This window comes from Crotalus tigris, unplaced genomic scaffold (assembly GCF_016545835.1).
Source record: "Crotalus tigris isolate CLP2741 ecotype Arizona unplaced genomic scaffold, ASM1654583v1 scf7180000024364.846960, whole genome shotgun sequence".
NCBI classification, from domain to species: Eukaryota; Metazoa; Chordata; class Lepidosauria; order Squamata; family Viperidae; genus Crotalus; species Crotalus tigris.
In genome coordinates this window covers 382,759-507,988 of record NW_024100532.1, presented here as the reverse complement: position 1 = coordinate 507,988, position 125,230 = coordinate 382,759, and the positions used below count along the sequence as shown (strand labels likewise).

At 42.8% G+C, this 125,230-nt stretch overlaps 3 protein-coding genes across 4 annotated transcripts; all 3 read left to right on the top strand.

The window, feature by feature from the left end:
• The first annotated feature begins 32,371 nt into the window (after positions 1–32,371).
• LOC120301010 (mucin-5AC-like) lies at positions 32,372–70,722 on the top strand. Its single transcript, XM_039327653.1, has 2 exons — positions 32,372–32,498; positions 68,279–70,722. Exons 1-2 carry the CDS (start codon positions 32,447–32,449, stop codon positions 70,720–70,722), a joined length of 2,496 nt encoding a protein of 831 aa, XP_039183587.1. The 5' UTR covers positions 32,372–32,446.
• Positions 70,723–70,748: 26 nt separating this feature from the next.
• Positions 70,749–78,519, top strand: LOC120301013 (mucin-2-like). The gene has a single exon (XM_039327656.1). It carries the CDS (start codon positions 70,815–70,817, stop codon positions 78,492–78,494), a length of 7,680 nt encoding a protein of 2,559 aa, XP_039183590.1. The 5' UTR covers positions 70,749–70,814; the 3' UTR covers positions 78,495–78,519.
• A 2-nt stretch (positions 78,520–78,521) lies between these two features.
• Positions 78,522–101,733, top strand: LOC120301011 (mucin-2-like). Of its 2 annotated transcripts, none has more exons than XM_039327654.1 (11): positions 78,522–86,273; positions 89,161–89,271; positions 91,737–91,855; positions 92,168–92,226; positions 92,821–92,975; positions 94,149–94,211; positions 96,057–96,219; positions 97,345–97,506; positions 98,642–98,748; positions 98,965–99,031; positions 101,673–101,733. In XM_039327654.1, the coding sequence occupies exons 1-10, from the start codon at positions 78,560–78,562 to the stop codon at positions 99,015–99,017; spliced, it is 8,706 nt and encodes a 2,901-aa protein (XP_039183588.1). In that variant the 5' UTR covers positions 78,522–78,559; the 3' UTR covers positions 99,018–99,031; positions 101,673–101,733. The 2 variants fall into 2 exon arrangements, with proteins under 2 accessions (XP_039183588.1, XP_039183589.1); XM_039327655.1 differs by lacking the exon at positions 101,673–101,733 and adding an exon at positions 99,977–100,031.
• Positions 101,734–125,230: the final 23,497 nt, after the last annotated feature.

Sequence of the window (125,230 nt, the reverse complement as noted above, 5' to 3'; positions counted from 1 at the left end):
TGTTTGCTGTATTGAGTTTTCTCTCTCTCTCTCTCTCTCTCTCTCTCTCTCTCTCTCTCTCTCTCTCTCTCTCTCTCCCTCCCTCCCTCTCCCTCCCTCCCTCCCTCCCTCTCTCTCTCTTCACTCACCCCCCTCACAAATAACATAATAATAATTACATTAGAAATCTCCACTTTACAATATGTCTTCAAGGATATAGTTGGCAGAAGAAGTGGTACTGTTAAAAAGATGACTTGATTAGAGGTCAGCTTTCCAGGCGTGATGCTCATAAAACATTGCCCTGGCAAATCAACTGTAACACTAATAAAAAATCTGATGGCCCAGAGTCTGGTTCTCAGTGAAGTATTTGGTAATTCAGGAATATGTAATGTGTAAATATAACACAGCAAAAATAATACATTATGTGTATATAACTAAACACAGACAAAAATAACATTAATTATATATAACTAAGGCTTAATATTCCCATAAAGGTTGGTTATATTACTCAAAATTGTTAGTTAATAGTGTTATATGCTCCTGGCTACTTTCCTTCGTGACCAGAGGCAAGCTTGCCTGACCAATAACCAGCCAAGACACAGTGAAGGCCTTTTGTTTCATTTATTGCAATAAGTGGGGAGAGAAGCTATCAAAGCTTGGTTCTCTCCAAAGTTCCAACCCAAAATATTCCCTTCTTTATCCATCCCTGTCCCGGCCGCTACATCCCTCCTCTTTCTCCATTGGCTAAGATACTATGAGATTACACTCTTTTTGTCCGCTTCTTACACATTTCCTGCTAACATATTAAATCATATTCACATATACAATAATAATAAGAAAAATTAAACATTTAAATAGTTATTTTAAACTCTGTGGATATTTATGTCCCCCTTGTAGAACAATAGGTTCTTTCCTGTTTTTCAATTCTGTGTGCCTTTCCTGGCTAGCCATTTCCTCTTACAGCTATTTTTTTATAGTTTGTCTTTTTCCTTTTCCCACTCTAAGATCCAACTAATTTTTGCCTATGTGTTTATCTTACATCCTTCCTTTATGTTCTCCTTTCCTGTTTCCCAACCATTATATTTTTTTTCTCCACTCAGTAAATTTCCACTGCAGCAAATTCAATTTTAAATTTCTTTTTCAATATTAAATTTTTGAAGACCTTTTCTTTACTTCTATCAAATCCCCCCTTTTAATTTTTATTATACTGAAAGGTCTTCATTATCATGCTTAGAAAATCTTATAACCATTAACTATATAACTTCTTCTTTTCCTAAGGCTTTCCTAAAAGCTTTTCGTACAGCTTTAGTTAAAGTAGATGCACATGAAGGAATACATTACAGACATGCACAACACATAAGCCCTATAACCATTAAAAAAATTAGGCCAAGAAACATTTGTCTTAACCATTCAGTGTTGGGAAACCAATTAGTTAACCAACCCCAATCACTCCACATATTTTCATACTTTTGTTCAGGAGCTTTAGCCACTTTCCTAATTCCTTTTGCAATATCCATTACTACTTCATGATTGTCATCTACCTTTAAATCCCACAAACAAGTTTTTACCTTTATTTCTCAGGCTGTTCTGGTGTGTTGTCTTCAGTAATATTAGAATTAGAATCCACCCCTCATGATTATTACACAGTATTTCATACCCACAAATTGATCCACAATCACAACAGCAATAACAGCAACAGCAATCACACTGACAATAACAAAAAATATACATTTACCACCTAATTCTTACAATTGACAATTCTACGTTTTCAGTTTCTAATGGTATGACTTCTGTCTTAGTTATTAATTTTATTTGTAACAAACCACTTTTACTTCTCTCATGATTCACCACCAGCATCTTTGTTCTTCATCTGAGGTCACCTGGAATTCTAATAGAGATATTCAAAATAGGTAGGGGTTCTGGTCCACTACTCATTCAAGCCCTTTTAAACGTGGCTTTCAGTCCTTGTCCTGGAATGACCATCCAACCTCTTTCAGGTCCAGTCATTACCTTCCCTCGTATGTAGTGAGTCCAACCCTTCTCAGCCCTCCGGACAGCAGATTCAATATAAGGAACTTCCCTTCTTTGGTTTTAGAAGTTCCTCCTTCCATTTACGAATGAGCACCCACTGTCCCGGCTGAATCTTATGGATTGGAAATTCCAAAGGAGCTGTTTGTTCCACCAAGCCTTCCTGACAAAGAGAAGACAGAGACCCCAGTACTTGCTCTACATTTAGCTATTTGTCTCCCTCCTTTGGGAGCCTTAACCTTTTATTAACCATTTTACATATCAAACATCCCTCTGTGGCCCTTTGGGCTATCCCATAAATTCCAAGGGTAGCATAGAATTTCAAAACATTTCTACCTATGCTTTAATTCCACAATGACTCCCCTCATATAGTTTTTGGATCACCATTCTTGCAGTATCTTGTGATAACCATAGGATCCCCTTAAGACCATTTTTGTTGTTTGGTAATTATAAATCTACTATAGCCTCAATCCTTTTACTATCTATTTTCCTTTCCCCTTCAACTATAATATATCCTAGATATTTTACTTCCTTTCATACCAATTGGACTTTATTTGATAGACACCCTCAATCCTTTCTTCTGCCAAAAAGTTGCTTTCCCATTTCTTTATAATTCCCAGAATAAGATTTTACAAAACTGGGAATCTACATAAAAAAGTATTTGCTTCCACAGCTTAAAAGTGGAAGAAAGAAAAAAGAAAAATAAGTTGTCCTATGTCAGATAGACTATACTTATCCATGGAAGCTCTATCAAAAATTGTTTCATTTTTCTTTCTCCTCCCCCTTTCACCATGATTAGATACCATGTTACAAAATATAACTCAATAAACTTATTGTAAAGTACACATTTAGGATTTTAAAAGGTAAAGCACATAGGCTCACCGATCAGCATTGAGTCAACATTTTCTGGAATGCCTTTTGTCTCAGGCAGATAATATTCAAGTCACTCTTGTGGCAGCACATCAAAGAACAACAGGATAGCTAAGAAGACAAAAGATTGTCTCCCCCTTCCCCCACTCATCAAACCAGACAGAGTAAAAATGTATACAAAACTTTGCTTTCAGAGAACTTGAAACAGCCCTCAGGAAGAAAAATGCCATAACATTTACAGAAGTGGCTTGCCAAAACCTCCCTCCTAGGGCTGAACAAAAATAAATCAGCCCCAAAACACTCAGCCATCTCTCATGGCCAAAGCAGGATTTGAACTCAAATCCAGCCTTGAAGCCTGTGGCTATAACCCTGAAACCAAATTGGTTTTCCATAAAGATTTCCCTTCCCCTCCTGGGCTCCAAGGAAAAGGAAAACAAATTGAACACACACAGTATGCAGCAATTAATCAACTCTTTTGCAGTAGCAAGGAGTCCCAAAGATACATATTTTATCAGATATTAATAAAACATCATAGGATTGTTCCTTTTTGACAAGAATACCCTCAAATGCATTATTAAGGTTAAATCCAAACTAAAATGCAAAGGAAAACCACTGAAACATGCCACACATACAAAAAAAATATCAGAGTTGGATGGGGCATTAGAGGTCCTCTAGTCCAACCCCTTACTGAAACAAGAAACTCTATCCATTTCAGACCTTATCAATTTCTAACCTCCTCCCAAAAATTTCCAATAATGAAGCATCCACATTTTCTGAAGATAATTATCCCACTGATTAATTATTCTTACAGTCAGGAAATTTTACCCAATTTCTGTTCTTAAAACAACAACAACAAAAAAAAAACCAAATATGCAGACAGAAACTGCTTCCCCCCTTTTTTTCTTTCTTTTTTCTGTATCTCTAACTTTTCCAGGGCAGAAATTCTTGGGTTAAAAAAGTAACAAACTAAACATGCTTAAACAGGGCTTTTCAACCTTTTCACCCATAGTACCACTTTTAGGATATGGCAATATCCGAGTATCACCAGTCGCCTAGCAAGGTGTCAAAAACTTGATGACCAAAAAAGAAAAGGGAAAAACTGGTAAAGTACAGGTAGTCCTCAACTTACAACAGTTCGCTTAGTGACTATTTGAAGTTATAATGGCACTGAAAAAGTGCCCCCCAAGCCACAGCTGAGCAAGACACCTGCCTGCCCGCCCAGCCGCGCTCTTCCTCCTGTCTGAGGTTTTCATCATTGTGAGCATTTCTGTTGGTGATTGGCAGCGGGAGTGGGTTGGGGGGTGTTTGGTTTTTATTCCCCCCGTCTGCTGGGTGGTTGCAGCAGGTTTTGGTCATGTCACCTGACTCTGAGACACTGTGACCGCCATAAATATGAATCAGTTGCCAAGCATCTGAATGTAAATCACAAGACCCTGGAGATACTGCAACATTCCAGCTGATTGGCACTTCTTCTGGGCTCAGCAGCTGGAGCCAGGCGCTGATCCAGCTGGAGCCTGGCACTGATCCTGGCGCTTCCACTTCCGCTGAGCTCTGACAGCCTTGCAGCTCTAGCCATCTCTCGCTCAGGCTTGTGCGGTGCTGCCACCGGTTCAGCTCATTCCCCTCCCCCACTACCACTTTTTTAGGATGGTTGCGTACCACCTGCCAGGTGCCAATGTACCACAGGTGGTACCCGTACCACTGGTTGAAAAGCCCTGTAATATATATATAATTTATTTTGTGGTCACAGACCAAAATGCAAGTGCAACAAAAGAAAACACAAAAAAAATATAATCGCAAACAATTAACACCAGAAGCCTTGGCTAAAGGGAATTACAACGTTCTCCTCTAATAGTTACAGCTCTTAAAAGAAATTTAGAAACTGAGAAGTAATATAGGAGGAGACATCCTCTAGACAATGTAAAACCAAATTACTAACATTAGAACCAGAGGGATCAATTCCAAGGAGAGGCAATAATTTAATTCTGGCTGTATTATACATAGGGCAGTATAATAAGACATGCTCCACAGTTTCAACTTCAGCCCTATCACAGGGGCATAGTCGCTCACTAAACAGGAGCCTCTTGAATCGCCCGTCAAGTAATGCTGAGGGCAAGACATTGAAACGGGCTAGGGAAAAGGCTCTTCTATATTTGGGGATGGTTAGAGTATAGAAATAAGAGGCCATCCTCAATCCATAATTATTAGAATGGCTAAAGATCAAAGGGGAGCAGGTTTTGTTGGCTCTGGCTCTTAAGTATTGCAAATCTATGTCCATAAGCCATTGGACTACCCTAAACTGGGCGTCCTTAAGACCATAATCTCCCAGAGCATCCCCCATAAAACCTAGCAAGTGGAGTTTCTTTGTCAGCTCCCTCTCCCAACAAGAAGTATGAGAATCAGCAAACACCAGGGAGAGGTAGCTACCAGGAGCTGCCAAAAAGAGCACCCGAAACCACCATTTGAAGGTGTTAATCCATGCCATGCATTCGACTGAATAAATGCCCAGTTCCAGGTACATCGAAGCAAATACAACGCAGGGAGGAAGACCCAAAAGTTTCTTTAAAAAAACGGCCTGAGTACTTTCAATACAATCCTTGAAGCCTCGTATCCATATGGGAATTCCATAAAGAGTTTGGGCCAGGGTTTTGGCTTGATACATATGCAGAGCAGAAGGAATAAACTGGCCTCCTTGGGTTAAAAAAAAAAATTATAATCTGCTGATGGCTACAAGAGGCCGAATTCAGCACCTGGGTTCGATGAGTAGTGGCACCAGTATTCTGAAATTGAATACCTAAATACTTAAAATGGAAAACCTGCCTAACAACATTACCATTGATAGCCCAATTGTATAATTTCTGGGCTCTAGAGAATACCAATACTTTGGATTTGTCATAATTAATAGACAAATGTTCTCAGCAGAGTAGGACCCAAATGCAGAAAGTAATCTTTTTAGACTGAGCCTTGATTGTGATAGAAGGACCGCATTGTCAGCATAAAGAAGAAGCGGAATCTTTGTATTTAACAACTTTGAGGCATGGGACTCAATGCGTTCAATATAAATGGCCAGGTCAGATAAGAATAGATTAAACAGAAGAGGGGCCAGGACACAACCCTGCCTACCTCCGCTCTTAATCGAGATAGGATTTGAAAGTTCTCCCTGCAAGCCGCACCTAACCTGGCTAGAGGTCTGATTATACAAAGATCTGATTAAGAACAAAAGACATCTGTCAATAGAACTTTTGTGCAATTTTGACCACAACAGTTTCCTAGGGGGGGGGAGTGAATCAAACGCTGCCTTTAAATCAATAAAAGCAGTAAAATGTTTGCCACCTGGTGTAATAGCATATTTATCAACAAGATGTGCTAGGACAAAACAGTGGTCCAATGTGGCACAGCCCGCTTTAAACCCAATCTGCTCTGCACCAATAATGTTAGACTCCTCAACCCAAGTGAGGAGTCTACATTGAAGATATTTAACATACAATTTCTCAATGATGGAAAGCAGGCTTATAGGGCGATAATCGGCAGGGTTGTTCCTGTTTCCTCATTTAAAAACTGGAATAATAATTGCTAGACTCCAAGAGATAGGAATCCTACCAAAGGAATTAATATGGGTGAAAAGCGTTGCCAAAAGAAGAATCTACCACTCGGGATTAGATTTTAGCAAAATGGGGGGTATAGCATTGGGGCCAGGGGCTTTGCCTGACTTAAGTTCTAAGATAAGCTCAGTGATTCCAGCAGGAGTCATGGGTTGCCATATAGGAATTGCAAGAGGCAGTTGTGATCCAAGCTCAGTAGAAATTATTGAAGCCTGAAAGATTAACAAAAAATGATTTTCCAAATCTCTGTTAGAAATACAGCAGAGAGGGAGTTCTTGGTAATCAGAGAGAGAGCTGGCAACAATTTGCCAGAATAGTTGGGTGTTCTTCTGCTGGATAGAGAAGAGAAGTAAATCCCACTTCTCTCTCTCTTTAGCCCTCTTTTTCTTAACAATTAGCTCTTTATACTCCCGCTTCAGGAGGTAATAGTCCTCTGGTGGGCGTTTGTCTCCACAGTTATGGTAAAGCAAGTAAACCCGGTTAATCTGGTTCCTAAGCATCAGACATTCTTTATCAAACCAGGAATTGCTTCTTAAGTGATATGGACCCCTTGGCCTACAATCGGCTCCTAGCTCCCTTTGAACACTATTAATTAGTGATTCAAAGGCCAAGATTGTCTCTGAGTCACTACTTGTTAGAACCTGATTATAAAGGCTAAGACATTCCAGAGATGATAAAAAGGAGTGGAACTTTCTTTCGGTATTAGAAGACCATTTGATCCTCTTTATATAGAAGGCCGCATGGGGATCCAATATCCAGGGGCCTTTAGTTAAGTGTATATTTGAGGAAAGCCCAATAATTGTAACCAGGGGGTAATGATCGCTCTCCATGCGGCAGTCCACATAGAAAGCATGGACTGCCTTTTTTAGTAACTGAGAAACCAGCACAAAATCAATAATGCTACTCCCACGTGAGGAACTAAAAGTAAACTCACCGACTAGTTCGCCTGGGGTACTCCTGTTAAAGATTATCTTGTCATGTTGGGATGCTAAAAGTGCTAACTGAATACCAGCAAAATGTGTTAGTTCATCCTTAGAATGTCTAGCTGAAATCTGATGGTCTATTACCTGAAGGATTTCTTGGGAGTAAAGTGCCTCAATCAATGGAGAAACTTGGACTCCCAGTTGGGTATTAAATGCACTCTTATAGGGGGGCTATGCACCCCCTATAAGAGTGCATAGCCCTGGAAATTTTGTTTCAATACAAGTAATATAGTTCTCCAGTTCATCCCATTGAGCCTTAATGTTGGCTTGCCTCACCGTCGGAGGAAGGTAGACGTTAAACACTAGCAATTTGCTGCATCCTCTCTTAATTAGGAATGCCATAGCTAAAGAGCCACAGGGGGACAGCTCCACTGTCTCCACCTTTAAAGAGGTAGAGACCAAACAAGCCGAACCACCCTTGGGTCTTCCTGTCGCTGATTGTTTGATGGCAGCCAAGGAGGTGGCCGTAAACCCTGTAAGGGATATCTTATCACATGCCCAAGTCTCCTGAAGCAAAACCACATCAAATGCCTGAATATAGTTGGTAAATTCTATAGTACCACACCTTCTCCCCCAACCTATGTTCCACGAAAGACATTTAAGAGTACAGATGGGGATTGCCAAATTTGATAGTCATTCTATATAATTATTTTTTTTTCAAGGGAGTCTTTCTGGTCCATAAAGATACACCTATTATTAAGAGGCAGTGTCACCCTTATGGGAGATAAAAGCAGGGAAGGGGGGAAGGGAGGTGAACCTTGTTCATGGGACTGTAGAACTCTAAATGCACTCCAGTTCGTACTTGTAACATTAGTTGGATGCTTGGCTGACAAGCATTCAGTGGCATCAGCAGACGGGGTCTGAGGGAGCCCATGATCTTCATATTGACGAGTTAGACATCCTGGAAAAAGGGCCAGGGGAACTTCCACTGATGAATCAGTATGAGCTCCCTGTAATACAGTGAAATCCTTATCAGATAATGAGAGACTCCAAAGCTTGGCTTTAACTGCAGCCAGACACTTAATAATTTGGGCCCTTTCTGAATGTGGGAGCGCACAAAAGGAGTCGAAGAGCTGTATCTCCTCCTGGTTCTAGAAATCATCTTGAGATAAGTCAGTCACATGAATAGATGGAATTCCAGAGTCACTGGCCTGAAGCTTATTCACTAAAAAGCCTTGACTACCCTGGGCTGATGTCACTTCTTTTGAGGCCATTTCTTCCCAGCTGATCAAGTCAAAGCAAGGATCCTGATGAGATGTTAATCGCTGAGGGCGGTTGGTTGGATTGACAGTAGGAAGATCAGTCAAAACCCCATCAGACAGGGCACCATCAGGATATTTTACAAGCATAGATGTATATTTAGTAGATGGACTAATATCAGAGATGACGTTCAAGGTTGGCACATTAACATGTGCTACTGAAGATCTTTTAGGGGCAGTAATTCTCCTAATACTTACAGGTGGTTGATTACTTAAAACATGCTTAGTCGACATATCTTTGAAGACTCTTCTTGGCAAAATGCTGAAAAATCTTAGTAGAGCTCTTCTCCTGAAGAATAATTTGGGGGTGTTAGAATTGTCAAAGCTAAGTAACACTCGAGTGCAGTATATAGAGGAGGAAAAGCCCTGTAATAGATTACTTACTCTTCAATTTTTATATATTTGCAATATTTGTGAACATTCAGGAGAAACTTCCTAACAGTGGGGATGATCAACAAGTGGAAAAGCTTGCCTTCAGACATAGTAGATGCTTCATCACTTGATATTTTTAAGAAGAGACTGGACAGCCACTTGTCTGAAATAATATAGGGTCTCCTGCTTGAGCAAGGGGCTGGACTAGAAGTCCTCCAAGGTCCCTTCTAGCTCTATTCTGATTCTGAAAGCCATATTTTAAGTGGTTATATTTACTCTATTGTGTGGTTTTTGTTCTGTTTTAGAATCAGAGACATCGGAGCAAGGCAGAAGTAACAAAACACAACTTCTTTATTGAGATCACAAACAGAACAGAACAGCAAACAAAATGGCACTGGCCCTTTTATACTCCCTTTTGCAGGGACAGTATCAGCCTATCAATGCAAGGCTAGCCTCCCACCTTGCACACGCACAGCTTGTCTGGTCCCAGGCAACCACATGGTCTTCCAGGGCCTTCTACAGCCTCCTGAGCCTGCTGAGTCATTCAGCAGACCCAGAACATAACACCCCTCCCCCCTTGGATAAAACAATAAGTGAATACTTACTGTTTTTATAGCAGCATACATATACATGTGTTCAATTAAGCATGTTGTTTTTCTAACACAGTGATGCCTGCACACAGGCAGATCCAGTCATGACATTTCTCATATTTACAAAAATACCACATATTATTTAATACTATCAAACAAAACACCCCCACTCTGAGTGTGCCCTGAGTTCAAGAGAATTAATAAGCCTCCCTTACATATATTCTATTTTTTCACAAGACTATTAGGCCTGTCCTGGAATTGACAAGAACCTTACATAGTCTTGTAAACAGTTGGGGGGACCCCTTGCTCGCTCTGATCTTCTTAGAGCTGTTGTGGGCACCTGGCCTGTGAGCTCGCCTGCCAGGCTTGGCAGACCAGGACATAGATGCCCCCTTGAATCCGGCGACCCTCCATCGTACCAGAGCCTGTAACCCCAGACCAAAGTTCCTTGATGGGGTGGAATTCCCCGAGTCCACAATGGACCCCTATTGGGAGCACTGTCCCATGAGCCCAAGACCAGCAGATGGAGAAGCCTGTAGTGCCGGTTGACTGGCCAACTCCATAGACCCAGTGCCCAAATCAGGAGCCGCCTCGTAAGCAGAACCCCCTTCTGGAGCCAGTGTATCCCCACTTTCACAGAGAGACTGTGGTCCATGATTGTAATCGTGGTCCTCCTCCCCCCCGAGAGCAGAGCCAGGAGCAGAAGTGTTGCTGAGAAGCCTCCAGCGAAGTTGATCGATGTGCTACCTTAACACACGACCATTGTCCAAAGCCACTTCGTATGACAGTGGCCCAGAGACCTTGCATGCCACTGTGGTCACGCAGAGATGTCCAGGTCCATAGTTCCTTGCCCAGACCGGATCGCCCACCTATAGTCTCCTTGGTGCCCGCGGCTGTGCCACCTGTGAAGCCACCCGGTCTGGGTGCAAACTGTCCAGTTTGGTAATGAGTCTGCAACCCCAGCGGAGTTCAGCTGGGCTCTTCCCAGTGGCAGTACAAGATGTGGTGCAGTGGCAAAGAAGAAAGTCAGCTAACCTATGATGCCAGTTGCCGTGCGTGATTCTCTTTAAAGCATCTTTGGTAGTATGCACCATACGCTCAGCCTGGCTGTTGGAAGCTGGATGGAATGGCGCAGATGTGGCATGCCGGATCATGTTGGCTTGAAGAAAAGCCTGAAACTCAGAAGACGTGAATTGGGGTCTGTTGTCAGAGACAAGGACGTCTGGAATACCATGTGAGGCAAAGATTCCTCTCAGCACCTGAATGGTCCTAGCAGTAGTAGTGGAGGAGACGGGAACAACCTCTAGCCACTTGGAATGGCTGTCCACGAGGAGAAGGAAGAATTGCCCCTGAAAGGGCCCAGCGTAGTCGATGTGTACCCTCGAACATAGAGTATGTATCTCCTCCCACCTATGTACAGGGGCCTGAGGCATTTCAGGCCTTGACTGTTGGCACACTTGGCACTCATGAACCTGGGTCTCGATCTCTTTATCAAGCCCAGGCCACCATACGTGCAAGCGCCTTCATCCGGACAATTCCAGGATGACCTTCATGTAAAGATTGCAAGACTCTAGTCCTCAATGAGGCTGGGATGACTACCCTGCTTTCCCACAGGACATACCCCTTGAAAGTGGAAAGCTCATGTTTCTTCTGCCAGAAACTCTGGAATTCTGAGCCTGGACACATGTCAGGCCACCCTAACAACACCCAAGTAAGCACGCGTGTAAGCGTGTGATCAGTGGCAGTTTCTACAGCCATGTACCTAGCATTGAGGGGAGATTCAGGCAATTCTTGAATAGAAAGAATGCAAAGAGCAGGAGCAGGATCTGCCTCTACCTGTGGTAGAGGTAATCTGCTGAGGCCATTTGCATGGCCCATTTCTTTACCTGGTTTGTGGACCAGAATATAGTCATATGCTGACAGGAAAATTGACCATCTCAACATTCTAGGGGATATTATATGAGGAGTTTGTTTGTTTGTTGTAAACAAAACCAGCAGAGGCTTATGGTCTGTGTAGACCGTGAAATGGCGGCCATATAAGAAATCACGGAATTTCTTTATGCCAGCCATTATTGCCAAGGCTTCTCTGTCAATCTGCGCGTAATTACGCTCTGCAGATGAGAGACTTCTGGAGTAGTAGGCCACAGGGACTTGTGTTCCATCATCCTTGAGGTGGCTCAGCACCGCCCCAACCCCATAAAGGGATGCACCATAGGCTATTATTACAGGCAATTGCTCATTGAAATGAGCTAACACAGCATTTGAGGAAAGCAAGGCCTTGACCTCTGAAAAGCTCTTTTCATGGACGTGGAGCCTGTTTATCCAAGGAGCCTGTTTATCCAAGAGCTAGTGTAATGGCTCACCCACTTCGGCCTTGTGAGGTAGAAATGCATGGTAAAAGTTTAATATTTCCAGAAAAGCCTGAAGTTCGCTTTTGGACTTGGGACTTGGGGCCTGCTGAATTGCTTTGAGCTTGGATTCAGCAGGATGGATGCCTTCAGCATCAATACGGAACCCCAGAAATTCAGTGGAGGTAACTCCAATCTTACATTTGTCTTGCTTCAGCTTCAGCCCTGTTTGGTGGAAATATAGCAAGACAGCCCTCAGCCTTTCAGCTAAGTTCACAGATGATTCCCCAGCAATGAGGACGTCATCAAAGTAGAGACAGACCCCAGGAATACCACGGAGTGTTCGCTCCATCACACTCTGGAATATTCCAGGGGCCACATTAACCCCAAACTGCAGCCTTTTTACCTTAAAGGCTCCCCGGTGCGTCACAATTGTTTGGGCCTCAGCCGTTGCCTCATCAACAGGTAGTTGTTGATAGGCCTGAGCCAAATCAAGCTTTGCAAAGAATTGCCCCCCCCCCTTGAGTGAGGCCAGAATGTGGCTCACCACAGGCACCGGGTAGGCATGCTGCTGCAATGCCTTATTTAGTGTACATTTATAGTCTGCACAAATTCGTACTTCTCCATTGACCTTCAGTGGTGTGACTATAGGGGTTTCCCATGGACTAGAATCCACAGGTTCTAAGATGCCCTGCTGGAGCAGCTTGTCCAGCTCTACATCTATTTTGTTCTTTAGGGCAAAAGGCACCCTTCAGGGCTTGATCCTGATGGGTGTGATGGCTGGGTCTAAACTTAAAGCAATGGGAAGCCCCTTGTATGAGCCAAGCTCTGAACTGAGCACATCAGCAAACTCCTTGCAAACTTCTGCAAGGCCTGACGTTTGCAGATTGTGAAGTGCAGTCACTTGAATCCCAAGGGCCTCAAACCAATCAGTCCAATAAGATTCGTACGATCACCCCCAACTACCACCACATCTAGCAGCCCTTCAAAACTCCTACACTACACCTTGAGCGTGGCTTCCCCCTTCATGCTGATTCTGGAATTCTGGAAGTCAGTAAGGATTAAATTTGAAGGCCTGAGTTTAACTCGTAGGCCACTTCTGCTGCAAACCTTATTAAAGGTGTCCAAAATAGAAATCACCTAGTTTTCCAGAGCTCCAAATGTGCTAGAAACCATTGTCTTGCAGTCTCCTTGTAAGAAGCAGCTGTCTGGAACACTTAAATGTAAATTATTACTGTTAGATATATAGGGAGTTGAAAATTATAATTGTAATTAATTCCAAAAGTTATAGTGAGCATGGAATTTTTCATGTATTGAATTATTCAATAATCTTTGTTTAATAACAATACAATAAAACAAAACAAAATGGCTGATATCATAGTCCTGGAAAACAAATAATCAGGATCAATGCAATCTGGCTAAGAACAAGCCTTTCAGCAAGATTCATATCAGTTTCTTTCTATTTTTTCTGCTGAAATAAGGGAGGAGGATCTAAGGACTAGTCATGAGATGCTAATGTGATCTCAGTATCCTTGGTCAAATCTTGTTTATTTGCAGTGTGTGGGCAACAAAAAAAAATCAGTAATGTTTTGTTGTCTCTATTGTAGTTAATTAATCCAGCCTCATGTGTTAAAAGGTTGTAAACTAAGTTGTACATGGCCTCTACAAGTGAAAACCATTATATAAAATAAATCGTAATAATTCTAGTTCTTAAATTAATTTAGCATATACATGCAAAACAACCATTACACTTCTCAGAAACTTTCTAAATTTTAATCAACATTTTTCAATAGTACCTTAATATTTATTGCAGTAATAACATTAGCTTTTGTTCAGAGTTATGATGACTCCCTTAGCTTTTTTCTTGCTGAAATAGCCTTTCAATACTTCCTTTAACATAAAATTGGCCAGATATATAAAAGTGGAGCTTTTCTCAGAGGAGCTATCTGAAGGATCAGCATCTCATGCTATCATCTTATCTTATTTATATGTAGGGTGGGAACAGATTTCAAAGTCCCTTCCAAGGCTCTGGCCTTTGAAATTAGTGTGTCACTTTGATCGAGTCCAGGCTTTCCCTAACATCCATATTTTTCTGCAAGATTATAAAAGTATGGACTTTATTAAATAATTCATTCAGCCAGACTTTCCAGGATCTTCTTTGTTAATTCTTATATTTACACTAGTTCTTAATACATTTGCATTCATTGCATCCAACATTAGGTAAATCTCTTCCTTACTTTTCTCCTGTGGATATGTCTGTAACTGCCTAGGCACTAAAGAACTATCAACTAAACTGATATTCACATTTTGAAAGGTGGATAGGATAGGATAAAGCAGGGTAGGGTAGGGTAGGGTAGGGTAAGGTAGGGTAGGATAGGATAGGAGAGGAGAGGAGAGGAGAGGAGAGGAGAGGGGAAGGGAGGGGAGAGGATGGGAGGGGAGAGGAGATTCTTTATTGCCAAGTTTGATTGGACACACAAGTCTCACTTCTTGTGAAATGGAAGTTAGTTTTGCAGCTTTTATTTTTATCTTCACTGTAAGTCAGTGGTGGCGTACCTATGGAACGCGTGCCAGAGGCAGCACTCGGAGCCCTCTCTGTGGGCACATGTGCCATTGCCCCAGCCTCACCTCCTCCCACGACCCCCTCCTCACCAGCAGCCCCCTGAAGGAGAGTCGCCCTCAAGCATGGCCCAAACGGAGCAGCACGGCCAAGGACATGGCAGCCAGGCAGCGTAGATAAGACTCTGCCATCATGCCCCATTGCACACAGTTGATGCTGCAGGGCGCGGGCAGAGAGCATGGCCACCATGGCGCTGCTGGGCTGCCTGGGTGACTGTGGTGGGCCCTGGAGGCAGTGAGTGGCCCTGTGGGCAGGCAGGCAGGGTGGGGGATAGGGTGGGAGCAGAGCAGGGGCGGGGTCAGTTTTTGGGCACTCGGTCTCTAAAAGGATCTCCATCACTGCTATAAGTAGTCTTCCTTTAGCTACTGCCTCAAACAATGACCATTTACAGTTATACCAGTAATAGAAAAGTACCTTTACAACCAATGTCCACACTGATGATCTTTATAGAGTTTCTCTCTCAGTCATGTGTTCACCATTACAGTCAGTTATTTTAGTTATTTTCAGCAGTATAGCAGCTGCTAGTATTTATTATTTATTTATTTATTAAACAAATGTATATTCAATAATACTGAAGCAGTCACAACTTTTCCAAATTTCAATCCCTTGGAATCATGGGTTCTGGATTTTGGTCACATTATATAATTTAGGCCATTTGAAGTATGCGTGCACTTATTCTTCTGTTGGTTTGTCCGATGTATGTATTGGGACAAGCAATGCATGGGATTTCATATACATATACATATTCATATACATATACATTCCATAAACACAACATCAAAACAGCATTCTCCACAAACAGAAAAATATCCACCATCCTAAGAAACCCCAAAGATAAAATTGAGTTAGAAAATCAAGGAGTATATGAAATTCCATGCACTGCTTGTCCCAACAAATACATCAGACAAACCAACAGAATAAGTGTTGAAGAACATAAGAACTCAGTCAAAAAAGAGGAACCAACATCTTCCCTGGTCCAACACCTTAAAGCCACAGGACATTAAATTGACTTTAAAAATACCAGAACTATCACCAAAATTGAACATTTTAATAACAGAATAATCAGAGAAGCCATCGAGATAGAAAAACACCCACACAGTATGAACAAATGAGATGATACCTCCCGCCTACCAGCCATTTGGAAACCTGCCCTTATTGACAAACGACTCCCTAACACAAAAAATGACATCAGACCCACACTCACGAAAACCACACAGGATATCACCACCACACATCCACGCAAAAAGCAAACCCAAAGCCACACCGATGATGAGGCACGACCACAAACCAGAAGCCAGACCATAGCTGCATCATTAGCCACTTTAAATCCCTCCATTCCATACATGAAACAAACTGACACCCACCATGAAGATGAGGCACGACCACGAACGCGAAGCCAAAAAGTAGCAAGGCAGCCCACCATCTTAAACCCCCCTGCAACTCAGACTAACCTGAGCACAACAAAGCCCCCACCCAAACAGAACACTCCTTCAGCCAATCAGAGCACAGCCAACCCCCCAGCCAATCAGAGCACAGCCAAGCCCCTAACCAATCAGAGCATACCTCCACCCAATCAGAACACAGCCAAGCTCCCACCCAATCAGTTCATACCCCACTGGCAGTTAAAAGGAAGAAACAGCTAAGACCACACATTGCTCCTCGAAGCACGAAGCTGAAAACAACAGCTGAAGATGACAAATGGGACTTCGTTGAAATGTCGCCAAGACACTTCCAATTTTACGCGGGAGAAAACCCGAATAACCAAAGACACACACACACACACACACACACACACACACACACACACACACATATATATGTACATATATATGTACATATATATATATATATATATATATATATATATGTACATATATATATATATATGTACATATATACACACTTTGTTATGTAGGTCTTTGGTTGTTCGGGTTTTCTCCCACGTAAAATTGGAAGTGTCTTGGCGACGTTTCGACGAAGTCCCATTCGTCATCTTCAGGCTGGTGCTTTCAGCTTCGTGCTTTGAGCAGCAATTTGTTATGTATATATATAAAATGGAATGGTTGATATCTAACAGTTGGTGAGTTGAATAGGAATGTAGAAAAGAGGACCTTTTCCATTTTCCTTTTGTTATTAATCAGGTCCATTTGTCCATTTGAATGTATGGGTGGTAGCAAACGCAGCTGAACAATGGAAAATAGTGTAATGATATCATTATTGTTAAGTCCTTGAGTTAATGGCGAAAAACAAGCACGCATTCTGTAATCAACAGCTCTTTATTTCTCCTCTGCTAACTCCAACAACAACTGTGAGGCTCGCAGGCCTCTTATTTAGTGTCCGGATTCCCGCGCAAAATAATTACAGTAACTGGTGCGCTTTCGCGCCTCGCGCATGTGTGCAAGGCTGGCACCACTCAGTCTGGTTCCGGGCAGCTTGCAGCAACCGTGGGACTATAGCAATGTCCCGAGCCTGCTTTTGCAGGCTCAGGACACAACACCCCTTCCCCCCAGATGAAACTTTTCCTGCACCCATGTGCGATCTCTCTGAAGGGACATGATTTAAAGTTACATCAATCAAATGCATGGACTGTGGATATTGATGTTACTCATGGATCACATCCTTGTGTGATACCATACCATCGTTTTGGGAATAATTGTGCCTGACACTCCCAAAAAACAACCCAATAACTCCACTATTCACTTGTGGCATTACTGCCTTGCTTCCTCGTGACTTGACAACAACTTCACAAACTCCTTAAGGTATTTTGGTGGGTATTTGACCCATTGCGACCTCCTCAGACCTTGGGGACACCCTTGGCTTCCCTGTTCACTTTCCGGGGTTGAAGTGCCCCAAGTTTGCTGCCCTGGTGGATCTAGTGATCCCAGCTCTGTTGCCTGGCCTGCTTGCTTGCCCACGGGCTTGGCAGACCAGGACTTCGCTCCTCCCCATACCTGGTTGACCTGCCTGAATGCAGGCTGACTGGACCCTCTGAATCCCACTCATTCTGTCGTGGACTTGTGGTATTCTCCAGGTCCACAATGGACCTTCCTTGGGAACACGGTCCCTCACTCCCAAGCCCAGTAGCCGGGTTGTCAGAGGTAGAAGTGGTGCCCCAATACCTTATGGGCCCCCTTTCAGTGCCAGAGGTACCAGAATCAGGATTCGTCTCACTGTCTACCCCCTTTCCCATGGACTTTCTTTTGGGAGCAATTGCAGAATTGGGCCAGGTTCCTTGGTTTGGTGCCAGTTTTCTTGTAGTCTTTGATTTATTGGGATATCCCCGGTTAGTCTCCCTGTCTGGAGTGCTGTAGTGTGTGTATGAATAGTGTGGGTACCCCCTGTGTGACTCCCTGGCTGGAGTAAGTAATGGTATAGGCATTGTCCCTTGTCCCCATGAATTCCTGTTGGGCACACTTGTGGAACCTTGAGAGGGGCTTTCCCCAGCCTCCTCAACTGCCCTTGACTGCTGACAGCTACCTTCAATATGCATATTATAACCCTCCCCCCCCCAGAGAAGAAGCAGGAGCGGAGGAGGAAGAGTCCAGTCTCGTACACAGCTGATCTATATGCCGCTGGAGAATGCAGCCATCGTCCAAAGACACCTCGTAGGACAAAGGTCTAGAGACCTTACAGACCACAGCTGGAATCCAAAGATGACCGGGCCCGTAGTTCCATGTCCAAACCGGAGTGCCCACTTGCAAACACCTAGGTGCCTGTGGCTGTGAAACTGGAAATGCCACCCAATCAGGGTGCAATCGGTCAAGCTTAGTGATTAGTCTGCGACCCCAGTGAAGTTCAGCTGGGCTCTTCCCAGTGGATATACAAGGTGTAGTGCAGTGAGCAAGAAGGAAGTCTGCTAACCTGTGATGCCAGTCACCGTAAATCAGTTTCTTGAGGGCATCCTTGGTGATGTGCACCATGCACTCAGCCATACTGTTGGTGGATGGGTGGAAAGGAGCTGAAGTCACGTGACAGATCATGTTGGCTTGAAGGAAAGCCTGGAACTCAGAAGAAGTTTATTGAGGACCATTATCCGAACCCAGAACATCTGGAAGGCTATGTGCTGCAAAAATGCCTTTCAGTACCTGGATTGTCCTGGCAGCATTGGTCAAGGAAACAGGAACAACCTCTAGCCACAACAAGGCAAACTCCATGGATACCCCTAAGTGTACTCTCCATGACACTTTGGAATATGCCAGGAGCTACATTTACCCCAAATTGCAGTCTCTTGACCTTGAATGCACCCCTATGCATTACAATGGTCTGTGCTTCAGCAGTTGCTTCATCAACAGATAGCTGTTGATATGCCTGTGCCAGATCGAGCTTTGCAAAAACTCGCCCCCCTTTGAGGGAGGCGACAAAATGTGGCTGACAATTGGCACTGGGTACGCGTGCTGTTGCAGCGCCTTGTTTATTGTGCACTTGTAGTCTGCACATATACATATGTCCCCATTAGCCTTGAAAGGCGTGACTATGGGGGTTTCCCATAGACTGGAATCTACAGGCTCTAAAATGCCTTGCTGCATCAATTTATCCAGCTCAGAATCAATTTTACCTTTTAGTGCAAAAGGTACTCTCCTAGCTTTAACCCTAATGGGGGTGATGGTAGAGTCAAGCCTCAATGAAACTGGAGGCCCCTTGTAGGACCAAAGCTGTGGACTAAACACATCTGCACACTCCTCGCAAACTTCTGCTAGGCTCAACGTTTGCAAATTTTGCAGCCCAGTAACCTGGATTCCCAAGGCCTCAAACCAATCAAGCCCTATAAGGCTCGTTCAATCACCCCCAACAATCAACACATCCAATGGACCTTCAAAATCCTTGTGTTGCACTGTAAGGGTGGCCTCCCCCTTTACACACACCTTGGAATTTTGAAAATCTGTTAAGATTATATTAAATGGCCTAAGTTTGGCCTGGAACCCACTGCTGTTGCTATTCTTCCTAAATTTATGAATGGAAATGATTGAAAGAGCAGATCCAGACCCAAAGGGACCCCTTGCAACCTCACCTTAAGTGACAGCTTCATTTTAAGTGGTTTGTATGTGCCTGTTCTACAAATACTTGTAGAAAGCCCACGCTGTTTTGGGTGGGGACCTTGGTACCTTTCAGACGCAATTTTTCTTGAGGTTGTAGCTTCTGGTGACCCAAACAGATGGATGCTATGTGGCCTTGCCTGCCACACGCTCTGCAGACAGCGGAACGGAACCTGCAGTCGGCTCTCTTATGGCGACCTCCACACCCGAAGCATTTGGACGCAGCTGAAGCTTTTTCTTTGCCTTCCTTCTGCTTCCTTTCCCTGGACTGGTAAAGTCGATATACCTCTTCTTCAGGATCTTCCCCCGAGCCTTCTTGGACGCCCTCAAGGTGCACGGAGACTGCTTCGGGGTTGTGCCTGATGGACCACATATTCTTGACTGCCCCACCTGCTGCATCCTCAGCTGTCACCTCTCTTAAAGCATCTTGGGATGAAATATCTTCTTTTGCAAAGAGTCTCTGTTGTAAGTCTCTGTTCCTTAACCCGCATACAAAACGGTCTCTCAGCCTTTCTTCCAAATCTTTGAATTTGCAGGGTTTGGCTGCTCTTCTCAAGGCTGCAATGAATTCCTTGGCTGATTCATCTGCCCTTGGTCCCCCTGTTCAAAGATGTGTCTCCATGCAATGATAGACATCTTAGGCTGGAAATGCTCTTTTAATAACTTCTTTAAGTCTGTGTACGTTACAGACTCTGTAGGAGCAGGGGCCGCCAAATTTTCTGCAATTTCAAACGCGTTCTGACCACAGACACACAACAGGGTTGCAGCCTTCAAGCCATCTTCTCTGACTTGGTTCACCCTAAAATAATTTTCTACTCTAGCAACATATGACTCCCATCTCTCTGGGTGAGCAACATTGAATTCGGACAAACGGCCTCTCTTCGCCATCCTTACTTCTATGCCTGGGAAGGAGTCTATCAGCCGAGCTTACCTCCAGCGACACTGTACTGGCAGGCCAGATGCTGAGTTTAATGCCGTCTTCACTTCCTCAAGGACTCCTTGGGTAAGTCATACAGTTTTTCTTGTTTGAGCTTGCAAGTCATCCCACCTTCGTCGCCAGTGTTAAGTCCTCGAGTTAATGGCAAAAAACGAGCACGCATTCTGTAATCAACAGCTCTTTATTCCTCCTCTGCTAACTCCAACAACAACTGTGAGGCTCGCAGGCCTTTTATTTAGTGTCTGGATTCCCGGGCAAAACAGTTACAGCAACTGGCACGCTTTCGCGCCTTGCGCATGTGCGCAAGGCTGCCGCTGCTCAGTCTGGTCCCGGGCAGCTTGCAGCAACCCCGGGACCATAGCAATGTCCCGAGCCTGCTTTTGCAGACTCAGGACACAACAATTATAGTTTCAGAAGGGCATACTCAGAAGGGACAATCCTCATTCTAAATCAGTGGTTCTCAACCTTTTTAATGTCGTGACCCCCAACCGGTTGTAAATCGAGGACTACTCAACCGGTTGTAAGTCGAGGACTACTCAACTGGTGCAGCACCGTTTGCAGAATGGGACTTTTGGCAGGCTCAGCAGGGCAGAGACAGCCTGGACAATTCCTATTGGCTTTTGAAAGCCAATAGAATTAGACTATATTCAAGAGAGTCTATTCTATTGGCTTTCAAAAGCCAATAGAATAAAAGGGAGTAGCACAGCTAAGGAAAAGGGGGGGGGGAAATGGCAGACTGCGTTGTTTGGCGACCCCCGTGAAATGGTTGTTCGACCCCAAATGGGGTCCTGGCCCACAGGTTGAGAACCACTGTTCTAAATACACTGTACTTTAACTACATTGAGAAACAATCTATTTCTACAAATATAATTCTGATTCCAAATGACTATCCCAATCTCATGTACCTACTCTTAGGCCTCCAAAACATGGAACGCCTTTCAGTTTAATAGAGATTAGTAATCCATAGCTATGGGATTCTTGTAGGTCTTGAAATAGTGGCATCTGTAGAAGTTAAATAGCACTGACTGAAGCCTCCTCCTCACCTTTTTCCATGCATAAACAAAAGAACATTACATCAGTTGCGTGGTTGCAATTGCCACCTTGCTTTTTTGCCTCCCTTCTGTCCAGAGATCAGTGATGTAGTCTTATTTTATTATTCTCAACATTTCCAATTCATGCTGCCAAACCTCAGCAGCAAAATTGTGCACTTTTAGTAGTATATTTTTTTTCCTGGTTTTTCTCCCACTAAAATAAGAGACAAATGCATTGAAGTATTTTGCTCATTGACTTAAGATGGAGAATCATTTTTTTTACATATTACATATGCAATAAGTATTACGTAGGTTTGCGGCTATTTGCATTTCTTGATAAATGTGTACCTATTTATGACCTTTATTGCAGTTTTATGATTTAGGAGGCTCAAGGACAGCTATGTTTTATGATAGGTATAATCATATAAAGATAGGTATAATCAAAAGCAAGGGCAAGATACAAGTTTATGAAATATTGATGAGACTTTTTCTGTTTGATTGTAGGTTCTACTTATTTGTATTGCTAATTAATATAATGAAGTCATAATGCATTTTGTGACTATGATTGCTTCTGGTTTCAGTTGATTCTGACGTTTTTCAGGAGGAGAGGGAGCTAAAATTGAATCACTTGTGATTTTCAAGCTTTAGGTATAGGACAGAATCTTTGTCCCCTTACTCATAATTTATATTTACTCATAACAATATTCTAGTAAATAAGGATGTTTTAGCTTTTAACATTAAAAATAATATCTTTTGTGAGGAAAAATGATATACTCTGCTGAAGGTGAGAGAAAGTGCTATTTTTTAAAATAACCTGATAAGTATCAGGTTATTTCAAAAACTAAAATGACTACCACCAAAATGAATTCAGCAGCTTTCATAATGAAAGAAAAAGGGGGAAAATTATAATATAGATTATATAATATACAGCAAATACACAACAAAAAGTTATAATCAAACCAATGAACATTGTATGTATGTATGTATATATATATGTGTGTGTGTGTGTGTACACACACACACACACACACACACACACACACACACATATATATATATATATATATATATATATATATATATATATATATATAAACAAATTGAATATATATATCCATTGATATTCTTTTTAATAAGAACATTCCATTTTAAGCCAGCATAATAAGCATATGAGATTATTAATCAATAATAATCTCAGCAAAGTCTTAGAATCATAAATGAAAGATTTAGTCTTTTATTTAGAAGAAGATTCAGATCAATGGATCAGATCAACTCCATTTTGTCAGCTGTCCCAGAACTACTCCTGTTTTTGGTTCTGCTCATCAATAAACGTTTTTTCTTAAGCAGTCTCCATTTTATTCCCAGTTTGGAACTGGACCAGATTTTTCTTTCAACAGTCCCCATAATACTACCTTTATTTCTTCCCTAGTCCATGTGTGAGGCACTCCTTAACTGTACTGAATATATTCCCACCCAAATTATTCCAACAGGTAAAAATCTGCTGGGCTGTATCAGCCAATTGGATGGCACTAATATGGAAAGAAAGCAATAGCTGTCAATAACGGGTACCAAATTTTATACTGATTTAGTCTTTGCCCAAGCCAATTTTAACTGAAACAAATCAATTCATTGATTTTGGAAAAGATAATCAAACAACGAATAAGCGAACATCTAGAGGCAAACAAAATCACTACTAAAAGCCAACATGGGTTTGTCAAAAACAGATCATGCCAGACAAACCTTATTGTATTTTTTGACCAAGTGACAAAATTAGTCGATCAGAGGAATGCTGTGGATATAATTTACTTGGACTTCAGTAAGGCATTTGATAAAGTAGATCACAACCTACTACTCGATAAGATAGAAAAATGTGGGTTAGACAGGATCACCACCAGATGGATTTGTAGCTGGCTGACCAGCCATACTCAGTGTGTAGTCCTCAATGGAATGGCATCTACATGGAGGGAAGTGTGTAGTGGGGTGTCCCAGGGCTCTGTTCTGGGCCCAGTGCTCTTCAACATCTTTATCAACAATTTGGTTGAGGGGATAGATGGGGAACTCATCAAATTTGTGGATGACACCAAGCTGGCAGGAATGGCCAACACTCCAGAAGATAGGCTTAAGATACAGGAGGACCTGACTTGAACACTGGGGGCTATCTAACAAAATGAAATTCAATGGTGAAAAAAGTAAGGTTCTACATTTAGGTAACCCCCCCCCCCAAATGTACAGGTATAATATAGGAGGTACCTTGCTCAATAGTAGTAACTGTGGGTGGGATCTCGGAGTCCTAATGGACAATCACTTAAATATGAGCCAGCAGTATGCTGCAGCTGCCAAAAAAGCCAACACAGTGCTGGGCTGCATTCACAGAGGGATAGAATCAAGATCACGTGAAGTATTAATACCAATTTACAATGCCTTGGTAAGGCCACACTTGGAATACTGCATCCAGTTTGGGTCACTATAATATAAAAAAGATATTGAGACTCTACAAAGAGTACAGAGAAGAGCAACAAAGATAATTAGGGGACTGGAGGCTAAAACATATAAGGAACGGTTGCTGGAATTGGGTATATCTAGTTTAACGATTCAATATCATAATAGTCCAAATCTATGCCCCAACCACTGGTGCTGAAGAGGATGAAATTGACTGGTTCTATGAAGCCCTACAGCACCTTATAGAATTAACACCAAAAATGATGTCCTTATCATCATGGGGGATTGGAATGCTAAGGTAGGAAGCCAAAAGATAACCGGAATAACAGGCAAGTTTGGCCTTGGAGTACAAAATGAAGCAGGGCACAGGCTGATAGAATTTTGTCAAGAGAATACGATGGTCATAACAAACACTCTTTTCCAACAACCCAAGAGACGGCTCTACACATGGACATCACCAGACGGTCAACATAGAAATCAGATTGACTATGTGCTCTGCAGCCAAAGATGGAGAAGCTCTATACAGTCAGTAAAAACAAGACCAGGAGCTGACTGTGGCTCAGATCATGAGCTTCTCGTTGCAAAATTTAGGCTTAAATTGAAAAAAGTAGGGAAAAGCACTAGGCCACTCAGGTATGAACTAAATCATATTCCTGATGAATATACAGTAGAGGTGACAAATAGATTTAAGGAATTAGATCTGATAGACAGAGTGCCTGAAGAACTATGGATGGAAGTTCGCAACATTGTACAAGAAGTAGCAACTAAAACCATCCCAAAGAAAAAGAAATGCAAGAAAGCAAAATGGCTGTCTGAGGAAGCTTTGCAAATAGCTGAGGAAAGAAGGGAAGCGAAAGGCAAAGGAGAAAGAGAAAGATACACCAATTGAATGCAGAATTCCAGAGAATAGCTAGAAGAGATAAGAATGCCTTCTTAAATGAACAGTGCAAAGAAATAGAAGAAAACAACAGAATAGGGAGGACCAGAGATCTCTTCAAGAAAATTGGAGATATGAAGGGAACGTTTCATGCAAAGATGGGCATGATAAAGGACCAAAATGGCAGAGACCTAACAGAGGCAGAAGAGATTAAGAAGAGATGGCAAAACTACACAGAAGAACTATACAAGAATGAGCTTAACATCCCAGATAACCACAATGAGATGGTCACTGACCTCGAACCAGACATCCTAGAATGTGAAGTGAAATGGGCCTTAGAAAATCTGAGCAACAACAAAGCTAATGGAGGTGACAGTATTCCAGCTGAGCTATTCAAAATCTTAAAAGACGATGCAGTAAAAGTGCTACACTCAATTTGCCAGCAAATTTGGAAAACTCAACAGTGGCCACAGGATTGGAAAAGGTCAGTTTACATTCCAATTCCAAAGAAAGGCAATGCCAAAGAATGTTCAAACTATCGCACCATTGCACTCATTTCACATGCTAGTAAAGTTATGCTTAAAATCCTACAAGCTAGACTCCAGCAGTATGTGGATCGAGAACTACCAGAAGTACAGGCAGGATTTCGAAGAGGCAGAGGAACTAGAGATCAAATTGCCAACATACGCTGGATCATGGAGAAAGCTAGGGAGTTCCAGAAAAACATCTACTTCTGCTTCATTGACTATGCTAAAGCCTTTGATTGTGTGGATCACAACAAATTGTGGCAAGTTCTTAAAGAGATGGGAATACCAGACCATCTTATTTGTCTCTTGAGAAACCTATATGCGGGTCAAGAAGCAACAGTGAGAACTGGACACGGAACCACTGATTGGTTCAAAATTGGAAAAGGAGTCCGGCAAGGCTGTATACTGTCGCCCTGCCTATTTAACTTATATGCAGAGCACATCATGAGAAAGGCAGGGCTAGATGAATCAAAAGTTGGAATTAAGATTGCCAGGGAGAAATATCAACAACCTAAGATATGCAGATGATACCACTCTAATGGCAGAAAGTGAAGAGGAACTAAAGAGCCTCTTGATGCGGGTGAAGAAGGAGAGTGCAAAAGTTGGCTTGAAACTCAACATTAAGAAAACCAAAATCATGGCATCCGGCCCTCTCAATTCCTGGCAAATAGATGGGGAAGAAATGGAGGTAGTGACAGATTTTATTTTTCTGGGCTCCAAGATCACCTCAGATGGGGACTGCAGCCAAGAAATTAAAAGACGCTTGCTCCTGGGGAGGAAAGCTATGGCAAATCTAGACAGCATACTAAAAAGCAGAGGCATCACCCTGCCAACAAAAGTGCGTATAGTCCAGGCCATGGTTTTCCCAGTTGCAATGTATGGCTGTGAAAGTTGGACCATAAGAAAGGCTGAGCACCAAAGAATTGAGGCCTTTGAACTATGGTGCTGGAGAAGACTCCTGCGAGTCCCTTGGACTGCAAGGCGTTCAAACCGGTCAGTCCTAGAAGAGATCAACCCCGACTGCTCTTTAGAAGGCCAGATCCTGAAGTTGAAACTCAAATACTTTGGCCACCTAATGAGAAGGAAGGACTCACTGGAGAAGGGCCTAATGCTGGGAAAGATTGAGGGCAATAGAAGAACGGGACGACAGAGAATGAGATGACTGGATGGAGTCACTGAAGCAGTAGGAGTGAACTTAAATGGACTCCAGAAGATGGTAGAGGACAGGATGACCTGGAGGAACGTTGTCCATGGGGTCGCGATAGGTCGGACACGACTTCGCAATTAACAACAACAACAACAAAGTTTAATGAAGAGAAGGATAAGGGGTGACATGATAGCAGTGTTCCAATATCTCAGGCTGCCACAAACAAGAGGGAGTCAAGCTATTCTCCAAAGCGCCTGAAGGTAGGACAAGAAGCAATGGATGGAAACTAATCAAGGAGAGAAACAACCTAGAACTAAGGAGAAACTTCCTGACAGTTAGAACAATTAACCAGTGGAACAACCTGCTTCCAGAAGTGGTGAATGCGCCAACACTGGAAGTTTTTAAGAAGAAACTGGACAGCCATTTGTCCAAAATGGTATAGGGTTTTCTGCCTGAGCAGGGGATTGAACTAGATAACCTCCAAGATCCCTTCCAACTTTTATTATTATTATGGATCATCGCACAGTCAGCCAGATGTTCAGACTGGATTTGGCATTTTGTCTACCTATCGAGTCCTTACCCAGGACCTGGGATAGGCAGATGTGGATGTTTGATGGTATTACAGGTATCGTCGCAGGATGGAAGCAGTTCCTAATAAGGCCGCCTTTTGCAATTGACTAATAGCGAATTTGTCAATGCCAATGGTGTTCAAGTGGTGCTCCAGTTGTTTTGGGATTGCACCCAAGGAGCCTATGACTATTGGTACTACCCTTGCTTGCTTTTGCCACAGTCTTTCTATTTCTATTTGTAGGTCTTTGTATTTTGTTATCTTCTCCAGTTCTTTCTCTTCTATTCTGCTATCTCCAGGCACTGCCACGTCCACTATCCAGACTTTTTTGTCTTTCTTATCGACAATTGTTAAGTCTGGGGTGTTATGTTGCAGGTGCTTGTCTGTTTGAATTCTGAAGTCCCAGAGCAGTTTAATTTTATCATTTTCTATGACTTTCTCTATTTTATGATCCCACCAGTTTTTGCTTACAGGCAAATGATATTTTTTGCAGATCTTCCAATGCACCATTGTTGCTACTTTGTCATGCCGCTGCTTGTAATCAGTCTGTGCAATCTTCTTGCAACAGCTTACCAAGTGGTCCACTGTTTCTTCAGCTTCTTTGCATAGGCGGCACTTACTGTCTGTTGCTGTCTTCTCAATTTTGACTTTGTATGCATTTGTCCTTAAGGCTTGGTCTTGTGCAGCCAGAATTAGTCCCTCGGTCTCTTTCTTCAATTTTCCTGCTCTTAGCCATTGCCAGGTCTTGTTATTATCTGCTTTCCCAGCTATTTTTTTTAATGTATTGGCCATGTAGTGCTTTGTCTTCCCATGCCTCTATTCTGTTCTTCATTTGGTCTTTCTTGTAGGCCAGTTTGGTCTCTCCAGTAGTTAGTAAGCCTTCCTGATATACTAATTTCAGTGCATCTTCATCATTGTTCTTCAGATATTCTTCCAAAGCCATTTTTTCTTCTTCAACCATCTGATGTACTTGTAGCATTCCACGCCCACCTATTTGCCTTGGTAGATAAAGTCTATCAATGTCACTGCGTGGATGAAGGGCATGATTCATTGTCATTATTTTTCTGGTCTGCCTATCCATTGCTTTTAGTTCTGCTTGAGTCCAGTCCACTATTCCAGCTGTGTACCTAATGACTGGGATTGCCCAGGTGTTGATTGCCTTTATGGTATTTCCTCCATTGAGTTTGGATTTTAAGATCTTCTTCACTCTCTTGATGTATTCACCTCTAATCTTTTTCTTGACTTCAGTGTGCTTGATGTTGTCAGCTTGAAGGATACCCAAGTATTTGTAGTACTCTTCCTCATCCAGACTCTTAATGTTATTTTCGTGGGGCATCTTGATTCCGTCAGTTTTCACTATTTTTCCTTGTTTGATAGTAAGTGTGGCACTTTTGTCCAAGCCAAACTCCATTACAATATCTTGGCTATATATACGGACAGTGTTGAGCAGCGATTCTATTTCAGATGATGTTTTTCCATACAGCTTCAGATCATCCATATAAAGGAGGTGGGATAGTCTGGCAGATGTTTTTGATGTTTGATAGCCATGTCCTGAGTTATTCAGTATTGTTGACAGAGGAACAGTGCAATAACAAATAGTAATGGTGATAATGAATCTCCTTGAAATATTCCTCTCTTGATATTAACCCTCTCCCAGCTTCTCACCATTGATCTGCAACTGTGTCTTCCATTGTGCCATCGATCTTTGCACAAATTTTCTGATGTTTCTACTGACTCCTGTTATTTCTAGGCACTTGATTATCCAATCATGAGGCAGAGAGTCAAATGCCTTTTTGTAGTCAATCCATGCCACATTCAGGTTGGTCTTCCTTCTCTTGCAGTTTTCCAAGATCATTTTGTCTATTAGGAGTTGATCTTTTGTTCCTCTGCTATTGGTTCGGTTTCCTTTCTGCTCAGGTGGAAAAAGATTGTTTTCAACTAGATGCTGTTATACTGCATCAGCTACCACACCAATCAGTAATTTGAAAGTTGTTGGTAAGCAGGTAATTGGCCTGTAGTTACCTGGTGTTGCCCCTTTTGCTGGATTTTTCATTATTAGGTAGGTTTTCCCAGTTGTTAGCCACTTTTCAATTTCTCCTCCTTGTAGTATATTGTTGAACTGCTTGGCAATGAGTGGGTGTATAACAGTTAGATGTTTCAACCAAAACCCATGCAGTTCATCTTCACCTGGTGCTGACCAATTTTTGATTTTCTTTGCTCTTTTTTCTACCATTTTTGTTGTTATTACTAGTTCTTTCATTTCAACTTCTGTTTTATTTGCATCCACCTCTTTTAACCAAGCCGCATCCTTGTTGTATTTCTTTGGGTTATCCCATATCTGCTTCCAGAACTGCACTGTTTCTTCCTTGTCAGGTACTGACTGATTCCTTGCAGTTTCTCCATTGATGGATTGGTAGAAACGTTTCTGATTGGATTGAAATTGGAGGTTCTGCCTATAGTTTGCAATTCGAGCTTCATATCTACTGATTTTCCTGGCTATAGCTGTTATTTGTTGCTTTATTATTTCCAGTGCTTCCTTGATCTTCCTTGTTTCTAAGTGGTATTTCTTGATTAGGTATTCTTTGGTCTTCTTGTTCTTCAGCTTCTTTTCTTTCATCTGTTCTAGCTTGCTTGCATGTGATCTTAACTTGCTGATCTTATTTTCTAGTCTAACCTTCCATTTTTGTGGTGCACTGTTTGTTTGTTTTTCTTTTTTGTTGATTTTACATCCCAGGTATTCTGTTATAACTGCAGCTGTGCTGTACATTAATTGGTTTGTTTCTTGCAGTGAATTGGTGCTTATACTTGCTATTGCAGTATTTGCATCTTTTAATGCTTGTGCTAGCTGTTTCTTTGGAACAAGCTTCAATGCAGGCAGCCTTATTCTGTTGTTTTTGTGCTGTTCTAGATGCTCAATTATTCTTTGTTTCAATTCTTTTATTTCTTTAGTTAGAGGGTTTTGTTCTTCCTGAGGAAGAGGTGCCTGGTTTCCAAATGAGAACAGTTGTATATCTCTACTGGATTCTTTCACTGCCAACTCCCCCTGGTTTGCCTCTACATTCTGAATTACTTCTTGTAAGGCTTTGATTTCTTTGCCCTGGATAAACCTTTGCAGTTCGTCCAATTCTGTTTCTGTGAATACTTTATTTCGTGTTATAAATCGGCGTTGATCTGCTAGTCTCTGTTCTGTTATTTCTGATTCTGGATGTTGTTCTTTCCAGAATTGGTGCATTCGTTTTAGATATCCTCGTCTTGTTGGACTTGATCTGTAGTAACAGATCATTATTTCTTTGTTTTCCATCACTGTGTATCTGCGACGGGTAAACACCTTTTCTTCCAGTAGTTCTTCAGCTGCTGGCCCTGGTTGCTCAGCCAACAGTCCTGAGTCCTGTAACCCATTTTTCACCAGATATCCAGGAACTCCAATATCTAGCACGGACCTTGTTAACTCGGGTGACGTCCGAGCCGGTATGGCATTCTGAAATTTACGTCTCACCATATTTTTTATGGGAGAGACACTCTTTGTCTGACTCCTCTGATTATACCTGTCCAGTATGGTTGAACCTCTGGCATAGCTCTCATCTTCCTCATAGTACACAAGCCCCACAACCACGTATTATTATTATTATTATTATTATTATTATTATTATTATTATTATTATTATTATTATTATGTATGAGCCAGCAATGTGTTGCAGCTGCCAAAAAAGCCAATGCAGTCCTAGGCTGTATCAACAGAGGAAGATCACATGAAGTGTTAGCATCACTATATACCGCTTTAATAAGATCACATTTGGAATACTGCATCCAATTTTGGTCACTGCAATACAAAAAAGATATTGAGACTCTGGAAAGAGTGCAGAGAAGAGCAATGAAGATGATTAGAGGGCTAGAGGCTAAAATATATGATGAACGCTTATAGGAACTGAGTATATCTAGTCTAATGAAGAGAAGGACTAGAGATGACATTAAATAGCAGTCTTCCGATATTTGAGGGGCTGTCATAGAGGAGGATAACCTATTCTCCAAAGCACTCAAAGGCAAGATAAGAAGCAATGGATATGAATTTATCAAAGAGAGACCCAGTTGAGAACTAAGAAAAATTTCCTGTCAGTGACAATTATTAGTCAGTTGAACGGGTTGCCTTCAGAAATTGTGGGTGCACTATCATTGGGATTTTTAAGAAGAGATTGGATACCATTTGTTCAGAATGGTCTAGGACAGGGATAGGCAACCTTGGTTCTTTTATGACTTGTGGACTTCAATACCCAGAATACCTGAACCAGCTATGTTGACTCAAGAATTCTGGGAGTTGAAGTCCATAAGTTAAAAGAGCCAAGGTTGCCTACCCCTGCTATAGGATCTCCTGCTTAAGCAGGAGTTTAGAGTAGAAGATCTCAAAGGTCCCTTCCAACTCTGTGATTCTGTTAGGTCTTCTGTTTACCTCTTCTTTAAATCTCTACATAGCATAGGGCCAGGCTATCTGCAAGATCACTTTTTCCTAAGGACTTCTACTGTGTTACCAGGTCAAATAGGCTGGACAAGCTTCCTAGTCCCTTCCCCTAAATATTATCATCTGATGGGAATTAAAAAGTGCCTCCTCCATAGCAGCCCTGCCTTATGGAACACTCTGCCCCCTGAAGTTCAGCAGTCCTCCATCCTTTTGACCTTCTGAAAGGCTTTAAAGACCTATCTTTTCCCCCTAGCATTAGGAGAAAATTAGATAATCACATATTGGAACAGATTGGCACAGATTTTTGTTGTTTTTAATGTTTTAATAGGTAAGGCTAAATGATTTTATATCTTTTCACTTTTGATTGGGAGCTGCCCAGAGTTGGTTGATAGATGGGTAGCTGTATAAATGTTTTGAATAAATAAATATGTATTTAATCGCTTATATCCTTTCAGGTCAATAGTACTAGCCCATTCAATCCAGATTGAGGAAATAAAATATAGTATGCAAATATTACAATCCCAAGACTTGACAAAGGGCATCCAGCAGGCCAAAGTGTTATGTCTTCTTCCAGCCTAGTTTTATTGCTCTTCTTATTCAAGAGTTAGATAACGTATAACGCTGTGGCACAAATGTTCTTTCTTGCTCTTACTCCTCCCTTCCAAGAATCCAAAGGCTTTCTGTTTCTTTCTTCTGTTTCTTTCTTCTGAAGTCTGCTGAGTAGTTGACTGCTATTCTAAGATTATTGGTTTGGGTAGCCCCATAAACTTCAGAGGTTGACTTATGAGGAAGACCATCTTACTCCTATTTATCATCTTTGCTTTGGATAAAACAAGTAAGTATTAATAAGAACTTGAAAAAGCTGTTTTATCATTGTTTTTATTGAATCTCTGTTCAACCTTTCTGCTTATTCCAAAACAAATGGTATATATGCTTTTATCTCTTGGAAAAGATACAGTGGAGTTGACCAACTCTTCATATTCATTTTGGTCCAATTGCAAAATATCTGAGATAAAAGAACTATAGGTTTTGGAATATTCTTGGGAGGGACGGGAAGTGGGGAAACAGCTTCCTCTGTATAAAGGTACAACTTCATTAAATGTCTCATCCTAGGACTAAGCAGCAGAACTACTGAATTTGAATGTTTAAAAGAGGGTATACATGAGGGATCCTGTGAATTTGTTGGGTCTGTCAAAATCAGAATGTATCATTGATTCTAGAACTGCGGGAAACTCCATTGATACGACTGCTGCTACTTCTCCCCATCTGAAGACATCTCTCCTAGCAGGACAATTTAGTTCTTGTCCCTCTTCTCCTTCTGAATCCAGCTTGTATTTTGGGAGTTCTTATTCCATTGCATTGCTGAAATCTGGATTGAAATATCTTCAGCATTGTCATATTAGTGTGTAGGCAATAATTTATAGAACTCTTTTTTATCATTGTCTGTTTTCAGGACTGGAAAACAAACTGATTTTTTTTAGAACTTTTGATCAATTTTATGTTCTCCATATCTGTTTAAAAACACAAAAGCACTTTAATTGTATGACTTTACTTTTCTAAAAAGTTTTACTGCATTTTTCCATATTAAAAAAAATAATGTAAAGCTAGAATACTACTGCAGAAAGGGGATGAAAAGGAGTAATTTCTGGAATTGTAATGCATATTATTGCAATAATGTCATCACTGACATGAAATTTCATTTGCAAAATTCCATAAATTATACAAAATATTATATCAACAAATTCAGAGTTGTTTAGAAATCTCAATTTTGAACTGAAAATTGAGAGCAGAAATCTTATTTTATATAAGATTACTATGTCCATAAAACATGTAGGAGTTTTTATTTTAAAAAGGAGTCAAAAGATGATTTTAAAATATTGAGATAAATTCAATGTAATATTATTAATCTCCTGAGATACAGGTGGCCCTTGAGGTACAACTGGTCACTTAACAACCAGTTGCACCAGACTCCCCAACTATTTATGATCTGACTTCGAAGTTATGGCTGCTGCAGCACTCCTGCAGGTCATTCACCCTTACAACCTTATGACTGCACAGATGTTTGCAGTGCCTCCCACCTCTCTCCTTCCCATCCTGCCACTTCAGGACTCTGAAGGCTTTGGTCTACTCTTCATACACCCATCACCATGACACACCTACCATTTGAAAACCTCCAGATTTCATTTTGAGGAGGGAGGTCATGCCACACATCCCTGGGCCACATGGCTACCTCCTGAAGTGGCCATCATATTCAGTGCACCTGCAATTCTGTTAAGGCAGCAAAATGGAGTGAAAGTGGCTGCCATTTTGGCTCACCTACATGGGCGGACCAAAATGGTGGGTGCTTGGTGAGGCTACTTGGTGGCCCAGGGATAAACCACTCTGTTTTGCTGTCTTAGTACCATATGCACAATGTTGCAAAAACTTTCTGCAGCTACAGAAAGCTTCTCCAATGCTGTGCAGACCCTGTTAAGGCAGCAAATTGAAGTAGTTTGTCCATCCCCCAAATGGCAGCGAATAGCAAGCAAGCCAAAATGACAGCTGCTTCTGAAAAGCTGCCTTAATGTTATCTACACAGTAGTGCAGAAATCTTCTGAAACACAAAAAGCTGCAAACTAGGGGGCACAGTGAAAATAGTGACCACTTCCAGGAAGCAGCCACATAGATCAAAGAGGTGTGGCTTCTTTTCCTTCCTCAATATAGGGTCCAGAGAACTTCAAAAAGTAAGTGAGGTGGAAAGTGTGAACCCTGGTGAAGTGGAAATCAGGCCTGGTGGGGAAGAAAAGACCTGCAGACACCCAAGGGGCAGGATGTGAAGCATGGGGTCTTGGGAAGGGGGAAAGCCTTGGGAGGCCTAGGGCAGGTGGCCCTGGCCTGTACTAGGCCTCCCAAGCCTCCCCCACCCTTGAAGCATCCCATGCTCTGCTTAATGACCCATGCATTTGTTTAACAGCTGCATCAGAGAGAGTGGGGGGTGGGGGATCATTAAATGAGTCCATGGCCCTATTTCAAGGACTACCTGTAATTATTTTGTGTTTATATATCATTTACAGTTAGTCTTACAGTAACTAAAAATTAGGAGTTTTGTAGCACTTTTCAAAAATAATAAATGTTACTAAAAGGCATAAGCTATTATAACTACAGTTTACTATCATAGGCATGGTGGAGTAACTAAGTGATATAGGTTTTGAATTGGGAACATGCAGAGTGGGGGAAAAGAGAGGAAGACGATTGGTTATGCAGTTTGAGGTTACATGTGAAATAGACTAAGTACCTTATCAATTAACAATTGTGAAGTGTAAAAGCCCATTATGCTTGTTGAGTCTTCGTTTTGATGCAGGGGAATTCAGCAAGCTTTCATTCAAATGTACTTATTGTTTTTTTTTTTTTTTATTGAAATTTTTCAAAAATTTTACAAATAAACATCCCCCCCCCTCCCAAACCACCCCACCCTCCCCCCCCCCCGACTTCCCAGAACTGAATATAGGATTATTTAACAAATTTTAAAAAATAACGTTTACAATTTATAAGATAATTAATAAAAATAATAAAGGTCATAATAATAATATATATAATAATATATATAATAATAATATGCATAACATAAGCTTTAAAATGAATAATATATACTAAAAAAGAAAGAAAAAAAGGGAAAAGAAAAGAGAGAGAGAAAGAAAAAAGAAAAAAGTAGACGAAAAATAGAACATATATATAAAAAAAATATATATAAGTAATAATACGTAAAGAAAAAAGGAAGAAAGAAAGAAGGAAAAAACAATCATTACAAGTTATAAAAAAGCTAAATGGTATTTTTCCATATCCAAATTATATTGTATGAAATTTATCCATTTTTCCCATACTGCAAAGAATTTCTCTTGAGATTGCTCCTTTAAAAAAGCCGAAATCTTTGCCATTTCTGCCAGATACGAAACTTTGTGAAACCACTCTTGCAAAGTAGGCAAGGATTCCTTCTTCCAATATTGCCCTATTAACAGCCTAGCGGCTGTAATCAAATTTAACATCAATATAACCTCCTTAGCATCACAATCAGTAACAATACCTAGTAAAAATAATTGCGGAGTAAATTTTACCCTCCGTTTAAAAATTCTTTGGATATTCCACCATATCTTAATCCAAAAAGCTTTTATATGCTTACACGTCCACCAAGTATGATAATAAGTAGCATCCAAATGTCCACATCTCCAGCATTTCGGCTGCAGATTAGGGTACATAATAGACATTTTCTTTGGATCAAGGTGCCATCTATAAAACATCTTATAAAAATTCTCTCTTAAATTTTGCGCTTGTGTGAATTTAACATTTCTTATCCAAATAAGTTCCCAGGTATCCATTGAAATCGTTTCACCAATATTCTGTGCCCATTTAATCATACAATCTTTAACTAATTCAGGTTCTGAGTCCAATTCCACTAAAACCCCATAAACTCTCTTAATATGGGTTGGCCTTTGATCTCTTACTTGTTTTAAAAGAGCTTCATCTTCTCTAAGCCAGCCCATTTTACAATCCATCTTCCATCTGTCCACTATTTGTCTGTATTGGAACCATGAATAAGTTAAATTTTCATGCGTTAATTCTTCCAAAGATTTTAACTGCCAATCTTGGCCATCCCATCTAAGTAACTGTGCATAAGAGACCATATCCATATTAACCCCTTTCCTTATGCCTTCTATGGCATGCCGAGGTATAGCCCATAATGGTATTTTGAAGTCACTTTTATAATACTTTCTCCACACTCTAAGCAAAGAGATTCTTATAATATGAGACTTAAAAACCCAATCCACTTTTTTATTAAATATTAAATAGGCATGCCATCCAAAAAGTAAGTCCCAACCTTCCAAATGAAGTATTTCTATATTTGTTAAATTCACCCAGTCGCTGATCAATGTTAATACTACAGCATCATAATACAATTTCATATTTGGTACCTTGAGTCCTCCTCTCTCACGAAAATCTTGCATTATTTTAAGTTTCACCCTTGGTTTTTTCCCTGCCCAAACAAATTTATTAATACCTTTTTGCCATTCATCTAAATTACGTTCATTCTTTAAAATAGGTAACATTTGAAACAAAAAAATAAACTTTGGCAGGACATTCATTTTGATAACTGCAATTCTACCCATAAGGGATAACTGTAGATTGTTCCAGTTTTTTAAATCCTTCTGTACCTCCATCCACAGCTTTTCATAATTATTTTTATACAGTTTTGCATTAGAAGCAGATAATGTGACCCCCAAATATTTTACCTTATCAACAATTTCAAAATCTGTTAAGTTAACTAAAACCTGTTTATCACCATTAGTCATATTTTTAGCTAATATTTTGGTCTTATTATTATTAATTTTAAAACCAGAAACACATCCATATTGTTGAATCAATTGTAATAATTTTACCACCGAACAGGTAGGTTGAGACAGAGTAACAACCAAGTCATCTGCAAAGGCTCTTAATTTATATTCTTTTTTATTAATTTCTATTCCTTTTATTTCTTGAGACTCCCGAATTTTAATCAACAAAATTTCCAATGTTAAAACAAACAATAACGGAGATAACGGGCATCCCTGTCTTGTTCCTTTTTCTATTACAAAAGCCTCTGACAAACCCCCATTTACAATAAGTTGAGCAGTCTGTTTTTGATATATATTAGATAATACTTGTAATATATTTTGTCCAAAATTCATCTCCTTAATTAAACATAACATAAACTGCCAATTCACTTGGTCAAAGGCTTTTTCAGCATCCAAAAATATCAGGCCTGCAGAGACTTGGTTATTCTTTTCTAGATACTCTAATAAGTTAATAATTTGTCTAACATTATTTTTCATATACCTTCCAGTTATAAAACCCGATTGATCCTTATGTATAAACTGCTGCAAGATCCCCATAAACCTATTAGCTAAAATTTTTGCAAAGATTTTATAATCCACGTTTAAAAGAGATATAGGCCTGTAATTTTTAGGCAATGTAAGATCCTGATTATCTTTTGGAATCAATGATATAAATGCATTACGCCAAGATGGAGGGATCTCTAAACCCTGTAATAAGTTATTAAACAATTCACACAATGGTTGAGTCATCTCTTCTACTAAAGTTTTGTAATAGATAGATGTCAACCCATCCGTACCCGGCGCTTTGCCCAATTTCAATTGTTTAATAGCTGTAACAATTTCTTCTTTAGTAATTAAGCCATTAATCTCTTTTTCCTGATCTTCTGTTAATTTAGGAACGTTAACTTTACCTAAATAATTGTTTATATCTGTAGTTTGAATATTGGCACTCTTATATAATTTTTGATAGTATTCTAAAAAGGATTTCTTAATCAATTCTTTCTGATAAACCAATTTACCATTATAATTTATTTTATCTATATTCCTAAATGTACTTATTGTTAAAGTTTTTTTTTCAAAATCTATAGTAAGAGGATGTCCTAGGACACAGGGTCGGCAACCTGAAAAAGTCAAAGAGCCACTTTGACCCGTTTCCCTCAGAAAAGAAAAATCTGGGAGCCGCAAAATGTGTGTGTGCGTGCGCTCGTGTGTGCGCGAGCGCACACACACAGAGAACAGGGCACTTGATTGAAGAGGCTAGATCAGCTTCATTTTCTTCCCTCCGAGGCCGGAACCTCCAACACCCCTCCCCGCCTTGATCCAGAAAGATTTGCGCCTTTCCCGAACCCCGAATAGGTCCCTTCCAGCAAGTTGCCAAGCCTCCCCTCCCTCTTCCTTCCCTGACAGCTACTGGGTTTAAATTTGCTTTTTCTTGGGTGGTTACAGAGCTTCCTTCATTTTCTTTCCTTCCTATCCCTCTTCTCCCCCCCTCCCCCCACCTTCCCTACAACGCTCTTGCACTGCAATGTATCCTCCTCTCCCATAGATGTTAAATTTTTAAAGTATGGGCAGCTCTGTCGTCCTGGCTTTCCCTCCCTTCAGAAAAGACTGCTCCCTGCACCCCATGCTCTCCCTCTCTGGCACTTTCTTCTTTCCATCTTTTGTCACAAAGGTTCTGAGGGAGCGGAGGAGAAGGCCGATGGGGAGAAGGAGCTGCTGAAGCAAATCTTCTGAGGCAGCAGTAGCCGGCCACTCGGGCTCACCTATCTCAGCCTGCTGTGGGAGGCCGGAGTTCTGCCTTCAGAGGAAGGAGAAGGGACGCGGCTGCCTGTTCGCTGCTCCAGCCATGAATGCCACCCGGCTTGGCCCGGGGAGACACTTGGCCGGCTTGGCTTCCCAGGGAGTGATGCCTCCGCCACCCCAGCCATTGCTGCCCGGCCCAGCCTGGGAAGACACATGGCCAGTTCGGCTTCCCAGGGAGTGATGCCCCCGCCGGCCGCCGGCCCAACCATGACTGCCGCATGGCCCAGGGAGACACGTGGCTGCCTCGGCTTCCCAGGGAATGATGCCCCTACCACTTGTCACCCCACCCATTGCCACCCGGCCCAGCCCAGAGAGACACGTGGTCGGCTCGGCTTCCCAGGGAGCGATGCCCCCACCGGCTGCCGGCCCAGTCATGATTGCCACCCGACCTGGCTCGGGGAGACATGTGGCTGGCTCAGCTTCCCAGGGAGTGATGCCCCCACTGTCCGCTGCCCCAGGCATAACTGCCACTTGGCCCACCTGGCCTGGGGAGACACGTGGCCAACTCGGCTTCCCAGGGAGCGATGCCCCTAACAGCTGCCACCCCAGCCATGACTTCCGCCCGGCCCAGCCTGGGGAGACACGTAGCCGGCTCGGCTTCCCAGGGAGCGATGCCCCTGCCGGATGCTGGCCCAGCCATGACTGCTGCCTGACCCGGCCCGGGGAGACACGTGGGCGGCTCGGCTTCCCAGGGAGTGATGCCCCCACCTGCCACCACCCCAGCCGTGACTGCAGCCTGACCCGGCCCAGGAAGACACGTGGCCGGCTCGGCTTCCCAGGGAGTGATGCCTCCACCTGCCACTGCCCCAGCCGTGACTGCAGCCTGACCCGTCCCGGGGAGACATGTGGCCAGCTCAGTTTCCCAGGGAGCGATGCCCCCACCTGCCCCCGCCCCAGCCATGACTGCCACCCAGCCTGGCCCAGGGAGACACTTGCCTGGCTCGGCTTCCCAGGGAGCGATGCCCCTAACAGCTGCCACCCCACCCATTGCCACCCGGCCCAGCCCAAGGAGACACGTGGTCGGCTCGGCTTCCCAGGGAGCGATGCCCCCACCGGCTGCCGGCCCAGCCATGATTGCCACCCGACCTGGCCCGGGAGACGTGTGGCTGGCTCAGCTTCCCAGGGAGCGATGCCCCCACTGTCCGCTGCCCCAGGCATAACTGCCACCCGGCCCACCTGGCCCGGGGAGACACATGGCCAACTCGGCTTCCCAGGGAGCGATGCCCCTAACAGCTGCCACCCCAGCCATGACTTCTGCCCGGCCCGGCCTGGGGAGACACGTAGCCGGCTTGGCTTCCCAGGGAGCGATACCCCTGCTGGATGCTGGCCCAGCCATGACTGCTGCCTGACCAGGCCCAGGGAGACACGTGGCCAGCTCAGCTTCCCAGGGAACGATGCCCCCACCTGCCCCCGCCCCAGCCATGACTGCCACCCAGCCCGTACCAGGGAGACACTTGCCTGGCTCGGCTTCCCAGGGAGTGATGCCCCCTCCGCCCCAGCCATTGCCACCTGGCCCAGCCCGGGGAGACACGTGGCCGGCTCAGCTTCCCAGGGAGCGATGCCCCTGCTGTCCAATGCCCCAGCCATGACTGCCACCCGGCCTGGCCCAGCCCAGGCGGATGAGACACATGGCCGGCTCGGCTTCCCAGGGAGCGATGCCCCTGCTGTCCGATGCCTCAGCCATGACTGCCGCCCGGCCCAGCCTGGGAAGACATGTAGCCGGCTGGGCTTCCCAGGGAGAGATGCCCCCGCTGTCCGCCACCCCAGCCATGACTGCCACCCAGTCCGGCCCAGCCCAGGGAGACACGTGGCCAGCTCGGCTTCCCAGGGAGCGATGCCCCTGCTGTCTACCACCCCAGCCATGACTGCCACTCGGCCCTGCCCGGGGAGATGCGTGGCCAGCTCAGCTGCCCAGAGAGCTGCTCGGGGACAGCCCAGGAAGTGATGCCCCAGCCAAGAGTGCTGCCTGGTACAAGTAAGCCAGGGGGGCATGCCATCTGCTCTGCGGCCGCTTCGTGGCAGTGCTCCACAGACTCAGAGCCCCCTCCCTCCCCCCACCACTGACCATCTGTCTCCAGCTCTGCTGCTGCTTGGCCAACGGTCGCGCCAGCTGGGCATCAGAGGGGCTGCTCTCCCTCAGGTCTGCGGTTTGTGGGAGGGCTGGCCCACTCAGCGGAGGCTCGTGTGGGCCGCTCCCAGCGGGGATCTTGGGGCTTCCCTGCATGGCTCCCTAGTCAATGCACCTCAGATAGGACCAGCCTGGGAAAGGGACTTCCTGGCCGCTCTTCTCCCAGGGGGCGGGGCACTGAGGCGCAGGGCCAATTAGGAGCTCTGCAAGGGGGCAAGTCCACAGGAGAGAGAGGGGGAGGAAGTGCAAGTGCCCCCTTTCTCTTCCCCTCCCTCCCTCCCTCCCTCCCTCCCTCCCTCTCTCTCTCTCTCTCTCTTTCTCTCTCCTTGTCTCTCTCTGCAAATGGCAGAGGAGGCTCCAGAGCTGCAGGGGATGGCCCAAAGAGCTGCATGCGGCTCTGGAGCCATGGTTGCCAACCTGTGTCCTAGGAGGTTGAAATACTCTATTATTTTATCCTTGTTTTGGGTCCTGATCTAAATTTTGTGTCTATTAATTCATTGCACAAAGTTTGGCCTATTTGTCCCAATTAAAATCTAGAGTAGAATTGCTGGCAGATGATGGCATATTTCATATTAGAGAATAGAAAAAGGAGCTGCATTTTGCTTTTTTCTTGCACATGTTGCTGAAGTAAGATCTTAAAAAGTTAATCTTTCCCAGCTTTCACATGCAGCCTCACAAAGAGGAATATGGCATTCCAGCTACAAAGAGTGATTAATTCTATGGTCTGCCTACTTTTTAGGAATATGTGATGACTTTTAATGAAGAGGGATTTGAGGAGAAGAAAAAAAATTATACTTTTCAAAAGTTTTCTTAAGTAAATGACTTCACCATACTGATGTATCTAATTAAGGGTAGAACATGCTCTTTCAATGGACAGTGGAAATAGAAATAATAGAAACAGAAACTGTGGCATATTGCCAAGAAGCTACTATACTTGACAGTCTATTGTCCATCTACAATTTTTATTTAGTGGAGTTATAATTCTTCAAAATAGACATCAAAATATAAATTAAAGACATATTTTTCCTCTCTAAACTCATGCAATTTTTTTAAAAATATACCATGGACATAAACCCCAAACCATGAAATGATAGTCCTACTCCTTAACAATCTGGATTTTTAATAATTGTCTAAAATAGATTGATTTTGTTTCTGGTTTCTAAATTTGCTTTAAGATCACTGATTTCATTGAAGGAGGAGGTACCTGAGAGAACAAATGTTGAATATCACAAAAGAACATTATACACTTATTCATTTGATGAAAAAGATATACTTAATTGATTTTCTGCCTTGTGCCAGTTTTTATGCTCAAAGGGTGTGGGAGGCTTCTATTTCGGTTTACCTTTTTCAATAAGCAACCAAGTCGAAAGATCATTTAAAAGCAATTTATTAGAGTACTCTGATAAAGTGCTGTCTCCCTATAAAAAGGGGGAACTTCAAGATATGGATTACATTTACTTTTATAGTTTGCACAACAAAGAACCTAATTAGTCATCTGTCCAATTACATCACAAGAATTACAACATAGCCATAGAAAAGAGCATTGTATTATGAATAAAAGTAAAAGAAACATTTGCAAAAGAAAAAACATCAAAATGGGTTTGGGTAAGATATATTCTCAGCGCTTCCCATGGTTGGCTTGACTATTTTCTTTATTCACGGAGGCTTGAGAGCAACTAAAAACAAAACTCTTATCTACAATGCACTGAATGCTCTCCTGCCAGTTCTGGTTTCTGAGAGACTTTTTCTTGAAGATTAAGGCTTATGGGAAATTATTACAATTGAAAAAGCAAATTTAAAATACAAGAAAACCCATGTTAATTAGCCAGTGCTAGACTATTAAATTCATGGGTTAAAGGCATTGAAAGGAAACGAGTAGTGTGAACAGCAAGTCTTCTTTATTCATTCACCAACAAACAGCAATAGAAAAAAATGGCACATAGGCCTTTTATAATGTGCTTGCAAAAGCCAGCGTCAGCCAATGAATGCAAGGCTGTTTTCGCGCTTTGTGCATGCGCGCAAGGCTGGAGACAGCCAGTCTGGTCCCGGGCAGCCTTGTGGTTTGCCCAGAACCCTTTGCAATATTTCTGAGCCTGATGAATGATTCAGCAGGCCCAGGACATAACACCTCTCCCCCTAGATAAAACAAGTACCCTTATCGCTATAGCAGCACACATACATGTGTTCAATTGGCAGGTTGTTGTTATACATTATGCCTGCACACAAGCAGACAACTCATCCATTGTTTAATATATACAAGAATATAATCACAATGCTTAATACCTTGAGGTGTAGCACTCCTTTGTTTGAGTGTTTGCTCTGCAATTTGAAGAACTATTAAGATTCCCTTGTGCTAGACAGAAACCTCACATAGTCTTTAAGATGTTTAGGTGGACCCTTGGCCCGCTGTGACCTTCTTATGGCTGGTGTGTGTGCCTGGCCTGCCAGCTCGCCTGCCAGGCTAGGCAGACCAGGACTTTGATGCCCAAAAAACACAGGTGACCCACCCAGCTGCTGACTGGCTGGATCCTCTAAATCTAAGGCAGGGTTCTTTAGGGGGGGTGGAATGTCCCAGGTCCAGTGGTGGGGTGGAATGCCCCAAGTCCACAATGGACTCCTCTTGGGAGCAATGTCCCTCAAGCCCAAGACCAGCAGCTGGAATGGCCTAAGTGGCTGATGTGCCCCATGTCCCCCGTGTATGTGCTGGAGGTGCCAGAGTCAGGAGCCACCTCCATGGCAAACCCCCTTTCTGGAGACTCCCTGTCTGAAGCAATAGCTGAAGTGTGCGAATGCCCCCTTTCTGCCACTGGAACATGTGCGGCAGCGTGTGAAGAACTGCTAGAGCAGGGAGACTGTGGTCCAGAATTGTGATTATGGTCCTCCTCCCCCCCCCCCCGAGAGCAGAGCCAGGAGTGGAAGTGTTGCTGGGAAACCTCCAGCGCAGTTGGTCTATGTGACATTGGATGATGTGCCCATTGTCCAAGACCACTTCATATGACAGCAGCCCAGAGACCTTGCATACTACTGCTGTGACCCAGAGATGTCCAGGTCCATAATTCCTTGCCCAAACCGGATCACCCACCTGTAGTCTCCTAGGTGCCCACGGCTGTGACACCTGTGAAGCCACCCGGTCTGGGTGCAACCTGTCCAGTTTTGTGATAAGGCTGTGACCCCAGCGGAGTTCTGCTGGGCTCTTTCCTGTGGCTGTGCAATGTGTGGTGCGTTATGAAAGAAGGAAATCAGCTAACCTGTGATGCCAGCTGCCATAAGTGATTCTCTTGAGAGCATCTTTGGTAGTGCACACCATCCTCTCTGCCTGGCCGTTGGAACATGGATGAAACGGTGCTGAAGTTGCATGCCGGATCAAATTGGCCTGTAGAAAAGCCTGAAACTCAGAAGAAGTGAATTGGGGGCCATTGTCTGAGACCAGGACATCTGAAGTCCATGGGAGGTGAAGATTCCTCTCAACACCTTGATGGTCCTAGCAGTAGTAGTGGAGGAAACAAGCACAACCTCTAGCCACTTGGAATGAAGAATTGCCCCTGAAAGGGCCCAGTGTAATCTATATGTACCCTTGACATATGTTTCCTCCCACCTGTGTACAGGGGCCTGAGGCATTTCAGGCCTGGACTATTGGCACACTTGGCACCCATGAACCTGGGCCTTAATGGCTTTATTGAGCCCAGGCCACAGAAATGGCTGCGCGCAAGTGCTTTCATCCAGACTATACCCAGATGTCCCTCATGCAGAGAGATCTAGTCCTCAATGAGGCTGGGATGACTACCCTGCTACCCCATAAAAGGCACCCTTTGAAAGTGGAAAGCTCGTGCTTCCTTTGCCAGAAGCTTTGAAACTCAGTACCTGGACACGTGTCAGGCCATTCTGAAAACACCCATGTCAGCACACATGTAAGCGTGTGATCAGTGGCAGTTTCTGCAGCCACGTCCCTAGCATTGAGGGGAGATTCAGGCAACTCCTGATGGAGAGGATGTGAATAGCAGGGGCAGGATCTGCCTTTATCTTTTATAGAGGTAATCTGCTGAGGCCATCTGCATGGCCCATTTCTTTTCCAGGTTTGTGAATCAGTGTGTAGTCATATGCTGACAGGAAAATTGATCATCTCAGCATTCTAGGAGATATTATGTGAGGGGTTTGCTTGTTTGTAGTAAACAAACCCAGCAGAGGCTTATGGTCTGTATAGACCGTGAAGTGGTGGCCATATAAGAAATCATGAAATTTCTTTATGCCAGCCACTATGGCCAAGGCTTCTCTGTCAATCTGGGCGTAATTACGCTCTGCAGATGACAGAGTCCTTGAATAGTAGGCCACAGGGACTCGTGTCCTATCAGCCTTCAGGTGACTAAGTACTGCCCCACCCCAAAAGGGGATGCATCACATGCGATGCACACTGGCAATTGCTCATTGAAATGCGTTAAGATCGCATTTGAAGAGAACAAGACCTTAACCTCATTAAAATTCCTTTCATGGACCTTTGTCCACTGCCATGGAGCCTATTTATCCAAAATCTGGTGTAACGGCTCCGCCACTGCAGCCTTGTGGGGAAGGAATACATGATAAAAGTTTAAGAGTCCCAGAAAAGTCTAAAGCTCGCTTTTGGACTTGGGACTTGGGGCCTGCTGAATTGCTTGGAGCTTGGATTCAGCAGGATGGATGCCTTGAGCATCAATTCTGAAGCCTAAGAATTCAGTAGAAGTGACTCCAATTTTACATTTATCTTGATTCAGCTTCAGACCCACTTGGCGGAAACGAAGCATGACAGCCCTTAATCTTTCAGCTAAGCTTAGAGATGACTCCCCAGCAATGAGGACATCATCGAAGTAGGGGCAGACCACAGGAATACCACAGAGCATGCGCTCCATTACACTTTGGAATATACCAGGGGCTACATTAACCCCAAACTGCAGTCTTTTTACCTTAAAGGCTCCCCAATGCGTTACAATTGTTTGAGCCTCAGCGGTTGCCTCATCAACAGGTAACTATTGGTAGGCCTGTGTCAAATCATGTTTTGCAAAAATTTGCCCCCCTTTGAGGGAGGCCAGAATGTGGCTCACCACAGGCACTGGATATGCATGCTGTTGCAGCGCTTTGTTCAGTGTACATTTATAGTCTGCATAAATTTGGACTTCTCCATTAGTCTTCAGAGGTATTACAATGGGGGTTTCCCATGGACTAGAGTCCACAGGTTCCAAGATGCCCTGCTGGAGCAGTTTGTCCAGCTCTGCATCAATTTTGCTTTTGAGAGCAAAAGGCACCCTTGTAGGCTTAATCCTGCTGTGAAGCCCAGTCACTTGGATTCCAAAAGCCTTCAACCAATCAAGTTCAATGAGACTCGTGCAATCACCCCTAACTACCACCACATCTAGTAGGCCTTCAAAAACCTTATGCTGCACCTTGAGCGTGACCTCCCCCTTCACACTGATTCTGGAATTCTGGAAGTCAGTGAGAATTAAGTTCAATGGCCTGAGTTTTACTCGTAGGCCACTACTGCTGCAAATCCTTTTGAAGGTGTCATGAGAAATGATTGATAGAGTGGACCCTGTGTCCAGCTCCATCAATAAGGGAACCCCCTACAACTTCACGTCAATGTGAAGCTTTTTTTAAAGTGGCTTATGTGTTCCTGTCCTTAAAATGCTCCTGCACATCACGCAGAAACCCACTCTGTGTTGGCTGGGGACCCTGGTACCTTTCTGAAGCAATTTTTCCTGAGGCTGGACCTTCTGGTGACCCAAACAGATGGAGGCAATGTGGCCTTGCCTGCCACATGCCCGGCAAATGGCAGAGCGGAATCTGCAGTTAGCGCGCTTGTGGCGTCCTCCACACCCAAAACACCGGGGAGATCCTGGGGCCTTGTCTGGCCTCCTCTCCACTGACTGGTGCAGCCTATCACCTCCTCTTCAGGATCCTGTTCTGGATCTTCTTGAGCAACCTCTTGATGGATGGTAACGATGGCTGGAGATTTCTGGCAAGCCACAAGGCCTTCACAGCACCACCCGCTGCTTCTTCAGCTGCAACCTCTCTCAAGGCATCTTGGAACGAAACATCTTCCTTGGCGAAGATCTTCTGCTGCAGCTCACAACTTCTTAGGCCACAAACGAAATGATCCCGAAGTCTCTCTTCCAGATCCTTGAATTCACAAGGCCTCGCTGCTTACCTTAAGGCAGCAATAAAGTCCGCAGCAGACTCACCAGGCCTCTGGTCCCTCTGCTCGAACGCGTGTCGCCAAGCAATCACTGAAAGTTTAGGTTGGAAATGTTCTTTCAGCCTCTTCTTCAAATCTGCATAAGACACTGACTCCAAAAGCACCGGAGCCACCAGATTCTTTGCTATGTCAAATGTTTCTGGTCCACAAACACACAGTAAGGCAGCCACTTTAAGGCCGTCTTCTCTTATCTGATTGACTCTGAAGTAATTCTCCACCTGCGCCACGTACGAGTTCCAACGTTCTGGGTAGGAAATATCAAAGCCTGACAACCAGCCTATCTTAGACATCTTAGCCTTCTGCAACCCTCGTCAACACCTTCACTGCAAACCTTTTGTTGGAAAGGGGTCCTTCTGCCAAGCTCACCTCCACCGATTCTATACTGGCAGGCAGAGTCGCGATTCTGAACGCTGAACTTTCCCCAGAGCTTCAGGACTTCCTTGGTGAGTCCTATCTTTTTCTGTTGGTAATCTTGCTTGCAGCAATCCCACCTTTGTCGCCACTGTTAAATTCGTGGGTTAAAGGCATTGCAAGGAAACGAGTAGTGTGAACAGCAAGTCTTCTTTATTCATTCACCAACAAACAGCAATAGAAAAAATAGCACGCAGGCCTTTTATAATGTCCTTGCAAAGGCCAACGTCAGCCAATGAATGCAAGGCTGTTTTTGCGCCTTGCGCATGCGCACAAGACTGGAGACAGCCTGTGTGGTCCCAGGCAGCCTTGTGGTTTGCCTGGGACCCTTTGTAACATTTCTGAGCCTGCTGAATGATTCAACAGGCCCAGGATATAACAATTACAAAAACCATATTTCAAATATTACAAAGACCATCCTCTGTGGCCTTCATCTCCCATCTTTAAGGAAAACAGAATTTGAAAAAATTGCTGAAAATGGCTCCTGTAGTATGCAGATACATGGTTAGTCACAAAATGGGTATTCTGACTCAAAACTAAAGTGCCTTCTTTTAAATCCAGTCAGATAGTTAATTCAAAAGAAACGATCTTATAATAAACAAAATATATTTTAATGAGAAAGATTACTTGCATTCATGCTGTGGTTGATACTCCTGAAAATACATCTTTGTCCATCTTTTAGATCAGTGGTTCTCAACCTGTGGGTCGGGACCCCATTTGGGGTCGAATGACCATTTCACGGGGGTCACCAAACAAGGCTGTCCGCCATTTTTCCCCCTTTTCTTTGGCCATGCCCCTGGCACCCAGTGATGTGTAAGTGGTTGGGGTCACCACAACATGGGGAACTGTATTATGGGGTCACGGCATTAGAAAGGTTGAGAACCACTGTTTTAGATCATCCCTTTAGGTAAGAGAATATTGCTCTTCATACCATCTTTATAACGACTCAGGCTCATTGTATGACCTTCCATGGCCTATGCTTCTTACAGACAAAGAGATTCCCATGTGGCTTGTGTCCAGGAAGACTCCCAATGACCTTTGGAACTCCTCCAACTGACCCATCCATATACCTAGGATTTAATCCAATAACTGCCAGACTCTGACACACTGATACCTGCTCTCTAGTTAGGGCTACATATATGTTCCAGAATATTCCCTGCTTGGAAATTTATATTTCCACTACTAAAATAGTAAAAACATAGCATCAAGGCATGCAATACTCACAGTTAACTAACTTGTGACTAAATAGGTAAAAACTTGGTATCAAACATGCATAACTATTGGTAAATATAAAACATGCACAATTATGCAAAAGAGCAAGTGTTACATCAAACAATGCACAAGACAATACATAATTTGAGGTTTAATCTTCTGGTTCAGTTTTCATCAGCAACGGGACCAAATCAGTGATCAGCCTGGTACAAGTGTCTTTGAGTCACAGCTTGACTCACGTGGCTTCACGATCTGGACCTCACTGGGCAAACTAGTTCATCAAGTGGGTGGGCCCGGTGCGAAAATGGGCTCCTGTAGTATGCAGATACATGGTTAGTCACAAAATGGGTATTCTGACTCAAAACTAAAGTGCCTTCTTTTAAATCCAGTCAGATAGTTAATTCAAAAGAAACGATCTTATAATAAACAAAATATATTTTAATGAGAAAGATTACTTGCATTCATGGGCCAATAGTTCTAGTATGCAGTCTTGTCTCCCAGCGAGACAGGGTCTTCTTCCTGTGAAGGAAACTGGAACCAAATCTGGAACAGAAAAAAAAACTGGAACCCAAGCTTATCGGGAACGAGGGGAACTGGATTCACAGGATACTCAGGAAGTGAAAAACCTGGAAAGACATAAACAGCTGGAGCTGGAAACTCAGGATCAGGAACATCTGGAAACTCAGGAACAGCCGGAGCTGAAGAATCAGGAACAACAGCTGGAACTGAAGGGTCAGGAACAGCAGCTGGAAGTGGAGAATCAGGAACAACAGCTTGAGCAAAAGACTCAGGATACTCAAGAACCGAAGGGTCTGGAACCACCGGTGGAATATTGAAGAGGGCTGCTACTGTTGTCGTCAGGGTGAGGACTTCATGTATGGGTGTCGGTGTATTTGATGACATGGAGTCCATGAAAGGCAGTAAGTCTTTGTAGGCCCCTGCAAGACTAATTCTTGGGTGCTGAGACAAGTGATCAAGACGATCAAAACTATGCCTAATTTCAGGTGTCTCCATTTAGACAGGGTTTTGAAGCGGATTGGTTGATGTTTACTGGGTGTCTGAGGTTGAAGGTTGGCACTTTAATCTGAAGTTGGAAGTGCATAACGTTTTGGTCTATGTGGCTTCTGTCTATTTGGACAGTCCAAGAGCTGAAGACTTTCTAGCCAGATCAGTTATGTTATCTGTGTGGCAAGGTTGGGCCACTTCACTTGGTTAACAAAGTGCTTATTTGTTGGCACATGTTGCCATTGTTCAGGGCTTAAGGATGTTTCAATCCTTTTCTCTCTGTTGCTTACATGGACGTAGAAGTGTCCTCTTTGTTTGCAGATGTAGCTCGACATCACCTTGCTGTCTGCGTAGAAGGTGGTGGACTGTAGTTCAAGGCACAACGTCTTTGCTGTCAAGTTGGTCAGCTTTACAGCCAAAGTGGTGCCACATAGCTGTAACCTTGGTACGGTGTGGCCTTCTTGTATTGTTAATCTCGCTTTCCCTAAGAAGACACTGAGACTGCAGCACTCCCCGCTGTAGACTCTGATGCATCTTATGATTGCAAACAAGATAACGTAAGTGTGGCTCTCCCCGCTGTAGAGTGAGACGTATCTTAAGGCTGCAGTCACCTTCGTAAACACATCTAAAGAAGTGTACAACTCTTTCTTCTGCACTGGAGACATACGTGCACTGCACTTGCATGCTTTGGAGACATTTTGGGAGTATGCTCCATGACTCCCAGTCTTGGGGTCGTTGTTTGTCTTGTTTGTCCTTTATGGACAAAGCTAAATTGTAGTAAGTCTTGCTTGTCTGGAACACGGTTGCTTCCAAAACAGGTTTGGTTGTTACAAGCGTGCGATGCCCTAGATGCGGTTGGAACACTGTTGCTATCAAAACAGGTTTGGTTGTCACAAGCATGCAGTGTTGTTCTAGGTGCGGTTGGAACACTGTTGCTACCAAAACAGGTTTGGTTGTCACAAACGTGCAGTGTTGTAGGTGTGGTTTTATAGGGTTCAATGGGGCGGCAACGGTGGGGAGATCTCGTGACCTAGGTATCGCAACATCAACTCTGTGGCTGGCCGCCGCATCTGGTCATTGAGATTCCTCTGTTCGCCTACTCGGTCTTGGGGCTTGTGGCTGGCTGTGGCGCTCTCACCTGTGCATTCTGGAATGCACTTTGGTTGTCCATGTAAACCTGTGTGTGGCTACGATGCTCTTCCTTTTCCAGTTGTTCCCTATTAGGCAAGAAAGTGATGTTCTGGAGTATTCTCTGAAGGCCTTCTGCTCTAGCCATTTTGTCTGCCATATGTCTTTGGCTTTGATCAAGTTCAAGTTCTTCTTGGGCATCTTTTCTTTTGGCCTTCATTTTAGCTGCTATAGCCTTTTGTTTGGCTTCCATTTGAGCTGCTTCATTTTCTCGATGAGCCTTCACTCTGGCGGCTTCAGCTTCTCAGTCGTTCTTCATTTTGATTGCTTCGGCTTCTAGCTTGGCCTCTATTTCAGCTTCCTCGAGTTCTATGGCTGCCAACTCCTTCTTTCTCTGCCTCTCCTCTTGTGCCACATGAAAGACAGCTTCAGCAGCTTTAGCATCTATAATCATTTGCTCTTCATGTGAAATTTTGGATGCTCGGTTAAGAGGGGAAGATGCTTTCGAAAGGCGGGAGGCACCTGTGACATGCGGTTGTTGGGACACGCTGGAATGTGCCTTGGATATGTGGTGGAAAGATGAGGCCGTTCCAGACACATGGGATGGAGCTGCATGCGACCGTTGGGAAGGTGCATGTGAGGAGCGGGAAACTTTGGACTCAGCCCTGTCGACCGGTCTACCTCTCTGGCGAGGCTCGGGCTGTAGGGAACCCTGTGAGCTCTCTAGAAACTTCTTGCATTCCTTGTTTAGTAGCTTGAGGCTTTGCATCTCGCTATCGATAGTTGAGTCTCTTAATTGTTCTTGAATGTCCTCGAGTTGCCTTTCAGACCTCCTCCATTGCTCAAGGGCATCTTCTTTATCTTCTTCCAATTCACTCACCTGTACAGGGGAAAGCTCCTCCTGAGGCTCTTGGTAGAGTTGGAGTAGTTTTCTCCAGTGTCTTTCATGGTGCTTGTAGTTTGACTCCCATCTTTCCATCAGATGTGAGTGCATGGCTGCTGTGGGCTTTCTTTGTTGTCTTAGATCGTATTGACCCTGAGACGTTTTTGGCTTTGTTGAGGTTTGAGCTTCAACCTCTGCATACTGGTCAAGGTTGGCTATTTACAGCATCTCTCCTTGACTGGCTGGTTGGGGTGTCTCAACTAGGCTGGTTAATTGAACCCCTTCGTCCAAATCAATAAGACACTCCTCCATGGTTAGGGTAGGTTCAGTGTTCTTCTCAGTGATTTTGAAGAAAATTTGAGAACTTCTCTCTTTGACCACTAGGGGTCGCTACTTGTAGATCAGCTTCTGAGGTGCTATCTGTGGGTGGAGATGCCACTGGGTGCGTTCTCCTGCGTTTGTGGGTACTTCAGTGCAGTTCACCCCTTCACCACTAGGGGTCACTTGCTGTGGGTCAGCTACCAGGGTGCTCTGGCTCTGGCTTCAAGGTTCACCTTTGTCCACTAGAGGGCCTTCTCTGGGCGCAGTTAAAGGCTTGCGTGTAGTGCTTCCCTTAACCACTAGGGGGCATCTGAAGAAAGGCTAGCCAAATTCTTCCTATTACCACGTCACTGCTAGTGGCCACTGAGAAAATGTAGAGGTACAAACTCCCACCTGGCACTGTTGAGCTTGTGGTAATAGTCAAAGAAACTTGGCTTTGATTTCTTCTGCGTAAGTTCCCTCAAGCTGGAACAGCTTGGTGCTCAGCTTGAGTGAGTGAGTGAATGCTTCTAGTAAGTTCACTCTGTGCCCTCTAGGGGGTGCTGGTAGCTTGGGATAACTTTAAGTAGCTTGCACTTTAACTAACAGATTTGCTCTGCGTAGTGCAGTGAAGTACTTTCTTTCCCTCTGTTGTGTGCTGAATTAATTGTGGCTGTTGTAACTCAGCTAAAAAAATTTTTTGCATGACCACCAGGGGTTGCTTCTGCGATGCTATTTGGGGTTGGTTCCGCCTCTGTAACTAGATTCCTCCTTATCTCATAACATTCGCTGAAATTCCGAGCATTCCTAAAGGCTGTGTCACTATAGCAACAAATGAGTTTATTGAAGGGCAATCAGCCTTCCTTGCTAGCAAACTCGTGGAGAAGAAACAAATTTGTTGTCAGTTCTTTGTTTCAGGCTGCTTACTTCACTGGCAAAGAGAGGAGGGGGATAAAGACCAAGCTCTTTTTGGTGTTAAAATTCAAACTTTTCATGCAACGAACAAAAGTGTAGATTTTTTTCTTTTCTCTTCACTATAAACATTAGCTTGTGAACAGATCCAAAGGTAATTTTAATCATATACTAGGCATTTTTAACTTTGAAGCGTTGGCTAGCAAGTGAATTAGCAAAACAATGCCTCTGAATCACTCCTTGAAAGCTGTCTTTTACACAGACACGCTGGCTTTGCTATCCCAGAAATTACTTTGCAGGCAATTAAAGGAGATTAGTCACATAGAATTACTAACAAGACAGTATCTGCTTTACTTCCTTAAGGGTTAATGTAGAGAAAAGGCTAACAGATTTGATTCTCTTTCTTCAAACTGTTGCAGCTTTGAGAGAAGAATTAATCTTTGCCAATTTACTATTTGCTTTCAAAAAATGGTATGAATTATGAGTATTCTCTTATTATTCTGACTCAAATCTAAAGTGCCTTCTTTTAAATCCAGTCAGATAGTTAACTCAAAAGAAACGATCTTATAATAAACAAAATATATTTTAATGAGAAAGGTTACTTGCATTCACGCTATGGTTGATACACCTGAAAATACATCTTTGTCCATCTTTTAGATCATCCCTTTAGGTAAGAGAATATTGCTCTTCATACCATCTTTATAACGACTCAGGCTCATTGTGTGACCTTCCATGGCCCATGCTTCTTACAGACAAAGAGATTCCCATGTGGCTTATGTCCAGGAAGTCTCCCAATGACCTTTGGAACTCCTCCCACTGACCCATCCACATACCTAGCATTTAACCCAATAACTGCCAGACACTCTGACACACTGATACCTGCTCTCTAGTTAGGGCTACATATACGTTCCAGAATAATGGGTGTCATGAAGACCTAGCTATTAGCCAAATGTGGTTCATAAAGGCCAACTATTCACTTCTCCATTGTGTTTATTTTTTATAAGCAGTATAAGAGGTGGCTGACCCCCAGATGAATCCCGTTCTTGTTTTTCATTTTTAAACACAGAACAAATTTCTTGTCTTCTGCAAAGTTTGAGGCAACAAATACAGTAAATGTTTTGCCTATTCGTTTTGTAACAAAAGTGTTTCTCTGGGTTTTTCAAATTGCTTTTAGCCACATCTCATTCCTTGCAGTGATGATATCCACACAGTCAAGCAACAATATCCTATTTATGAGCCTCATGTAGATATATATTTCTTGGAAAAGCAAATAAAAGCCCACTAATTTCCAAATAGCAAATCTATCTATCTATCTATCTATCTATCTATCTATCTATCTATCTATCTATCTATCCATCCATCCATCCATCCATCCATCCATCCATCCATCCACCCACCACACTCTGCACCAACTGTAGCTTCTGAATGCTTTCAAGGATAGTCCTATGTAGAGCACATTACAGTAGTTCAACAGTGAGATGATCAGGGACTGAACAACTGAGTGTAGGGAATCCTGATCCAGGAAAGGCAGCAATTGGCACACAACACAAAGTTGTGCAAAGGCTGTTCTATCTAACCTGATCCTTGAGCACAAGTCCAGGAGAACTCCGAAGTTGCTGTATTACTCTTAGAAGCCAAGATATGAAGCACAATGTACAAATATTGTCTATTCATTATACTGTTTCATTTTATATGAAAGCCCAATTCCTGCTTTTGGTCAATTAGCATTCCTAAAAATATGAAATTCACTGTTTTGAAAAGGAAATTTCAGTTTTGACCATAAAACTGAATTCCTTTGGTCTACTCATGAGGAACTGTTGTTCAGAGTACATATGGGCAATCTCACGAACTTTCTTTGAGAGATTTCACCAGACAGGATCCAGCAACTGGCTGCCACTCTCTGCCATAAATGTGATCCCTGTTCCTTCCGGGGCATTTAATTCATCATATACTCACTGGAAGTTCAGTTTTTCTGAATATTCAAATTGCCAATATCTAGAGATTAGGGACCTTTTTCCACTTGCACCTAACCATACGACCAAGTTATGCTACATGTCAGAACAGCCAGATGCAGTAGCACCCTAGTAGCTACATTCAGATAAATGTTAGTATAGAAAAAAAACATACTGTTATGTATTTTAGCATTGCTTTAGCAGCTATGTAAGATCATAAATTCAGAGAGACTTCAGTTATAATGCCCATGTTTGAGACTGATAAGAAGTCTTCTGTTATATCTTCGGTTCTTTAGGCATTGAATGAGACAGAGTGTTGAAACAGCAAACAAGTTTATTAATTCAGAACAGAAGCAGCCCTAAAGGCTGCTGCACAGCTATTTATACAGTTAGCCTCTAGATGACAACCAATAGTTTTAAAGTAACAGTTTCCCACCCCAAACCTCATTATCAGCTTGGAGACAGCCAGTCTGGCTTTCAGTAACAGCAACTGTTAAACAATACAGCAATGTAGGTCAGATATTAAGCAGGTCATTTGAAAGAGTTGTGGCCAATACATTACACCCATTCCCCCTAGAAGGCTCAAACTCTCAATTGCTGGACATAGTCCTGCAGAAATTTAGGCGGCCTTCTTGACCGTTCTGAATGTCTAGGGGTGTCAGGGGTCTCCCGGTCTACCCGCTTTCCTGCCTGGCTGGGTAGACCAGGACTCTGAGGTCCAGTGAAGTCAGGTTGACTCAGGTCCCTTTGGCTGGCCAGTCCTGGTCGACCAAACCAAAGTCCAATTATGCAGCAAAGTCTGCAGGGCTGTCCCTCAGCACAGTTTACCAGTCCTGTTCAGTGGATACTGTCTGTCCAGGGGAAGCTCTCCTACAGCCTTTTCCCCATCTCCTTGAGTAAGAGTTTTGTTGGAGCATGCAAGCTCCTCTGTTGGGCCGCTGTCACATGGCCCTTGCATGCAGCCCTCTTGAGAGATCTGAGCCAGTGACTGGTTCACTAGCCTCCACCGCAGCTGGTCAATGTGCTAACGAATGACTCACCCATCTTCCAGGACCACCTCATAAGAGAGTGGTCCTGACACCTTAACAACCACGGCTGCCACCCACAAAGCCCCTTGCCCATAATTCTGGATATAAACCCATTCACCCACTTGCAAATTCCGAGGTGCCTTTGGCTGAGCATAGTCCGAGGCAACCCAGTCAGTGTGCAGCCTGTCCAGCATGGTGATCAAACATCGGCCCCATCTGAGTTTGGCAGGGCTTCTGCCTGTGGCAGTACAAGGAGTTGTGCATTGGCAGAGTAGAAAATCTGCCAGTCTGTGGTGCCAATCCCCTGTGACAATCCATTTTAGTGATTCCTTGGTTGTGCGGACCATGTGTTCTGCTTGGCCGTTCGAGGCCAGATAAAAGGGAGCAGATGTGGCGTGCCAATATTAGATTTGCCCTGAGGAAAGACTGGAATTCAGAAGCGGTAAACTGAGCCCCATTGTCTGAGATTAACACGTCTGGAAGTCCATGTGTTGCTGGATGGTCCTGGCAGTAGTCGTAGTAGGGACTGGTGCGACCTCTAACCATTTAGAATGGTTATTTATCATTATTAGAAACAGCTGTCCCTGAAAGGGCCCGGCAAAATTGATGTGGATTCTTGACCACAGTGTGTGATTGTCCTCCCATCTGTGGACAGGGGCTTGCGGCATCTCCGGTCTGGATTGCTGGCATGTGTAGCAACCATGTACTTGGGCCTCAATGGCTTTATCTAGCCCTGGCCACCAAAGGTAGCTCCTCGCAAGTGCCTTCATCTGGACTATTTCCAGATGATCCTCGTGCAGAGACTCTAGGACCCTGGGCCTTAAAGAGCTCGGGACTATGACCCTACTTCCCCAAAGGATGCACCCCTTATGAGCTGAAAGCTCATCTTTTCTCATGAAGAAACTCTTAAATTCTGGCTCTGGACATTTGTCCAGCTATCCTGTATGTACCCAGTTTAGCACATGACTCAGCGTTTTGTCAGCTGTTGTCTCAGCAGCTATATCCCCAGCATGAAAGGGAGAGTCCAGCAAATCCTGGATAACCAGGAGGCGTGCAGCTGGAGCTGGAGCTAGCTCCACATGTGGCGGGCCAACCTGCTCAGGTTGTCTGCATGGCTCATTTCCTTGCCTGGTTTGTGAATCATCCTGTAACTGTAGTCTGACAGGAAGATAGACCACCTTAGCATTCAAAGCGACAGAATCTGAGGTGTCTATTTGTTTGTGGTGAACAACCTTAGGGGTGGCTTGTGGTCCATGCAGACCGTGAACTGGCGGCCATACAAGTAGTCATGGAACTTTTTAACTCCGGCCACTATAGCCAGAGACTCCTTGTCAATTTGTGTGTAGTTGTGCTTTGCAGACAATAGGGTCCTGGAGTAATGGACTTCTGCCTCCCATCAGCCATTAAATGGCTTAACATAGCCCCAACCCCATATGAGGATGCATCACACGCAATGCAGACAGGCAGCTGCTCATTGAAATGAGTGAGAACTGAGTTCGACGATAGCAGTGATTTGACTGCTTGGAAGCTACTCTTGTGGACACTGGCCCCTGCCACTGAGCTTGTCTATCCAAGAGCCGGAGTAACGGCTCTGCCACTGCGACCTTGTTTGGGAGGAAGGCATGGTAAAAATTCAAAAGGCCTAGAAAAGCCTGAAGCTCTCCCTTTGACTTTGGCCTTGGGGCCTGCTGGATTGCTTTAATTTGGATTCCGCTGGATGAATGCCTTCGGCATCGATGCAGAAACCAAGGAACTTGTTTGACTCTAACCCAATCTTGCACTTTTCTTTTTTTAGTTTAAGTCCCACATCGTGGAACCACTGAAGGATGGTCTTAAGCCATTCAGCCAGAATTTCAACCGATTCCCCAGCAATGAGGACATCATCGAAGTAGGGGCAAACCCCTGGAATTCCCTTGAGCATGCATTCCATCACTCCCTGGAACAGCCCTGAGGCTACATTCACCCTGAACTGTAGGCGCTTAACCTTAAAAGCCCCCTTATGGGTGATAATGATCTGGGCTACCACCGTGGCCTTGTCCACGGGCAGTTGTTGATAGGCCTGTGCCAAATCTAATTTGGCGAACATGCAGCCTCCTTGCAATGACACCAAAATATGACTGACAACTGGCACAGGGTACGCATGCTGTTGAAGTGCCCTGTTGAGGGTACACTTATAGTCAGCGCATATTCGCACTTCCCTGATGGCCTTTAATGGCATTACTATGGGGGTCTCCCACACCCCACTGTCTATGGGCTGCAATAGCCCTTGTTCCACTAGCTTATCCAGCTCTGCGTCGATTTTGGGTTTTAATGTGAAAGGTACTCGACAAAGCTTGATCCGTATTGGAGTTACCATAGAATCAAGCTTGAGGGCGATCAGAGGATACTTGTATTCCCCTAGACCAGGGGTAGGCAACCTTGGCTCTTTTATGACTCATGGACTTCAACTCCCAGCATTCCTGAGTCAGCATGGCTGGTTCAGGAATTCTGGGAGTTGAAGTCCATGAGTCATAAAAGAGCCAAGGTTGCCTACCCCTGCCCTAGACTATAACTGAAAACATCCGCGAACTCTTGGTAGACTGCAGACAGATCTGCCGCTTGTGTTCAGTGAATGCCAGTTACTTGAATACCCAATGCATCAAACCAATTGAGCCCTATGAGGCTCGTGCATTGGCCTTCCACCACTACAACATCTAATGGTCCCTTGAACCCCTTGAATTCCATCAGAAGTGTGGCTTCGCCTTTGACCACCACTCAGGAGTTTTGGAAGTCTATGAATAGTAGATTAGACCAGGGCTTTTCAATCTTTTCATCCATTGTGCCACTTTTAGGATATGGCAACATCTGAGTACCACCAGTCGCCTAGCAAAGTGACCCAAAAAAAGAAAAACAGTGATAAAGTACAGGTAGTTCTCGACTTACAATATTTCGCTTAGTGACTGTTTGAAATTACAATGGCACTGAACAAAGTGCCCCCCAAGCCACAGCCGAGCAAAACACCTGCCTGCCCGCCCGGCTGCGCTCTTCCTCCTGTCTGAGGTTTTCGTTGTTGTGAGCATTTCTGTTGAAGATTGGCAGTGGGGGTGAGGTGGGGGGGGTGTTTGGTTTTTATCCCCCCCCCCTCTGCTGGGTGGTTGCAGCAGGTTTTGGTCACCTGGGACACTATGACCATCATAAATATGAATCAGTTGCCAAGCATCTGAATGTAAATCACAAGACCCTGGAGATGCTGCAACATTCCAGTTGATCAGTGCTTCTTCTGGGCTCAGCAGAAGTGCCAGGATCAATGCTGCTTTCCAGCTGATTGGTGCTTCTTCAGGGCTCAGCCGAAGTGCCAGGATCAGTGCCAAGCTCCAGCTGGAGCCTGGCGCTGATCCTGGCGCTTCCACTGAGCCCTGACAGCTCTGCAGCTCCAGCCATCTCTCGCTCAGGCTTGTGCGGTGCTGCCACCAGTTCAGCTCATTCCTCTGCCCCGCTACCACTTTTCTAGGGTGGTCGCATACCACCTGCCAGGTGCCAATGTACCACAGGTGGAACCCATACCACTGATTGAAAAGCCCTGGATTAGACGGCCGGAGCTTGGCCCATCTGTTGCTACGATGGCATAGGTGTCTGAATGTTTCTTGTAAAATGATGGACATGGCTAAGCCTGTGTCCAGTTCCATCTTGCATGGAACTCCCTGAAGCTTGACCTGTAGTCTCAGCTTCTGCTTTAGGGGGTGATGGGCACCAGTGCGGAATAAGCTCCTTTGGGTGGAGCAGAACCCTACTCGGGGTCCCGGTACCTCTCCTGAATGTGTCTTCTTTTGGGCGGTCCCTCTGATGACCTTGGTAGATGGCAGTGATGTGGCCTGGTTTGCCATAGGCCTGACACGTTGCAGTTAGGAATCAGCAATTCGCGCATTGATGACAGCCTCCACAGCTCATGCATCTAAGGAAAGGAACTGCCTTCTCAGCTGGCCGCGGTCCCTTCTCCGGGTGCTTTCATAGCTGATCGACTTCATAGTCTGAGTGTCTTCCATCCACTCGGCGTCCTCGTGGTGGACAGCTTCAGTGCTTGGAACGCTTTTGGAGGGCCACAGCGCTTTAACGGCCCCTCCGGCGGCTTTGTCCGCCATGACCTCCTTCAAGACCTCTTATAGTGAGAGAGTCTCCTTAGTGAACAGTTTTTGTTGGAGCTCTTGATTCCAGAGTTTGCAGACAAAGCGGTCTCATAGTCTCTCCTCCAAATCCGCAACATTGCAGAGTCAGGATGCTTGATGAAGAGCAGCAATGAATTCTGTTGCAGACTTGCCGGGTTGTTGCTCCCGCTACTCAAAAGTGTGCCTCCATGCTATAACGGATAACTTGGGCTCAAAGTGGTCTCGGAGCTTTTTTATCAAGTCTGCATAGGTGACTGACTTGAGTGGCACCAGGGCAACCAGTTTCTCTGCAATGTCGAAGGTGGTGGGGCTGCACACACAGAGGTGTGTCACGGCCTTCAATCCATCTTCAGCGACTTGGTTGTCATGGAGGTAATTTTTGACATGGGAGATGTAAGATGCCCATCTCTCCGGGTGAGTTACATCAAATTCTTCGAGCTTCCCGACCTTTGCCATGGTGGTTTGTTTCTTCATTCAATGCCTTGTGCTGCAGGCTTCTGTGTAGGCTCTAGGATGGATCCTTAGGGTGTGGTGGTCTCCAATGTGGCTTGCTGGCAGACTGGGGGGGGGACGTAGTTCCTGTCAGGCTCTGTGCTGACCTCATCCCGTAGTGACTTCAAGCTCTCTCAATGTAGCAGCACATCCCACCTTCGTCGCCACTGTTATATCTTTGGTTCTTTAGGTATTGAATGAGGAAGAGTGTTGAAACAACAAACAAGTTTATTAACTCAGAACAGAAGCAGCCCTAAAGGCTGCTGCACAGCTATTTATACAGTTAGCCTCTAGGTGGCAACCAATAGGTTTAAAGTAACAGTTTCCTGCCCCAAATCTCATTATCAGTTTGGAGACAGCCAGTCTGGTTTTCAGTAATAGCAACTGTTAAAGTACAGCAGATGATGCAATGTAGATCAGACATTAAGCAAGTGATTTAAAACAGTTGTGGCTAATACATTACATCTTTCTTTTCCTTCTCTCTTGAACATGCAGGGGATAAGGATTAATCCTTGTAGTTTAATTGAAGTCATAAATCAGTTTTTGCATTATTCCAGCACTCCTTCTTAACAGCACCTGAATCATTTCCCAAGATTTATTTTCCTAATAACGTTACCATATCAATCTCTGGGGTTTGTTAGAAGGCTTTAATTCTAATATTAGAATTTAATGTTATCTAATAAATCATTCTGTAGGTTTGCCTCATATCAGTGTGTTTGATGCACCCATGTTATCTTCCAGATGGAAAGGATTTGTTGTGTCAGCCCCAATATCAGTCAGCAGTTTTGGTTTGGTTTTCTAGTACTGCTACAGTATACTCAGTTTCAATGGATGATAGTGTGGGAAATCAGTCCCCCCCCCCCAGAGAAAATTTTTTGGGGGAATATTAAAAAGGCAGAATATATTTCTCTAAAGGAATAATGGAAAATCTTAGGCAGAATCACCCCCCCCCCCCAAAGTCTCTCTGCCCCAAGCAGAGGCTGGGCCTGTAGAAATGCAGATGTGATGATCCTATTCAGAAAGGTTGGAGCCAGGAAACTAGAAGCTGATGAGATTAGAAAGACAAAGACTCCTAAAATCTACATTCCCCCACCCAAACTCTAAAAAGACCTTTAGGATATAATAGGATTAACCCATCAATACCAAGAAGGGCACACTCAAAAGCTCAGGTCAAAGTTCATGCCACAGGAACAGGAAACAACCTGAAAAGCCCAAGAAGGTATAAATACACCACTGCCAACAACATGTGGTCAGCTGCTCCAGAGCCTCATGTCTTGTGGTTCTGCTCTTCAATAAACTCCAACCTTCTTTCTAAAGCAGTCCCCATTTTGTTTATCCCCAGCTTGAACTGGACCCTGATGAAAATTTTTCTTTCAACAATAGTTTCACAATAGACTCTTTCTTGCTGGCTCAGTTTATGGTTCCTTCCCCAAATTTGTCTGACTTGTTCACCCAATCTGCATTGGAAGATGATGCATGTAGCTACAACTTCATCCCCATTGTCTTTTTTTTTTTTTAATTACAGTCTGGTTGCCATTCGATGGTATAACAACCTTCTTGCATAAAATTCTAGCTGTATTCTTACTAGAGTGCTATGTGCAAAAGCTTCCCCGTGGCCTTTGTTCTGGTAATTGTTAGTGTACTGTATGGCCACATTTTTTGTACTCCATGCCACAGACATCTCTACTTCTTTGATTTCCTCTATTCTAGAGTGTCTTGGCATTAGGGTTTTTTTTTTTTTTTTCTCCTTTGAGTAGAAAAGTTCTGATTTTATTCTTCTATACCAGGATTCTATTGTAGTGTGTGATTGATTTTTTAATCTTGAAATTCTCTTGGAACTTCTGGATGATCTCACTGCCATCATACTTTTGTTCACAACACACAGCCCAGTATCTATGAAAATCAAGACATGGACTGCTTTTCCATATTTTGTCTTGGCATAGAGGATGCGACACATTTCTTGATGAGTATTAAAAATTTCTGGGATAATGTGGACAACTCTTTTTCTTCAGGTATTCTAGTTCATAAATGCTCTTTGGCAAGTCTGTGCCTTCTGGATTGTAAACCTTTGCTGCATCTACTGCCCTTTACTCAATTGCCATACAAAAAGGTTGTCTTTCATGTCCTATATTCCTTTATATGCTCCAGTGCAATGTAGGACCTAAAACAGAATTTTGGAGTACCCTACTGCTCATTTCCCTCTATGTAGATGCAGTTACATTAAGGATTACATGTTGAGTGCGATTTGTCAGTCAGTTGCAAGTCCATCTGATGGTGATGCTTTCTATTCCACATTTTTCTAACTTATTAAGAAGTAGATTGTGGGAACTTCCGGTGGCTGTGCCATGACGATGGCGGCTTTTTGATAGCTGTCTGTCACAGGAAAGCGTAAAAGCCGGCAAAACAGCGCCGATCAGCTGTTTTGTGGCTTGAAACCTTCCTCCCGGGCGAAGGGAGGAAGGTGAGCTTTGCCTGGATAGAGATGTGGTGGTTTACTTTGCGAGAAAATCACTTCGTAATGAAATTATACAGGTCTTCTATAAGAAAAGATTTCAGATTGCAGCTCAGGATGTGATAGTTTTAAAGGAAATACCTTCCAAAATTCTCAGAAAAAGAAAAGACTTTGCTTTTTTGGCTGAAGAACTTAAGAAATGACAAATTCAATTTAGATGGGATATACCTGTGGGGATAGTGATGACCTACATTGGCACATGATATCATCTTAATACAATTTCAAAAGCAAGAGATTTCTATGTTACTATTTTAAAAGGAAGTCCACCACCATCTCCAAGATTAAAAAAAGATGAGAGTAAGTCAGAAGCACAGTTGGCTGTAGGTTTAATGCCATCTTTGGGAGAAGAATTATTGGTTGAATCTATGCAACAGAATTTGCAAATAACGGAAGACCCAAGGGAACAGAGAATTACACGCGCTGCTCATAAACGTAGAGAAAGACAACAACAACAACAACAACAACAGCAACAACAACAAAAGGTAGATGATAGAGTTTCATCACAGTCTACTTCGGAGCCAGTGGGAGGAGCAAGGCCAAAGAGGTCATCGACTACAAATCTAGAGGTTTTGTTCCAAAGGCTTCAACCTGCCAAGAATGGCAAAGCTTCTAACTTGGAATGTTAATAGTCTTAATTCACCATAGAGAAGAAAGAAAATCTTTCATTATTTGAAACAACACAGAAATGATATTATTTGCTTACAAGAGACTCATATTATTTCTAAAGATCAAAAATATTTGTTTAACTCCCGGCTGGGGATATATTTCATAGCTCCTGCTTTGCAGAAAAAAGGAGGTGTAGTTATTTATGTGAGAAAGGAGCTTTCACCGAAGTTAATTGATTCTGATCCACAAGGAAGATATATTATTATTGATTTATTAATAAATGATAAGAGAACCCTTCTTGTCAGATTATATGCTCCCAATCAACAACAAAAATATTTTTATAAGATAATTCATCAGAAATTAATTTCTTTGGATTACAAGTCAGTTATTATGATGGGAGATTGGAATGGTGTTCTAGATTCAAGTAAAGATAAGAAGGGTTCTTCTAAAGTTTCTAATCATGCAAGACTTCCTAAAGTTTTTTTTTATTTAAAGGATGATTTGGAACTTAGAGACATTTGGAGAGAATGGAACATTGAGGAAAAAGATTTTACCTTTTTTTCAGATAGGCACCAATCTTATTCTAGAATTGCTTTCTTTTTGATTACTAATGATTTCCTTTCTAGGGTGAAGAATATCAAGATATTTCCTAGAATAATTTCAGATCATAGTCCTGTATGGTTGGAATTTCGTTAGAAGAAAGGACTAGAAGGTCTTGGAGGTTGAACAAGAATTTATTTAGATATGAAGAGAATATACAGAGATGTAAAGGTTATTTAAAGGAATTTTTTGTTTGGAATAAGAATAAGCATACCTCGATGCCAATGGTATGGGATTCTAGTAAAGCATATATGAGAGGGATTTTGATTTCTATGAATAATGCTCATAGACGTAAACAGACTCAGAAATGTAAAAACCTTGAAGATGAGATTAAATGTAAGGGAAAGATTTTAATATCAAACCCAATGGATAATAATTTAAAGTCTTCTATTACTCTGCTTAAGGAGCAATTCAACATGTTATTAGCGGATCAGATGGCAACTAATTTGAGGTATATGAAACATAATACATTTTGTAATGCAAATAAACCTGGTAGATGGTTGGCTTATCAATTACATAAGAAACAGAAATCGAGGATTATAGATAAAATAATGTATAAAGGTAAAGAAGACTATCAACAAAATTTGATTAAAAAGTCTTTTTTAGATTTTTATTCAAAGTTATATGCTAGTGAAACTATACAAACTTCAGATATAGAAAAATATCTACAAGAAGCACGTTTTCGTAGACTTACGAGTGACCAGCATGATGGGATTAATGGTTTAATTACCTCTAAAGAGATTATTTTTGCAATTAAACAATTGAAGGTTGGTAAGACTCCAGGTACTGATGGGTTAACAGCGATTTATTACAAGATGTTATCTGAAGAAATGATAGAACCATTAAAGGAACTTTTTAATGATATCTTGTCCGGAGCAGAGTTACCTCCATCTTGGAGAACGGCCTTCATATCATTGATTCCAAAGGAAGACCAGGATCTGTCCCAACCTAGAAATTACAGGCCTATATCTCTTTTAAATACAGATTACAAGATTTTTGCAAAGATATTGGCAAATAGATTAATGCAGATTTTGAAACAATTGATTCATACTGACCAATCTGGATTTATAATGGGAAAATATATGAAAAATAATGTAAGACAAATTGTTAATTTAATAGAGTATTTGGATAAGAACAACTAAATCCCTGCTGCTTTGATATTTATAAATGCTGAGAAAGCTTTTGATCAATTAGATTGGAAATTTTTATTGAAAGTCGTAGAGGAAATGAATTTTGAAGATAAATTTTTGTGTGCTCTCAAGGCCATATATCAGCAACAATCGGCACAAATTATAATTAATGGGGGATTAACAGATGTATTTAAAATAGGAAAAGGTACAAGACAGGGTTGTCCTTTATCCCCCTTGTTGTTTGTATTAACAATGGAGATTTTACTTATTAAAATTCGAGATTCATCTAGATTAAAAGGAATAAAAATAAGTAAGATTGATTACAGGCTGAGAGCTTTTGCTGATGATTTGGTTGTGACGTTATCCCATCCAACAGATTCGGTCAAAGATTTGGTTGAAATTTTAGCACAGTATGGACAGGTTTCTGGTTTTAAGGTGAATAAGAATAAAACTAAAATATTATTGAAAAATATGTCTATGAAGGGAAAAGATTGTATAGCTGAAGCAACAGGTTATGAAGTAGTTAATAAGGTTAAGTATTTAGGAGTATATATTACAACATCTAATGGGAAATTGTATAAGAACAATTATGAACGCTTATGGGTTAAAGTACAAAAAGACTTAAATGATTGGCAAAAATTGCAACTATCGTTACTGGGGAGAATTTCAGTAGTAAAGATGAATGTTCTACCAAAGTTTCTTTTTTTGTTTCAGATGATACCTATTTTAAAGAAAGATGCTAATTTGGATGAGTAGCAGAAGGGTATCAATAGATTTATCTGGGGTGGGAAGAAATCAAGGGTAAAGTTTAAAATTTTACAAGATGCTCGAGAAAGAGGTGGACTTAAAGCACCTAATTTGAAATTATATTATGATGTGGCCACTTTAACTTTAGAAAGTGACTGGCTTAATTTAACAAATAAAAATATTCCTGTTCTTGAAGGGTGGGATTTATTATATGGTTGGCATGTATACTTAATTTTTGATAAGAAAGTAGATTGGGTCTTTAAGTCACACATTTTAAGAAATTCTCTACTTCGAGTATGGAAGAAATATTATTATAAGTTAAATTATAAAATACCTATTTGGGGGATTCCTGGACAAGCCATTCAGGGGGTTTCTAAGGGGGTGAATTTTGATAACATTTCGTATACAGAGTTACTTATTTGGTCGGGTACTGACTGGCAATTAAAGTCTTCAGATGTGTTAAGGCAAGAAAATATTTTACAATCATGGTTTCAATATTTGCAAATAGTGCAGAGGTGGATTTTAGATAAGAAAGTGGAATTACTTTAGTAGATGAAAATTTGGTAATTCAGATTAAGGATCAGAAATATGCCCGTATTAAAAGAATTTATAAAGAGTTAATAAAACTGGACTCGGAAACAGAGTTAGTAAAAGATTGTCTGATTAAATGGGCCCAGAATATTCAGGAACCGATTTCATTGGATTTATGGGAGGTAATTTGGATTAGAAATGTTAAATTTACACAGGTTCAAAACTTGAGGGAAATTTTTTATAAAATGTTTTATAGATGGCATCTGGATCCTAAAAAGTTGTCTTGTATGTACCCGAACCTGCAACCTAAATGTTGGAGATGTGGTTGCTTGGATGCAACCTATTTTCATGTTTGGTGGACTTGTAAAAATATTAAACCCTTCTGGATTATGATTTGGTGGAACATTCAAAAGGTTTTTAAAAGGAAGATTAAGTTTACTCCCCAGTTGTTTCTTTTGGGTATTTTTGTGGATTTTGATGCTAAAGAAACTATCTTAATGTTGAATTTAATAACAGCAGCAAGATTGTTGGTGGGTCAATATTGGAAGAAGGATTCTCTGCCTTCTTTAGAAGAATGGGTATTTAAGGTTTCTAATTTAGCAGAAATGGCTAAAATTTCTGCTCATTTAAAGGACCATTCACAAGACAAATATTTTAATGTATGGAGAAGATGGATAGAATATGTTCAGAAGAAGTATGGAACTACAAAGTTTCACTTATTTTATGAGTAATGAATTTGTTTATAAACTTATGATGTTTAAGTTTGAAGAGAGTTAAGGGTTAGTATGATTTTGGTTATTTTATAATTAGTAAACTTAAATAGATTATGTTTAATATGTTTGTATAACCCTGTACTTGACTCTGGGAAGTCGGGGGGAGGGGGTAGGGGAGGATGGGTTCAAATTTAAGTAGCTCAGATAAGTAGAAATAGTTTTATTGTATATAATATTGAATTTTTAATTTGGAGAGAGGAATTGCTCGGGCATTTCCCCTGGACCGTATCCGGAGCGAGAAGATAGGAAGAAGGGGAGAAGCAAGTAGGAAGGTTGAGGAGAAGGAGGAGAGGGGAAGAGTGAGGAAGAGGAAGAAGAGGGAAAGAGGGAAGTATGTTAGAGAGTGGATGCGGTTTGGGGGGAAATGGGTGAGCAATACCGAAGGTTGTGTGTATCAATTTGTTTTATTCTCTACTATGACTCACACAATAAGAATAAGGGAGAATAACAATCTTCACTCAATTTTGAAATGAGCACATCTTTGCATAAACAGTCAGTAAAACTATTATTGATAAAATAGTCACAGAAATCAGGCTTTCATCTATCCCTGACATATTCGTATTTCACTTGGATCTTACTTAATCTTTCTATATATAATTAGATTTATATGCCTAACCATCTAATTATAATAACCCTGGAAGGTATTACCTGAAAAAAAATCCAAATAAAATAACATCCCAGAACTAACCAATATATGAAACCTATAATGATCTCTAACATAATAACAAATCTAACACAATAAATTTCTCCCTCAGCAGAAACAAAATTCTGGCCAAAAAAGCACAATCCCACAAAGAGTAATATCGCTATAAGCGCAACTTTGATTGGGACACACCCTGGGAAACCTCACATTTCATCATGCAACAACAGCAACACCTTCAAAAATGTCATGGATCTCACAGATTCTCTCGCAGATCAAATTCAAAGCCACACGGAAAATGGCAGCACCAAAGGAACCCATGACAATACAATTCCACCTCCAACAAGGACACCGTCCCAAGAAAGGGTCGGCCCAAACTATAGTAGCCCCACCGTTACCGATGCCAATAGAAGCACAGTTTTCATGACTTCTCCTCCAGCTGAAACACCCAGGAACACCATATACACAGGCCCCACCGACAACGAAGAAAGTACAGTCATGCATCTCACAGATTCTCCCATAGATCAAACTCAAAGTCCCATGGAAAATGGCAGCACCAAAGAAACCCATGTCACTACAACTCCAGCTCCAACAAGGACACCGTCCCAGGAAACAACAATCTCCTCAGCGGAAGCCAGTAGCACCTTAACCGATTTCAGCGCTCGAACAGCACCCACCTCACTTTCAGGGGAAGGATATACCCGTACATCAAATGGCAGCAGCTCAACGCAGAACATTATCAGCCTCAGCGATGTGACCGCAGAATTGCTTTCGCCAAGTACCCTACCTGTGACAACGCAGAGCTTCACAACGTTCAGGAGGCCGGGGAACAATGGGACTGTAGCCTCAGCTTTTACAACTTCTCCTTCGGGATCAACACAGAGCCCTCCCTCCCTGGCCGATACCACCATGAATAATTCCCCTGAAACCACACCATCCACAAGTACTCTCTCCTCCGAGACACTCAGTTCCGCAACAACAGAAATTGAAACTGGCACAGGAACTGAGGTCACTTCAAAACCCACATCTGCAAGTACTCCCTCAGCAGAAGCACAGGTCTCACCAACTATGTCCAGCCCCACAGGAAATGATGCCGGTGTAAGCACAGCTTTGACCGGCACCGTCTCTGGGGAATCTTACACTTCTTCATCCCATACCAGCAGCGCCTTCAACAATGTCACCACAAAGGCATCTTTCTTCACATCTCGCTCTATTGCAACTGATACCTCTGCCTCCTCACACAGGCCCTCAGCTGAGCCCAGCACAACAACGAGTGATGCCACTACAAGCATTGTTTCCACAAGTGCTCCCTTGGGTGAAACACACACTCCCTCAACAACTCTCAGCACCACAGGGATGGAGGCCAGTAGACGCACAGCTTCGTCCAGTGCTCCGTCAGAAAGAACAGACAGCCCTCCACCAAGTACGAATCCCACAGGGAGTGATGTCGGTACCACCCTGACTACCATCTTGCCTACTTCAGTTGAGACACACAGCCCCGCAACGGCGCATAGACATTCAACCCATACGAGTCCCACGCCAGCTCATGTGGCTACCAGAACTACATCCGGAAACACTCCCTCGGGGGAAACGCACAGCTCCCTGACCACGCTCGACAGCACCGGGAGAGATCTCACCGTCGACATAGCTTTGACTACTTCCCTCTCACCTGAAATGCACACCTCCTCATCAGATTCCACTAGAATATTAAGTGATTTCAGCAGCAGCATTACTAGTGCCACTTCTGCCAGGCGAGAAACATCCAGTTCGGATATAGAGCTCAGCCCCTCGGCATCTGCAGGCGCTTCATCGAGCGACATGACGAGCCTAGCGTCCACGAGTGCTGTGTCAGGTGAAGTACGCACTTCTGCAAAAGCCCCCTCCACCACCACGAGTGATGTGAATCTTGGCACACCTTCCCCCAGTCCTTTAACAGTAGAAACCCCAGGCTTCCCAACCTATAGTAGCCCCACAGTTACCGATGTCAATAGAAGCACAGTTTTCATGACTTCTCCTCCAGGTGAAAAACCCAGGAGCACCGCATATACAGGCTCCACCGACAACAAGGGAAGTACAGTCATGGATCTCACAGATTCTCCCGTTGATCAAACTCAAAGTCCCACGGAAAATGGCAGCACCAAAGGAACCCATGTCACTACAACTCCAGCTCCAACAAGGACACCCTCCCAAGAAACAACAAGCCCCTCAGCGGGAGCCAGTAGCACCTTTACCGATCTCAGCGCTCAAACAGCAGCCACCTCACTTTCAGGGGAAAGGTATACCCGTACATCAAATGGCAGCAGCTCGACGCAGAACACTATCAGCCTCAGCGATGTGACTGCAGAATTGCTTTCCCCAAGTACCCTATCTGGGACAACGCAGAGCTTCACGACGTTCAGCATGCCGGGGAACAATGGGACTGTAGCCTCAGCTTTTACAACTTCTCCTTCGGGATCAACACAGAGCCCTCCCTCCCTGGCCGATACCACCATGAATAATTCCCCTGAAACCACGCCATCCACAAGTACTCTCTCCTCCAAGAGACACTCAGTTCCGTGACAACAGAAATTGAAACTGGCACAGGAACTGAGGTCACTTCAAAACCCACATCTGCAAGTACTCCCTCAGCAGAAGCACAGGTCTCACCAACTATGTCCAGCCCCACAGGAAATGATGCCGGTGTAAGCATAGCTTTGACCGGCACCGTCTCTGGGGAATCTTACACTTCTTCATCCCATACCAGCAGCGCCTTCAGCAATGTCACCACAAAGGCATCTTTCTTCACTTCTCGCTCTATTGCAACTGATACCTCTGCCTCCTCACACAGGCCCTCAGCTGAGCCCAGCACAACAACGAATGATGCCACTACAAGCATTGTTTCCACAAGTGCTCCCTTGGGTGAAACACACACTCCCTCAACAACTCTCAGCACCACAGGGATGGAGGCCAGTAGACGCACAGCTTCGTCCAGTGTTCCATCAGAAAGAACAGACAGTCCTCCACCAGGTACGAATCCCACAGGGAGTGATGTCGGTACCACCCTGACTACCATCTTGCCTACTTCAGTTGAGACACACAGCCCCGCAACGGCGCATAGACATTCAACCCATACAAGTCCCACGCCAGCTCATGTGGCTACCAGAACTACATCCGGAAACAATCCCTCGGGGGAAATGCACAGCTCCCTGACCACGCTCGACAGCACCGGGAGAGATCTCACCGTCGACATAGCTTTGACTACTTCCCTTTCACCTGAAATGCACACCTCCTCATCAGATTCCACTAGAATATTAAGTGATTTCAGCACCAGCATTACTAGTGAAACTTCTGCCAGGCGAGAAACATCCAGTTTGGATATAGAGCTCAGCCCCTCGGCATCTGCAGGCGCTTCATCGAGCGACGTGACGAGCCTAGCGTCCACGAGTGCTGTGTCAGGTGAAGTACGCACTTCTGCAAAAGCCCCCTCCACCACCACGAGTGATGTGAATCTTGGCACACCTTCCCCCAGTCCTTTAACAGTAGAAACCCCAGGCTTCCCAACCTATAGTAGCCCCACATTTACCGATGTCAATAGAAGCACAGTTTTCATGACTTCTCCTCCAGGTGAAAAACCCAGGAGCACCGCATATACAGGCTCCACCGACAACGAGGGAAGTACAGTCATGGATCTCACAGATTCTCCCGTTGATCAAACTCAAAGTCCCACGGAAAATGGCAGCACCAAAGGAACCCATGTCACTACAACTCCAGCTCCAACAAGGACACCCTCCCAAGAAACAACAAGCCCCTCAGCGGGAGCCAGTAGCACCTTTACCGATCTCAGCGCTCGAACAGCAGCCACCTCACTTTCAGGGGAAAGGTATACCCGTACATCAAATGGCAGCAGCTCGACGCAGAACACTATCAGCCTCAGCGATGTGACTGTGGAATTGCTTTCCCCAACTACCCTATCTGGGACAACGCAGAGCTTCACGACGTTCAGCATGCCGGGGAACAATGGGACTGTAGCCTCAGCTTTTACAACTTCTCCTTCGGGATCAACACAGAGCCCTCCCTCCCTGGCCGATACCACCATGAATAATTCCCCTGAAACCACGCCATCCACAAGTACTCTCTCCTCCGAGACACTCAGTTCTGCGACAACAGAAATTGAAACTGGCACAGGAACTGAGGTCACTTCAAAACCCATATCTGCAAGTACTCCCTCAGCAGAAGCACAGGTCTCACCAACTATGTCCAGCCCCACAGGAAATGATGCCGGTGTAAGCACAGCTTTGACCGGCACCGTCTATGGGGAATCTTACACTTCTTCATCCCATACCAGCAGCGCCTTCAGCAATGTCACCACAAAGGCATCTTTCTTCACTTCTCGCTCTATTGCAACTGATACCTCTGCCTCCTCACACAGGCCCTCAGCTGAGCCCAGCACAACAACGAGTGATGCCACTACAAGCATTATTTCCACAAGTGCTCCCTTGGGTGAAACACACACTCCCTCAACAACTCTCAGCACCACAGGGATGGAGGCCAGTAGACGCACAGCTTCGTCCAGTGCTCCGTCAGAAAGAACAGACAGCCCTCCACCAAGTACGAATCCCACAGGGAGTGATGTCGGTACCACCCTGACTACCATCTTGCCTACTTCAGTTGAGACACACAGCCCCGCAACGGCGCATAGACATTCAACCCATACGAGTCCCACGCCAGCTCATGTGGCTACCAGAACTACATCCGGAAACACTCCCTCGGGGGAAACGCACAGCTCCCTGACCACGCTCGACAGCACCGGGAGAGATCTCACCGTCGACATAGCTTTGACTACTTCCCTCTCACCTGAAATGCACACCTGCTCATCAGATTCCACTAGAATATTAAGTGATTTCAGCAGCAGCATTGCTAGTGCAACTTCTGCCAGGCGAGAAACATCCAGTTCGGATATAGAGCTCAGCCCCTCGGCATCTGCAGGCGCTTCATCGAGCGACGTGATGAGCCTAACGTCCACGAGTGCTGTGTCAGGTGAAGTACGCACTTCTGCAAAAGCCCCCTCCACCACCACGAGTGATGTGAATTTTGGCACACCTTCCCCCAGTCCTTTAACAGTAGAAACCCCAGGCTTCCCAACCTATAGTAGCCCCACAGTTACCGATGTCAATAGAAGCACGGTTTTCATGACTTCTCCTCCAGGTGAAAAACCCAGGAGCACCGCATATACAGGCTCCACCGACAACAAGGGAAGTACAGTCATGGATCTCACAGATTCTCCCGTTGATCAAACTCAAAGTCCCACGGAAAATGGCAGCACCAAAGGAACCCATGTCACTACAACTCCAGCTCCAACAAGGACACCCTCCCAAGAAACAACAAGCCCCTCAGCGGGAGCCAGTAGCACCTTTACCGATCTCAGCGCTCGAACAGCAGCCACCTCACTTTCAGGGGAAAGGTATACCCGTACATCAAATGGCAGCAGCTCGACGCAGAACACTATCAGCCTCAGCGATGTGACTGCAGAATTGCTTTCCCCAAGTACCCTATCTGGGACAACGCAGAGCTTCACGACGTTCAGCATGCCGGGGAACAATGGGACTGTAGCCTCAGCTTTTACAACTTCTCCTTCGGGATCAACACAGAGCCCTCCCTCCCTGGCCGATACCACCATGAATAATTCCCCTGAAACCACGCCATCCACAAGTACTCTCTCCTCCGAGACACTCAGTTCCGCGACAACAGAAATTGAAACTGGCACAGGAACTGAGGTCACTTCAAAACCCACATCTGCAAGTACTCCCTCAGCAGAAGCACAGGTCTCACCAACTATGTCCAGCCCCACAGGAAATGATGCCGGTGTAAGCACAGCTTTGACCGGCACCGTCTCTGGGGAATCTTACACTTCTTCATCCCATACCAGCAGCGCCTTCAGCAATGTCACCACAAAGGCATCTTTCTTCACTTCTCGCTCTATTGCAACTGATACCTCTGCCTCCTCACACAGGCCCTCAGCTGAGCCCAGCACAACAACGAATGATGCCACTACAAGCATTGTTTCCACAAGTGCTCCCTTGGGTGAAACACACACTCCCTCAACAACTCTCAGCACCACAGGGATGGAGGCCAGTAGACGCACAGCTTCGTCCAGTGTTCCATCAGAAAGAACAGACAGTCCTCCACCAGGTACGAATCCCACAGGGAGTGATGTCGGTACCACCCTGACTACCATCTTGCCTACTTCAGTTGAGACACACAGCCCCGCAACGGCGCATAGACATTCAACCCATACAAGTCCCACGCCAGCTCATGTGGCTACCAGAACTACATCCGGAAACAATCCCTCGGGGGAAATGCACAGCTCCCTGACCACGCTCGACAGCACCGGGAGAGATCTCACCGTCGACATAGCTTTGACTACTTCCCTTTCACCTGAAATGCACACCTCCTCATCAGATTCCACTAGAATATTAAGTGATTTCAGCACCAGCATTACTAGTGAAACTTCTGCCAGGCGAGAAACATCCAGTTTGGATATAGAGCTCAGCCCCTCGGCATCTGCAGGCGCTTCATCGAGCGACGTGACGAGCCTAGCGTCCACGAGTGCTGTGTCAGGTGAAGTACGCACTTCTGCAAAAGCCCCCTCCACCACCACGAGTGATGTGAATCTTGGCACACCTTCCCCCAGTCCTTTAACAGTAGAAACCCCAGGCTTCCCAACCTATAGTAGCCCCACAGTTACCGATGTCAATAGAAGCACAGTTTTCATGACTTCTCCTCCAGGTGAAAAACCCAGGAGCACCGCATATACAGGCTCCACCGACAACAAGGGAAGTACAGTCATGGATCTCACAGATTCTCCCGTTGATCAAACTCAAAGTCCCACGGAAAATGGCAGCACCAAAGGAACCCATGTCACTACAACTCCAGCTCCAACAAGGACACCCTCCCAAGAAACAACAAGCCCCTCAGCGGGAGCCAGTAGCACCTTTACCGATCTCAGCGCTCGAACAGCAGCCACCTCACTTTCAGGGGAAAGGTATACCCGTACATCAAATGGCAGCAGCTCGACGCAGAACACTATCAGCCTCAGCGATGTGACTGCAGAATTGCTTTCCCCAAGTACCCTATCTGGGACAACGCAGAGCTTCACGACGTTCAGCATGCCGGGGAACAATGGGACTGTAGCCTCAGCTTTTACAACTTCTCCTTCGGGATCAACACAGAGCCCTCCCTCCCTGGCCGATACCACCATGAATAATTCCCCTGAAACCACGCCATCCACAAGTACTCTCTCCTCTGAGACACTCAGTTCCGTGACAACAGAAATTGAAACTGGCACAGGAACTGAGGTCACTTCAAAACCCACATCTGCAAGTACTCCCTCAGCAGAAGCACAGGTCTCACCAACTATGTCCAGCCCCACAGGAAATGATGCCGGTGTAAGCACAGCTTTGACCGGCACCATCTCTGGGGAATCTTACACTTCTTCATCCCATACCAGCAGCGCCTTCAGCAATGTCACCACAAAGGCATCTTTCTTCACTTCTCGCTCTATTGCAACTGATACCTCTGCCTCCTCACACAGGCCCTCAGCTGAGCCCAGCACAACAACGAATGATGCCACTACAAGCATTGTTTCCACAAGTGCTCCCTTGGGTGAAACACACACTCCCTCAACAACTCTCAGCACCACAGGGATGGAGGCCAGTAGACGCACAGCTTCGTCCAGTGTTCCGTCAGAAAGAACAGACAGTCCTCCACCAGGTACGAATCCCACAGGGAGTGATGTCGGTACCACCCTGACTACCATCTTGCCTACTTCAGTTGAGACACACAGCCCCGCAACGGCGCATAGACATTCAACCCATACAAGTCCCACGCCAGCTCATGTGGCTACCAGAACTACATCCGGAAACAATCCCTCGGGGGAAATGCACAGCTCCCTGACCACGCTCGACAGCACCGGGAGAGATCTCACCGTCGACATAGCTTTGACTACTTCCCTTTCACCTGAAATGCACACCTCCTCATCAGATTCCACTAGAATATTAAGTGATTTCAGCACCAGCATTACTAGTGAAACTTCTGCCAGGCGAGAAACATCCAGTTTGGATATAGAGCTCAGCCCCTCGGCATCTGCAGGCGCTTCATCGAGCGACGTGACGAGCCTAGCGTCCACGAGTGCTGTGTCAGGTGAACTACGCACTTCTGCAAAAGCCCCCTCCACCACCACGAGTGATGTGAATCTTGGCACACCTTCCCCCAGTCCTTTAACAGTAGAAACCCCAGGCTTCCCAACCTATAGTAGCCCCACATTTACCGATGTCAATAGAAGCACAGTTTTCATGACTTCTCCTCCAGGTGAAAAACCCAGGAGCACCGCATATACAGGCTCCACCGACAACGAGGGAAGTACAGTCATGGATCTCACAGATTCTCCCGTTGATCAAACTCAAAGTCCCACGGAAAATGGCAGCACCAAAGGAACCCATGTCACTACAACTCCAGCTCCAACAAGGACACCCTCCCAAGAAACAACAAGCCCCTCAGCGGGAGCCAGTAGCACCTTTACCGATCTCAGCGCTCGAACAGCAGCCACCTCACTTTCAGGGGAAAGGTATACCCGTACATCAAATGGCAGCAGCTCGACGCAGAACACTATCAGCCTCAGCGATGTGACTGCAGAATTGCTTTCCCCAAGTACCCTATCTGGGACAACGCAGAGCTTCACGACGTTCAGCATGCCGGGGAACAATGGGACTGTAGCCTCAGCTTTTACAACTTCTCCTTCGGGATCAACACAGAGCCCTCCCTCCCTGGCCGATACCACCATGAATAATTCCCCTGAAACCACGCCATCCACAAGTACTCTCTCCTCCGAGACACTCAGTTCTGCGACAACAGAAATTGAAACTGGCACAGGAACTGAGGTCACTTCAAAACCCATATCTGCAAGTACTCCCTCAGCAGAAGCACAGGTCTCACCAACTATGTCCAGCCCCACAGGAAATGATGCCGGTGTAAGCACAGCTTTGACCGGCACCGTCTCTGGGGAATCTTACACTTCTTCATCCCATACCAGCAGCGCCTTCAGCAATGTCACCACAAAGGCATCTTTCTTCACTTCTCGCTCTATTGCAACTGATACCTCTGCTTCCTCACACAGGCCCTCAGCTGAGCCCAGCACAACAACGAGTGATGCCACTACAAGCATTGTTTCCACAAGTGCTCCCTTGGGTGAAACACACACTCCCTCAACAACTCTCAGCACCACAGGGATGGAGGCCAGTAGACGCACAGCTTCGTCCAGTGTTCCGTCAGAAAGAACAGACAGCCCTCCACCAAGTACGAATCCCACAGGGAGTGATGTTGGTACCACCCTGACTACCATCTTCCCTACTTCAGTTGAGACGCACAGCCCCGCAACGGTGCATAGACATTCAACCCATACGAGTCCCACACCAGCTCATGTGGCTACCAGAACTACATCCGGAAACACTCCCTCGGGGGAAACGCACAGCTCCCTGACCACGCTCGACAGCACCGGGAGAGATCTCACCGTCGACATAGCTTTGACTACTTCCCTCTCACCTGAAATGCACACCTCCTCATCAGATTCCACTAGAATATTAAGTGATTTCAGCACCAGCATTACTAGTGCAACTTCTGCCAGGCGAGAAACATCCAGTTCGGATATAGAGCTCAGCCTCTCGGCATCTGCAGGCGCTTCATCGAGCGACGTGACGAGGCTAGCGTCCACGAGTGCTGTGTCAGGTGAAGTACGCACTTCTGCAAAAGCCCCCTCCACCACCACGAGTGATGTGAATCTTGGCACACCTTCCCCCAGTCCTTTAACAGTAGAAACCCCAGGCTTCCCAACCTATAGTAGCCCCACAGTTACCGATGTCAATAGAAGCACAGTTTTCATGACTTCTCCTCCAGGTGAAAAACCCAGGAGCACCGCATATACAGGCTCCACCGACAACAAGGGAAGTACAGTCATGGATCTCACAGATTCTCCCGTTGATCAAACTCAAAGTCCCACGGAAAATGGCAGCACCAAAGGAACCCATGTCACTACAACTCCAGCTCCAACAAGGACACCCTCCCAAGAAACAACAAGCCCCTCAGCGGGAGCCAGTAGCACCTTTACCGATCTCAGCGCTCGAACAGCAGCCACCTCACTTTCAGGGGAAAGGTATACCCGTACATCAAATGGCAGCAGCTCGACGCAGAACACTATCAGCCTCAGCGATGTGACTGCAGAATTGCTTTCCCCAAGTACCCTATCTGGACAACGCAGAGCTTCACGACGTTCAGCATGCCGGGGAACAATGGGACTGTAGCCTCAGCTTTTACAACTTCTCCTTCGGGATCAACACAGAGCCCTCCCTCCCTGGCCGATACCACCATGAATAATTCCCCTGAAACCACGCCATCCACAAGTACTCTCTCCTCCGAGACACTCAGTTCCGCGACAACAGAAATTGAAACTGGCACAGGAACTGAGGTCACTTCAAAACCCACATCTGCAAGTACTCCCTCAGCAGAAGCACAGGTCTCACCAACTATGTCCAGCCCCACAGGAAATGATGCCGGTGTAAGCACAGCTTTGACCGGCACCATCTCTGGGGAATCTTACACTTCTTCATCCCATACCAGCAGCGCCTTCAGCAATGTCACCACAAAGGCATCTTTCTTCACTTCTCGCTCTATTGCAACTGATACCTCTGCCTCCTCACACAGGCCCTCAGCTGAGCCCAGCACAACAACGAATGATGCCACTACAAGCATTGTTTCCACAAGTGCTCCCTTGGGTGAAACACACACTCCCTCAACAACTCTCAGCACCACAGGGATGGAGGCCAGTAGACGCACAGCTTCGTCCAGTGTTCCATCAGAAAGAACACACAGCCCTCCACCAAGTACGAATCCCACAGGGAGTGATGTTGGTACCACCCTGACTACCATCTTCCCTACTTCAGTTGAGACGCACAGCCCCGCAACGGTGCATAGACATTCAACCCATACGAGTCCCACACCAGCTCATGTGGCTACCAGAACTACATCCGGAAACACTCCCTCGGGGGAAACGCACAGCTCCCTGACCACGCTCGACAGCACCGGGAGAGATCTCACCGTCGACATAGCTTTGACTACTTCCCTCTCACCTGAAATGCACACCTCCTCATCAGATTCCACTAGAATATTAAGTGATTTCAGCACCAGCATTACTAGTGCAACTTCTGCCAGGCGAGAAACATCCAGTTCGGATATAGAGCTCAGCCCCTCGGCATCTGCAGGCGCTTCATCGAGCGACGTGACGAGCCTAGCGTCCACGAGTGCTGTGTCAGGTGAAGTACGCACTTCTGCAAAAGCCCCCTCCACCACCACGAGTGATGTGAATCTTGGCACACCTTCCCCCAGTCCTTTAACAGTAGAAACCCCAGGCTTCCCAACCTATAGTAGCCCCACAGTTACCGATGTCAATAGAAGCACAGTTTTCATGACTTCTCCTCCAGGTGAAAAACCCAGGAGCACCGCATATACAGGCTCCACCGACAACAAGGGAAGTACAGTCATGGATCTCACAGATTCTCCCGTTGATCAAACTCAAAGTCCCACGGAAAATGGCAGCACCAAAGGAACCCATGTCACTACAACTCCAGCTCCAACAAGGACACCCTCCCAAGAAACAACAAGCCCCTCAGCGGGAGCCAGTAGCACCTTTACCGATCTCAGCGCTCGAACAGCAGCCACCTCACTTTCAGGGGAAAGGTATACCCGTACATCAAATGGCAGCAGCTCGACGCAGAACACTATCAGCCTCAGCGATGTGACTGCAGAATTGCTTTCCCCAAGTACCCTATCTGGGACAACGCAGAGCTTCACGACGTTCAGCATGCCGGGGAACAATGGGACTGTAGCCTCAGCTTTTACAACTTCTCCTTCGGGATCAACACAGAGCCCTCCCTCCCTGGCCGATACCACCATGAATAATTCCCCTGAAACCACGCCATCCACAAGTACTCTCTCCTCTGAGACACTCAGTTCCGTGACAACAGAAATTGAAACTGGCACAGGAACTGAGGTCACTTCAAAACCCACATCTGCAAGTACTCCCTCAGCAGAAGCACAGGTCTCACCAACTATGTCCAGCCCCACAGGAAATGATGCCGGTGTAAGCACAGCTTTGACCGGCACCATCTCTGGGGAATCTTACACTTCTTCATCCCATACCAGCAGCGCCTTCAGCAATGTCACCACAAAGGCATCTTTCTTCACTTCTCGCTCTATTGCAACTGATACCTCTGCCTCCTCACACAGGCCCTCAGCTGAGCCCAGCACAACAACGAATGATGCCACTACAAGCATTGTTTCCACAAGTGCTCCCTTGGGTGAAACACACACTCCCTCAACAACTCTCAGCACCACAGGGATGGAGGCCAGTAGACGCACAGCTTCGTCCAGTGTTCCGTCAGAAAGAACAGACAGCCCTCCACCAAGTACGAATCCCACAGGGAGTGATGTTGGTACCACCCTGACTACCATCTTGCCTACTTCAGTTGAGACACACAGCCCCGCAACGGCGCATAGACATTCAACCCATACAAGTCCCACGCCAGCTCATGTGGCTACCAGAACTACATCCGGAAACACTCCCTCGGGGGAAACGCACAGCTCCCTGACCACGCTCGACAGCACCGGGAGAGATCTCACCGTCGACATAGCTTTGACTACTTCCCTCTCACCTGAAATGCACACCTCCTCATCAGATTCCACTAGAATATTAAGTGATTTCAGCACCAGCATTACTAGTGCAACTTCTGCCAGGCGAGAAACATCCAGTTCGGATATAGAGCTCAGCCTCTCGGCATCTGCAGGCGCTTCATCGAGCGACGTGACGAGGCTAGCGTCCACGAGTGCTGTGTCAGGTGAAGTACGCACTTCTGCAAAAGCCCCCTCCACCACCACGAGTGATGTGAATCTTGGCACACCTTCCCCCAGTCCTTTAACAGTAGAAACCCCAGGCTTCCCAACCTATAGTAGCCCCACAGTTACCGATGTCAATAGAAGCACAGTTTTCATGACTTCTCCTCCAGGTGAAAAACCCAGGAGCACCGCATATACAGGCTCCACCGACAACAAGGGAAGTACAGTCATGGATCTCACAGATTCTCCCGTTGATCAAACTCAAAGTCCCACGGAAAATGGCAGCACCAAAGGAACCCATGTCACTACAACTCCAGCTCCAACAAGGACACCCTCCCAAGAAACAACAAGCCCCTCAGCGGGAGCCAGTAGCACCTTTACCGATCTCAGCGCTCGAACAGCAGCCACCTCACTTTCAGGGGAAAGGTATACCCGTACATCAAATGGCAGCAGCTCGACGCAGAACACTATCAGCCTCAGCGATGTGACTGCAGAATTGCTTTCCCCAAGTACCCTATCTGGGACAACGCAGAGCTTCACGACGTTCAGCATGCCGGGGAACAATGGGACTGTAGCCTCAGCTTTTACAACTTCTCCTTCGGGATCAACACAGAGCCCTCCCTCCCTGGCCGATACCACCATGAATAATTCCCCTGAAACCACGCCATCCACAAGTACTCTCTCCTCCGAGACACTCAGTTCCGCGACAACAGAAATTGAAACTGGCACAGGAACTGAGGTCACTTCAAAACCCACATCTGCAAGTACTCCCTCAGCAGAAGCACAGGTCTCACCAACTATGTCCAGCCCCACAGGAAATGATGCCGGTGTAAGCACAGCTTTGACCGGCACCATCTCTGGGGAATCTTACACTTCTTCATCCCATACCAGCAGCGCCTTCAGCAATGTCACCACAAAGGCATCTTTCTTCACTTCTCGCTCTATTGCAACTGATACCTCTGCCTCCTCACACAGGCCCTCAGCTGAGCCCAGCACAACAACGAATGATGCCACTACAAGCATTGTTTCCACAAGTGCTCCCTTGGGTGAAACACACACTCCCTCAACAACTCTCAGCACCACAGGGATGGAGGCCAGTAGACGCACAGCTTCGTCCAGTGTTCCGTCAGAAAGAACAGACAGCCCTCCACCAAGTACGAATCCCACAGGGAGTGATGTTGGTACCACCCTGACTACCATCTTGCCTACTTCAGTTGAGACACACAGCCCCGCAACGGCGCATAGACATTCAACCCATACAAGTCCCACGCCAGCTCATGTGGCTACCAGAACTACATCCGGAAACACTCCCTCGGGGGAAACGCACAGCTCCCTGACCACGCTCGACAGCACCGGGAGAGATCTCACCGTCGACATAGCTTTGACTACTTCCCTCTCACCTGAAATGCACACCTCCTCATCAGATTCCACTAGAATATTAAGTGATTTCAGCACCAGCATTCCTAGTGCAACTTCTGCCAGGCGAGAAACATCCAGTTCGGATAAAGAACTCAGCCCCTCGGCATCTGCAGGTGCCTCATCGAGCGACGTGACGAGGCTAGCGTCCACGAGTGCTGTGTCAGGTGAAGTACGCACTTCTGCAAAAGCCCCCTCCACCACCACGAGTGATGTGAATCTTGGCACACCTTCCCCCAGTCCTTTAACAGTAGAAACCCCAGGCTTCCCAACCTATAGTAGCCCCACAGTTACCGATGTCAATAGAAGCACAGTTTTCATGACTTCTCCTCCAGGTGAAAAACCCAGGAGCACCGCATATACAGGCTCCACCGACAACAAGGGAAGTACAGTCATGGATCTCACAGATTCTCCCGTTGATCAAACTCAAAGTCCCACGGAAAATGGCAGCACCAAAGGAACCCATGTCACTACAACTCCAGCTCCAACAAGGACACCCTCCCAAGAAACAACAAGCCCCTCAGCGGGAGCCAGTAGCACCTTTACCGATCTCAGCGCTCGAACAGCAGCCACCTCACTTTCAGGGGAAAGGTATACCCGTACATCAAATGGCAGCAGCTCGACGCAGAACACTATCAGCCTCAGCGATGTGACTGCAGAATTGCTTTCCCCAAGTACCCTATCTGGGACAACGCAGAGCTTCACGACGTTCAGCATGCCGGGGAACAATGGGACTGTAGCCTCAGCTTTTACAACTTCTCCTTCGGGATCAACACAGAGCCCTCCCTCCCTGGCCGATACCACCATGAATAATTCCCCTGAAACCACGCCATCCACAAGTACTCTCTCCTCCGAGACACTCAGTTCCGTGACAACAGAAATTGAAACTGGCACAGGAACTGAGGTCACTTCAAAACCCACATCTGCAAGTACTCCCTCAGCAGAAGCACAGGTCTCACCAACTATGTCCAGCCCCACAGGAAATGATGCCGGTGTAAGCACAGCTTTGACCGGCACCATCTCTGGGGAATCTTACACTTCTTCATCCCATACCAGCAGCGCCTTCAGCAATGTCACCACAAAGGCATCTTTCTTCACTTCTCGCTCTATTGCAACTGATACCTCTGCCTCCTCACACAGGCCCTCAGCTGAGCCCAGCACAACAACGAATGATGCCACTACAAGCATTGTTTCCACAAGTGCTCCCTTGGGTGAAACACACACTCCCTCAACAACTCTCAGCACCACAGGGATGGAGGCCAGTAGACGCACAGCTTCGTCCAGTGTTCCGTCAGAAAGAACAGACAGCCCTCCACCAAGTACGAATCCCACAGGGAGTGATGTTGGTACCACCCTGACTACCATCTTGCCTACTTCAGTTGAGACACACAGCCCCGCAACGGCGCATAGACATTCAACCCATACAAGTCCCACGCCAGCTCATGTGGCTACCAGAACTACATCCGGAAACACTCCCTCGGGGGAAACGCACAGCTCCCTGACCACGCTCGACAGCACCGGGAGAGATCTCACCGTCGACATAGCTTTGACTACTTCCCTCTCACCTGAAATGCACACCTCCTCATCAGATTCCACTAGAATATTAAGTGATTTCAGCACCAGCATTACTAGTGCAACTTCTGCCAGGCGAGAAACATCCAGTTCGGATATAGAGCTCAGCCTCTCGGCATCTGCAGGCGCTTCATCGAGCGACGTGACGAGGCTAGCGTCCACGAGTGCTGTGTCAGGTGAAGTACGCACTTCTGCAAAAGCCCCCTCCACCACCACGAGTGATGTGAATCTTGGCACACCTTCCCCCAGTCCTTTAACAGTAGAAACCCCAGGCTTCCCAACATATAGTAGCCCCACAGTTACCGATGTCAATAGAAGCACAGTTTTCATGACTTCTCCTCCAGGTGAAAAACCCAGGAGCACCGCATATACAGGCTCCACCGACAACAAGGGAAGTACAGTCATGGATCTCACAGATTCTCCCGTTGATCAAACTCAAAGTCCCACGGAAAATGGCAGCACCAAAGGAACCCATGTCACTACAACTCCAGCTCCAACAAGGACACCCTCCCAAGAAACAACAAGCCCCTCAGCGGGAGCCAGTAGCACCTTTACCGATCTCAGCGCTCGAACAGCAGCCACCTCACTTTCAGGGGAAAGGTATACCCGTACATCAAATGGCAGCAGCTCGACGCAGAACACTATCAGCCTCAGCGATGTGACTGCAGAATTGCTTTCCCCAAGTACCCTATCTGGGACAACGCAGAGCTTCACGACGTTCAGCATGCCGGGGAACAATGGGACTGTAGCCTCAGCTTTTACAACTTCTCCTTCGGGATCAACACAGAGCCCTCCCTCCCTGGCCGATACCACCATGAATAATTCCCCTGAAACCACGCCATCCACAAGTACTCTCTCCTCCGAGACACTCAGTTCCGTGACAACAGAAATTGAAACTGGCACAGGAACTGAGGTCACTTCAAAACCCACATCTGCAAGTACTCCCTCAGCAGAAGCACAGGTCTCACCAACTATGTCCAGCCCCACAGGAAATGATGCCGGTGTAAGCACAGCTTTGACCGGCACCATCTCTGGGGAATCTTACACTTCTTCATCCCATACCAGCAGCGCCTTCAGCAATGTCACCACAAAGGCATCTTTCTTCACTTCTCGCTCTATTGCAACTGATACCTCTGCCTCCTCACACAGGCCCTCAGCTGAGCCCAGCACAACAACGAGTGATGCCACTACAAGCATTGTTTCCACAAGTGCTCCCTTGGGTGAAACACACACTCCCTCAACAACTCTCAGCACCACAGGGATGGAGGCCAGTAGACGCACAGCTTCGTCCAGTGCTCCGTCAGAAAGAACAGACAGCCCTCCACCAAGTACGAATCCCACAGGGAGTGATGTCGGTACCACCCTGACTACCATCTTGCCTACTTCAGTTGAGACACACAGCCCCGCAACGGCGCATAGACATTCAACCCATACGAGTCCCACGCCAGCTCATGTGGCTACCAGAACTACATCCGGAAACTCTCCCTCGGGCGAAACGCACAACTCCCTGACCACGCGTGATGCCACTGCAAGCCTTGTTTCTTCAAGTGCTCCCTTGGCCAATAGACACACAGCTTCTTTCAGTGCTCTATTAAGTACTCCATCTGTTATAATTAGCAGCTATAGAACTTTTAGTAGTAGCAATCCTGCCAGTTACAGAACTTTGTCCATGAGTTCCAATAGTGATTCAAATACTAAAACTCGTATTCCCTTGTCTAGTGTTAGCCCTTCAACTTTGAAAACCACTGCTTCCAGGAGCAGCAGCAATCCTTCAACTAGCAAAATTACCATTGCTGAGAGTACTAGCAGCAGTTCCAGTACAAAAACAATTATTGCCAAGAGTACTAGCAGCACTTGTACTACCAAAACTACTATTACTAAGAGTACTAGCAGCCCCTCCACTACCGGAACTACTACTTCCAAGAGTACTAGCAGTGGTTCCAGTACAAAAACTATTACTGCCAAGAGTACTAGCAGCCCTTTCGCTCCCAAATCTGCTTCTACCAGGAGTACTAGTAGCTCTTCCACTATCCAAACTACGCTTTCCATGAGTAGTAGGCGCTCTTTCACTGCAAAAACTGCTATTGCAAAGATTACTAGTAGTAGTCCTTCCACTACCAAAACAATTACTTCCAAGAGTACTAGCAGCCCTTCGACTATCAAAACTACTACTGCCAAGAATACTATCAGAACTACCACAAGTGGTGAGTATCAGTTTTCATTTGATCTATATGTTTGGTCATTCCTATTTAAACTTTTCCAATTCATGACAATTTTTTCTTTTATTCCTGTGATCAAACTATACTGACCTTTGGTCTGAAGCATAGCTTGAATCTTCTAATTTTTTTAGAAATGGGTACAGTTTAGGGCAGATTGAATATGAGTGCGATTAGCCACTATTCATCACATTTTTATCCAAACCACACCATTGACATACTCCCTTATAAGTGTGTGTGTGACTGTAGCCTAATCATATGAGGTAATTCTTCCTCCATATTGTGTGGATGGTATTTGTGGCTTTCCCTATATAGTAACTGTTCTATCACCTCTTACTGACTGGTGAACCTGGCTAGGGTAGCTGAGAGTGATATTTCAGCAGTAGCTGAAAGACCACAGGAAGCTCCCCCCTATTCTGGGAGGTTGGAAAGATGGACACCTCCTTTGGGACATGGTGCTTTGTCCAAGTTCTAGAGTAAGAGCGCATCAATCATTAATGGGTTTGTGCAGATTATTTCATATTCACAGAACAATTTTTTGTAATTTAGTCTTGCCAAATTTTGGCTTGAAGGAGGCAAATATTAGTGATTAAGATCTTTGTGCTTATTTGAATGATTGCATTGAAGTGTTAGTGTCTTAAGGAAGAAATGTCAGAGAATTTATAGCAGCATTAGAGTCCATAATCAACAAAATAGTGGTAGAATAGCGAGAAAAACATGCCACCAGACAAAAAAGATCAGCAATGCTGGTCTCGCACAAACCAAACAACACAGCCCAACGAAGTAACGCATCTTGAAAGAACTGAAATAAGATCAAGACATTATTATTTTACCAGCAGATAAAGGCCTAGCCTTTATGAAATGAAGGTATTTGCCCTGCTGAATGGTTCCTCAGCATATAAACCAGCAAAGACATCAGAGGTGAAAACATTGATCATACAATTAAATGCTTCTCTCAGCCATTTCAAACAAAACAAGTATATAACAGGAAAAAGAATGTTGTGAAATGAGAGCAACAGATGCCACCCCAGTAAGATTTTATGGACTCCCCAAGATATACAAAATAGAAATCCCCTTCAGACCAATTGTAGTGCTATGAGATACCCCTACTTATAACCTGGCTAAATGGCTGGCACAATGCTTAAGCTTCTCGACCCCACCCTTGAACAGCACAATCACATCATCCACAAAATTTTTGACAAAATTGCAAGTCTTAAATGTGGCTCCTGATGAGATCATAGTCTCCTTTGATATAATATCTCTACTTACATCTATTCCCTCCTAAACTAGCATATGAAGTAATTGATAAAATACTAGAAAAAGAATACAGCACAGATCAAAACAACCTAACCAGGACACACATCATGAAGCTACTTTGATACAGCCAAACATATCTTCTTCACATTCAAAAGGGAAATGTATGAGCAAATACAAGGGACACCCATGGGATCCCCAGTATTAGGAGTCATTGCAGAAATTGTCCTGCATGAACTTCTAGAATACTGTGCATTTCAAAACTAGACACCAAAATTTTGGTGGGCAACACATTTGTCATTATCCAAAGAAATGCACTGAAAGATTTCCATAAGCTATTGAACTCCATCTTTCCAGGTATACAATTCACCATGGAGGAAGAAATGGCTAGACAATTACCATTTTTAGATGTGCTCATCAACAGGCAGGAAGATAGAAGCCTAGAAACTACAATTTATCATAAGGCCACCAACACTCTAAGTATTCTTAGTTTCAATAGTAATCATCCACTGAAAGAGCTGTGTCAGAACACTATATGGCAGAATGAGAACCCACTGTAGTACCCAGCAAGGTAAACAACTGGAGAGAAAATACCTACATGAACAATTCAAGCATAATGAGTATCCACAAAAATTTATTACAAGATGCCTGCACAAAAAGCAAAGGAGGGAAAAGAAAGAAGGTAAAAAAATCAACTGTATGACACACCCTGCCATACATCAAAAACATTTCAGAAGCAATAGAATGCAGCTGCCAAGATCTGCAAGTGGGCGTTGCATACTGCCCAGAGGCTACTATATGAGGACAAATTATGCACTGTAAAGATTGTTTGGAGGTGGGAGATACTCCCAATGTAATCTACCAGATCTCCTGCATGGATTGCCTCTATGATTATGTAGGACAATTAAGGAGGAAGCTAACCAACAGATTGCAAGAACACAAACGAGCAGTCAGATGAGGAGATCCAAACTCATTGGTAGCCTCACATTGAAATGAACGTTTAATTTCACAGCAACTAAGATTATTGGTCATGCAGGTAGAAGGATAGCCAGGGAAATGATTGAAGCCTGGGAAACGGGCCCCTTGTCAGTTAGCAGGAGTGCTAAATTACCACCAGCCTATCAAATATTTAGGAGCCGAGGGCTTGGCAGCACAAGGAAACAACAGCCAATCACCAGCCATCAATACATCAATCAATAGGAAGGCACCACATAAACACGACTCACAGAATAGCCCAAAGCACATATTCCAGCAGAAAAAAATTCCCTGAAGATCGGCTCCAGCATGAGTCTGAAAGCTCGGAAAAGTAAATCTCTGATCCTGGTGATTGACCTAACTTCAATTTTGCAATGTCAGTACTGACAGAGTATCAACAGACAGAGAATGTTTTTCTAATGAAAAAGAGGCAAGAACTTTTTTAAAAAAAACTTCTTAATTGCATTGACTTCATTGCTTGAAAAAATGATCAGCCTCCACATCCTTCCTGTCAGTTAATGTCAAGTTAGAGGCTGAAAGAGTTTAGAAACAATGTGGTGTCACATGAATGCATATAAGCTGCTCCCTCGTTTATCTGCTAGATACACACACTGGGATAAAATTTTACTTCTTTATATTGTTCCAGAGCTATGCCACAATGGTGGAATCTATGATGGAACCAAATGCCTCTGTAATGAGGATTTATTCTATGGACCCAAGTGTGAGTTCCGCATGGATGAAATTCCAATCAATGAATGTAAGTACAGTCAGGGAGAACTTGATTGCTTTTTCCCTGATGACAGCCTAGGACAGCTTTTTCAAATTGCTTGCCTTCCACATGTTTTTTTAGATTATCCTACTAGAATAAAGATATTGCATTTGGAAAAAACAGGTTTGGAAAATATGGCTTAATAGAAACTCCTTTATAATGCATGTAAATCGGGAACATGTAGGAAAATAGATAGCTCTCTATTCCCAGTTCTGCCTATCTGGGAAGGATGGTTCACAGAGGCCTGTAGGTTTGCCAGCTCCAAGCTAAAACAATTAATTTGGGGATAATATTTTTCCCCATATGGGTACAGAAGCCTCATAAATAGCTGAGAAGATATGCCTATTTTGTGCTGAATAAAGTTTCTTCATCTAAGAAGACTCATGGAGATGGGATTTGGATGCTATTTCCTATTATAATAAAATAACAGAGCTGCAAACAACTAGAAACAAATAAAATTATAACTAGAAGCTAGCACAGGTTTGTTTAAAACAGATCATGCCAAACCAATGTTATTTCATTCTTTGACAAAGTGACTAAATTAGTAGACCAATGAAATGCTGTTGGCATAGTATACTTATAGTATATTCATAGTATACTTAATATACAAGATCCTCACCTGATGTGATTCAGACCTGGCCCATCACAAGACTCATCACAAGACTTACACTTGACACAACCCACACCTGACCCATCACAATGTTGTAGAATTGAAAAACTTGAATCAGCTCTTTCAGGAAAGGGAAGTTTATTGCGCGCAGGTTCAGAGAGCCATCCTGGCTGAAGAAATCTGAACCCAGATTGTACATTGATGACCATTTTTATAACCCTTCTGGCGGGGGTTATTTTCAGGTCACATTACATTCTATAGGTCCTTATTCTAACATAGAAAAACTACTAGACAGATCTATAATCGATAGCTCCTCGTTTACATTGGAATGTTTTTAGCAATCAGCAATATATCAAGTGTTAAGCAATTTAGATACACCATGTGACAAGCAGTTAATAATATATCATGTGCAGAGCTGGGAACAGGATGTCTGGCCATCCTAAATTTAAGAGTTGTCTTGTAAGCAAAACAAACCTCCCTTTCATACACATTCTTTGGTGGGCCATCTGCTTTTTACCCATATTCTTTGTCGGACCATCAGTATTTTTCCAGGTACCACTTTAACAAGACCCTGATATGATGTGATCCTCACCTGACGTGACCTCCCAATCACAAAATCTACTCACAACATGAAGCCTTTATAAGCAGCACACCAACATTGACATCCCCAAATTCCACTGAAGATGTTACATAGCCTGGTAATGAAACATTCATAAACCAACACACAAATTCAGAGAATGAACCTTTACCCTCAGCCTACACCTGAGCTACAGATATTTGCTACTACCACATAGTATATGTAGATTTCAGTAAGATATTCAACAAAGTAGACTGCAACCTACTTCTTGGTAAGCTAGAAAAATGTGGGATAGACAGCATCACCAACAGATGGATTTGTAACTGGCTGACAAATGTACTCAATGAGTAATCCTTAATGGTAGTATATTTACATGGAAGGAAGGAAGCAGAGAGGTACAAAAAAGTTTCGTCTTAGGCCCAGTATTCTTCAGTATCTTCCTAAATGATTTAGATGAGGGAATAGAAGAGGAACTCATCAAATTTGCAGATGACAATAAACTGGCAGGAATAGCCAACACCCCAGAAGACAAGCTCAGGATCAAAAAGGATCTTGTCAGACTTGTACAATGGGCCCTATCCAACAACATGAAATTTAATGTGGAAAAAAGCAAAGTTTTACACTTAGGTTTGTTTTTTATTCCCCCCCCCCCCGTCTGCTAAGTGGTTGCAGCAGGTTTTTGGTCACTTCACATGACCCTGGGACACTATGACCATCATAAATATGAATCAGTTGCCAAGCATCTGAATGTAAATCACAAGACCCTGGAGATGCTGCAACATTCCAGCTGATCAGTGCTTCTTCTGGGCTCAGCAGAAGTGCCAGGATCAGCGCTGAACTCCAGCTGGAGCCTGGCGCTGATCCTGGTGCTTCTGCTGAGCCCTGACAGCCCTGCAGCTCCAGCCATCTCTCACTCAGGCTTGTGTGGTGCTGCCACCAGTTCAGCTCATTCCCCTCCCCCACTACCACTTTTCTAGGATGGTCACGTACTACCTGCCAGGTGCCAATGTACCACAGATGGTACCCGTACCACTGGTTGAAAAGCCCTGAATTAGAAGACTTCCAAGATCACTTTCAGCACTAATCTGAATTAAAAAATTATCCATAAATAAAAAAAATGAGCTTCCAAACCTGATAGAGATCTCTATTTAGGCATTTCAAGCCATGTTGGAGAATGGGAATCTCTTGCCTGTCACATTTCGGAATTCCTTTGCAGGGAAATAACTTATTGAGGTTCATATGAATATCTCTTTCCCTCTCTTTTAGTATCTGTGACCATTACAGTAGAAGCTCAGGTGAGGATTACCAACAGAGAGTACAAGAAATCTCTGGAAGACTTAAACTCTAAATATTCTCAGGAAATTCAGGCTCAGTTTAAAAATCAGGTAAGATGTACAGGCTCAAGGAAACAGACTACATCTGATCAATGTCACTCAGAGATCATTTCAATGTAATGTTATCATACACTCTTCTTTAACCAAGGCCAGCAATCCTAATTCATTCCAGCATTGTGTCTTCTTCCCAGCCAGAAACTCTCTTCTTGGATTCTCAGCTTTCTGCAGCTGGAGAATTAGGGAAGGCATAGCATAGACCGTGTATTCAATGCTTTAGGTGGTTTGCTTCTAATTAAAGTCTCTTCCCTGGCCTAGGTTTCTTTGTTTATGAAGACTTTTTTTTCTACTTTTTCTACATTATAGATGAAAGATATTTATGGTGCTGTCCCTGGATACCGTGGTGTGGAGATCTTGCAAATGAGGTGGGTGTCTAAAAAGAGACTAATTTAGGCTTTGGGATGATGAGCCATCAAGAGGATTTCTCTCATTCGTTCAGGTCAGCCTCGTCTGAATATGAATAGAACTTTTCTCTCATTGTGGACCCTCTTTTTTGGTTTAAGTATCTCCTCTTCCGATTTCTTTTTCCCCAATGTGGATAGATGAGGGCCTGAGCAGGGGAGGAAGCAAGCGTGGCTAGAGAATTTGAAGACTGGGCATTTTGCATGTCTGATATATACTTTCAGTCCCCATGTGTTCCAGGAAACCTCCGAGGAGGAACACCAACAATGACGACCTTGAGAGTTAAAGCAGTTAGACTTGGACTAAAGTCCAGGTTGAAATCCCCTCAGTCATGAAGCTTCCAGGGTAACTTTGGGCCAATCTGAAACTCTTATTCTAAGCTGTTTCTTAAGACAGTTGTGTGGATTAAATGGAGTGGAAAGGACTAGAAATAATAGTTCATTTTGTGTTTGATGGAGGAAAAGGGTCGGCCTATTACACTCTTCACCATACCTTCACTGAGGGATAAAGGGTAGTTCATCACCTGAGGAGTTGTTCTTCCTTCATTGTTCTCTTAGGAATGGCAGCATTATTGTGGAACATAAAGTCATCTCCCAAATAGAAATGAAGAACAACGAGGAAACGATCCAGCAGAATTTGGAGGCTGTTACAGGGGCAGTGAATCACTCCTTGGCAGGCATCCATACCGATGGGGAATGTGTCAAGGATTCAGGTATGGCCTTGGCTTGGTAAAGTCTTCTGCTTGGATATGGTTTCTCCTGACTGAGAAATAAATAAGATTCCTGGGTCTTTCTTCTTTTAGACAAGAGGGTTTTTAGAATGAACCACTTTTTTTCTGCAGGAACAAACGTCCTTTCAAATGGCTTCCCCCTTTGATTACGTAGGGTAGATAAAGGTACCATATCTGGGCTGCAAATCTCAAAATTCCCACTAGATGAAGGCAAATACACCCTTTTTCATGAATGAAGGCAAATATAGATGTCCAGGATGATGTTGCAAGATCCAATCTGGGTCGGTCACCAGGACCAGAGATTAACTCTTCCAAGCTTTTGGACTCATGCTGGAACCCATCCTGAAAGATCTTCTCTTTACTGGAATATGTGCTTTGGGCTATTCTATGAGTCATACTTATGTGGTGTCTTCCTGTTGGTTGATTGGTGTATTGATGGCATGAGATTGGCTGTTTGTTTCCTTCTGCTGCCAAATCCTTGGCTCCTAAGTACCTGATAAAGAGGATTTTTTTTTTCCAAAACTGGTGGTTGGTTCTTATCAGGAATAAGGGATTATTTTCCTCGATATTTCTTGGGGGAAAAGGCAGAGAATGTAGGGCTCAAAATGCAGCTTTGATTCATGTTCTGCAAGTTTGTGGTCTTATGGTTCCCTTTCCTCCTGAGGGGAGGGGGCAGCGTGTGCAGGAGGCTTTGCCAGGAACAGGAGGCAGAGAAAAGGAGGGGAGATCTTGGGGGGGGGGGCGTCAGATCCACTGCTGCTGGGCAGGGAAGAGATTTGATTCATCAAAAATGAAAACTGAGGTGTGGAATGAAAAAAGGACCAAAGGTAATAATGTGTTAAAGAAATTCTACAAAATTCAAAATATTTCTCTTTTTTTATAACATTCAGCATGTTTAGTTTCAGTGTGATCCAGAAATATAGACAAACTAATATTTTCCAGTTTTGTTGAATTAAGTTTAAAAATCTTAAACTTAAACGCTAATGAACATTTGACATACCATTTGATGACTTATTCTTCCCCAGATTATTTTGGTATTGGGGGTCCTATTTAATATCACAATGTTTTTGATGCAGAAGAATCTTGAAGGAAATAAACACAGGTGTATAACTACCCCAGATAACTAATTCATACAATTATATATATATTTTTTAGGACCAAAATTCTGCTTTGTTCCTTTACCTAACGCAACTCTTATTCCAAGTTTTTCATTAAAAGGTAAGTTTCAGTAAACAGATGGGTGGATAATGATAGTTGTGTCAAGATTATCAGGATTATGCTTTATGTTTTGAAATTACTAGTGTTCAATACTCATATTAAATGTGCAGTTGCTAACAGTACCATGGATATCTGAAGTTGACTTTTCATACATAAATGAAAGTCCCTGGAATATTTGATGATATATAAATACAATCAATCAATCCAGTCAATCCATCTCATCTAATTACTTTATGTCAACTTGTAGTGTCAATCCCATAACTCAATCATGGAGAACCTGTAGCAAGCCAACAGGGCCCACCAGACCAAATCCATGGATGATCAATGAATGAATCAATCAATGAAGTCTTCTCTAGCTCCTATATGTCCACTTGTAGCATTAGCAGTGAAGCAATGATAGGAGGTGAAGATGTAGAAGCTGTGCATGACCCTAACAGGTGTTTTCATTTATGCTCTTCTCTAGCTTAGCATTTAAAGTACTAATCTTTGAGCCAGCAGAGAAACTTATGGACAGATAGTAGTAAGGCCTGCTTATGATGCAGTCATTCTTGTTAAATGTAGGACAAGTTAAGGAAAGGGTTTGATGGGTTCCCTGGCTTCATTTCACCTTACATTAAGTTTATCCTTAGACAGGAAAACAACCCCCAATCATTCTTGCTAAACAGCAGTACGGCTGGGGCTGGTAGAATGTAGGCAGGTGCTTGGAGATGGAAGCTAAGGATTTATTGAATTTTCCTAACAGATCAGAGGTATGCAATTCATTTATGCCCGAAACCTATCAACCATGGTACAGGTACTTCTGAACATGAGTTTAGTGACCCTGTGAAAGCTCTCAAGTCTGCGGTAGAGGTATGGGGTGCAGCTCTCCCTGTGTATCTTCTTGTTCTTCCACTGAAATAAAAAGATAAAAAGGATGTCTATGTGAAACTATTTGATGCCAAAAATAGCAAAAAACTTCCTAGGGCAAAGGTGTCAAACTGCCAGCCCATGGGCCAGATGCATCACAGCGAAACCACGCCCATGCCAATGCCGGCAATGGCAAAAAAAAGTCATGATACGTTGCGACACGTCACATGATGTTGCAAATTTGACACCCCTAGGGAATGCAAGAGTGATAAAGCAGCAGCAATACAAAGCAGATACAATTTGGTTATCTTTTCCAATTTAAATTGACTTACTGTGCAGCAGAAAATATCTCTCCCAAGAGAGCTATAGATAAGTTTGGAAATATTGGTATACTATAAGTATAGTGATCGAAGAAAAAAGTTAACAATATACTGTAAGTACACATTTATATTGTGGTTAGAAGGACATGAGGAAGAGCCCAAAGAAAGATGGGAAAAGATGAGTTTTCAGTCCCCATATCTGTTTTGTAATAGAATTTTAGTGCTTCCTTTCTGTGTCACTATAATTTTTTCAATTCTTACAATCATTTTTATTCTCTCTCTCTCTCTCTCTCTCTCTCTCTCTCTCTCTCTCTCACTCTCTCTCTCTCTCTCTCTCTCTCTCTCTCTCTCTCTCTCTCTCTCTCTCTCTCTCTCTCTCTCTCTCTCTCTCTCTCTCTCTCTCTCTCTCTCTGAAGTTGTAGTCCCATCATATTGACAACTCATTCTTGCTCATCTTGTTATCTTTTATTTTCTATCATGGAAGGATATTTTTCAAAACTGCTTTTGTACTGTACATGAGGCAGTTGGTGCAGGAATAGGATGATCTTGCTATGTCTGAGCAAATTTGCTGCATTTCAGTCACCAGCTCATAGTTTGCTGCAGTACAGTTTGTTCATTTGACCTACATGTATTGCCCATATTTCATTATAGTATTTAGCACCTTTTTTTTCTTTTCCAGACACCTGTAAAAATATTAGTGATCCAAAGTATGCAGACTACTATTATCCCTACATGATGGAAGGCACTGTGCGCTGTATCTCGAGATGTTTCAATGGCACTCAAGATTCCATGAATTGCTACAATGGTGTTTGCCGACTCTCTGAAATAGGCCCCTATTGCAGGTAAGTAGACAGAAGGAGTAGGAGAATTGAAGGATTCCTTAGATTCATCAGCCCACTAACTACTTAAATCTTGAGAATTAGTTACTAGTTCTAATAGGGTATTCTTCCACCTTCCTAAAATTTTCTGCCTGTAGAATCCCACATTTGCCTTAAATTTCATACCAAAACTGTTACAATGTAATTATCAAAATATATTGAACTAGAAAAATGAAGGAAATGAGAAAAGCAGATAAAATGACTTATTTGGAGTGCCAAACTATGTACAATGAAAGAGAATCTTGATATAGTTTGGTTGGGCCCAAAGGAGCTCTCTTGGAGTACTGAATCCACCATATAGCCTACAAGGCCTGAGTGATTTGAGGGATTGCAATATTTAGGAATGGAGGAGAATCATGAAATTCTCTATATTTTAAAATGAGACAAACTGAAGAAAATTTTAAATGTTAAACCAGCAAAGAGAGTTGGGTATGAACTCAAAGTTCTGCTTCCACTGTGCAATAAAAATGGTGTTATTACTTCTCTGATCTTCATGTATCAGCAGACTGTCATTCAGTGACATTAGTTAATGCAATGGAATGTATTCTGCTTTGTACAATTTGTCTTAGTAGACTCCTACACATCTTGTAAACCTTGTTTTGATTCCCAGTATATTTCTGGTTACTTTGTTGTTGCCTATAAAGCTCTTTATGATTTTGTTCCTCAATTTCTGCAAGATTTTTTCCTCAAAGCAGACTTTTCCCAACCTCTGCATTCTATTTGGAAATGTATGCTGGTGAGTTGCTCTCTCTAGATAGCCTGGGTGCTCACAGAAAAGCTGGAAGCTTTTTCCATAGCTATCCCAACTCTGGAATTCTATTTTTCTATCCTGAGAAGTTAGAATGGCTTCCTCCTTACTAATGTTCCAAAACCAGGTGAAGACCATCCTCTTACAATAGATGCCAGAAGATAGGTTGCAGAAACTTGACATCAGCACAGATCCTGAAAAATGTGGTTGGTGCCTACTGGTATTATTTTATTTGGCTTTTATGTTTTCATGTTTAATTATTTTAATTTTATAATTTTTCAATAAAGTGCTGTTGATAAAGTGGATGGTCATCTTTATCAATTCTTCTCTCTTTCCCATAGTTGCAATAATTTGGATATATTGTGGTACCTGGATAGTTACTGCCAATTATCTGTCCAAAAGACTGCCCTGGGCCTTAGTCTTGCCCTGGCTGTGCTCTGTGTGGTCAGTATCATCCTGACTGTGTTCCTCATCAGAGTCAAGCAGAAGAACGCTAAGAACAGGTAAGAAGCTTATGGTGTATAGTAATAAGATTGAAAATGGACCAAAGTCCATCTGACTGAGGATGCTTTAATAATTTAGAATACCTGAAAGTTTTCAGAGCAATATATGGAGGTAATGATTATTTTGAGTTATGTAAGAGATGAAAAGGTTACCACTACTAATGAACCAAAGAGCTGGCAGCCAAAGATGGAGAAAATCTTCTGATTTCTATTTTTTTTTTAAAGTTTTTATTTTTCATTTATCAATTACATAAACAAAAAAGAAAAAAATTCACATTTGACAAAATAAAATAAATACACCTAGGTGTTGCTTGCCCACCCCCCTAAACTGCATCTGCCCTCTCTAACACTCTCCCTTACTTCCCTCCTCTTTCTCACCTCCCCTCACCTCTCTCTCCCCTCCCCCTCTCCTCTCACCGTCCTACTTCCTCCCTAACCTTTCTCCTCCACTCTCATCCCTCTTCGGATACAGTGCCGGGGAAATGCCCAAGCAACATCTCTCTCATAAGTTGTCCCATCTATTATATTACTTTAATCCTATTGTCTAACCTACTTTCCCACCCACCCCAACCCCCCCCCACTCCCCAGAACACCCACCCACCCCCAACCCCCCCCTCCCCCCACTTCCCAGAGCTTGGCACAGGGTTTTCAAACATATTAAACAAAATCTACTTAACTTTAACTAATACAAACTGAATCTAACTAAACTTATCCAACTGTACAAATAACAAAATCAATAACTTACTTTAACTCAGATACGGAACAAATTTAAACAACAAATTCAAACAAATTAAAAAATTTAAACCAAAAATTATTCATAATCAACTATAAAAATCAAATTCAAAGCAAATTAAACAATTCCAAATTTAAACCAAAAATTATTCATAATCAAAACGATACTTTTAATCATATCTACTCTAATCATAATTTATCCATTAAATCCCATATTTATTCTTCATATAATTTATCCACCTTCTCCACCCCGAGATGTATATTTCTTTTAAACAATATAAACTTGGCTCTTAACTCTTTCCCCCCCAGACCCAAGTAAATTTATTAATCATAAATTTAACCTTTTCTCCTAATTCTGATTTCTATTTTTGTTTACCCCAGTGATGTATGTTTTTTCTTATAGATGGTTTGATGATGCTGAAGTCTGGTATGAACAGGAAACAGAAGAAGAGTGGATACCATCTGCGGGTCTGATCATCATGAATAAACCAGCAATTTCCTCCTGGAACGGTAATTATTCATTCTGTCACAAAGAAGATGAGTTAGTGGCAAACCCAGAAATTTACCCTGTTGAGAGTCACAACTTGCTCTTCAGATCATAGATTCAAAGCTTTGATGAAATGCAAGGAACTGTTATTTATATATTTAGAAAGACCATTATTGGGATGATGGGGGTTCATGCTTATAACCAGTAGATCATTTTATATTGCTTTGATTTTTCTTTAGAACATCAAAAACAAAATAAAACCTTCAAACCATCTTTCAGCTCAGTACAGTAGATACTTCACTACAGGTATGTATATCTGATTGCATTTTTCCAATAGAAAGCAGATAGTATATGTGGTCTAATCTGGAGTAGGGATCAAAGCATATAGGCTTATGAAATATGCCGACTGTATAGAATAAAAATTGTTCACTCAGGGTTGAATTTTGCAAATAAGCCTGTAAATGAAGTGATCTGACATGCTGAGACTATAAAAAAATTAACAAGGAACTTAATCAAAACTCTGGAATAATTAGCTGTCATAAGCATAAATAGCATAGGTGGATCTGTTAAGGCCTTAAGATTTTGAGGAAGGAGACTTCAAGTGAAATGGAAAACTTGCTCAAAACATACCTTGCTTTGGATATAGATGGCTTTGGAAATGCAGTTTACTTATAGAAACATGAAAAAAAAAATTTGTGACATATTCATTAAATTTACGTATTCCAGAATAAAGGAAGCAATATTAAAATAAAAAGGAGTGTTACTCCTTTAAAACCTGGAGACATAATAGTTAGGTTTCTACTGAATGTGCCTCTGGATATATTTGGAAAAAAGAGAGACTTGAAATCTCTATCAAATGATATTTAAGAAAGAAATAATAGATGTAGATGAATTACTATAGTCCATTTGAAGAAAATGAATTCTAGTTCAAACTTCTTTACATGGGTACAGAGTTTATAAAGAACAAGAAATCAAAATAATAGTACATGATTTTGTTTCAGAAAAATATACTATAATGAATGGAAGTGAAGAAGTTGTCTATCTTTAATTTCCATATAATTAGATAATAATGCAAATTTACCTTCAGAGCAGCAACACACATATAAGCTAATTAAGAATATATTTTCTCTACGAAATCATATAACTTTTTTTAATATTCAGTCTGCATGATATCAAAATTATGAATCTCAATCCTTATTTAATTTCTGAAAGTTGTTTTAAATTATTGGCTAAAGTCCATCACCCTCGTAGATTACAGAATTGAAATTTGCCAAGCATACTTGTGGCTGCCCGCACGAGCACACTGGTATGTATTTCCCATTGTGTGCCTGCTTATGCTATTGTAATCCCTTCTTTTCTAATCTCTTTGTTGTGTAAGGGGGGAGGAACAGATCAGTCACAGGATAACAGGTACTGACTGTAATGGTGATGTACAGCACCGTTATAATTCTGAACAGTTGCTAACTAAGGCAGTCAGAGTGGGAGGACTACCTATAGTTCAATTCTTTTGTTTTTGTTTGAATCAGGAGAGGTTGAGCAAATGCTTGCCTTTTGTGTAGAGGCAGTGATAGGGTATATGAGGACAAGCAAAGTACTATAAAGCTGAATCTGGGAGTTAGGTATTATAGTTAGATAGTATTAAAGCCCAAGGATTACAAGTATGGCCCATTATGGGAGAAGCACTATTTCCTCCAAAGGAACAAGTCATAGCTTGGGAAAATCATCCTGATCTCTTTAGTAGAGAAATGGGTGAACTGAATCTTATTCTGAGTTTACGCAGATGCACTACATATGAGCCCTATTGAAGTGGAATAAACTTATCACTTAATGATTTCATTGCATTCCAGAGGGAGCACTTTAAAGAAAATCAGGAAGATTTGCAATAGTGGCAAATATCTATAGTTTGGGTGTAGGATGAGGGTGAAGTTTCGTTCTCCAAGCTTGTGGGTTGGTTTCTGAATGTTTCATTACCAAGTACGTAATATCTTCAGCAGAGTTTAGGGGATGTCAGTTTCAGTGTTTTTCTGTTTATAAGGGCTTATAAGGGTGAGGACTGTCAAGTGAGGACTATGATGGGTCTTGTGATGGATCAGGTGTGAGTCAGTGAGTCTTGTGATGGGTCTTGTGATGGGGAGGTTACATCAGATTAGGGTGATTGAACTGCTGGTGGGAGGGAAGCTTGTGTGGGTTAGTTAAGGTGCTGTCTCTGATTGGCTGTGAAGTTGATTTGGATTCTGACGGGTTTGTAGGCTGGTTTAGGTCAATGTATCTGTTGATGGAATTGTTTGTGAAGTGCCAGGCTTCGATAAACTCACCAGCATGGTGGGTGCTAGCATGGCTGATGATTTTTATGTTGCTCCAGTCAAACTGCTGGTGTGTTGCTCCAATTGAACTGGTGCTGTTTGGTATCAGTGTGGATAGAGATTAAGGATTTGTGATCATGGCATTTGACTGCCAGCCAGTGTTCATGGATCCTGGTTTTTAATTGATGTTGAATTGATTGCAATAGTTACAGTTGATTTGGTTGATTACACTGTTTCTTTCATCCTTCTGTATCTTGTCTTTGGTCCTGGATAATTCTTCCAATTTAAAAGAATCATAAACCCAGTAAAGTAGAATTAGAATTACCTAAAAATCTTGGGCAAATACACCCAATTTTTCACTGCAGTTTGCTGAAAAGAGAACATCAGTCACCTTTACGGCCAAAAATCTCCCCCCCCCACCTCCAATCATGGTGGAAGGCGAAAAACACTTCGAGATAAAGGAAATCTTAGATTCTAGGAGATATCATGGGGCAACTCAATATCTAGTAGCATGGAAACACCTCCCTGCCTCACAAAATGAGTGGGTCCATAAATGTCAGAGCCCCGAAGCTATTAAAGAAGTTTCATACAGAGTATCCTAACAAGCCAGACTAACTTTTATACCTGTTTTGTTTTCTTTACAGGTGGATCTCTCTTATTTTTAAGGGGGCAGGATGTCAGAATCCAATTATATTTCATTTCTAGTTATCTACTATGGGAAAAAACCCATTTCTGCTCTCTCTGGATTTTGTCATACTACGAAGGGGAAGGGGGATGAGCAGGGGGGTTTTATGGCTCTCACTTCCTTCATTAAACTTCAAAAGGACTGGATGTTGATTCTCACCAAGAGGACTAACCATAACAATATGGCCATCGCCTTTCATCTACTCACTCTCTGAAGTCTCCCTTTTGCCGGCAGTAAGGGAAAAGTGGGGGAACAATGCAGTGCTTGAGGTCTGGAAAAAGAGAGGATGAGGATCGTCACCCAGAAGAACTGTGGGGTGGGGGGTTGCTTGGGAATACTTAAAACATTGAAGGATGGGAGAGATCCTGTCTAGAACGCCTGAAATCATCTTCTCTTTAAAAAGATGCCTGTTAGAAGAGATATTCCAAGAGTTCTGTCTTCTTAAGACGTAAAGTGAGGTGGGTCCTTACACACAGATTCTCCTGTAGATCAAACTCGTAGTCCCACAGGAAATGGCAGCATTATAGGAACCCATGTCATTACAATTTCTGCTTCAACAAGGACACTCTCCCAGGAAACACCAAATTCCTTAGCTGAAACCAACAGCACTTTAATTGATATCAGCACTTGGACAGCATTGACTTCCCTCTCAGGGGAAGGACAAACCTGTACATCCATAGGCCACAGCTTAACATAGATCAGTACCAACCTCAGCAATGTGATTGCAGAAATGCTTTCCCCAAGTACCCTACCCAGGACAACACAGAACTTCACAACAATGTTCAGCATGCCTGTGAGTCAGGGGACTATAGTTCTCAGTTTTTACAACTTTTCTTTCAGATTTAATTCAGAACCGTCCCTCCCATGGTGACACCACTTCAAATCATGCTACTGAAACCACATCATCCACAAGTATTCCCTTTGCCAACACACACAACTCTGCAACCACGCACAACCCATCATTTGCTTGAAGGCTCATCAACTAAGCATAAATGTATTGCATAGAATCTCCCTAGCCCTGTGTTATTTAACAGTATTAGCAATTAGAGGAAGCTTTGATTCCCTTATTCTGAGCCTTCATTGTTTCAGGAAATGAAGGACTGAATATATATATATGATTTGGTTGTAGGAATTGGGAATGTATAGTCTAATGCAGTGGTTCTCAACCTTTTTAATGCCGTGACCCCCAACTGGTCATAAGTCAAGGACTACTCAACCGGTCGTAAGTCGTGGACTACTCAACTGGTGCAGCACCATTTGCAGAGTGGGACTTTTGGCAGGCTCAGCAGGGCAGAGACAGCCTGGACAATTCCTATTGGCTTTTGAAAGCCAATAGAATTAGACTCTATTCAAGAGAGTCTATTCTATTGGCTTTCAAAAGCCAATAGAATAAAAGGGAATAGCACAGCTAAGGAAAAGGGGGAAAAAATGGCGGACTGCATTGTTTGGCGACCCCCATGAAATGGTCGTTCGACCCTAAATGGGGTCCCGACCCACAGGTTGAGAACCATTGGTCTAATGAAAAAAAAAAGGACTGGGGGTGACATGGTAGCAGTATTCCAATATATAAAGGGCTGTCTCAAAGAAGAGATCAACCTGTTCTGTTATTCTGTTAATGATAAAGTTTGGATGAGTTTGGTATTAATAAAGTTAATACTTAAAGTTTATAAATTTTGAGCCTGAAATTGAGATAATACTGTACTACCTGTAGGTAGAGGTTTCAATTATTTATCTACTATCTCATATTTGTTTAACTGTTGCAATATATGTGTTACAATTGCAGTGTCATAGCACCACCTTCTGGTCATTTTGGACATAAAGGATTGAAATAATGACATGAGTGCTTCCAGTTCAACTCTACTACTCAGAATGATACCATGTAGATAGCACTGAAGGCCATTGAGAGGCCCAAGAGAATTAGGATGCACACACTCTATGAATCTAGCAGCCAAAGCAGTCTCAGTACTAGAACCTGGATGAACCCCTAATTCAAATGGATGTAGATATCAGTTTCATCCAGGTGCTTCAAATGTCATAGTGTATCTGTAACTATGAGATCACCACCTTCATCTTACCTGGGATATTTGAATGGGATATTTGAAAGAGGGTATAGTGTCACAATTATTCCAAGTCAAAGGATGTTTTTTAAAAAATAAAATTCCTGTAATTCTCTCCTCAAGATTGAGTCACATAACATACTCAAGGAATCATTTATAAATATGGAATCAGTCCCGCCATGACTGATTTAATCAGCCAGGGGAGCAAAAGAAAGCAAGTGGTGGCTCACATCTCTCCACAAACCCTGCCCATATCTTCAGGCTAAAAAAATGAAGCCATATGAACAACTAGCTGCCAAGAGGCATGATCTGCCCCGATACAATATTCAAGGTGAATCTAATCAGATCTTAACTCTTATATCTAACTATACAAATATCTCATAATAACATCTGTATTCTACTATGTTCCCATGACATTATAACTCATGGATAAGATAGGCTGAAATCATATTTAGCTGTATCACTGTTAAATTAGATTTTCTCCTTAAGCTGATAACAGTTCACACCACTCATGTTATGTAAAATCTGATACGCTTCACAAACCATTCTTTCAGTAATTCAGTCAAATCATCCATCAGGGGTGAGAGAGATCATGTCTTTTGGCCAATTCTGATTTGTGTACTCTTTCTGATTCCCAGACATTCTCCTTCATTACTTTCTTACTCTTTTTCTTATAAGATGAAAAAGCATCACCCCTCCCCGTGCAATGTTCATTGAGCTTGTGAAGATGAAGAGTTTTGAAATATTGCCTGACCTATGTTTTCTTCCTTTAGCGTGTTTGCCTCTGATAGATCTGGTTTCCCACTCCCAAGAATCTGATGAGGGTGATTCTGCACAATAGAGAATTGTCTTACATAGAATGTTGTTTCCAGAATACCTTTATTCAATGCCACATATGTTAAAATAAGTGGCTGTACTATATCATTTTTCTCAGTTAAAATAATACCTTTTTGTAATATTACATTGCCTTAGACCAACAAGCTTTTCCTAATCCAGTGATTTATGTTGATTCATTCTAAATCACATCCCCCCCCAATCTTAAGTGTTACTGCTGAAGCACTGCCTTTTTCACAATCTTCCTCACACTTACAGTAAGAGCATCAGTTCAATCACTCTCCTACTTAAGAAGGTGAAAAGTTGTGGAACATCTAAAGTTAAAGATATATTGCAAGCCTTTCTTATAACACAAAACATCCTTTTTTCCAAATAAAATAATGGACAATTGTTTCCTTTGCTGGAAATTGGGAAAGTTGTTGTTGCTATAAACAAAAGGTAAAAGAGATGATGGGCATGAAAGGGATTCAGGAAACTGTGTTAATGGAGAGAGCAAAGGCAAGGAGAAAATGGTTGCAGTGAGGATCATAGCATCCAGCTATGGTTGATGGTTCAGAGGAAGCACACCTATAGCTTCTAATACTCTCCAAATACATCTTCAGTAACAGCCATAAATGGCCAGTTAACTTCTCCTCTGAGATAATGTATAGCAAATCATTATAGGTTTGATAAACTTTCAAGGTGTGTTTTGATAGCAGCTAAAAGGGGGAAAAATACTACACTGCTACACCTAATTATGAATTCAGGCTTTCTTTTTTTAACAATAGGCCATCAATAAAGGGAGCAAGGGAAAAGACTGATGTTACCTGGATTTGATTATGATTGCTAAGCCGCAAGTCAGGACAAGTGCAGAAGGAGTATATTTTATGGGCAGCCATATAAATGTGATTAATTAATAAATTAATGAACAGGCATGACAATTTTAAAAGGTAAGTGTTCTGTTCTGTGCATTGGTAAGGCATGGAAACGCAGTAGTAACAACAGATTACTTCTTTATTAAAAGCTCCAACAGAACAACACAAAATGGCACTGATCCCTTTTATACCCTTTTGCAGGGAATGTGTCAGCCAATAAATGCAATGTATTTTCCCGCTCTGCGCAAGCGCTATAGGCTGGAAACAGCCTGTCTGGCCTGGGCAGACCACACAGTCTGCCCGGGTCTCTCTCCAGCTTCCTGCACCTGCTCTGTCAATCACAGGCCCAGGACATAACATCCCTCCCCTCTTGGTTCAAAAAAAAAATATATACTACTATTTTAACTATTACAAGTCACTCTTTTTTTAAAAAAATATTTTATTAAGTTTATATAAATAAGGAAAAAGTAAGAACAATACGGGTATGGGGAAGGAAGGGGATGGGAAATTTAGGTTGGAATAAGGGTAGGTACAATAATCTTGTGCTTTAGCAAACAAGCTACCATCCAGATCATAACAGTGAATGAATATAATTTGTATCATATTCAGCCATTTTAAAATAAGATTAACTATAATCATATTACTAGCAATTAATTAACAGATAAAATTCATCTATGTAAATAAACGTAAGTAGTAAAATCTCAACTAATCATAATTGTCAACTTTAACGGTTAAGAATCATTGAAAATAAAGATGTTATCAACCTATGAACTAAGTTAAAAATCCATCATCTATTCTATAATATTAGATTCTTTTCAGATTTTAATGTGTCTCTAACCATTGTTAAAAATTTCCCAAGTTTTAAAATAAACTGAATCATCTTTCTCTTTCATCTCCAATGTTAATCTATCCATTTCTGCACAATCTAAAATGTTAGTAATTATAGCTTGGTCAGATGGTGGGTTTTCATTTTTTCAAAATTGGGCAAATACTATCCTTGCTGCTGTTAAAACATGTAATATCAAATAGTCATTCTCTTTACCATAATTAAGTCTTAAAATTCCTAGCAAAAACAATTCCGGTTTAAATTCTATCTGTATTTTCATCATCTCTTCCAACCATCTATGAATCTTAAACCAATATTTCTTAGCATTAGGGCATACTGACCAGGCATGGTAGTAAGTACCTGGCTGTTGTTTACATTTCCAACAAGTATTCGATACATTTTTAAACATTTTCGCTAAGCGAACTGGTGTCATATGCCATCTATAAAACATCTTATATAAATTTTCTTTGTATGAGGCTGCTTTTGTAAGCTTTATATTTTTATCCCAAAGTTTTTGCCAGTCTTCTAAATCTATAGAATATCCAAAGTTCTTTGCCCAAACTATCATTGTCTCTTTCACTTGTTCTTCTTCCATCTTCCAATTTAGAAGAAATTTATAGAATTTCAATCAAATTCTCATCCATTTTTAATCTAGTTAGAATTTTATCTAGTGGAGTCTGTTCTTTGTAAAATCCTGTTGATTTTATATCTTTTTTGTATCTTGTTTGAATTTGCAAATAGGACTACCATGTTAAGTCAATATCTTGTAGTTGTTGAAGAGTTTGCCTGTCCTTAAGTTTTCCATCTTTACCCAAAATATCTTTATAACTAACCAGTTTGTCATAGTTAATCAGGTTTGGATAAGTGAATGCTTCCATTGTTGAAAGCCACTCAGGTATTTTCATATACATTTTATGTCTGATTTTCTCCCATTCTGAAAGAAATACATTTCTTATAGCATGATTTTGAAAATATTTATGCGCTTTAGTTTTCTCATACCATATAAAAGCATGCCAACCTAATTGAAGATCGTGTCCCTCTAAATAGACCAATCTTTTATTTCTCAATAAAATCCATTCTTTGAGCCAAAGTAGAATAGCTGCTTGATAGTAAAGTCTCCAATCTGGAAGTCCGAAGCCCCCTCTATCTTTAGCTTCTTGTAACAGTTTACATTTGATTCTAGATTTCTTTCTTTGCCATATAAATCTTAAAATTATTGCATTTAGATAATCAAAAAATTTCTTACTCAGTTTGACAGGAACTGTTTGGAATAAAAAGATTAGCTTTGGTAAAATATTCATCTTAACAGTCGCTATTCTTCCTAGTAGTGATAATTTTCCCACTTTTCCAAGTCTATTTTTATTTGTTTCATTAATCTCCCGTAGTTGTCTTCTTTTAATGTAGTATATTTTGCAGTTAAATAAATGCCCAAATATTTAACTTTTTTAACTATTTGAAGGTTTGTCATTTTAGCAAGTTGGATTTTCTGTATATATGTTAGGTTTTTTGTTAATATTTTAGACTTTTCCCTATTTATTTTCAGACCAGCCACTTCTCCGAATTTCTCAATTTTCTGCAAGAGTTTATCGGCTGTTTCCAGTGGCTCCTCTAAAATAAAAACCAAGTCATCCACAAAAGCCTGTAGTTTATATTTCTGGTCTTTAATCTCCAGTCCTTTAATTTCCGTATCTTGTCTAATATTTCTAGCCAATACCTCTAGTGTAAGAATAAATAACAAGGGAGACAGTGGACATCAGTGTCTAGTACCTTTTTAAATATCAAATCCATCTGTATAATCTCCATTTAAGAGTATTCTTGCTGTTTGTTTCTTATAAATTGCTTGAATTGCTTTATTAAAATTCTCGCCAAAGTCCATTTCTTGAAGTAGTTGAAATATAAATTGCCAGTTTAAATTATCAAAAGCTTTTTGTGCATCCAGAAATATAAGTGCCATCTGATTCCCTGGATGGATTTCGTAATATTCCAAGACATTTAAAATAATCAAATTGTTCTTTATCTGTCTTTTTGGTAGGAAACCATTTTGATCTGAGTCAAAAAAAAATTCATTCTTTCTGCCATTATTGCAGCAAAAATTTTATAATCCACGTTTAGTAGCAATATTGGCCTATAATTTTTGATTAGTGTAAGATTAGTATCTTCTTTAGGTATCAAAGTAATATTAGCTTCAGTCCATGAATCCGGTATTTTTGTCTGTGTGAAGACTTCATTACATAAATCTTTCAAGATTGGAGTTATAGTATTTGTAATGCTACATAAAATTCTGCAGGAAGTCCATCAGGTCCTGGTGTTTTATCTTTCTTTTGCTTTTTCATTGCCTCTGTAACCTCCATCATTGATATATTCTCATTCAGCCTCTACTGCATATTCTCAGGAACCTTTGGGAGGTTTGCTTCATTCAAGTAATCCTGAATTACCTCTTTGGAAAGCACCTCCGCCTTATAAAGTGTCTCATAGTAAACCTTCGTATTTTTTTTCATTAAATCATTATGATAGTGTAACTCACTCTCTGAGTCCCATAGCTTGCTTATTAATTTTTTTTCTCTTTCTTTTTTCAATCAATATGCAAGCCATCTCCCTGTTTTATTAGCATTTTCAAAAAAATTCTGTTTAGATTGTTTAATCTGTTGTGCCATTATATCTGTCTTAAGTAAATTTAATTTGTGTTTTATTAATTCCATTTGTATTTTCAGCTTTTTCTTTTGCAGATCCATTTGTAACTCAGATTCCAGAGTATTAAGTTGTTCTTTCAATCTATGCTGTGTATGTTTCTTTTCTTTATTCTTTTTGGTAAGATAAGTTATAGCCAAACCTCTAAAGTATGCTTTTGCTGTGTCCCACACAGTTTGAAGGGAAGTTTCTTCTTTTTTGTTAATTTTTTTTTTAAATCTATTTCTTTTGTTGCAAATTGTAGAAATTCCTTTTCCTTCAATATTGATTTATTCAAAGACCATCTCGGTCTTTTCCTAGATCCTTTCCAAGTCATTTTGATTGGGTTATGGGCTGCCCAAATATTTGATTCTATTTCAATTTCTTGTATCATAGGCTATAGATCATAAGAAATCTATATCATGTCAATTCTTGACCACGATTTATGTCTATTGAAGTAAAAAGTATATTGTGCTTTTTCCGGATTCATCTCTCTCCATGTATTCTGTATACAAAGTTCATCTTTCATTTTTAGAAAGGCTTTAGGTAAGATATTACTTCCTTTTTTCCCTTGTTTATGACTTTTGTAGTCTCATACTGGATCAGCGATTGCATTAAAGTCTCCAAGCATACACAGATTATGTTAATTTAAGTCCACAAGTTTATCATGTAACTGCTGAAAAAATCTTGTTTCTCATTGGGAGCATATATCGCAACCATCAGTATTTGTTTTTGATTCCATGTAATCTCCACCATTAATATTCTTCCCTCTTCATCAACATAAATTTGTTTTGGGTTCATCTTTTCTTTTATGTGCTGTATAAAACTATCCCTCTTTTCTTTTGTGATGCCAAAGAGAAATAGAGTTTACCTAGTTTTGGTTGTTCTAAAGTTCTAGAATGTTGTATCTTAATATGTGTCTCCTGGAGGCAATATGTCCATTTTTAGCTTTTGTAATCTATGAAATATTTTACTCCTTTTTGATGGGGAGTTAAGACTATTTATATTTGTTGAAAAAATTCCAATTTCCTCCATGGTTTTAATTATGTCAGGATCTCAATTTTCTAGGAGAACTTATCTGTCTCTAATCTTTAGGTCTAACATCTTCCTCTGATTGAGTCTTTTTGGGCACTTCCTCCTCTGTTTGCTTTGATGTTTCTGCAGTCATTTCCTCTGATTTCTTAGGTTCCACCTCACCTTTTTCCAAAAAGGCTCTATGGTTGTCAAAAAAATCCTCTGCTTGGCATGGAGTACTCAGTCTATATCTTTTTGAGTTCCCCAAAAATAGTAATCCTTCTGGGATCAACCATCTGAAGTTCACTCCTCTGGTAATCAATTTCCTTGTTAAAGAATTGATATTCTCTTCGAGCTTCTCTAATTCTTCTTGGGATCTGTTTGAGAACTACCAGTTCTTTATCTTTATATTTTAGTGGTTGATCCCTTACTAACCTCAGGATCTCATCTCGTACTGCTCTTTTACTAAATCTAACATGGACCTCCCTAGGCACTCTGTTTCTTCTTGCGTAACTTGAATTAACTAAAAAACCCTGATTGATTTCTCTTTTCATTCGATCCATTTCCATTCCAAGCAGATTTGTCAGTAGTTCACTCATCAATACTAACAGGTTCTCATCCCTCTCTTCTCTCATGTTTTGAAATCTTAGAAAGAATGATGCCCTTTCCATCTCCATCATCATCATACTTTCTTCCAGCTCCGCATTAGATTGTGCCAATCTCTGATTTTCATCTTGCAGAGCTTCTAATTTCTGATCCACTGCTACTGGCTTGTCTTCTATTTTTTGCATTCCTTGTTGGGTATCTAACATCGCCTGTTGAAAGGCTTCCATTTTTTAAAACAAATTTTATTGGTTTTTTAATTTCTTAAAACAAAGTATTCAGGACACACCGTGGTGCTGGGGTAATCAAACATTCTAGAACAAAACATATATACATAGTACAATCAATACATCAAATATTCCCTCTCTTTTTCCCTCAAATAGCATAGTGTATTTAAAATATCCAGTTCTAGCTTAAATTTATTCAACCTGAACCTGTTTTAAAGCTTTAAAAAATTACAATACCGTAATCAAATTAACTTTAAATAAAGACATTTTTAATTCAGATATCCCTTCCAAGTATGTTCTACTTTCTTAATTTTATCAAAATCTTATTTATTTCTTCTTCCACTAATCTCCCCTATTTAAAGTAAAATATTAATCTATTCTATACCTATCTAATCCATCAATTAATCAATCTCTTTAAGATGACAAGATAATATCAAACCTTAGATCATTTCAATCCATTAAACAGAATTCAAATCTCATCCAGTTAATTATCATAACTAATAACATCCATATCATCAAAGAATCACATCATCTTATTAAATTTCAATTAATTAATAATTCAATTCAAATCTAAAACATCTCTTCAATTTTCTTCATTCCATTACATAATAATTTTCATACAAATGAACCTAACATTCTAAAAAAACATTCTTAATATTCTAGATTATCTTTAATCCATTATATAAAAAATATCTCATTTTTAAACAAAAATATTGATCTATCCTAGACATATCTAAATGTGTATATCTATCTATCTATTCTATACATGTCTAATCCATCAATTAATCAATCTCTTTAAACTGACAGAATAGTATCAGACCTTAAATCATTTCAATCCATTGAGCAGAATTCAAATTTCATCCAGTTAGTTATCATAGCTAAACATCCAAGTTATAAAACAAACAAGTCATTTTATTTAATTAACATTCAATTAATTATTAATTCAATCCAAATCTAAAACATCTCTTTACTTCAAACTCATAATCTTAATCCTTACATCAGTCCATTGTTCTAGGTTGCTTTTAATCCAATATATGAAATTTTAAATTTCATTTTTCAATCTTATTCTAGCTTTCCTCTTATGCCAGGCAGGTTTCCATAGCAAAGCTTCCCTTCCAGGTAATGAATCTCTTTTTGTTGCTTATAGTGTTATTTGATTCGATGAAAACCATCTTGGTCTCTGCATTGGCCCTCTGTTTCTCTTGACCATAAAGCCTTGTTGCTTCAGAAGTTCAAAACTCCGTCTTTGCTTTTCCTGGTCTTCAAAGCCATAGGTGGACTGCTTATAGGGCAAGGTAAAATTCTCTTTATTCTCAGTTAAGTCCTTTTCTTGTATAATCTGTTTTGTAGAATAGTCAGGTGTCATCTAAGAGTCAGTTTTAAGGTTTAAAGTAAAAGTTCTGGCTCTTAATTCTGTAGTAAACTTTTGTATTGTAGTACATATTTCTTCTTTAGCCTCATGGATCTTTTCCAGTATAAGTTTACAATTTAAATGTGATTGAGGCTTCTCCATTTTAGCAGTAGTTGAAGAGAAATCCTTTTGTTCTTTTTCTTTTTTTCTGTTTTAGTGAAGGCTACAGTTGGAAAGTATCCACCCCGACAAATCCCACAGCTTGCTCAAATTATCTTTTCTCTTAAAAATAGTTTGAAGGCCAAAACCATCTCATCTCCAAATAGTCAACAATTCCAATATTAACTTTTGACCAGTAGATGTCCTCAGTAAGCTAAAAAGACTTCTTCAAAAGCCATTTTTTTGTTTTTTCTATTTTTTAAAGGAAGAATGGAAAAAGAAATACTCTACCAATATAATACCGCTCCAAAAAACCACAAAAAACAATTTTTTCTATACCTCAATGTGAATAGAAATAAAATATAGTCTTTAAAAAGGTTTTAATCTGTCCTTTTATAAAACACCTTTGTTCCCATACATACAAAAACCGCTTTTTCCAGATGGGGAAATAATTCCAACAAAGCTTTGTAGGCAAAAACAATATAGGGTAAAGAGAGGAACAAAAAGTGTCTCACCTGGATCATCCACAGTGGGTCTATTACGCTTAGATGTCAGTATGACTTTTGGCTAGTGCAGCAGGGTGGTCGGCCATCTTGCAGGCTGATCTTTACTCCATCAGTCCTAAGGAGATAGCTGGAGACATGGGGGAAGCTGCCGCCCTTCCCTATCTACCAGCAAGCCTCCTCCTTTGTGGTCACCCCTCCAGGGCAACTTTTGACTCCCTAGGGGGTTTACCGGTGAAGGAAACTCCAGACAGCACGAAGATGAGTCTCCAGGCATGACTAGCATTGCTGCATTCCAGAACCTAAAGGCTTCCATTTTTTGATCCATCTTAAACAAATCATTTTTCAAGTCTTCATAATTTTTTTCAAAATCTTTTTTCATTTCCAGTTTAGAGTCTACAATTGCCTGGAGAATGGCTTGCACATCCTTTTGTTGAGTGTCCTGTTGTAGAAATATTGTAATTGATTTTTGAGGCGCTGGAGTCACCGAGGTTGATGCAGGGGTCGAGGAACCCTTCCTCACCCCTTTCGCCAAATTTGAAACACTCATCTTCTGGTTATTGTATTTATCTATAATCCAATATCAAGCCCGATGGCCCATTTAGTTATAATCCAATAATAGGGCCCGATGGCCAATTATAATCCACTGAATAGCTCAAAAAAGGAAAGAAAGAAAAAAAAGAAATTATAATCCAAAGCCCTCCTATTATCAAGTAACAGGGCCAAAGGTGGTTAAAAAAATATAAAAGCCAAAAAAAATAAAAGTAAAAGTAAAATATCCAATAAAAATATTGTCAAAAAGCAGGAGAAAGTATAAAAAGGAATACAGAGTCTCTAAACAAAAAAAAGAAAGAAAGAAAAGAAAAAGAGGAACATAAAAATATGTTTATATCCAAACAGCAAAGCTAACAAAAAAGGAACAATGGAGGAAAAAAACAGTATTCAATTTGTAATCCAGTTAGAGACTTACAAATCTTCTTTTGTAGTTTCCTTTATTTTGAAAAATGTAAAGCAGGTCAAAAAAGAAACCAGACACAAAGCAAGAAGAAAGACAAAAAAAAAACAGTCTCTCTTAGTAAACTTCAAGAGAGATAAGAATGTCTGGGCATACAGCCAGGTGTCTGGGTATTAAGCGAAACTCTGCAGCTGAATCAACAAAGTTAGTAAAGAAAAAGAACAAAGGAAAAAAGCTGTGAAATAACCACCGGGGGACGCTGTTTCTTTCCCCGCCGTTTAGATAGGGAGAAAGCAAAAGAGAGAGAGAGAGAGAGAAGAGAAAGTTCCAACAGTGAATACAGAAAACTAAAGTTCTAAAAAAGTTCTAAAAAGGAGCAATTAAGGTGGATTTTCCCAAATAAGATAGTAATAAATCTTATTTTGCCTCTATAGTGAAACAAGCTGATTCCTTCAATTTAACTTGAGTTTGAACAGTTTTCAAAAGTTTTAAAATGCTTAAACCGCCGCTTTTTGGGAGGGGGGAGAAGCAAAAATCCCCTCCTCCTCCTCCTCCCTTTAGACTTCCAGCTTTACTTTAAAGGTAGGCAATTTTCTCAAAGGTCCACTTTGCAGCAAAAACTGATATCATCTCACCTGGACTGGTTGCTTGTTTCCTGAAACAGCTGTCTCTGATGATCTGCTGAAGGTGGCGGCAAACGCGAAGCTCTCCGCCTTTCTCTGGCCACTTCCAGAGGTTATCCCTTTCCTCAAAAAATTCACCTCTCTCACTTTCAGTTCCAGTTCGTGGCATATCTAGTTGTACGGGGAGACTCGTCTCCTCGTCGGCTAGCCTTCCCTCTGCCGGTAGACCCTTATGCAGGTCAAAAGTCGCCCTGGAGGGTGCGACTTCTGTCATGGAGGCTCTGCTCGGCTGCTGAAGAGCAACGGCTCCTTCAGCTGTCCGAGCTATCTCTGAGGGCCGATGGAGAAGAAGATCGGCCAGTGACGTTTGCTAAAGAAGGGCAGATAAGAACAACAGGCAGGACAGCAGACTGGGGGGGGGGAGGAAAGCTTGGGAAGGAGAGTTTAACAGGAATGGATGTCAGTATGTGGGAGAAGGGAGGGATGACAGGAATGGACAACAGAACACAAAAAGGGTGTATGAATCAGCAGGTTAGGAGAGGAGGGGGGTTGGAGGAAGGAGATGAGATAGGAACTGGCAATGGGACGCAAAAATGGCAGGTAGACCAGCAACCTAACAGGGAGAATAAAAAGGAGGAACTCCGTGACAGGACTCGTGTGGTGTCGAATCGGAGGAGACGCCTTGCATTGGGTAGAGAGGAGGGATTGAGGAGTGTGTTGGTAATAACAGTGCAGAGAGGAGAGGTGGTACAAGGATGACAGAGCAGAAAAATACTAAATTGGAGTGCAAGAAAGAGAGGGCGGAACAGTTAAGGCAGTTGCAGGCAATCAGGAAGAGTGGCCCTGTCACGCAGGCAATGAGTAGGCAGTTGGATCAGCAAGGGGATAAAAAGAACTTTCCCACCCCCTAAGCCCCACTCTGAGGACGCTGGCAGAGGACCAGCGAAAGCTAAGTTGTTTTAACCTTTTATATAACTGTTTTTATTGTTTTAAATATTGTTTTAACAATAAATAACTGGAGTATACTATTCCCGGAGATCGAAGATTGCATCATTGTATATGTATGTATGTAGGTCTTTGGTTATTCAGGTTTTCTCCTGCGTAAAATTGGAAGTGTCTTGGCGATGTTTCAATGAAGTCCCATTCGTCATCTTCAGGCTGGTGTTTTCAGCTTCGTGCTTCGAGGAGCAACGAAGAGAGGATGGATATTAGATCGGATTCCACACTGAAACCGATGGGGGTGAAGGACGTAAGGTGTCAGCTGGATCGGATGCCGAAACGACCATCCCGTGGAGTACCTGCCATCCTGCTGCGCGGGCAGCAGGAGCCACGGACTAGTCTTCTGTATGGAATAAGAACTATTATGGGAAAGAAGGAGTTTCACGCTGTTAAGGGCTGCAGCAAGGGGGCTGTTAGGAAGATCGAGTGTGAAGGGAAGTCAGTTAATGTGAGTGTTTGCAGGATCTCTGCAACAGGGAAGTCAGACAATGCGAGTGTTTGCAGGATGTCTGCAACAGAACCTCAGAGCAGAGAGCAAGAACATGACAGTGATGGATGCCGAAAGGGTGTAAGGAAGAGGAAATCCAGCTGTGCAGAAGGTTCCAAGGGAGTGAAAGGGCAGGGGAAGCAGCTTAATGATGATGGTTACATATTGGATTGGGGAAAGATCAAATGGCCTCTTGAATTACAGAGGCGGAGAGGTGGGAAAATGAAAGCTAGTGCGCATGTGGATGGGGGGAATGAAGACAAATTGGATGATTGTCTAATGATTGATACAGGTACAACGATTGGCTGGTTAGGGCCTGTTACACGATCCAGGAGTCGAGCACAGATGCTGGCCTGATTATAAATGTCTCTCCCATTGATTCTTTTGCACCCTGATGATGTTGGCAGGAGCCAACGAAAGCTAGGTCTGCTTTTTAAAAAAACTTTTAAATGTTTTATATTTAAACTTTTAGCGTTTTATAAAACTTTTAATGTTTTACTTCTTTCTGGTGCTCACGTTTTATTTCTCAACATGCACACAACAAGGTGTCATTCTTTTATCTTTAGCATTATTTCTAATACACATACACACACACACACACACACACACACACACACACACACATATATATATATATATATATATATATATATATATATATGGGTGATTTTTAGAACAGATATTTTAAATAGATTAAGAATGTACTTTTTGGAATAATAGATTTATTTTGATAAAAATTATGTATTGGAATTTTAAAAATGTTGATTTTTTTAGATTGGAATAGTTTTAATAATTAATGGAGTGTTTTAAATTAGTTAGATGATCTTTTTGTACAATAATATAGATGTGATAAGGTATGATAATCAATTGGATGAAATTTGAAGTTTGTATAATGAATTGAAATGAAGTAAGATTTAACATTATTTTTTAACTAAGATAGTTATTGTGTAGTGGAAGAAAAAATAAATGAGATTGGTGATAAAAGGAGGGATGAGAGAGATTAAGAACTAGAATACATCTAGAAGGGATACCTGAATTGATAACTTGTTGATTTAAGTTAAATTTGATTATGGTAATTGTAAACTGATAAAGTTTTAAAACAGGTTTAGTAGTAATAGAAATTTAATTTAGAAATAGAATATTTTAAACGTATTATGTTTTTGAGGGAAATAGAGAGGGGACAGTGAATGTATTAAGTTGAGTTGTTTATGTTTTTACCTTTGAATGTCTGATTACCCAAACACCACGGTGTGTCCTGAGTACTTTTCTTAAAAATTAAAAAAACAATTAAATATCATCTCTCAGTGGCCAACCTTCCATGGTGGCATTCAGCCCTGATTGGCCTGCCAATGAAAGAAATTCGGACCCTGGGAACGGAGAGTCGTGTCCCAGGGTCTACAGCCAACGACATCACCGGAAGCACTCTGACAAGTGCTAGGAAACACTAGGCCTGTCCGCTTACTGACAGGAAACTTACATAATCTTGTAAGAACTTTGGAGGGTCTCTGGCCCACTCTGACCATCTCAGAGCTGCTGCCAATGCCTGGTCTGCAAGCGCGCCTGCCAGGCTCGGCAGACCATGACTTTGAGGCCCATTTGATCCAGGCAAATCCACATCTTGCTGGCTGGCCTGTTCTGTTAGGCCGAACCCTTTGTCCATTTGACCTCAGCTGGCTCTTTCCGGTAAGCCCAGACCAGAGTTCCTTGGTGGGGTGGAATTCCCCGGATCAGTGATAGACCCCGGCTGGGAGCACTGTCCCATAGGCACAAGGCCGGAAACAGGTGTGGCCTGAAAAACCAGTTGCGTGCAATGTCCCATAGACCCAGTGCCAGAGTCAGGAGCCACCTCGTTGGCAAAACCCTTATTTGGAGAGTGCAAACCCCTGATTTCACAGAGAGACTGAGATCCACGATCGTGATTGTGGGCCTCCCCCCCCCAAGAGCAGAGTCAGGAGCGGAAAGGTGACTAGGTAGACTCCATCGCAGCTGGTCAATGTGCTGACGCAGCATGCAACCATTGTCCAAGGCCACTTCATATGACAGTGGCCCAGTGACTTTGAAGACCACTGCTGTCACCCAAAGATGTCCCGGTCCATAGTTCCTTGCCCAAACTGGATTGCCCACTTGTAGTCTCCTTGGTGCCCGTGGTTGTGACACCTGTGAAGCCACCCGGTCTGGGTGCAATCTGTCTAATTTGGTAATAAGATGGCGACCCCAGTGGAGTTCAGCTAGGCTCTTGCCTGTAGCTGTGCAAGGTGTGGTGCAGTGGCAAAGAAGAAAATCAGCTAACCTGTGGTGCCAACTCCCATGAGTGAGCCTCTTCAAGGCATCTTTCGTGGTGTGCACCATGCGCTCAGCTTGGCCGTTGGAAGCCGGATAAAAGGGTGCTGAAGTAGCATGACAGATCATGTTAGCTTTCAGGAGGACTGGAACTCCAAAGAGGTGAATTGAGGTCCGTTGTCAGGGACAAGAATATCTGGGAGCCTGTGAGAGGTGAAGATCCCCCTCAGCACCTGGATGATCCTGGCAGTAGTTGTGGTAGACACTGGAATGACCTTAAACCATTTAGAGTGAATGTCCACAACAATGAGGAAGAATTGCCCCTGAAAGGAGCCAGCATGGTCGATATGAACCCTCGACCAAGGAGCATGTGTCTCCTCCCATCTATGCACAGGAGCCTGTGGCATTTCAGGCCTGGATTGTTGGCAAATATGGCACCCCTGGACCTGGGTCTCAATCTCTTTATCAAGCCCAGGCCAGTAGAGATAGCTGCGCACAAGCATTCCCAGATGTCCCTCATGCAGAGACCATAAGACTCTAGTCCTCAATGAGGTTGGGATCACTACCCTGCTACCCCACAGGACATAACCCTTAAAGGTGGAAAGCTCGTGCTTCCTTTTCCAGAAACTCTGGAAATTGGTGCCAGGACATGTGTCAGGCCATCCTGACAGCACCCAATTCAACACGCGTGTTAGCGTGTTATCAGTGGCTGTTTCTGCAGTCACATCCCCTGCATTGAGGGGAGACTCAGGCAAATCCTAGATAGCCAGGATGTGGTTGGCCAGAGCAGGATCTGATTCTAAGAGCTGTAGAGGCAACCTACTAAGGCCATCTGCATGGCCCATTTCTTTGCCTGGTTTATGAACCAGGGAATAGTCATATGCAGAGAGGAATATTGACCACCTCAACATTCTGGAAGAAATTATGTGTGGAATTTGCTTGTTCGTTGTGAACCACCCCAACAGTGATTTGTGGTCTGTAAAGACCGTGAAGTGGCGACCATAGAAAAAGTCATGGAACTTTTTTATGCCAGCCAAAATGGCCAAGGTTTCTCTGTCTATCTGTGCATAATTATGCTCTGCAGAAGACAGAGTCCTTGAATAGTAGGCCACTGGAACTTGTGTCCCATCAGCCTTGAGGTGGCTTAAGATAGCCCCGATCCCATAAGGGGATGCATCGCAAGCTATAAACACAGGCAGCTACTCATTGACCTCAGCAAAACTCTGTTTGTGGACTTTAGTCCACTTCCATGGAGCCTGTTTATCCAAGAGCCGGTGTAACAGCTCTGCCACTGTGGCCTTGTGGGGGAGGAAGGAATGGTAAAAATTTAGCAGTCCAAGGGAGGCTTGAAGCTTGCTCTCGACTTGGGACTAGGAGCCTGCTGAATCACTTTGAGCTTAGATTCAGTAGGATGGATGCCTTTGGCATCTATGCAAAACCCCAGGAATTCAGTGGAAGTTACTCCAATTTTGCATTTTTCCTGCTTAAACTTCAGCCCCACTTTGCGAAACCACAGCAAAACAGACCGAAGCCTTTCAGACAGGTTTTTGATTGACTCCCCTGCAATAAGGACATCATCGAAATATGGGCAAACTCCCAGAATGTTACAGAGCATTCACTCCATCATGCTTTGGAAAATGCCAGCAGCTACATTAACCCCGAACTGCAGTCTTCTGACTTTGAAAGCTCCCCAGTGTGTTACGATCGTCTGGGCCTCTGTCATTGCATCATCAACTGGTAGCTGTTGATAGGCCTGCGCCAAATCTAGTTTGGTAAAAACTCGGCCTCCTTTAAGTGAGTCCAAAATGTGGCTCACCACAGGCACCAGATAAGGGTGCTGCCATAATGTTTTGTTTAGCGTGCATTTATAGTCAGCACAAATGTGGACTTCCCCGTTGGCCTTGAGTGGCATGACTATGGGTGTTTTCCATGGATTGCTATCCACAGGTTCCAAAATGTCTTGCTGTAGCAGTTTGTCCAGCTCAGCACTAATCTTTTGTTTAAGCGCAAAGGGTACCCAACAAGGCTTAATCCTAATCGGTGCAATGGAGGGGTCTAACCATAAAGCAATTGGAGGCCCCTTGTATGACCCTAGTTGTGGGCTAAACATGTCAGGAAACTCCTTGCAAACTTCCACAAGACCTGTGGTTTGCAAACTGTGTAGCCCAGTCACCTGAATTCCAAGTGCCTCGAACCAATCGAGTCCAATTAGACTCGTGCGGTCACCTTCAACCACAACGTCCAACAACCCTTCAAAATTCCTACACTGCACTCTGAGCATGGCCTCCCCTTTCACACTGACCCAGGAATTCTGGAAGTCTCTTAGGATTAGATTCAACGACCTGAGTTTAACTCTCTGGCCGCTTCTACAACAGATCTAATTGAGGGTGTTCTGGGAAATGATTGACAGACCTGAACCCGTGTCCAGCTCCATCGTTAAGGGGACCCTCTGTAATTTGACATCAATATGCAACTTCTTCTTCAATGGCCGGTGGGCCCGTTCTCAATACGCTCCTTCGGGACATGCAAACACCCACTCTATTCTGGCTGGGGACCCTGATACCTTTCTGAGGCAATTCTTCCGATGGATGGTCTTTCTGGTGACCCAAAAAGATGGCGGCTATGTGGCCTTGCCAGCCACATGCCCAGCAAGTAGCAGAGCAAAAACAGCAGTCAGAGAGCTTGTGGTGGCCTCCACATCCGAAACACCGAGGGAATGGAACTGCCTTGTCAGACCTGTTGTCAGCTCGCTCTTGAGGCCTTCTCTCCACTGGCTGCTGCAAATGATCAATCTCATTTTTGGAATCCAGTTCGGATACCTCTCGAGCAACCTCTTGATGGATTGAGCCTGAACATATAGGATTCTTGGAAAGCTGCAAGGCCTTAACGGCTCCTCCCGCTGCTTGGTCGGCCGTGATCTCCCTTAGTGCATCTTGAAAGGAAATGTCTACTTTTGCAAAAATATTTTGCTGCAGTTCTCGGCTCCTCAAACCACAAACTAGCCGATCTTGTAGCAGTTCCTCCAAGTCTTTGAACTCACAGGGCCTTGCAGCTTGACGCAGAGTAGCAATAAAGTCCATAGCAGACTCTCTGGGATGTTGGTCCTGCTGTTCAAATGCATGACACCATGCAATCACCGATAGCTTTAGTTCAAAATGTTCCTTTAACATTTTCTTCAGCTCTGCATAAGTAATGAATTCCAAAGGTGCTGGGGCAACCAAGTTTTCAGCAACATCAAAAGTCTCTTGCCCACAGACACAAAGTAACATTGCGGCTTTGATCCCATCCTCCCAAACTTGGTTTACCCTAAAGTAGTTCTCCACCCTGGCAACGTATGAGCTCCAACGTTCAGGGTGTGCTGTATCAAATTCAGATAGATCCCCAATCTTAGCTATTGTTTCTTCTTGGCGGCCTTTTCCAATGACTCATGCTGTGCAGGCTTGTGAAGGGGTTCCAGAATGAATCTTGCTGAGCTCTCCTCCGGCATCTTCATACTGGCAGGCAGAGTTGCACAAGTTGGAACACTGAACTTCCAAGCACTTCAGCCTCACATGGTGAGTCAGCCTAGTATTCTTTTGTTGTTTTCTTGCAGCACGATCCCACCTTCGTCGCCAATGTTCTGTTCTGTGCGTTGGTAAGGCATGGAAATGAGGCAATAGTAACAACAGATGCTTCTTTATTAAAAGCTCCAACAGAACAACACAAAATGGTGCTGATCCCTTTGATACCCTTTTGCAGGGAAGGCGTCAGCCAATAAATGCAACATATTTTCCCACTCTGTGCAAGCGCAATAGGCTGGAGACAGCCTGTCTGGCCTAGGCAGGCCACGTGGTCTGCCCAGGTCTCTCTGCAGTTTCCTGGTCCTGCTCTATCAATCACAGGCCCAGGACATAACAGTAATAAAAAACACAATGCACAGAAAACAATCCTAAACAATGAGCTGTGATTTCAGTAACAGAATATACATCTTTTTCATATGTATTACAAGGGTTATTGTGACTCCTCCAATGCAGGGTTTTTCAACTGATGGTACATATACCACCTGTGGTACTTTGCCATGTGGCAGGTGACACACGATTGCTAGCGAAGTGTAGAAGGGGAGGGGAATGAGCCCAAGTGACCCAAGCCTGAGGGAGAGGCAGCTGCAGGACTGTCTGGGCTTGGCAGAAGCCCCAGGAACCAGCAGGATTCCAGCTGGTTGGCACTTCCAGAAGCAGCGCAGAGCTGGAGATGAACTAAAGAAAAGGAGGGAGGAGAGAGGCTATAAAAGGTGGTGATTTGTGTGGGAAAGGGGAAAAAAGACAACAGGGAAAGAGAAGGAGAGCTCAGCCAGCAGGGAGGAAACAGGGACAGAGAAGCAGCAGCAGGTGTTGCTGTAACAAAAGGTCGCCTTGTTTGTTTTCTCCAGCCAGGAGAATGCAATCAGTGCTGATGAAATGAAAAGCTGGCATGTCAGAAAAGAGGTGGGTTTAATTAGTTCTAGATCAGCTGGCAGCCTGATTGGGTTACCATAAGGATTTTTCTACAGTTTTTACAGCTCTTTGTAATTTGTGTGCTTTGGTCATTGGAATATTTTAGTCTGTATTTTAAGCTAGCAATGAGTCCAAAGTGTTGAATTCCGGGGTTGAATCCCTTTAAACAAATGTAATTAGTTTTACTTCCTTATCTTGAGTCTGTCTATGGCTTTTAGAAAGTTTTCTTTGAAGGCAAACAGGCTTAATTTAAAGCTAAAGCTTTTTCCAATTGCTGAAACCTTTCAGTCTCTGATTACAACATTGTGACATGTGATACACCTGAGGCAGCTTAAAGAAAAAGAACCCAGAGTTTATGTGTTTATTTTATGAGCTTTTCTTGTTTTGTACTTGATTCCTGTGTCTTTAAGGGTACAGGGAAGGGATTGGGGGGTGCAATTTTACTACACAGTGGAAGGAGAGCTAAGAAGGGCCGACCAGCTAGCTCAGGAGTCTACAAACCTGTGGACCTGTGGACTTCAACTTCCAGAATTCCTCATCCAGCCATGATGGCTGAGGAATTCTGGGAGTTGAAGTCTATAAGTCTTAAAAGTGCCCTGAGCTATCTGGTAATGATGCATATTAATAAACATGGATAAATTCATCATACATTTGTCAGTGCAAAGGGAAAGTGATTCAGCAAAGGAACAGCCACCCAAAAAATTAAAACTGGTACTTTTTTATTTTTTTCCTATAGTTTGTAATATTTTATTAGATTATAGAATAAAATACAAAAATACAAAAGCAAATAGTAGGACACAGTGGGGAGAAAAAAGGGGGGAAGTGAGGGGGGAAAGGGAAAAGAACAGACTTCCTCTGTTGCAGTAAAAGGAAGCATCAACATTGAATCTCAATTTTTTACTTTTCCATAATATTATAAACTAGCCATTTCTATAATAACAAATGAATCTAATCAGTAAAACCTAAAATCCCCCCCCCCTTTTTTTTAATCATCAAGTTTTTGATACCTTGCTAAGCACCGGTGGTACTCAAATATTGTCATGTCCTAAAAGTGGTACAATGGGTGAAAAGGTTGAAAAGCCCTGTTCTAGTGGTCTCTCTCTCTTTCTCCCCAACAAAGAATTGTAATGAGCAAGCATCAAAAGCATCAAATCTCTTTTGTAAGTGGACAAAGCAATTCATTATCCTTTTTACACCTGGAGCTCCTGCTTTACATATCAAAGTGAAAAAGTCATAACAGGGGGAGCAAATTAAATATCTCAATTCCATGGGTCTCTTTGAATAACTGTTTTCAGTAACAAGGAGTGCCTTTGATTAATATTTCTATTTCTTTGAAATAGACAAGCAAGAATGTGGATTCTGATAGCAAGACTATATTCTTATAAGAACTGGTTCAAGGCAGTGCTCTTTTGGCTAGGGCACACTGGGATAAGAACCTTACAATTCCACCTTAGGTAAATAAACATCACTCTGAATGGTTGCTTTCTGTTCAGAGTTTTGCATCTATCCAGAGTACAGATCTACTAGTCACTTTCAAATGAGACAGTACAATGCATTCTTCCATAATATATTATGGTACAGTTTTTAAAAGAAAGTGTAACGCAGTGCTAGAGAATGTCCCAGGTACAGCACCCACATCAATTTGTTAGCAGAAATGAGATGGATAGTAAATAAATAAATCAAACTGGAAAGATTTCTGCCTGAAAATCCGTAACAGCTGGCTTCTGCATCTCATTTAAAGTGAAAGAAACAAAATATTTGCATTTTTTAATATTTTCCATAAAATGTATAATTAGGTGGAAAGACAAGCAACATAAAACACTAAATAAGTCTAAGTGATAAAATTGCCACCATGTAAAAAAGATGTTGAGACTCTAGAAAGAATACAAAGAAGAGCAACAAAGATGATTAAGGGACTGGAGGTTAAAACATATACAGTTGCTGAAATTGGGTATGTCTAGTTTAATGAAAAGAAGGACTAGGCTGACATAATAGCAAAGGTTTACCATAAAGAAGAGGGAATCAACCTATTCTCCAAAGTACCTGAAGGCAGGACAAGAAGCAATGGATGGAAACTAATCAAGGAAAGAAGCAACCTAGAACTAAGGAGAAATTTCCTGACAGTTAGAACAATTAATCAGTGGAATGACTTGCCTCCAGAAGTTGTGGGTGTTCCAACACTGAAAGTTTTTAAGGAGAGATCGGACAACCATTTGTCTGAAATGGTATAGGGTTTCCTTCCAGAGCAAGGGGTTGGGCTAGAAGAACTTCAAGGTCCCTTCCAACTCTATTATTCTACTATTGCTATATATCTCTAATCCCAATGATAAGAACTAAGTTTCCACTTCCACTGAACTAATTTGATGGAAAAGTATTTTTACAGATTGAACAGTTTCCATTCATTTATTTTTCCTATTATAGGAAGTAAAATCTGGTCTGGTTCTTATTCCAAGCCAGGAGAGATGCAAGAGAAATTAATTGGAGGCAAGCTGCAGTTAGAAATGAAATCTCCATTTATTTGGTAGCCAGAAATAACAGTGGCAACAGATGTTTCTGAGGTGGTTGACAAATCGGGGTTGAGAGTAGATGGGCTTTTATACAGTTTT

Excerpts from the sequence above, each read along its gene's own strand:
- LOC120301011 (XM_039327654.1), top strand. The coding sequence starts at position 78,560 with ATGAATAATTCCCCTGAAACCACGCCATCCACAAGTACTCTCTCCTCC. Across the intron at positions 96,220-97,344 it reads GAAATAGGCCCCTATTGCAG|TTGCAATAATTTGGATATAT; the intron begins GTAAGTAGACAG and ends TCTTTCCCATAG. Across the intron at positions 97,507-98,641 it reads CAGAAGAACGCTAAGAACAG|ATGGTTTGATGATGCTGAAG; the intron begins GTAAGAAGCTTA and ends TTTTTCTTATAG.
- LOC120301013 (XM_039327656.1), top strand. The coding sequence starts at position 70,815 with ATGTCCAGCCCCACAGGAAATGATGCCGGTGTAAGCATAGCTTTGACC.
- LOC120301010 (XM_039327653.1), top strand. The coding sequence starts at position 32,447 with ATGAGGAAGACCATCTTACTCCTATTTATCATCTTTGCTTTGGATAAA. Across the intron at positions 32,499-68,278 it reads CTTTGCTTTGGATAAAACAA|CAGAAACAAAATTCTGGCCA; the intron begins GTAAGTATTAAT and ends TTTCTCCCTCAG.